The 141,351-nt window shown below is 53.6% G+C and overlaps 1 protein-coding gene across 2 annotated transcripts; it reads left to right on the top strand.

The window, feature by feature from the left end:
- The first annotated feature begins 45,828 nt into the window (after positions 1 to 45,828).
- Positions 45,829 to 120,667, top strand: LOC102099544 (acid-sensing ion channel 2). 2 transcript variants are annotated; one of them, XR_015774665.1, is made up of 11 exons: positions 45,829 to 46,311; positions 81,890 to 82,040; positions 103,884 to 104,011; positions 112,227 to 112,377; positions 113,284 to 113,340; positions 113,916 to 114,069; positions 114,888 to 114,979; positions 116,693 to 116,772; positions 118,726 to 118,794; positions 119,728 to 119,897; positions 120,462 to 120,667. XR_015774665.1 is itself a non-coding variant. In XM_088068082.1 (10 exons), exons 1-10 carry the CDS (start codon positions 45,829 to 45,831, stop codon positions 119,827 to 119,829), a joined length of 1,467 nt encoding a protein of 488 aa, XP_087924208.1. In that variant the 3' UTR covers positions 119,830 to 119,981. The 2 variants fall into 2 exon arrangements, 1 of the variants encoding a protein (XP_087924208.1); XM_088068082.1 differs by lacking the exon at positions 120,462 to 120,667 and having other exon boundaries at positions 119,728 to 119,981.
- The last annotated feature ends 20,684 nt before the right edge of the window (positions 120,668 to 141,351 follow it).

The following is a 141,351-nucleotide window of genomic DNA, read 5'->3' as shown; positions in this document are numbered from 1 at the left end:
TGAAATATGAGGGCCCATTCTGTGCTTGGAGTTACATCCATGAGGAACTCAGCCCCAGTTTTGTTTAGTAAATCATTTGCTGATGGCTTTGGAGAGGATCCATAAATCTTTCCTGAAGTGCTCCTTTCAGATCCTCAGCTTTTTCAGGAATCTTCATCTGCATATTCAGACATTGGTTAGCTCAATAGGGGGAAAAGTTCCAAAAATTCCATTCTTTGGGAAGCTGTTCTGGGGACCCTGGGGTGACTCTGGCTTTTCAATATCCACAGAAGGGCCCCAGCTTTGGGCCTCAGTGGAATATTCAGAAAATATTCCCTAACTTTGAGTTAAACCCAGGGTTTTGAGGGAATTCTCTTCAGTTGCACAGCAGCAATCAAATGGAATAGTGAGAAAAGCTGGAGGTGGAAGATGCAGCAAAGTTTCCTTAAACTGGTTTTGAAGTGGTTTGGAGGGAATTCACAAAGATGTCCTGATCCAGTGGGGTTTGTTTCCCAAAATCCCGCCCTGAGGTGATTCTGGGGAGGGCCAGGCTGGACAGGTCTGGGAGCACCCTGGGACAGTGGAAGGTGGCACTGGATGGGCTTTAAGGTCCCTTCAGCTCAAACCATTCCACAATTCCATATTTTACATTAACTTTTCCCATCAGGGACTGTTTGAGGTTAACCCCAAAGTTGGATTCTCCCATTATTGGAGACATCCGATGGGAGAGGGATCAGGTGGGAACAGGGACATGGGGTTGGTTTAAATCCAGTGACTACTGACACAGCTTTTCCTGGGACTGAGGGGACAAAACATGGGAAACACAAAAACTTCCCCAATTTTAATCCAAATGAGATTGGCCTGGAGGGAATAGTTCATTTCCATAAGCTTTGTAAAACAAAAAAGTTCTGTTTGGAAGCCATGGGCTCCTTGCTTTGATTTCTTCTCAGGGAGAGTGACACCAGTTATCCCAAAGACTGGAAAAATTTTGGCTTTCATCCCAAATCCCGAACAAGAAACCATCTGGTTTTGGAGGATTTAGGATCTGAGTGTTGCTCCCAAGAAGAAGAAAGTCTGGCAAGGAGGGGCAGGTCAGAGGGGAGTGACTCAGAACTGCTGGGAGTTGGATCATGGCAAAAATCCTTGTGGGATTCCCATCATATCTAATCCAGGGGAGAGAGGGGACAGCCCTGATTTCCAGAGCTCTGTCCCATTCGTGATTCCCAGAGCTCTGTCCCATTCCTGATTCTCAGAGCTCTGTCCCATTCGTGATTCCCAGAGCTCTGTCCCATTCGTGATTCCCAGAGCTCTGTCCCATTCCTGATTCCCAGGGCTCTGTCCCATTCCTGATTCCCAGAGCTCTGTCCCATTCATGATTCCCAGGGCTCTGTCCCATTCCTGATTCCCAGGGCTCTGTCCCATTCCTGATTCCCAGGGCTCTGTCCCAGCTCTGATTCCCAGAGCTCTGTCCCATTCCTGATTCCCAGAGCTCTGTCCCATTCCTGATTCCCAGGGCTCTGTCCCAGCTCTGATTCCCAGGGCTCTGTCCCATTCCTGATTCTCAGAGCTCTGTCCCATTTGTGATTCCCAGAGCTCTGTCCCATTCCTGATTCCCAGGGCTCTGTCCCATTCCTGATTCCCAGGACTCTGACCCATTCCTGATTCCCAGGGCTCTGTCCCAGCTCTGATTCCCAGAGCTCTGTCCCATTCCTGATTCCCAGGGCTCTGTCCCATTCCTGATTCCCAGGGCTCTGTCCCATTCCTGATTCCCAGGACTCTGTCCTATTCCCACTTCCAGGCTCTTTCCCAGCCCTCAGCTCATGGAATTTTGCCTTTGCAGAGGGCTCAGCCTCCCACAGTTCCCACGGTGCCACAGGGAAGGAGCATCCCAGGGCAGCTCCCAGAACTCCTGCTGTACCCAAGCACAGGGAAACAGCAGAGGAGTCACTGCAGGGAGGTTGGATCCCACAGCAGGGGTTGATGGAAGTGGCTCACAGGGTGAGGTCAGGGCATGAGGAAAAGCAGGAGAAAGAGCCCCAGGATGTGTTTCCTCAGCTGGAATTACAACAGGATCCTGTGCCTTGGGAGAAGGGGAACAAGGAGAGGGCAGGAAGAACCAATTTTTTGGTTCACTGGCTCTTCTGGATGGGAAAGGAAAAAGCAAAAGTCATTTCAGGCCAAAGGAGGAGCTGCGTTTCCCTGTGTCCTAGTTTAGGGCAAATTAGGGAGGAAAACTCCAAATGGGGATTTCCCCAGGGAAATGCCCCTCCCCACCAACTGGTCTGGGAAAAGAAAAAAATTCCTTGGAGAGAAGTGGAAAAAGCTGTTTATTTAACAGAAATTGAATAATGTTAAATAATAAAACCTCTTGCTGTTCAATGGAATGGCAAGTCTAAGAAGAAAAGTCCTTTTCATGTGGTGTAGCTCGGCTCGCTCAGGTTCTTATCAGTCCCTCTGGCGCTGGAAAGCGCCGAGGCCCAGGCCCCGGTGGGTCACAGGCCTGAGCTCCCGGGGTTTGGCTGGGTGTTCAGTCCAGAGCAGGTTTGAACAGATCCAAGAAAAAAAGGAAAAAACAAAGGTCCAGGGAACTCCTCTGCCTCAGCTAGCTAAAACTAACTAAAAGCCAGAGAGAAGCTCTGTCCCGCTGTCTGTCCGTGCTGCAGACACCACAGTCCAGGAGCGGGATGTGTGGGAGTGATGTTTTTCTTTAACCCAAACTGCAGCTTCTTCTTCCCCCTCTCTTGTTCTCAGAGCCAGTCTTAAAGGTGCAGAACTTAATATATAACATAAACCAGACAATTGGGGATACCAGTATCATAAAGCCACTCTAGGACATTCCACCCCTTATCCCCATATCGTCAACTTATTATCAAAATTAATATATATATTTTTTTACTCTACAGCACATACATTATATGCAGACAAGGACATTCATTCATGATCTTCACTCAACAATCAGATCTCCTTGAGGTACACATTGTGTTGTTCCATCTTTCCAGCCATCCCCACAGAGCATTGGCTACCATCCATGAATCAGTGTAGAGGTAGAGCTTTGGCCACCTCTGTCTTTCAGCAATGTCCAGGGCCAGTTGAACAGCTTTGAGTTCAGCAAGTTGGCTTGATCCACCTTCTCCTTCAGTGGCCTCTGCGACCTGTCGTGTGGGGCTCCATACGGCTGCTTTCCACTTCCGGATCATCCCTACGATGCGACAGGAACCATCAGTGAACAGAGCGTAGCGTGTTTCTTCTGCTGGCAGTTGGTTGTACTGTGGAGCTTCTTCAGCCCGTGTCACTTGTTCCTGCTCCTCTTCATCAGTGAGACCAAAGTTTTCACCTTCTGGCCAGTCTGTAATTATCTCCAAAATCCCAGGGCGATTTCGGTTTCCAATACGCACGTGCTGCATGATGAGTGCGATCCACTTGCTCCATGTGGCATCGGTGGCATGGTGGATAGAGGGAACCTTTGCTTTAAACATCCACTCCAGCACTGGCAGTCGGGATGCCAGGAGGAGTTGTGCTTCTGTGCCAATCACTTCTGAGGCAGCTTGAACTCCTTCATAGGCAGCTAAGATTTCCTTCTCTGTGGGAGTGTAGTTGGCTTCCGACCCTCTGTAGCTTCGGCTCCAGAATCCCAGTGGTCGGCCTCGAGTCTCCCCAGGCACTTTCTGCCAAAGGCTCCAGGACAAGCCATTGTTCCCAACTGCAGAGTAGAGCACGTTCTTCACATCTGGTCCTGTCCTGACTGGGCTAAGGGCTACTGCATGAGCGATCTGCTTGATCTGAGCAAAGGCTTGTTGTTGTTCAGGGCCCCACTGGAAAGTGTTCTTTTTTCGGGTAACCAGGTAGAGAGGGCTCACAATCTGACTGTATTCAGGAGTGTGCATTCTCCAAAACCCTATGGCACCTAGGAAAGCTTGTATTTCCTTCTTGTTGGCTGGTGGGGACATTGCTGTGATCTTGTTGATGACATCAGTAGGAATCTGACGCCGTCTATCTTGCCACTTTACTCCCAGGAACTGAATCTCACGAGCTGGTCTCTTAACTTTGCTCTTCTTGATGGCAAAACCGGCTTTCAGGAGAACCTGGATGATTTTCTCTCCTTTCTCAAAGACCTCTTTAGCCGCCTTTCCCCACACAATGATGTCATCAATGTACTGCAGGTGTTCTGGAGCCTCACCCTTTTCCAGGGCAGCCTGGATCAGTCCATGGCAGATGGTGGGGCTGTGCTTCCACCCCTGGGGCAGTCGGTTCCAGGTGTACTGCACTCCCCTCCACGTGAAGGCAAACTGAGGCCTGCATTCTGCTGCCAGGGGAATGGAGAAAAATGCATTAGCAACGTCAATAGTGGCGTACCACTTCACTGCCTTGGACTCCAGCTCGTACTGGAGCTCCAGCATGTCTGGTACGGCAGCGCTCAGCGGTGGAGTCACTTCATTCAATGCACGATAGTCCACAGTCAGTCTCCATTCTCTGTCAGACTTGTGCACAGGCCAGATGGGGCTGTTGAAGGGTGAGTGGGTTTTGCTGACTACCCCTTGGCTCTCCAGCTCTCTGATCATCTTGTGCATGGGGATCACAGCATCTCGATTTGTCCTATACTGCCAGCGGTGCACTGTTGAGGTGGCAATTGGTCCTTGCTGTTCTTCCACTTCCAGGAGTCCTACTGTAGATGGGTTCTCGAACAGTCCAGGCAAGGTGTTCAATTGCTTGATGCTCTCTGTCTCTACAGCTGCTATCCCAAATGCCCACCTAAGCCCCTTTGGGTCCTTAAAATACCCGCTTTGGAGGTAGTCTATGCTCAAAATGCATGGAGCCTCTGGGCCAGTCACAAGGGGGTGTTTCTTCCACTCATTTCCAGTCAGGCTCACATCAGCTTCCACTAAAGTAAAGTCCTGTGATCCCCCTGTCACACCAGCAATAGAAACAGATTCTGCCCCCACATGTCTTGATGGGATTAGCGTGCACTGCACACCAGTGTCAACCAAGGCCTCATATTTTCATGGTTCTGATGTGCCAGGCCAACAAATCCACACAGTCCAAAAGACACGATTTTCCCTAGCCTCTACCTGGCTAGAGGCAGTGCCCCTCTAAGCCTGGTTATCCTTCTTTCCTTTGGGTATATGTCTTGGAGGTTCTTTCAAGGGAATCAGACATGTCATCATCATCATCATACTTGGCAGTTTGGCTACGGGCAACTGGAGTGGCTTTCTTTTTGGTGGAGTATTCCCCCTGAGTCTTGCTGTCTTTCAGTTCAAGCATCCGTTTTGCCAGAGCAGCAGTAGATTTTCCATCCCATCTTTTCATGTTTTCTCCACAGTCACGTAGGAAAAACCACAGCTCAGCTCGTAGCTTTTTCTCCCTATCGGGAGAATTTCTGCGTTGAGTACCAGGGCTCCTGGTCTGTACTGCTGAGACTGGAAGAAGGTCTTCCCTGAGTTTCTTGAAATTCTCCTCTATTTTGTCTTGGAAGTTTTGCATACATGTTTCCACAGCTGCAATTGTTGCCTGCATGGGGCCATGCACGGTATCTGCATATGCTCAGAGCTTCTTCGCCATATCCAGCACAGTCTCCTCCCGGTCATCCCGCTTCATTGTTGCTAAAGCAGAAGCGTATTCTTGTGACCCAAGTCAAACAAGTTTTCACCACATCACAGATGTGCATGGCACCAAGTCTGGATTTCTATTACCTAAGTCACCCACCAAGACAATCTCTACTATTGCCATTTCTCTCAAGCACTGAATCCCTTGTTCTATGGTTTTCCAACGAGTTTGCTGTATATAGAGATCATCTGCACACAGATATCTTTGTGCCACACTTCTCAGGACCCGTTCCAGAGACTATAAGGGTCAGCCCCCCTCATCATTCCTTGGTCAATAACCGGATCGTGTGACAGGGACCCCAGATGCCTCACTTCAGTGCCATCCAGAACTGTAGCCTCACCTGCAGCATCCCACAGATGGACTAACCAACTAATTATAGACTCATCAGGCCATTGAGTGTAATCCTTTCTCAGGCCACGAAGGTCCTTCAGGGAGAAAGGCTCACCAGTGTCTTCTGATTTTTGATCAGTTGCTGGTCTTGAGGGTCCTTCCCCCACATCACCATTATCATCATCTACTGGCCAATGGGTTTTGGTTTTGAATTTCATGCCTCTCGTGGTAGGAGGCAACAGACATTGGCTTAGGCTCACTGTCTGGTTTGGCTGCTGGCTTGGGCTCACTGTCTGGTTTGGCTGCTGGCTTGGCTGCAGCCTGAGTGACTGGGGTAGCTGCTGATTTATCTGCCTGCCCTACAGTATCTAGCACTGTGCGATAAGCACACTCTAGGGCCCAGCTTATTGCAATGAGATTTTTCTCCTTAGAATCATCATAGCAATTCTCTTCCAGATATTTCCCTACTTCATCTGGGTTCTGAATTTGTTCACGTGAAAATTCCCAGGCTGGGGGATCAGAAAATTCTTTCAGAGTCCGGCCCATTCTCTCCCATTCTCTACACCACTCAGGATTTCCCACACCTGAGTCTACTTCTGGGGCAGGGGTCTCGTTGGCTCCTCTGGATATCTCAGCCCTCACTCCAGAGATGTTGCAGACTATATAGAGGAAGCTTAACAGCTGAACTACCAGGAAAGTGACCAGGAAAGTGGTATCTTTAACACTCAGGGGAAACTGGATATTCTCAAAGAGGGACATAACAGATTCAAAGGAGAAGAAGGAAAGAAAAGGCTGAAAAGCCTCATCCCCTGTTCTTCCTCTAACAAACTGGGTGCAATTACCAATAAACTCCCAAAATGTGCTACTGGGACTGGGAGGCAGGGTCAGGAGAAGAAACCATAAGCCAAACATACCTGACAGAAACTTCAGTAGTTCTATAAACTTCCTATAAATCATTATCACCGAGCCCAGCACAATAACCATTCTAATCCGTGCCCCTATACTGTGAAAGAGGGCAAAGACAGGTATTAAAACCTAAAAAAATTCTAGGGACCAGATCCACATGAAGGCCTCCACCCCGAGAGACATTATGTATCCAAACAACATGGCTACTGACTGCTTTATCCCAATACAGAATAAATACAACCAAAAATACAACCAACAATCAGTACAGGTTTTCCACTTTCTCTTGTCCCTGTTCAGGTGCCAAAAACTGTATTTTGTCCTAGTTTAGGGCAAAATTAGGGAGGAAAACTCCAAATGGGGATTTCCCCAGGGAAATGCCCCCTCTTCACCAACTGGTCCGGGAAAGGAAAAAAAAATTCCTTGGAGAGAAGTGGAAAAAGCTGTTTATTTAACAGAAATTGAATAATATTAAATAATAAAACCTCTTGCTGTTCGATGGGATGGCAAGTCTAAGAAGAAAAGTCCTTTTCATGTGGTGTAGCTCGGCTCGCTCAGGTTCTTATCAGTCCCTCTGGCGCTGGAAAGCGCCGAGGCCCAGGCCCCGGTGGGCCACAGGCCTGAGCTCCCGGGGTTTGGCTGGGTGTTCAGTCCAGAGCAGGTTTGAACAGATCCAAGAAAAAAAGGAAAAAACAAAGGTCCAGGGAACTCCTCTGCCTCAGCTAGCTAAAACTAACTAAAAGCCAGAGAGAAGCTCTGTCCCGCTGTCTGTCCGTGCTGCAGACACCACAGTCCAGGAGCGGGATGTGTGGGAGTGATGTTTTTCTTTAACCCAAACTGCGGCTTCTTCTTCCCCCTCTCTTGTTCTCAGAGCCAGTCTTAAAGGTGCAGAACTTAATATATAACATAAACCAGACAATTGGGGATACCAGTATCATAAAGTCACCCCAGGACACCCTGGAATGAAACAATTCCTGTGAGTGCCCAGGGGGGATTTTGTTTTCCCAAATAAATAAAACAGGAGGAGATAGTGAATTAATTTTTTTCCACATCCTGAAGTTAAAGAGGGATTAGAGGTCAGTGGGAATGACCAGGAGGCTCCTGGGGATGTGGGAATTCCTTCCAGGGGGTTCCTGAGCCCAGATCCCAGCTGCCCAAGCCCATGATGGTGAGGGAGCTGCCCTGGGAGCAGGGAATGATGGACCAAGTCTCCAGATGCTGTAAAAATCGGGATACACACAAATATTTCCCAGCAGGACAAACCAGAGCCTCACACCTGGGACAGGTCACAGACTCAGCACTGAGGCCTCAAAGACACAACCACCACTGGAATTTGTGCACTAAAGCCAGGGGATTCATGGGGATGGGGTGGATTTGGGGAATATCACTGTGCTTTCCAGCTCTTCCCCTGGCTCCTTTTTCTGTTGGTGTTTCACTCAGACCTGAGCTGCTCAGGGATTTGTGAGCATCTCCAGCATTTCTGCCTCACCCTGGGCCCCAGCTCTGGCCTGCACTGGGGAGAGGAAATGATTATTGGAAATGTTTACTGGAAATGGTTATTGGAAATGGTTATTAAAAATGTTTTATTAAAAATGTGCCAAATTTAGGGAGCTTTTAGTGAATCTGTCCCAGTGAAACAGAGCCAGGCCTGGGGAGGGGAACACACATTTTATGGGCATTTAATTCTTGTTTAGGATTTTCAAACAACTTCTGGCAGGCTCAAGGATTGTTGGGATTCAGGGATTCCTGTGCTGAATATGTGGAATAAATTATTTGGCTTAATGAGGGTGGGAGAAAATGGCAGAGTTGGATGTTTCTGTCAGGTTTGGGTTTACCTTAATGGGAATTTTGTACAAATCCACTCAGGGTGGGGCTGGGATGTGCTTGGGCACCCTTTGGGAATGTCAGCACCTGGGATGAGGCTGGGGCTGTTCACCAAGACCAATTCCAGCTTTGTGGGAACACCCTCAGGAAGGACTAAATCCATGGAAAACCAAACATTCACTGGGAAGAATTAATTTCCCATGGATAAATCCCTCCCTTCGTGCCTCTCCTCCTGCCTGCAGCCTCAGATCCCCTTTTTGCCTGGTCCAGGCAGGCCCAGGGGGAGCCAAGCCCAGGGGTTGGAATTCCATTCCAGGGGATGGAATGTCCTCCCCAGGAGCTGCCCTGGCAAAGCTTCAGTCCCAGATCATCCCAGAGACCCCGAGCTCCGTTTGTCAGGGAATTTCTGAGGGCATTGGAGTTCAGAAATGGCAGCGTTCATTGGGATTTCAGCCCCTGTGACACGTGGGGGAAGGTTCTGGATGGCTGAGCATTTCCAGGCTCAACATTTCCACTAGAGGAGGTTTTCCCTGCTCCCAGAAGCCTGGATGGATTGTTTGCCAGAGGGAGGGATTGGTTACCTGCCGACTTGCCCAGAAAGTAGGCCAGGGTTTGTGTTTTCTCTGACTGCTGCAGGTGCAAAGAAAGCAGCCATTGTTTATTTCTGTTCCTGTGACTTCCCTGTGGAGCTTTTCCAGCCTCTTTTCCATGTACAGATGGACCAGGCCTCCAGTTAATCCCTAACTGAGCCATTGACACAAGGAATGAGGCCATTAAATAAGAATTAAGGATGTGCTTCCTACCTTTGGGGGAGTTTGGGATAGATTCCCTCATTTCTAATCTCCTTCCCTGTAATGTTCTCTCCAAAATCCTTCTCCCTGCATCTCAACTGAGCTTTGGATGACTCATAAAATTAATCCTTCCTGAGCAGCAAATCCCTTCCCCTCCAAGCTGGCATGTGAGGAGCTGTTCCTCACATTCCTGCCTCAGTCCCAGGTGTTCCTGGAGCAGGAATCTGTGTCCCAGAGGAGCTTTGGGTACAGATCCCATTCCCTGGGCACCCCAAACTGCCAGGCAGGGCTTTGATTCCTTATTTTAGTTTGTTTTGTTGGGGGAAGAAGTCAGGAATAGGGTCAGTGTCACCAGGACATCGCAGCAAGGTTGAGAGGTGACGTGTCCCATGGTCCAGAAGGACCTGGAGCTGCTGGAGTGACTCCAGAGGAGGCCATGGAGCTGCTCCAGGGCTGGAGCCCCTCTGGAGCCAGGCTGGGAGAGCTGGGAATGTTCACCTGGAGAGGAGAAGCTCCAGGGAGAGCTCAGAGCCCCTTGCAGGGCCTAAAGGGGCTCCAGGAGAGCTGGAGAGGGACTGGGGACAAGGGATGGAGGGCCAGGAGCCAGGGAATGGCTCCCAGTGCCAGAGGGCAGGGCTGGATGGGATATTGGGCAGGAATTGTTCCCTGGCAGGGTGGGCAGGCCCTGGCACAGGGTGCCCAGAGCAGCTGGGGCTGCCCCTGGATCCCTGGCAGTGGCCAAGGCCAGGCTGGACATTGGGGCTGGAGCAGCCTGGGACAGTGGGAGGTGTCCCTGCCATGGCTGGGGTGGCACTGGGTGGGATTTGAGGTCCCTTCCCATCCAGACCATTCCATGACTCCATGATCATTTTTCCAGATAGGTTTAGGACAGACCAGAGGGAAGATGCTCTCTGGCTGTGAATTTCTATTTGTGGTGGGAAAATCAGTCCTAAAAATGAACTGAAATGTAGAAAATTAAGAAAAGCAGAAACCTCTTTATGGACATTTCCCTTTCAAAATAATCATTCACTGGGAAGAAAAAAATTTTTCATCCAAAAAAAAAAGCCTTGAACAGACACTTTAGACCCATCCTCAATGTGAGAGTAAAACATGAAGAAGGGAAAATTCTGCAGCTAAAAATCCCCAGTTTTGGAAGCTGGGAAGCTCCTGGGAAGGGTTTGATCCCTCTCTTGGAGCAGAGGAAAAGAAGGGGGGTGACACTGTGGGATGGGGAATCAGGATTAGTGCCAAATGCAGATTAAGAAAAGTAAAGTTAATTTAATAATTCCGCTCTGTGAACCTCAGTGACAGCTCCATCTGAAACCTTCAGGAATAACTCCTGGAACACTGTTCTAAGCCCCAGGAATCCCTCTGAAGCCTTTTCCAGGGAAGCTGTTCTGACATTTTCCCAGGCAGCCACAGCTTCCCTGGGCTGGAGCAGCCCTGACCTGAAAGTCTCCCCAACCTTGTGCAAAGGGGCAGGAGAGGGAAGAAATGAATCCTCATTAAAAGAAATCTCATTTTTGCAGTGCTAAGAAGGCACATCCATGGAGCATTCCCAGACAAGGCTTTGGGATGGGCTGGGAATGATCCTTGCCCTGTGCTGGGCAGGTTCTGTTTGCTGTCAAACCCCTCCCCACTGCCAAAGGAGCCTTTGCGAGTGCTGTGGGAGAAAAGGCTTTTCCAACATTCCTCATCCCAGGGCATGCTGTGAACAGAGGGAATCTGGGGCTGGACCCAGCCACAGCCACTGATTTCATTAGGATATCATCAGGATTTCTTTGGCAAAATTCTGGAGACAAGGAACATCCTGGGTTTATTTTTACATTTGTTTCCTTCTTTTATTTCGTTTTCTTCAATCCTTCTATAAAACAATTCCTTGATTTTTTGGGAATGTCTGTTCCAAGGAGTCCCTGGGGACAGACCACCTTCATCACTGGTTTGGTACCTGAGTTTGTTTGTTTGTTCCATTTCTTTCCATTAAATTCTCTCTGATGCCAGGCAGGCAGAGCAGGATGAGGCTCCTCCTGCTGTGTGAGAGATTCCCGGGAGTCCCAAATAACGAGGAGAGGAGCAGATGCTTCAGGAGCCAATTACTGCCTGTCCTGAGCCAAGGTCACCAATATCCAAGTCCTTCCCTAACAAACCCAGGTTTTCCAAACCTTCCCATCTTGACCAGCCCCACCACTGCTCCTTCCTGGACCTGATGAGGAGTTTTCCAGGGCTTTCCCAATCCCTGATGGTGTCCCCTGGGGCTCAGGATGGGGGTTCCCCACAGGTTTCTCCAGCCACAGGAACCTTTCCTTGCTGGGATTCTGTGGAACAGAGTCAGCCCCAGGGATAGGAAACATTCCTGAACTGGCTGGGATAAACCTCCTAATTAGCACCTCATTCATTAGTGATTGACTTCCTTCAAATGCAATAGAAGTCAAGGATGGGAGAGCTGGAGGTGTTCAGCGGAAAAGCTCCAGGGAGAGCTCAGAGCCCCTTCCAGAGCCTAAAGGGGCTCCAGGAGAGCTGGAGAGGGACTGGGGACAAGGGATGGAGGGCCAGGAGCCAGGGAATGGCTCCCAGTGCCAGAGGGCAGGGCTGGATGGGATATTGGGCAGGAATTGTTCCCTGGCAGGGTGGGCAGGCCCTGGCACAGGGTGCCCAGAGCAGCTGGGGCTGCCCCTGGATCCCTGGCAGTGCCCAAGGCCAGGCTGGACATTGGGGCTGGAGCAGCCTGGGACAGTGGGAGGTGTCCCTGCCATGGCTGGGGTGGCACTTTAAGGTCTCTTCCCACCCAAACCATTCCAGGATTCTCTGAACTTACCTCTTTTTTCGAGTGGGATTTTATATCTCTGGATTTGGTCTTCCCCCAAAGGTTTTAGGTTAGTTATAAAACATCCAGAGGTGGTTGTGGCTGAGGGACTTCCCAGGATAAATCTCTGCTGTTCCTCTGCTTGAATGAAGAAATCTGAGCTGGGGATGCTGAAGGTCCCTCTCAGCTCGTTGTTCCTCTAAAACTGTGATGCTGTCCCTTCCTCCACAAAATCACATCAACTCCTGTTTCCTGATGCTCCTGGAATGGGCTGGAGCTGAGGGAGCTGGAAAGGGGCTCAGCCTGGAGCAGAGGAGGCTCAGGGGGCCCTTGTGGCTCTGCACAAGTCCCTGGCAGGAGGGGACAGCCGGGGGGGTCGGGCTCTGCTCCCAGGAGCAGGGACAGGAGGAGAGGGAACGGCCTCAGGCTGGGCCAGGGGAGCTCAGGGGGGATATTGGGGAAATCTGTTCATGGAGAGGGTTACCCAGCCCTGGCCCAGCTGCCCAGGGCAGGGCTGGAGTCCCCATCCCTGCAGGGATTTAAAGCCCTGTGGATGTGGCACTTGGGGACAGGGGTCACTGTGGACTCGGCAGTGCTGGGGAATGTTGACTCCGTGATCTTAAAGGTCTTTTCCATCCTGAACAACTCCAAGGCTCTGGAGCTCACACTCAGTTCAGGTAACCAGGATGCAGCAGCCAAAGTCTCAAGGCTGCAATTTCTCCTCAACCCAAAATAGTCAAACATATGCAGGGAGAAAGAGCTCCAAATAAACAAACCCACAATCTGCTCCTACAAAAATATCTTGGAATGTGCACAACAGACTGGGATCCCTCAGGGCCTTCCCAGCACTGCTCAGGGTTCCAGTGGTAACGGCTCTGAGCTGGGACAGATTTGCAGCCCTAAAAAACCTGGAGCTGTAGTAATTACTGACTCTGTGCTTGAAGTGGGAATAGCTTTGCATGGAATTCTATTTTCCATTCTTTCCAAATGACAGCAGACACAGTGACAGTTCCAGCTGTTTATTTTGGGAAGACAGGAGATTTTAAAGGCGGTTGTAGGTGCAGGGATGGGGAAATGTGACCTCACCTTTGTGGAAAACCAAACGAAACCAAACCAAACCAATCCAAACCAAACCAATCCAATCCAAACCAAACCAAACCAATCCAAACCAAACCAATCCAAACCAAACCAATCCAAACCAATCCAAACCAAATCAAACCAATCCAAACCAAACCAATCCAAACCAATCCAATCCAAACCAATCCAATCCAAACCAAACCAATCCAATCCAAACCAATCCAATCCAAACCAATCCAAACCAATCCAATCCAATCCAAACCAATCCAATCCAAACCAATCCAAACCAAACCAATCCGAACCAAACCAATCCGAACCACACCGAACCGAACCGAACCGAACCAAACCAATCCAATCCAAACCAAACCAAACCAAACCAAACCAAAGCACTCCCTGCTCTTTAACTTCCAATGGCATCCAGCTGGGGCAGCAAAATCCTTGGAATTAACCCCCAGGATGGCCCCTGGAAATGCTGTTTGCAGGGTCAGGGAGGCTCCACCTTCCATCTCTGAAAAGCACGGGGAGTGTTTGAGTCACTGAAATAAAGCCAGCAGAGAAACAGAGCCTGGGCCTCCAGGGCCATGGCCAGGGAGGAGCAAATTCCAACACTGATAAATTCCAGGTATCAGTGAGTGTGTGGAGTGTGAAGGGGAGCTCGTCCAGGGATAATGTAATGATCTGTAATAATCTGGGAAAGGAGTGACATCGAGCCCAGGGAGGATTGCTGCCACTGAGCCGTGCTTCCCAAAATTCCTTTTTCCCAGGAAACTGCAGCAACTCCATTGCTTGAGGTGCTGAGGAGCCAATTCCAAGGCCAGGAATGTGGTCCTAGAGATTGCTGCCCTGGACAGGGTGAATTCCGACAATTCCTTCTCCACCAGGAAATGCGGATTTACCAAATGCACAGCTTTGACTTTAAGTTGGGTTTGCTAAATGATGTCCTCAAGTCCTGCACATGGTTTGGGGTTGGAAGTCTCCAAGCAGGAGTGCACTCAGGGGCTGGAAATGCCACGGTTCAACCCCCAGGCACGAATTTAGAGTCCAGCTCCAGATTCCAGGCTTGGTAACAACAGCACCAACCTCCAAATGTTCCTTTTCCACAGTGGCTGCAAGTTCAGGGGGGCTGGAGAAGTGTCTTCATCCTTTTATTTTTGGATGAAGCTCTTTCAGCCCTGGCTATTTAAACCCAGCAGGGACCCTGAGCTCCATCCCCAGATCCTCCCTGCCTCCCTCAGGATTTGATCTCCAGGATTTTAGCAGAAGGGCTACATTCAAATAATGCATTAAAGGTCTTTCCATACCCATCTTTTATTGTGCAAGCTGAAGCTGCTGTCAGGGTAAAGAGTGAGGGAATATGAAGAAATCACTTTTCTCTGGCAGGAATTTGATTCCTTTTCCTCTCCCCTGGCTCCCCAGAGCAGCAGGAAGAGGCTTTGGGAATTACCAGGCTCAGAATACGCCTGGAGCCTCAGGAGGAGCAAGGTCAGGTAGGGAACATCACTAATCCCTGCTGGAAATTACAACCATTTCAGGCTGCCTTCTTTTCCTGGAGATTTTTGCCAGGTGTGAGGAGCTCTGAAAAGGTGGAGGGGAATTCAGGGCTGAGTTTCCAACAGTTTTCCTCAGCCTTTGGGCATCAGAACAGTCCCAGACCCCTCAGGATCCTGCAGAGTCTTTGGATGAGCCTTTTCCAGCCTCCAAAAAGGACATCAGCAGCAACATCAACCATAAAACCAGGGAATCATGGAATGGTCTGGGTTGGAAAAAAATCCATGGCAGGGACACCTCCCACTGTCCCAGGCTGCTCCAGCCCCAGTGTCCAGCCTGGCCTTGGGCACTGCCAGGGATCCAGGGGCAGCCCCAGCTGCTCTGGGAATTCCAGCCATCCTTGAAGACAGGAATTCCTTCCCAGTATCCCATCTAACCCTACTTCCTTTAAATCCTGAACCTTGCAGGGTGCCTGGAACAGTTCCTGTGGCTGGGCATGGACCCCAAATCAACCCTCACATGGAAAAAGAAATAAACAAATCCAGCTCTTCCTGCATCCCAATCCCTTCCTGATGTTTTCCAAAGCAGCAAGGAGGAGATCAGAGGTTCAGGGAAGAGATTCCATCAAGCCCAGTAACAGTGGCACAAATTCCAGCAGAGAAGGAGCCAAAGCCAGGGGAAGGATCATTTGCCAGAGGAACCCTGGTTGGGATGTTGGGAAGTCAGAGCTGGGAAGGAGGACGGAGGGGGTTTGCTGGGAAGGCCCAGGGAGAGATGGAGCCAAGGCAGGAGGATGAGGAAGTGTGGAGGAGGGAAAGCTCCAGCTGGGAGTGGGTGAGCAGGGACAAACAGGGACAAACAGGGACAAACAGGGACAAACAGGGACATTGTTTGCAGGCCTTTTTAGCCAGCCAGGAGCTGTAAAAGCCCTGCTGCAGTCCTCAGGATTTCCCTGTTTCTCGGCTCCGTGGGTTTGCTTCCCATTTCCCGGGATGCAGGGCCATGGCAGCCTGTCCAATGCAGGGAGCTGACAGTGACCCACCCCAGATTTAGCAGATCCTTTACTTACTGCAGTGCTGGGAAAGCCCAGCTCAATGTTTTCTGTCAGGAATTCCTGTTTTGTAGAAACTCTGCTGAGTTTTGGGATGGTTGGCAATTAAGCTTTTTTTTGGGAAGAAGTCTCCAAACTTCCCAAGCTTCCCATTTCCCCCTTCTGGAGGAAAGACTGACTTTGGCAAGGAGCCAATTCTCTTTTAAGAAAGAGTTTTCTGGAAGGGAAATGGGAATGGCAGCATTTCATCCTGACAGAGCCAGGCTTCAGGCTTTAAGTGCCCCCAGAACTGGATTTCAGAACAAATGTGCTCTGGTGATTCAGGCTGCTGCAGGGACAGCTGCACCTGCATCCCAGGCTCCTCCCAGAATCCCAGACCGGTTTGGGTGGAAGGGACCTCCAAGGCCACCCAGTGCCAGCCAGGACACCTCCCACTGTCCCAGGAGCCCCTGCCTGGCCTTTTGTCATTGATCCAGCCAGAGACTCCGGTGCAGCCATGGATTTATCCTGGGATTGTGCAGCCTGGATTGCCAAGCCCCGGGCAGGGCTCCTCCTGCAGGGAGCAGCTCAGGACAGGAGGAGAGGAGAACCCTGGGCTGTTCCTGGGGATGGATCCTGGAGGGTCCCACCTGCCCTGCCCCAGGGCTGGGATCAATCCATGGATTAGAGGGATCACCCCGAGCTGTCACCTCTGATCTGAGCATTCCAGAAATCTAATGGAAAGGAAAGAACCTCAAGCCTCCAGAGCCATCTCAGGCAATGTTTGATCCCTGAGCTCAGAGTCACGGCTTGATTGGAGCAGGGATTAATTACAGGATTTATCTTCCCTGGCTTTCCCTGCACTTCCTCATTAACATTTACAGCGGGATCCTGGTCCAGGACCAGGCTCCAACTGCTGGAAAAATACCTGTGGTTATTAAAACTGAGCCTAATTGTGCTGGAGCCACCCATGTGAGTTCACAGCTGCTGCTGAAGCTGAGAAAGGATTCTCCTCCTGCAGCAGCTTTGCTGGGAGCAGGCACAAAATGGGAATTTTGCTAATTCCAAGCCCACAACTTTTTATGAGATTTCAGCTGTGGTTGCAGCTCTGAGTGACCCCAGGTGCTGACCCCGACCTGTTTTGGAGCCATCAGGCACCTGCAAAGCCAAAACTAAACCAGGTTTAAATCACAGAGCTCCAATTCTCCCCAGATTCAGGGGCACAGAGCACTGGATATGGAAAAACCACTGGATACTGGACTGACAGCTGATTGCAAAATTATCTTACTTGTGATGGTGGTGAGGGTGTTTTCCTCCTTGATGAGGAAAACACACTAAAATTGACACACTAAAAATGTGTCACCACTGTCCACACACAGAGAGATTTTGTCCTTAAATCTTTGTCCTGAATTCCTTGTCCTGGGCTCTGTAAGATCTCATTCCCAGAGGGGCTGTGAGTGCTGGGATTTGCCCTGAGCAGAAAACCCTGGAATCATGGAATGGTTTGGGTTGGATGGGCCTTAAGGCTGAGCCAGTGCCACCCCTGCCATGGACACTTCCCAATCTCCCAGTTTCTCAGGAACCATCCACGGCTCTGATGTAGAAGAGTCTGGATTTTCCCTCAGATTTTGTGCTCATTCCTGGATTCCATTCCCAAGGCTGTTGTGTGTGTGAGGGGCAGCACCTCAGACATTCCCCGTCTTCCCTGCAGAATTCCATCTCTTATTCTCTCACCTGGAGCTGCTTCCCTTCAACTGCAGCAAAGGCTGCTCAGGTTTGTAAGGGAAAACCTGGCAAACCCAGGAAATCCCGGGGCCATCCTGTGAAAACTGCTGTAAAAATGTCATTTCCTGCACTTGGGGCAGATAGCCAAACCTGGAATGCTGCAGATGGGCAGAGTTCTTTCCAAAATGTGTTGAGGTGTGAGCAGTGTCAGATCCCACTGATGACTCCTGATTGCTGCTTTTCCTCTGGAATATCAATCCCTCCCCCCAGGAATCCAGGACTCAGTTTCCCCAGAGTGCTGGGAAAAGCTGGGATCGGGCCAGGCTGTCCCAGGGAGCTGTGAGTGATGGATCTGGGCTTTGAGGGTCTAAATGATCTCTGCAGGATGCATTTGTTGTCCTTTGGAGCTGTAAAGCCCTTCCTGAATGGAGATGGATTTGATCCGGAGAGTTCTTCCCACAAAGCAAACAAAACACAGAATTTCAGCTGAAATTCAAAGGTGTTGGAGTTTTGTCTCAAGCTTTAGAACACAAAAAATGCCTCCCCTGGGATGTCAGTGCCAAGCTCTGTCTGGAAAGGATAAAGGAGAGGTTTGATCCTTTGTAATCCGTGCTTGGGAGGAGGAGGAGGAGGAGGAATCCCCTTTTGGGATAGAGGGAGAGGCAGAAGCCACAAAAGGCCCTTGCAGGGCTGGGTTTGGATCCCTGGTGCCAAAATCCTGGCAAGGGCTGAGCAGATTGACCCCAGCTGCAAAAGAAAACCCCTCCCTTCCAAGCCTGGGGGAAAGAGGCAGGAGCAGTCCCAGCGTCCAAATCCAAAGGGAAACACAACCGCTGAGGGGAAAAAAGGAACTTTTCCCAGTGTTTGGGCAGGAATGAATCCCTGAGGTGTCTGGAGTTCCTGAGCAGCTTTTCCCTTTTCCTTGCCACTGGTTCTGCTCAATCAAGGGGGACTGAACTTCCTTAGGCTGGGGTGGAAAATCTAATTAAGAGTTCTCTGAGCACCTGGAATGGAGATTGTGCATCCAAATGTGTCTGTTAAAAGATCCTGGAATGGTTTGGCTTGGGAGGGACCTCCCAAAGCCCCTTCAGTGCCACCCCTGGGACACCTCCCAGTGCCCCAATGTCCAGCCTGGCCTGGGACACCACCAGGGATCCAGGGGCAGCCACAGCTGCTTTGAGAATTCTATTCCAGCCCTTCCCCACCCTCCCAGGGAAGGATTTTTCCATACAGCCAACCAGAATTTCCCCTCTGGCAGTGGGATCCCATTCTCCTTGCCCTGTCACTCCAGTTCCCAATCCACAGTCCCTCTCCAGCTTTTGGGGCTCAGGGCAGGCCCAGGGCTCTCAGGATCTTGCAGTGCCTTTGGATGGGCTTTTCCAGCCTCCAAAAAGGATTCTGGCAGCAATGTTAACCATCAAATCAGGGAATCCTGGAATGGTTTGGGTGGGAAGGGACCTCAAATCCCACCCATTCCCACCCCAGCCATGGCAGGGACACCTCCCACTGTCCCAGGCTGCTCCAGCCCCAATGTCCAGCCTGGCCTTGGGCACTGCCAGGGATCCAGGGGCAGCCCCAGGGTTGGGGCAGGGTCTCGTCCCCTCCTGGCCGGGAGCGATCCCAGGATTGGAGCCGGGATGCAGCTCCAGGGAGTCCTGAGCAGCTCGGAGCCTTTTCCCCGTCCCAGCTGAGCCGCAGTGGGATGTGCAGGACCGGGAGCCGCTGGAGCAGAACCAAAGGCTCTGCCGGGGAAGTGAAAGAGGCACTCGGGAGTGAAGCAGCGTTAATTACCGCATGCAAATGAGCCCCGCCCGGGCTGCTCAGCGCCCTCCTCATTTGGAAGCAGCTCAGAAGTAAAAATGAACTCTCAGCTTCTCCTCGTGCAATTAGGGCTGTGTGAGAGACTCATTAATCAGCGCAATTAGCGAGGCTGCTGCCGCTCGGGAATCAAAGGGCTCGGGGGGAGCGTTGGATGAGAGATCTCCAAAGCTTTGCGGGGATCTCCCATCCCGGCTCCTCTGGAATGCCCCAGGACGAGGATTTCAGCTCACCTCCCGCTGCTCCCTGCGGGAAGGGTGACAGGGAATGTGGGAATGATGCTGCCAGCAGCAGCCCGGGTCACCTCGGCAGCAGGAATACAGGGAACGAGTGGAAAATCAGCACGAGCTCTACAAAACACACCCCAGAAATGCAGGGAATGGCTGGGAAGATCAGGATGGTGTCTATAAAACCCTTTCTCCCCCAAAACCTGAGCTACAGAGGTTGAGGAGGATCTGGGGATTATCCTCCCTTTTACAGTGCTAGAGGAAATCTCCCGATCCAGCTCCTTCAGGACTCCTCTGGTGACGCTGAAGTGGCACAAAATCTCAGTATTGCTTTCTCAGGCCTTTCCTGCAGCAGGAAGAGCTTTCCCATCACTTTGTCCTGCTTTATCCACCAAGAATTGCTGGCCTGGAGCACTGCCCAGGGCAGGCTCTGCACCATCACTGAGAGGCCAACGGGGTCTGGGAACAGCACAGGAAAGCTCCTTGAAATATTTGACCAAATCTCATTGTCTCAATTCTTTTGAAATTCTCAATTCTCCAAAAAAAAAATAGAGATTTAACAGCAGCAAATTCTCCCTGTGTGAATTCCAGCCTCGCACACACAAGCAAAACATCAGGGGAAAAATGTAACAAATAAATCTCTCTTTGGGTAGAAAACTCCTCAAGCTGTAGTTCAACTGTGATTATAGAAAATACTTGGCATGAAGATGGGATATTTCATATTAGGACAAATGAAATGCTCCCCTTAACTAAAAGTGAGGGGGTTTTGCACTTTATGATTGTGAAAAAAAAAATTTAAAAAAAAAATCAAAAATTTGAAATTCAAGTTGACCTGGAACAATTTCTTGTTTGTTTGCATGTTTGAAATTGTCAGTGAGGCAAAAAAATCAATTATTTCCAGAGTTCTACCTGGGCTGTGCCTGCCCAGAGGATGGGAAGAACAACATGACTGGCTGAACCCTGCCAGGAAATGGGGATGCTGCTCCAGTTGGGAATCCAGGGGGAGTTACAAACTGCAGCTGGAGTTTGTTTCCAGGGTGAGCCTCATCTGGAAGTCACCATCCCCTGGTTCAGGGAATCAGGGAATATCCTGAGCTGGAACAGACTCACAGGGATCTTCCACCTCAATCCCCAGCTCTGCCCAGACCCCCCAACAACCCCACCCTGTTCATCCCTGGAGCGCTGTCTAAGCTCTCCTGGAGCTCTGGCAGCCTCGGGGCCGCGACCATTCCCTGGGGAGCCTGGGCAGTGCCAGCACCTCTGGGGGAAGAGCCTTTCCCATTCCACATCCATCCCGTATCCACCCCACATCCATCCCACATCCACCCCACATCCATCCCACATCCATCCCAAATCCATCCCACATCCCTCCCACATCCCTCCCACATCCCTCCCGGTCCCCACTGGCTGCAGGCTCTGTCCAAGGGCCCAGATCTCAGCCCGGGGCCATCCCTTGGGACAGTTCCTGTCCCACTCTCCCATTCCCCAGCAGGGCCAGCAGGAGCTGATTTCCCTGTCCCGTTATTTCCATGGCCCCTCGGAGCTCCGAGAGGATCGAAATCCTTCTGTTCCCTCCCCAAATGTGACAACCTCGGCTCGCACACGGGGGGCGGCTGTGACCTCCCTGCTCCGGCTCTCCCGGGAGAGCAGGCGGGATGGAAATGTCAGCCCAGGGCAGGAATTGCTGAGCGCAGCCCCCACAGTCAGAGCTGGGGGCGGGGGGAGGCAGAATTCATTCCTGGAATCCTAAAGCTGCCAGAGCAAGAGCGGGGTTTAGGATTTACTCCCTGAATCCCAGAGCAGGAGCAGGGAGTGGGAGAGGATTCCATCGCAAGGAGCTGCGGAGGAGGGGTCAGAGTGGGAAGGGCAGGACCCCTCTCCTCGGGATACCTCCGGGATACCTCTGGATGGCCTTGGGAAACCTCTGGGACACCCCTGGGACCCTTCAGGCTGACGGGGCCACACAGGCAGGGACAGGGCCGGGATTTGAGGCTCGGCCGGAGCTCTCCGCTCCCAGAGCAGCAGGAATTGTGCAGGGAGGGGAGCAGGTCCTGCTGCTGCTGCAGGAATTGCAGGAAAGCTGAGTCAGCTTTGCTCATCTCCAGGACCCAAAGCAGGACCAGCCCCAGGAGCTGCAAGGAGCAGAGGAGCAGCAATGGAGGCATCCCCAAAAACCTCTGTCCTTCCATCTCTGGAATTCTGTCAGCTCCGTCCATCCCTGCCTGCTGGACCTCCTGCTTTTCCCTTTTCTTCTCTCCTGAGCTCCTGACCCTCAGCATTGTGCGGAGGTGACCTCAAACCTCAAGGCTCAGAAATGGAAAGGAAAGGGAGGTTTACTCATATTTATTCCCACCTGAGGGTGATTCTGTAATGTTTGGCCGCTGCCCAGGGCAGAGGGAGCAGATTTCTGCTGTTCTCAGTGGGATAATCCCAGAATCCCGGATGAGGCTGAGCTGGAAGGGCCCCAGAAGGCTCCTGAAGGCCCGTGCTGGGATCTGGTGTTTGGCTCCACCACACCTGGATCATTCACAGATGTTTGGGGGGTGGGGGTTTATCCCTATCTGAGCATTCCTCACCTCCTCATTAAACAATCTTCCCATCCCTGCTCCTGCAGAGCTCCAGCTATGGGTGAGCTCCACTTCTCCCTGGAGATGCTTTGCCCTTTGCACACAGCAGCTTCACTCCAACCTCATTCCTTCAAAACCAGCCTCATTCCCGCTTTCCAAGGACCCTTTTTCCCTCTATTGCCCCCCTCCCTTTCCCTCTCCCTCTGTTCCATGTGGGGGCACTGAACCTGTCCCTGATCCCTGGAAATTCAGAGTCCGGGGGCTCTGTCCTGCCGAGGCCAACCCAGAATTTCCCACAGTCACCCCTTGGCAGGAGTAACCAGCAAGGAATCCTGTCCCTTGGGAGAGAGGAGGTGTGGGATGGAGCCTCTCTGTGAGTCCCTGTTTCCCTCCACAAGGCAGCAGCATTTGGGATGGATTCCCATGGGATCCATGTTTTCCAGGCTTTTCCCTGGCTGTTGTGAGCTCCGTGGTGTCTGAAGGTCTCCATGGGGTGCTCAGAGCCACATGTTGGACTTGAACTTCCAGGTCTTTTCCCACCTAAATGATCCAAATTTTCTGTGTCTCAGGGCAGTGTTTGTGTTCAAATACACCCTGAAAATTCCCATTCCTGCCCCTTTGGAGGCCATTCCACTGTTTCCAGAAGCTCAGCGCTCCCTGAAGGAGCTGCTGCTTCAACTCCTGCCCAATGCTGGGACAAACAACTTCTGCCGTGAGGAACAGCCTCTCCTGATGGGATTCCTCAGCCCCTCCTTCCCAGATGGAATGGGCTCGGGGCCCTGGAGCAGGGCAGGAGTTCAGCTGCCCCCCAGCAGCCACCAGAAATTCCATTTCCTGCCAAGGCCCTGAGCTAAACCCTTCCCGTAAACGCTCGGCATTCATTGATGGATAAATCATGGATTAGGGATGAGGGAGGGGAGGAAGAGGTGGGAATGCATCTGAGGGAATCCCTGGAGAAGGAAACTCCCCCCTGCTGCATCACCTTCACTCCCAGGGCCAAGGGAAGGGAAAAAGGGAGCCCAGGGAAGATTTGGGCTGCAGTGATGAAGTGATGCCTTCTCCTTTCAGCCCTCAGGGACTGCTGAAGGATAATAGACAGAAATTCCCAAGGAAATATTCCTTTTCCCTCTTTTTCTCGTTTTGAGCTTAAAAAGTCTGACTTCAGTCATCAGAGGAGCAGGACAGTGCCAGCAGCTCATCCTGCACTTCCTGCAGGAAACTGAGGCTGGTCCCTTCCCTGCCGGAGTCACAGCTTGCTCCAGCTGCACCCCAATTTCCAGGAGCCAAAACCTCCCTGATTTTTTTCCACCACTGACTTTATTCTCCCCCTTTATTCCAGGGGTGTGTCCAGCTCTTGTCCCTGGAGCTTTGTCTGTCCTGAGTGGGAATTTCTCTGAAGATTCCCACATTTTTGCAGGGCTTTAATATGGAAGAAAAAAATGTGAGGGACAAAGTACACGGGGGAATGGCCTTGAGCTGAAGGAAGGAAGGCTTGGATGGGATATTGGGCAGGAATTGTTCCCTGGCAGGGTGGGCAGGCCCTGGCACAGGGTGCCCAGAGCAGCTGGGGCTGCCCCTGGATCCCTGGCAGTGCCCAAGGCCAGGCTGGACATTGGGGCTGGAGCAGCCTGGGACAGTGGGAGCTGTCCCTGCCATGGCAGAGGTGGCTCTGGGTGGGATTTGAGGTCGCTCCCAACCCACCCAAACCATGCTGGGATTCTGGAGCAATGAAAAATCTCAGGCTCAACAAATTGCCTCCTCCTCTGACCAATTCCACCCCTAATTCCAGGCTGGAAATGCTCCAGGATGATCCATGGAGACCCTGCCTGCTGGGGAAAGGCAGTGGAACAGTTTTGGGGATGTTTAAATTCCTTTGTCAGAAGAGCTGGAGAATGGAATTCCAAAATGGATCCATGTCTAGACAAAGCAAATCCATTTGATGTGAGGAATTGCTTTTTGCAGGAATTTCCATGCCTGCTTCTCCCCATCCTGGTGTGGGAATCGCTCCTGCTCTGCCTCCCAGGACACCCAGAAGCGCTCAGAGCCCTGGGGTTGATTTTTATTGCAGGAGACAATTTCTTTGGGGTTGTGGATGCAGGGGAGCAGCAGCTGCAGCCTCCCATGCTGCTTTTACAGGGAAAAGCCATTTCTGCAGGACTCTGGCCCCGTCTCCTCCTCCCTGTGTCCGTGGCCTATGGATGTGTTCCCTCCACAGCAGAGGCACCTCAGAATCTCCATTTATTATTCATTTGTTTGTGTTTCTGGCTCTGATCTTCAGTGCTGGCAGTAAAGGCCATCCAGAGCAATTCCTTCTCTCCTCCTCATCCTCCTCTCCCTTCCTGGGCTGTGTCACCTGCTCCCTGCAGGCTCTGCTCCCACGGGTGCTTTGGGAATTGCATTTTCCTTATGGATCAGGGAGAGATTGGAGGGAAAGCAGGAATTCTTCCTGAGAGCCTGAGGGAGATTCCCTTCTCCTGGGTCATTCCTGAGAGGTCTTGGTGCTCCTTGGGCAGTCAGGAGCTCTCACTGGAGTGTGGGATCCCATCCCTGGATGTCCAGGGAATATTTCAGACCCAGCCTGGTCCTCAGCCCCTGAAGGTCCTGGGTGTGGCAGGACAGGGATTTTGGACAAAGAACCCCAAACTGCTGGATTTTAGCAGATTGTGCTGCCCCAGGGGAGCTCCCAGGGGAAGCTCAGAGTGCCCAGACTGAGGCAATCCCATGGGATCCCGTGATAAATGGGTCAATCCCGTGGGAGAACCTCCAAATGCTTCCCTTGCTCTTGGAGCCATGGATGAAAGGGCGCTGCCACTGCTGGGACACAGAGAAGCCACCAAACAGAGCCCAGGGGCCTGGCAGGAGCATTGGCTGCCCTGAAGGTCCAGCAGAGCAAACTCCAGGGGACAAAACGGTCCCAGGAGGGCTGGAGGTGGTCCTTGGCACTGTCCAGACCATGCCAGATCTGGCTCCCTGGGGAATTGCCAGCTGCTCACAGGGCACATTTTGGAATGTCTGTGTCCCCAAGCAGCCCTGGCAGGGACCCAGGCAGCTCAGATTCCTCAAAGGCAGGAGGGCAGGAGGAGGAAAAGGTGATTCCTGTGCCCTTTGTGCTGCAGCTGGAATTTCAGCCTTGGGAAAGGTTGGGTGGAAGCGAATCCTTGTTTAACTCAGACCACGCTGAGCTCCTGCACCCAAGAGTTACAAACAGTGACTGCTGTGACCATCCAGGTGTCACCACCCATTTGTGGGGAGTCCTTTGTCCCTCCTCTTGGCCTCAGACCTCATCCCTTCCTCCTGGAGAGCTCCTGCAAGGAATATCCCAGAGACAAACTGGGAATCAAGAGCCCACAAAGGCATTTCCCTGCGTTCTCCTAGCAGAGCCTCCAGTGGTTTCTCCTGCAAACCACTCTGGAATCAAACCCCTGAGAATCCCCTTGAAGGACTTGACAGACACGGAACAAATCAAAGCCATCCTGTTCCTTGCATGACTGAGAGGAGGAACCTTCTCCTAGCTTGTTCCTTCTCGGAGATCTCAATGCACTGAGGGAGTTAAATCTTGAATTTACAAGGAGCCGCATTTGTCTGGGCCACCTCTGCATCCTGAATTTATTTCTGAAGGTTATTTTTAGCCCAGGCTCCCAGCCTGGAAGATTCCCATCACAGGCAGGAGCTGTGGAAGGCCCCATTCCAGGGAATGAGGACAGCCAGGCTCTGTCAGCCCCACTCCCTAATTGGCTCAGTGTGGAGAGGGATTTATTATTTCTGGCTTGGGAATTGTAGCCAGAGCCTCTGCCTGAGTCAAAATCCCCCCACAGCCAGGGGAGTCACCCCCTCACCTCACTGCCCTCCTCTGGACACGCTCCAGCCCCTCCATGTCCTTCCGAAATTGGGGGCCCAGGACCGGACACAGCACTCGAGGTGTGGCCTCAGCAGTGCCAAGCACAGGGGAAGAATCCCTGCCCTGCTCCTGCTGGCCACACCATTCCTGATCCAGGCCAGGGGCCATTGGCCTTCTTGGCCACCTGGGCACACTGCTGCCTCATGTCCAGCCTGCTGTCCATCAGTGCCCCAGCTCCCTTTCTGCCTGGCCGCTGTCCAGCCACTCTGTCCCCAGCCTGGAGCACTGCAGGGGTCACTGGGGCCAAAGTGCAGGAGCCGGCACTTGGTCTTGTTAAACCTCCCCTTGTTGGATCCAGCCCATGAATCCAGCCTGTGGATCCAGCCTGTGGATCCAGCCTGTGGATCCAGCCATGGATCCAGCCCATGAATCCAGCCATGGATCCAGCCATGGATCCAGCCCATGAATCCAGCCCATGAATCCAGCCATGGATCCAGCCCGTGGATCCAGCCCATGGATCCAGCCATGGATCCAGCCTGTGGATCCAGCCTGTGGATCCAGCCATGGATCCAGCCCGTGGATCCAGCCCGTGGATCCAGCCCGTGGATCCAGCCTGTGGATCCAGCCCGTGGATCCAGCCCGTGGATCCAGCCTGTCCAGGTCCCTCCCTCCCTCAGCAGACCCACAGCTCCCAGCTTGGTGTCAGCTGCAGTTTGCTGCCGTGGGCTGGATCCCCTGGGATGGAGCAGGACAGGCCTGCCCGAGCCTGGGCAGCTCCAGGGGTGTAACCAGGGGTGCAGCCCCACACCCTGGGCCCAGCTCCAGCTGCCTTCACCCGGCCCCTCGCTGCTGCTGGGGCTGTTCTCCAGCCTTCCCGATGGATCTGCTGAGGAAAACTGGATATCCCCATTCCTGGAGCATCTCCTGGCACAAGGCCACCCCACAGCAGTGCAGGTGAGGGGTTTAAAGCTCTGTGTCACACTTGCTCACATCCCATGGCAGCTTCCAGGGGGATGCTGAGGAATCCTTGGCACGGCCAAGGATGCTCCGAGGGATGCAGTGAGGATTTCAGGGAAAAGGAGGAAGCTCCTGCAGATGTTCCAGGGGTGTCACTCCCGATGGATTTATAACTCTCAGGAAAACACTGGAGGGAACACAATTCCCTCAGGATTTGTTCCTGAGGCGTCTCCACAATCAAACCTTTCCCTGGAGCAGGATTGAGAGGGAAGAGCTCAGATTCCCAATGTGCTCCCAAGGCTCAGATCCTGCTGCTCCTGTGTCCCCTTCCAAACAAAGGAGTTTCCTTCCAGCAGGCACAGATCTGACTCTCAGATAGGAGGAATTCTCAGGGCATTCCTGATTATGAGTTCACCCTGAGCAAGGGCCATGGGAGAGCAGCAAAAACCCAAAATCAGGGGAAACATCCCAACCAAAATTCAGGATGGCTTTGGAAAAATCTCATTTATCCTTTTGCCAAAGCCTCATCTTTCCCTCAATCTTTTCATGTTCCTGCTTAGTCTATAAATAAATCAATATTATTTAAGCCTTGGGCACTCCATTGTTTTATATTTCATATTTTATATTTTATATTTTATTTTTTAATTTTTTATTTTATATTTATTAGTGCCCAGAGCTGCTTCACTGTTTCTTTGATTACCTGGCTGTGGGAGCTGTTTTATGTCTGTCCCTGCACATCCAGGATTCAGGACTCTCCCATTCCCAGCTTGGAGCCTCCATCCTGTGGGAAATGGGGGAACCCAGCTCCAGCACTGGCTTTTATGGGCATTTGGAAGAAGCCAGGTACAAAAGCCCTGAGAGCAGAGGGCAGAATTTGCACCATTTCTCTGGCACAGACATTCCAAAGGGAGCTGTGGGTTCCCTGGAGCAGAAGTTCTTCAGGATGTGTCAGATTCCAGCAGCATTTTCCGTGAACTCCTCACCACCCTTTGTTCTAAACACACTGAAACACCCAGGGGACCCAAAGCAGGGCTGGAACTCTGGAAAAATCCAATATTCCATCCAATTCACAAACAGCTTTGGAAAATATCGGGTGAAATGATTTCAAAAGGATTTTGTGGTGGCTGTAAGGTCCTGGCTGGACTCAGAGGAACCAGAGCCCCCGAGTTTTTCCCTGACATTTGGAAAAGGCCAAAACTTCCTCAAAAAAGTGTGGCCATTTCCTTTGGAGTGTGGATTTGTGTGTGGGGAGCTCACTGGGATTTCTGAATTCCCTGGGACTTGGCCTCGAGCATGGGGACTCTGGGGCCCAATCCCTGTCCAAAGGCCACCAATCCCTCAGTGCCAGCTGGGGACAGGGGCACGGGCACCCCTCCTCTGGTGACACCTCCAGGAAAACGCCCTGGCTCAGGGAACAGGCTGAGATTTGTATTTTTGGGGAAAAGCCTGGGATTGACACCAGTTTGGTGAAATCCTTTCCTGAGGGAAGGTTCGGCCAAAGGTGGGACACAAAAGGGGCAACAACCTGGCCTGAAACCTTCGGAGCTCTGACAAACAGGGATTCCAGAAATCCCTTATCCAGGAATATTGGCAAGAACAGCCTTCCAGGAATGGAAAAGCTTCTCATGGAGGTCTGGGGAATATTCCCATCCCTGGGCTGCAGATCCATTAAAGGGTGGGATTTCCTCCCCCTGACACCCCAGGGCCAGGTGCTCTTCCAGCATCATCCCAGAGTCATGGAATGGGTCAGCTTGGGAGGATCCTTAAGGATCACCCAGTGCCATCCAGGGCAGGGACACCTCCCACTACCCCAGGCTGCTCCAGCCTGGCCTGGGACACTGCCAGGGATCCAGGGGCAGCCCCAGCTGCTCTGGGAATTCCACCCCAGCTCCTTCCCACCCTCACAGGCAAGGATTCCCTCCCAATACCCCACCCATCCCAGCCCTCTGGCAGTGGGATCCATCCCCTGTCCCTCCAGCCCTTATCAAAAGTGCCTCTCCAGAGACTTTCCATGGCTGTTTCTGGGACAACAGCACCGAGCCACAAAACCTGTGATTAAAAGCAAAACAACCCTGGTGTTAAAGGAGTCTGGACTCCCTGGTAATTAATTTAAGATTAATGGGAACAACCCAGTTAAAATTCGGTGACGATAATTAGCAAGCAAATTACAACAAAGGAGAAGGCAACAACTAAAAGTAATTACAGTGTACAGACATTGAATCCTGCACTGCCTGGAAAATCCCCAGGAAAATCCCCTGTGGGCAGTGGGAGAACAGCACTGCCCCCACAGCCTGGAATGCCTCAGGAATCCTGGAATCTGGAATCCTGCTGGAATCCTGGGAGCTCCTGCTCCTGCTGTTAAACACAAACCTGGGCAGGGCTCCTGTGCAGAGCTAAAGAAAACCAAGAGAATCCCCTGGAAGCTGCCACGTGGATGCTCTGGATACAGGGAATAGAGTTTGGCTTTGGGTCCCCAGCATCCCTCCCCACCTTGCAGGAGTTCTGGTGGAGGCCTTGGGTGTTTGTTAGAGGGAGAAGGCCCAGAGGGTTCTTGTTGAGATCAGGAATTCCTGTTGATGTCCTAAGGAGTTTCTGCTTTCCAATACCGAAAAGTGTGTCAGGGAGTTTCTCTCTGGCTGATTTCAGTATCACTTTTCTCCTGAGTTTTTCCTACAGCTCTCCCAGGGGTTGTGTCCAACAATTCACAGCCATGAGGAAATTCCCCATAATGAGGTGACATCCTTGTCCTTGTGAGCACAGAGAGGACAAGGGAACAGCTGGAGCTGTTCCAGGGGATTTGGTTGGATCTCAGGGAAAGGCTCTTCCCCCAGAGGTGCTGGCACTGCCCAGGCTCCCCAGGGAATGGTCGTGGCCCCGAGGCTGCCAGAGCTCCAGGAGAGCTTGGACAGCGCTCCAGGGATGAACAGGGTGGGGTTGTTGGGGGGTCTGGGCAGGGCAGGAGTGGGACTGGGTGATCCTGGGGGGCCCTCTCAGCTCAGGACATTCCCTGATTCTCTGTAGTGGATGACAGGAGATGAAAATCACAGAAACATGGAATGGTTTGGGTTGGAGGCACATTAAATCCCACCCATTCCCACCCCTGCCATGGCAGGGACACCTCCCACTGTCCCAGGCTGCTCCAGCCCCAATGTCCAGCCTGGCCTTGGGCACAGCCAGGGATCCAGGGGCAGCCCCAGCTGCTCTGGGAAGCTGTTCCAAGGTTGCCAAAAGATGCCCTTGAGCTTGGGAAAAGGATTTGGGACCAATCCCTGTGGGTCAGGATGGTGCTGAGTGCCTGGGAAGGGAGGAACTGCCTGAGAAGTGCCTGACAGGGATGGCTCCATCGGGTCCTGTGGGATCTGAGGTGTCAGGAGCTGATACCTCCTCTCTGGGGGTGATCCCTGAGCTCCATCTGAGGGGTGTCTGTTCCTGCTGTGTCCCCTTGGGATCAGTTCCGAGGGGTGGGACCAGCAGATGGAGAGCTGGGATGAGCCCCCCACACCCAGTGGCTGCCCACTGAGCTGTCCCCCTGAAATGTCACTGTCACTTCCCAAGCCCAACCTGGGGCCGTCAGCAAATCCCAGTCCCCAGCCCTGCACTGCTGGAGCAGGATTTGGGATGGCTCCTTGAACTCCCTGCTGGCTTTTACCCTGGCAGACCCAGCCCAGGGGCTTTGTGTGGCCACATTTACCCAGTAATGTCAGATTTTGGTCAATCCAGACCGAATTAAACTCACCCCACCCCACCCCATCCCTCAGCTCTTCTCCTGGGCCAGGGTGGGATGAGATGCTGGATCCTGGGAAGCCCAGGAGTGTCTGGTCCCACATCCAGGTGTGCCTGCCCTCACCTTCCACTTCTGGTCCTCAGTTCAAATCCTGGCAGAAGGACCCCCCAAACCCCCCCAAGCTCCCCAGGCCCTGCAGGTCTGGCCATTGGAAAAACCCTCCTGGAACACAGAATTTCCACAGTCAAAGTGAGATTTGGCAATGAAATTCCAGCCCCTGCCAACTGAGGATGTTTTGGATTCAGCTTTTCCACTAAAAATGTAATTTATCTGACTGAAGTGGCTTGTAGGGAAGGGCTGGAGCTGACAGCTCCCCCTCCCCAGCAGCTGCTGCAGAGAGAGCAGAGGCAGCTCTGGAGCTCACAGGTGCTTCAGTGCCCCATTCCCCATTTCCAGAGCAGAAAGTTCCATCTGAAGGATGGAATTTTATCAGTTTCATTTCATTTAAATGAACTCAGTGACTGCTCAGGAAGGAAAAAAGGTGACATTTCAAAATGGAAACCAAACACAACAATATTATCAAAATGTGGGGTCAGGGTTGGTGGGAGCTGGGCTCAGCTGCCTCCTGAGCTGGGTTTTGGGCTCAGTTTTATCTAAAATAGCTCAGCTTGGATGAACTTTAGCAAATATCAGTAACCTGGGGGTGGCACAGGTCAAAAATCAGCTGAAAGAATTCCCCCCTGGCCCAGAGCTTCAGCTGTGCCTGAGCTCCCCTGGCCCTCCCTGTCCTGCCAGGGGTGTCCCAGGGTCACCTTCCCCCACCCAGATCTCCAAATCCCTGCTCTGGCACAGGCTCCAGCCCAGGTGATCGGTGTTCATTAATAAAATTGATTTATTCATTATTAGTTGGTCTGTTCCAAGGACTGACCCTCAGGAGTTTGCTGCTCTCAGACCCTCCCAGGTGCCTGTGCTGGATTCCTCCCCTCACTCGTTCAGAGAAAAGCCAGGAGGCAGCTGAAGTTTTAAAGGAGTTGAAGGTTTCAAAGCCAATCCTGAGTTATTGTTACTCTCTCCTCACAGTTTGCATGAATTTCCCAGTAACTCCTCAGGGAAGCCCTGAGCTTGTGGTGGCTGTTCCAGGCAGTTCCTCCCGCTCCCATCCCCATTCCTGCATCCCGAACCCCTGCAGTTATCCCGGTGCCAGGCACCACAGGAGAGCCCGGACTCCTCTGCTCGGCTTTGGGAGCAGTTCCTGCTCTCTGTAAATTCCCTCGGAATTCTGCTGGGCCCGGCTGGGCCTCCTTCTGCAGCCTCAGGGATAAAGAGTGGGGAGTAAATCCTGCTTTTAGTAAGGCCCAAGAATGCTGAATTCAGGCACTGAATCCATGGGGTCCTTGGGCTGGAGCTGCCGTGCTGCAGAGTTTGTGCTGTCACTGCCTTCTCCCAGTGATGTTTCCACTGCCCTGGCCTGGCTGGAGCCTCTCTGCTCTTTGCCCTGAGCCCAGCAGCTCCCCTCAAAGCCCAGCTCATGCTGACAGAAGGTGGGTTTGGAGAAGAGCTCCTCTTTGGGAGCCTCCCTTTGCTCAGTTCGGAGCTCAGCTGGTTTTGGGAGGGCCAGGCCGGCTCTGGGCTCACCAGGGCCGGGCAGCTCCTGGTGTTTATGGCCACGGCTGCTCTTCCTGCCAGACCTTTCCCAGAGCCAAGGAAACTTTATCCCTGCCAGGGACTGCCAAGTGCTAACCCAGGGACAGGGAGCAGCTGGGCTGGGGGAATTTGGGATGGATCTCAGGGAAAGGCTCTTCCCCCAGAGGTGCTGGCACTGCCCAGGCTCCCCAGGGAATGGTCCCGGCCCCGAGGCTGCCAGAGCTCCAGGAGAGCTTGGACAGCGCTCCAGGGATGCACAGGGTGGGATTGTTGGGGGGTCTGGGCAGAGCTGGATGATTCTGTGGGTCTGTTCCAGCTCAGGATATTCCAGGATTCCATAACCCCCAGCTGGACCCCACCTGCTCCATGTGCTGAGGTGCACATGGATGCACAGGGATGCTCTGCCTGCCTCCCCCCTGCTGCTCTCTGCTGGGGCCTGGAGAAGCTGGTCCCAAACAAATCTGGGGACATGGGTGGCAGGGATGGATGGGATATTGGGAAGGAATTCCTCCCTGGGAGGGTGGGGAGGGGCTGGGATGGAATTCCCAGAGCAGCTGTCCCTGGATACTTGGCAGTGTCCCAGGCCGGGTTGGAGGGGGCTTGGAGCCACCTGGGACAGTGAGAGGTGTCCAAGCCATGGCAGGGGTGGGATGGGACAGGTTTTAAACATCCCTCCCAACCCAGACCATCCTGGGATTTGGGGATGAGGAGGAAGGTTAAAAATGCTCATCCCAGGAGCAGGGATTTGCTGACCCAGGCACCCAAACCCTCGGGTGCTCCCGGGCAGTGCCGGGGGCGGCTTAAACCCCACCCAGCTCCCAGGTGAGCTCTTAATTAAATCCTAATTTCATCCATTTCCATGGCTCCCCACGTTCTCCAGGGCTCTCCGTTGGCTCCAGGCAGGGAGGGAATCCCACGGAGCGGTTCCGAGGGGTCCGGTCCTGCAGCCCCTCCCCAGCGGGCCCGGGGCCGGAGCAGCTCCGCTTCTGTGCCAGCCTCGCCCCCCCGGGAGGCGCTTCAGGAGCTCCGTGCACTCCAACATCGCTCTCACATGATGAAACACTCCGGTATTTGACCTCCCCCCTTTATTTCCCCGCCCCAGAGCATCTCCTCTTCCCTCTGTGCTTTGGGAAATACCAATCCAGCCGCTGCTGAGCGAGGATTCCCTGAATGCGAGTGGAGCTGTCAGACAGGAGCTGTGCTTGGGGACACTCGGAGCTGTTTGTTTGAGATGTTTAAAGTGCAGAGTTAATGATGATTTCTGGCCGGGTGTCTCACCTGCCTCGGGTGCTGAGGGGCTCTATCCAAACACGGGCAAACAGCAGCGCCTGGAAGTGAAGGGAATCTGGGATTTTGATCCGTCAAAGCAGCAAAGCTGCTCCTGCAAGCATCCGAGCCGGCTGATCTGTGGTGTGCAGGAATCAGGGAGATTCCTGCTCCCGGGAGCTTCCCAAGGGCTGATCCGAAATTCCAGCCCCTCCTTCCCCAGAGCTGTCGGGTCCCCTCTGTGGAAGGGCTGGAAAAAGGCACAGGATTCCCCCCAGGGCTCCGGATGGGCAAGGCAAGGTGGGATTGGGAGTTCCACTCCTGGGAAATCAAGAAATCGGTGATGGGGAGCCCAGCCCATGCAGGGCCCTCAGCAATCCCTGCAGAGCCAGGGCCAGGCATTCTGAGAGCCAGGGAATCATGGAATGGTTTGGGTGGGAAAGGCCCATAAAGCTCATCCCATTCCACCCCCTGCCATGGCAGGGACACCTTCCACTGTCCCACGGTGCTCCAAACCTGTCCAGCCTGGCCTGGGACATTCCAGGGATCCAGGGGCAGCCACAGCTGCTCTGGGAATTCCATCCCAGCCTCCCCCCAGGGAGGAATTCTGTCCCAGATCCCAACAGTCACAGCCTGTGGCACACAGACACACAGTGGGATCCCCCCAGGTGTCCCCAAAACCCAGAGCAGCACAGGGCTCCTTCCCCAGCTGACACAAACCCATTGCAGGTTCTGAGGCAGGAGCTGCATTCCCAGAGTGGGAAGGGACACCCATCCCACCCTGTGTGCTCTCCTCACCCTTGCTGATCCCAGACCTAGCGGGGAATTCTTCATTTCACAAACCCATTTGGGTTTCCCTACAAGTCCCAGCAAAGCTCCAGCCCTGTGCAGCCAAAATCAGGGATAATGCATCCCCCAGGAGCACCACTTCCACTTCTGGAAACGCAGAGGGAAATGAATCAGAATTCCTGATTATTTGTCCTGTTCAATTTTCCCGGGAACTCCCTGGGGAGTCAGTGCACAATGGGATGTCAAAGAGAAAATTAATTCCATTGTCATGGGAAACACCCCCAGGGAGGAAGGAGGCAATTTTAGTGTCCATGTGGAAATCTCTCATCCCAGTCCCTTCCCAGCCATCCTGGGGCTGTGGCAGACCCACGGTGTCCCCACTTCCAAGGGAAAAATGGGAGGGCAGGAGATGCTGCACGGATATTTGGGGGTAGCCATAGGGAAAAGAATTGGTCCTGCTTTTTGTGGGAGGATGGAGGGAGAGTTCTGGAGGGTGATCCATGGGCTGGCAGATTCCCAGCTCTGATTCCCCTTATCTGGAGCCTCCTGACTCTCATCAGCTCCTGACTGATGGTGGCAAAGGGAAGAAGGAAGATGGGAACGTGTTCATTCCCAGATTTTACAGCTGGTGCAGGAACACAGGAGCAAATCCTCCCTTCGTTCCCAGATTTTACAGCTGGGCATGGGAACAAATCCTTCCTTGGAGCATCTTGTTCCCAAAATTAAGGACTCAAATAAAAGAAAACCATGGAGAAGTTGCTAAAAGCCTCAAATTCCTGCAGGAGGGAACTGCCCAAAAGCAGGGAGCAGGGATCAGAAGGGGTTTAATGGGAGCATTTCCAGTCAAGCTTTCCCAATTCTCCAGGGAGCTTTTACACCTCCAGGGAAATTGTTTTAAAATATCAACTCCAGAGAGGAAATAGCCTTGGGAAGGGAAAAGTCTTGGAGAAAATCATGGAGAATCATCCAGCCCATTACCCACGGCTCAGGGAAGCTCCTTGTGCTCATCCAGCCACATCCAAGGGCTGGAAAAGGTGGAGAGAGGGGGAGAGAGGAATTCTGGACACAAGTGTATCCAATGTTTTGGGGTGAAATACAGAGAGGAAACAAAAAAGACCAGGAAATGTCATCCTTGTGCCTCCTGTACCTGCAGCAAAGCCCTTTTCCTCAGAGGGGGAAGAGAATGGATTCAAACATTCCCAGGAACACTCAGAATATTCCTTCAGGGAACGTGTCCTCAGGAAAACAAATCCTGACAAGATCTTTGTGCCAAGGTGGGGCCAGTCCAAACATCCCTCCTGGAAGGAGGAATCTTTTCCTGCTGCAGTTTCATTCCTCCAGGGCTTTTTCCATCCAAGAGCTCCCTTCCTTTTGCCTTCCCATGGGATTCCATTAAAGAAAAAAGCAGGGATTTTGAATAATAAAAATTCCTTGTCAGCCATCAGAGGAGCCAAAGGCTGGAGAACACAGGGAAGCATTCGAGGAAAGGGTAAAAAGGGCAGGGATAGATGGGATATTGGGAAGGAATTCCTCCCTGGGAGAGTGGGAAGGGTCATTCCATTGATGGCCCTGGATCCCTGGCAGTGCCCAAGGCCAGGCTGGACATTGGGGCTGGAGCAGCCTGGGACAGTGGGAGGTGTCCCTGCCATGGCAGGGGTGGGAATGGGTGGCTTTGAGGTCCCTTCCAACCCAAACCACCCCAGGATTCCATGAAATTGTCCTGAAGGCTGGAATGGGAGAGGGAACAGCTCCCCTGGATCCTGGCAGGAGAGAGGCCAGACCTGAGCCAGGGCCTGGATGTTGTCCCAGCCTGGGCCTGGAATCCTGCTGCTGTATCCAGGGAAACTGAGGCACTCTGAGGGGTCATTTCCCATCTTTGCCCAGTGTCCTTTCCCTGTGTCCCAGAGTCAGATCCAACAGGGATTGAGCAGAGCCCTGTGAGCCCAGAGGGCTTGGGGTGATCCCGAGAGCCCCCCAGGCTGGATGAACTGGGAATGGGAATCTCCTGCTGCTCCTGCAGCTCCATCCCAGGATCACTGAGGCTGGAAAAGGTCACTGAGCCCAACCTTGGACCAAATCCCACCATTCCCACTAAGAGCTCATCCCTGCTTTTAACCATGGCCCCAGGTCTGGATCCATGGGGTGGGAGCCAGGAACCCCCAGAGCTCCTCGGGAGCTGCAGGAGCTCCAGGGACCAGGAGGGGTCACAGCTCCTGGAATCGCAGGCTGGAAAAGCCCACGGAGCCTCAGCAGGTGCAATCCTGATCCGTGCTGAGGCTGATTATCAAGGAACAGCCTGTACAGGGAATTCTGGCCGGACACAAACCCGGACAATTCCCTGGCTGTGCCAGCTCAGCCCCTTCTCTCCTCCCTGCACAGCTCCGGTGGCATTTCAGTGCTATTGAGAGCCAAATCCTGCTTCTCATCCTTGAAAGAACAGCCTGAAACTGCCCTGAAATCCACGAAAACCCCAAATTTCCTCCACTGGAGCAGAATCCAGCCCAAAACATTCCAAGTTTCCTGGTGTTGTTTGTGGGTTTTTATAAAAATCAATGTCATTTACAATTATGTAACTGCGAAAAAGCAGCTGAAAAACTTTGGGATGGAGCTTCTATTTTATCCAACCTTTTCTCCATTAATCTTCCCACACAACTGCTGTCACCATTAGGCTGCCAAAGGAAAATTCTCTGGATCCTTTCAGTTTGGCAGCTCCGCAGGTGGCACTTACCTGCTCCCAGCCTGTCCCGCTGCCCTGGATCCCTATGGATACTCCCCGTGCCCAAGGTGACAGGGATATGGGTGGGGCAGACCTTCAGCACCCACCCTGTGGCCTCCAATCCTGGAAATCCACAGGAAGGAGGTAAAAATTCCCAAATCCTCCCTCAGCAGCGTGTGTGAAGTTTGCAGCCACCTGGGATTTCCACACTGGGAATTGCCTGAATGAGCCCGTGCTGGAATGGCTGGAATGGCTGGCAGCATTCCCACAGAATCTGCAAGGAACTGGAGCAGCTTTGGGGCTGTCAGATCTGATCCTTTGAAGGGATTTTTGACAGGAATTGAAGCTTTTTTTGATGGAGAGGGGGAGGTTTTGCCACGTGCAGAAAGGGGCTGCTTCCCTCGGGAAGGAGCGCTGAATTCTCCCGCTTTTCTGCAAAGTCTGGGAGTCTCCCAAGCATCCACAGGGAGCAGGGTCAGGTCAGAACTGTTTGTACTTCCAGCCCCATCCCTCAGGTGCTCCGGGGATTTTTACAATAATTGATTTTTTACAATAATTGATTTCCTCCAAGGTGACCCCTGCGCTCGGCCGGAGCCTCCGGAGCGGGAGAAGGGATGAGCCGGGATGAGCCGGGATGGGAACGTGACACAGGGACCTTCCCAAACTTTGGGCGCCCCCTCCTGTCCCCAAAGCCCCCAGCTCCGGGTGACCTTCCTGCTGTCACCTCTGGAATCATCTCCATCCCTGGCAGTGTCCTGGCCAGGCTGGGTGGGCTTGGAGCACCCTGGGACAGTGGGAGGTGTCCCTGGACTTGGAACAGGATGGGCTCCCAACCCCAGCCATTCCAGGATTCCACAACTCCCCACAATTCTCCAGCCCATACAAGGGGACTTTTAAAGCAGCAAATTTCCCTGCAATGCCTGTGCCACAAATCCCAGGAACAAGCGGATTTGGGAATGGGGAGGTTCCAGTGGCAGCTCTGGGGGCTCCAGGAGCGCTCCAGGGCTCTTCAATCCCAAAAATTCCAGCCCAAACCCCCAAGGGGAGACTCCAGACTGGCCCAGGAGTTCTATATTTGTTTTCAGGGAATAAAGGAACTTCCAAACATGGTCCTGGTGCTGTGGGATCAGAGGCTGATGTGGAGATGACTCCTCCCTTTTATCCTTCAGGATTTGAAACCTCATTTTCCCACTTCCCTCCTGCTGCCATAAAAACCAGGGATGCGGCAGCCTCTTAGATTTGAAACATCTCCAGGTTTGAGGAGAAAGGACTTTTTCCATTTCTCCCTCCTGGCTGACAAGAGAGCCTTCAAATTCCTTGGAATAAACCTTAACTTAAGGAATTTCTTGGTTTCTTGGTTTGGAAGCCAAACTGCCTGGGAGAGAGAGAATTTTCCATCCTCTCCAGCATCCATCCACGGAGCAGTTTTCCTCTGGATTTGAGGTCCAGTGAATTTAAGGGGAGGGAAAAGGGCTCAGGAAGGGAGGGATTAGCAGGGAATTGTCTCTCCAGGCACAGGGAGGGACATGGAATATTCAGGAGGCTCCTGTGCTGGGCCCTGTCCCCTGGGAAGCTCCAGCCTCCTCTTTTCCAGGTGCTGTTCCCCTCAGGAATGTGAGCTTTGGGGTCAGGGGAGGTGCAGAGGAGCCTCCAGCCCATTCCAGCCTTATTCCCACGGGGTATCCAGAGCCATTCCCCCAAGACAGGGAGGCTGGGAATTCCCTGCCCCATTTCCCACTGTCACATCTCTCTCCCAGATCCAGAGGTGATGCCCAATCTTAAATAAAGTTGTAGGTCCTGCCTAATCCTAAATGAAGGAGCAGGAGCTGCCTAAATCCCAAAGGAAAATGTAGGAGGTGCCCAATCCCAAATGGATCAGCTCCCATCCACATCTCAGGACCAAAGCCCTGGATGAGCCAGGTCTGAACAGCAAAATGAGCTCAGGAAGTTTTTCCTTCCTGAGATTCCTTTTTAATTAAAGCAGAACATCCCCAGTGGTGCCACACATGGAGCAGGGAAAGCCTCGGAGCATCCTGAAGTGCCAAGGGGAGCAGGAGAGCTTTGCCCTTCCCTGCAGCCCCTCAGCCAAACCAGGGGCTGCCCCAGCCTGGAGCTCCCAGCGAATTCCAGCCCTTCAGGAACTGGGGAAAAAGGGAATGGAAGAGAAACAGGAACAGAGAAGCCCCAAGGCTCTGAAGTTCAGAGGTTCAGGGAAAAAATTGGAATAATCTGTGTGCCTGAGAGACATAGATAATATTGAATATTGAATATTGAATATTGAATATTGAATATTCAATATTCAATATTCAATATTCAATATTCAATATTCAAATCTTCTTTGTCCTCCTGAGGATGGATTCATTTCCCAGCCTCTGGATGTGTCCCACGGATCCCCCCCTTCCCTGCACATTCAGGGCTCCTTCTAAAGCCGTTCTTTTCCCTTTTCCTCTCGGGCTCTCTGGATCCAGGATAATTCCAGCAGGGCCAGGGAAGGGGAGAAGTGCCCCAAAAGCTCAGGGATTGGCACCAGGTGCTTCACCTGACCTGTGACAGTCACTGTCACACAGGATGGAGGGCCAGGAGCCAGGGAATGGCTCCCAGTGCCAGAGGGCAGGGCTGGATGGGATATTGGGCAGGAATTGTTCCCTGGCAGGGTGGGCAGGCCCTGGCACAGGGTGCCCAGAGCAGCTGGGGCTGCCCCTGGATCCCTGGCAGTGCCCAAGGCCAGGCTGGACATTGGGGCTGGAGCAGCCTGGGACAGTGGGAGCTGTCCCTGCCATGGCTGGGGTGGGAATGGGTGGCTTTGAGATCCCTCCCAACCCAAACCATTCCATGACATTTTTAACCCCCTGGACAGAGTTTTGGAGCCCCCCAGGGATGGGGGAGGCTCCTGGCCAGCCCTGGGGCCACCAAAATCCACAGAGAGCATTGGAGCAGGAGCTGGCCTGGGCCCTGTCCCAGGGAATTGGCACCTCCAGGATGTGCCCGTCCTGATGGCAGCAAAGGAATTTGATAGGAAGAGGCCACAAGAACTTTGGTGTTTAATTTGCTCCACAGAATTCCTGTTCAAATCCATCTTTCCCAAATCCAGAGGTGTTTTCATTTGTCATTTCTTCCCCTCATTTCTTTGGCAGTGAAATGGAAAACGGGGGAAAAAAGCAGATAATTGGGAGGATGCCAGCTGTGAGTTTAAAATAGATCCAAATCCTTCCTCTTCCCTACCTGCAGAAGGAAAAGAAGGCGATATTTAAATATCTATCTCTATAAACACATTTATTTATGGATTAGCCTTTTATTCCTTTAAGGAAGGCCAGGGATAATGGCTCTGCCAGGAAATGCCAATTAAAGCAGACCGTGCTAATTAAAGGCCATGCCCTGTCGTGTGTGGCACAGAACAAGACCTTAAATCCACAGCTGATCCCAAATTAAGCCCCTGGATCAGCCACGTGTCCCCTCCAAAAACAGGGATGAAGGAGAATGAAATCCCTTAGGATGTGTAGGGATGGGGAACCCCACGGGCAGGGTCTGCAGCTCAGCCCAGCCCTGGCTCTGAAATCTTCCCAATTAATCCTTCTGTGCAACCCTGGGAAATTGCCTTCCCTACCCTGTGATTCCCAGTGGAATTCCCAAAGGAGCAGCAACATCTTGGCTCACGTGGGCATTTGTTTGTTCTCTCAGGTTTTTTCCTATAAACACACACAAGGCCCTGGAAATGAGAGCTCCAAAGTTTCCTTTTTTTGTTTTTCTTCTTTGGAGCAGGGTTGTGAAATCCAAACGTTTTCACTCCTTTGGTGCTGCCAGGGGGAAGCAGCAGATCCAGAAGTCCTGGCATTATTTATGTGCTCCCAATATTTTGGTGTGGATGAAATATTTCACCTCTCTGCATTCAAAACAAACAGCCCCAAACCACTGCAGCCTCCAAAATTCCCTCAGTTCCTTGGGAGAATTTCCCAGCTGGAAGCCCAAGCATTTATTTAACTGATTTGCATGGAAAATAAAACAAACCCAAGGAAAACAAGTACAACCCCCCTTTTGGATGTTTCTGGGGGTTCCCCAAAGCTCTGCTGCCCTGGGGTGGCCCTGGCTGGGGTGGTCACATTCTCTGGCATGGAATTAGGGCCGAGTGGTGGCTTCCATGGAAACCCCAATTTCCAAGTGTTCCGTGGCTGGCTGGTTCCAGCAGGAATTGTTCCTGCAGGGATTGGGCAGAGCAGGGAATTTTCCCAAAGGTTTGGGGGTTGCAGAACACGTTTAAGGCTCATTTTGCCCCAACACCCTGAGCTGTGGGGTCACACCTGTACCCAGGAGCTGTGGGGTCACACCTGTACCCAGGAGCTGTGGGGTCACACCTGTACCCAGGAGCTGTGCGGTCACACCTGTACCCAGGAGCTGTGCGGTCACACCTGTGCCCAGGAGCTGTGGGGTCACACCCATACCCAGGGGCTGTGGGGTCACACCCATACCCAGGGGCTGTGGGGTCACACCCATACCCAGGGGCTGTGGGGTCACACCCATACCCAGGGGCTGTGGGGTCACACCTGTACCCAGGGGCTGTGGGGTCACACCTGTACCCAGGGGCTGTGGGGTCACACCTGTACCCAGGAGCTGTGGGGTCACACCCATACCCAGGGGCTGTGGGGTCACACCTGTACCCAGGGGCTGTGGGGTCACACCCATACCCAGGGGCTGTGGGGTCACACCCATACCCAGGGGCTGTGGGGTCACACCTGTACCCAGGGGCTGTGGGGACACACCTGACCCAGGGGCTGTGGGGTCACACCCATACCCAGGGGCTGTGGGGTCACACCCATACCCAGGGGCTGTGGGGTCACACCTGACCCAGGGGCTGTGGGGTCACACCTGTACCCAGGGGCTGTGGGGTCACACCCATACCCAGGGGCTGTGGGGTCACACCTGTACCCAGGGGCTGTGGGGTCACACCCATACCCAGGGGCTGTGGGGTCACACCTGTACCCAGGGGCTGTGGGGTCACACCCATACCCAGGGGCTGTGGGGTCACACCTGTACCCAGGGGCTGTGGGGTCACACCTGTACCCAGGGGTCCTTGGGTCCCAAAACCCAGCCCAGCCCAGGCAGGGCTCTGCAGGGTGGGCACATCCAGCTGTGCCCAGCTGTGCCCAGTGGTGCCAGGCTCTGCTCCTGCCCCTGGAGATGTTTCTGTGCTGGAAAAGGGATCCCATTCCCAGCCCAAGGGGACCCGAGGGCCCTGCCTGGGGACAAGAGGCCTTTCAGTATCTGCACCTTGTTCTCCTCACCGTGAGCTCCTGAGAGAAAAAATCCACACCTTTGTATTCCAGGGGCTCTGACAGCACAAAATCCAACACAGGAAGGTTAATCAGGGAATCCTGGAATGGTTTAGGTTGGGAGGGACCTTAAAGCACCTCCAGTGTCACCCCCTAGGACATTTCCCACTGTCCCAGGCTGCTCCAGCCCCAATGTCCAGCCTGGCCTTGGGCACTGCCAGGGATCCAGGGGCAGCCCCAGCTGCTCTGGGCACCCTGTGCCAGGGCCTGCCCACCCTGCCAGGGAGGAATTGTTTCCCAAAATCCAAGCCCCATCCTGCCCCATTTGATCCCATCCCTGTAATTTTTCCCCCTGATTTTGGTCCCTAAAAACTTGGCAGAGCAGGCGATGTCCCAGAGCTGCTCCATGTCTGGGGCCAATCCCAGGGGATAAAAACAGGGATAAATCTGCTGCCCACTCAGCCAGCAGGAATCGCTTGGGAGAGCAATGGAATGAATCCCATAAATCCCCTGGGATGCTCCAATAGGGGAGTGTGGCCAGGGAAGGGGGTTCCAGTCACCCCGTGAGGATGGAGAGAGGAGTTTGGAATTGGATCCCCTCTCCTCGTGCTCCCTGCCAGGATAAACACGAACAATATCCAGCAGAACAAAGCTTTGGGATTTCCTTTCCAGGGGGTTTCAAGCTTTTCTTTAATCCTGTTTGTCTTCACCTGAGTCGATGTTTGAGGCAAAAATGAAGTTTCAAAAGAAGCCAAAGTTTTTGGTTGGAACAGTTGTCTTCTTGTCCCCTTTCAGGGGGATGTTTTGGGGAGGGAATGCTGGAATTCCCCCACAAAAATTCACTCAATTGTCAAATATTCCAAACCACAGAACCACAAATCCATTCTTCTTCAGGAGGAGGAAACTCACCCAGCCCAAGGCATAATTTTCAAGTGACTTGTTGGTTAATTAGCAATATTTATTGATTGGCTCTATTATTCCTTATTGGACTTAATTAGGTCCAATCAGCTTTTAAGCCGCTCTGGCTGCCTGAGGAATTACCCAGGGCTCGGATGCAGGGAATGAGCTGCTTTCCCAAATAACTGAAAACATGGAAAGAATTTCCAAAGGCTGCAGAGGTGTCCCACCAGGTGATACCGTGGAATTTCACCATCAGCTTTGGTTTGGCTTTGGAATGTTTTCGTGGGGAGCCCTCTGGATTCCAGCTCCAGTTGGCCTTGGCCATCCCACTGCCCTTTGCCATCAGTTGTTGCCAGCTAATTAGGAAAAGTTACTTCCCTCTAATGAATCAAAGAGATTTGAGTGGATCATTTGGAATGGATTTAAAGAAAAAGCCGTTTCCCATGCAAACCTGCTGTTCCTTCCTTCACAAGCTCCTTTTGCCAGGCTGCCCCTGCCCCAAAACAAAGAGTGAAAAACCTTTTGAGATGGGAAGGAGCTGAGAGCGAGGCCGGGGTGCCCCAGGGCTGGGATGTGCTTGGAGAGGGAGGCAATTCGGGAGGATGTTTATGGTCGGGTACCTTTTATTTCCTTGCGTTTGTGGCAATAAATCATGGTTAAAACAGCTCCAGCCAGCCTGGTGGGGAAGCACTTGGGACGTGGATTATCCTGAGAGGGAGCCAAGGGGAAAAACTCTCGCTGCTTTCAACAGGCGGCAGGGAAAAAGGAGCCGGGATCCGCTGGGAAAACGGCAGGAGAGGCTCCCTGGAATGGATACGGGATCTCCGGCCTCTCCCACACCCGGTTAGGAAAGGTTTCGGCCGGTGCTGGGGGGTTGGGGAGGATTTGCTGCTTACGAGCAGTGATTTAAAAATGGGAAAATTCTCCCGAGCATGGACAGGAGCTTTGGAGAAACCACTCGAGTTATCTGAGGGCACCGAGCTGAGCCCACGCAATGTTTGTGCTGCTGCCACCGCCCCCAGCCCTGCAGGACTCAAGCTCATCCTCTCGGTGCCGTTTCCCCCCGTGTTTCCCGGACAAGGAGTGGGATTTTGGGCCGGTGCCCCCCAAGCCAGGGCTGCTGCACGTTCGCAGCTTTGCCACAGTAAAAAAATGAACTCTCCAGGAGAGGCTGGAGAAAACCAGGCTGTAACGACTCCATCTATTGGGTAAAAATATACGGCTCCAAATGCACAGGGAAAATTAATTCCGAGGGAAAAAAATATATCAGAGGGGATTCGGAGCAGTTACCGGCACTTACAGCTTAATTGGACACAATTAGAGGAATGTTCCTCGGTACTGTTTGAAAGCAAAATGAAGCTAACGACAGCCGCTTCCAGAGATCCGAGCTCAGCAGCCCCGAGGAGCCAATCCCCATCCCGAGTTATTCCCGGCGTTAAGGGAAAGGGGCTCCGGTGCAGGGCAGGAGGAGCCCCTGACCCCAAAGGGCTCCGCAGGCTCGGGGTGAGGGGCGGCGAGGGGCGGGGGCGCCGCTTCCCTGAACGCGTTTCTCCCTTTCCTACTCTTTCCATGGGAGCGGAGGCGCGGGGAGCGGCTTCGGCACGGAGAGCAGAGAGCCCCGAGCCCCTCCAAAGCCATCGCCCCCTCCCCAGAAAGCAGCGGCCGCGTGTAGCCCGCTGCAAGCCTCGCCTGCGCTTCCCCAGGCTTTGCTTGATATTATGTTCTCCCCCGGGGCTGCTGAAAAGCAGAAAAACAAACTCCTGCCGGAGGAGGGAGGAGGCAGCGGGGGGGCCGGGGCCGGCGGCAGCCGGGGGATAACGGGGGGCGGAGGAGGAGGAGGAGGAGAAGGAGGAGGAGGAGCGGGGGCTACTCCGGGGAAACAGCGGCGCGATCGGCGCCGAGCATCCCTCCCTCCGCCTCCCGAGCACCGAGCGGCCGGGACTGGCACCTCGGGAAGCTTCGCCCCGCTCTTCCTCCTCCTCCTCCTCCTCCTCCTCCTGCTGCTGCTGCCGCCGCTCGCTGCCCGCCGCCGGGGCGCGCCCGGCGGGGCGCCCGGCGGGGGCAGCCGGGGCGGGGGCGGCGCGGGGCGGGCGGGCGCGGGCCGGGGGTAGCGCGGGGGCCCCGCAGCGCTCTGCCCGCCGGGGTCCGCGGGCTCGGAGCCCGGGAGGGTCGCGGCGAGGCTCGTCCGGTGTCGGGGCGGGGCGCGGTACCGCGGCATGTGGGCGGCGCGGCCGTGCAGGGACAGGGGCGGGGACAGGGACAGGGGCGTGCGGGGCGGGCGGCGCCGGTGGCCCCGGTGGCCCCGGGCCCGGCATGCCGCGCTGCCGGAACTGCCGCCCGCCGCGCAGCTCGGGGCCGGGGGCCGCCCCCGGGCGCTGCCCCCGCCGCTCGGGGCCGCCGCCGGCGGGGGGCCGGGGGAGGGCGGGGCGCGGCCCGCCCTGACCCCGGCCGGGAGGAGGAGGCGGAGCAGCGGCAGGAGGAGAAGGAGGAGGAGGAGGAGGGGAGCGCCCATGGCGCGGGGGCGCCGGGCGCCGGCGCTGCGCACTCGGCTGCACGGGCTGCGCCTCATGTGCTCGGCGCGGGCGGCGCCGGCGCGCCGGGCGCTCTGGGTGCTCGCCTTCTGCACGGCGCTGGGGCTGCTGCTGGCCTGGTCCTCCGACCGCCTGCTGCACTGGCTCGCCTTCCCCTCGCACACCCGCGTGCGCACCGAGTGGAGCCGCCAGCTGCCCTTCCCCGCCGTCACGCTGTGCAACAATAACCCGCTGCGCTTCCCTCGCCTCTCCAAGGGTGACCTGTACTACGCGGGGCACTGGCTGGGGCTGCTGCTGCCCAACCGCACGGCTCGGCCGCTGCTCACCGAGCTGCTGCGCGCCGACGAGGCGCGGCTGCGCTGGTTCGCCAAACTGGCCGATTTCCGCCTCTTTCTGCCGCCCCGCCACTACGAGGGCATTAGCGCCGACTTCATGGACCGCCTGGGCCACCAGCTGGAGGACATGCTGCTGTCCTGCAAGTACCGCGGCGAGCTCTGCGGCCCGCACAACTTCTCCGCGGTGAGTGCGCACCGGGAGCTCCGGCTGCTCTCGGCTCCCGGCCGGGGTCCCCCGGCTCGGCTCGGCTCGGTTGGGTTCTGCTCCGTGTCCGCGGCTCCTCTGGCTCCGAGGGATCCGCGGCTCGCGGTGCTCTCGGTCCCTGTCCCCCTTTCGTGTCGGTCCAAGGGTACCCCTGGCTGATGTCGGTTTAAGGGATTCCTGGTTCGTGTCGGTCCCGGTCCGTGTCCCCCGCCCCGCTCCGGTCCCGGTCCCGACTCCGCTCGCTGCGCTTTCCCCCACGGTGCTCCGGGGTTCCGGCAGGTCCCGTTGTGTCCGGCAGGTCCTGGAGGGTCCCGGCAGGTCCCGTTGTGTCCGGCAGGTCCTGGAGGGTCCCGGCAGGTCCTGTTGTGTCCAGCAGGTCCTGGAGGGTCCCGGCAGGTCCCTGAGGGTCCCGCATGGCCGGGCAGGGCCGCCTCGGCCCGGGAGCCCCTCGGGAGCTCCCCGCGGGTCGCTGCCCACCGAGCGTTTTCCCTCTCGCTGGTTTCTCCACCGGCCCGAAGTGATGCTCTGTGGTCTAGGGATGACTCTGGCGTGTGAGAGGCTGGCTGCTGCCTTGGGTTTTAATGAGAAATAATTAAATTAACGTTGCACCATCCCCGCCGCTGCCGTCCCACGTTCCGTGTTGCTCCCAGCGTAGTCGCGCCCGGATTTTTGCCGTGTCCGAGCCGAGGTTCCCCAGGTGCTCCGTGGCTGCAGCGCGGCTCCGGCCCAGCCCTGCCCATCCCGCCGGGCTTGGCTGTGTCCGGCACCCCGCGCTCTGCCCGGGCTCCTTCGGCTCCCTGAGCAATCCCCGGAGGCCCTGGAGCTGCTCCCTGGGGCCGTGCGGGTTGTGCACCCTGCGGTGCTTTGGGATGCGGAGCTTTGCTGATCGGAGCTGATCCAAAAGGTGCTTGAGCCCTGATGAACCAGCGGGGTCTGAGATCAACCCCAAAACTCAGGGCAGGGCTTTACAAACCGCTGGGAGTGGGATCCCTGCTCGGGAAAATCCCGGTGGGACTGTTGGGAGCTGTGATGTGTTGAGAGGAGACTGAGTGAGAGCTGGAGCCACGTGAAGGAGCCGGCGGCGCTTCCCTGAGAGCAGCGGGATGTTGATGGTGCTGGAATATTCTGCTCCTCTGATCTCTGCAGACAGCGCGAGGGGTGGCTGTGACTGAGCATCCTGCGAACAGCGGGGCTGGGGTCTGTGGGGACAGATCAAACTCTGTGTGCGAGCTGCGGGAGCTGAATTCCCGGCTCTGCCTGGGATGCAGCCTGGATATCAGACGGAATTGTCCCTTTGGACTTGTCACGGCAGGCGCTAAGCTGAAGGAAGGGGAGGAGGGAGACGCTCCCTGCGGGATGGAGGAGCTGCCCAGGCTGTGCAGGCAGCGGCTGCTGCTGCAAACAGCAGCAGGAGTGACACAGCTGGAGGGAAAATCATAATTAAGGTGGGATATTGAGGCAGACCCTTTCCAGCCGGACAATCTGGTGCCACGGCATGAGGAAATTCGGGAATTGCAGCAGGAGCAGGCAGTGGGTGGTGGGAAAAGCTGCCTCCCCCTCCCAGATGCCGGGGTAGGATCTGATGGAGTTTGGTTGGTGCCAGGAGGGGCTGGCTGCAGCTTTTACCCAATTCCCGCTCCCCCCAAGGTGCGGCAAACCCGGCAGAGGTTCCCGTGTCCCAGCAAAGAGAGATCCTGGAGCGCTGCTGTGGCTGCACGCGGCTCCAGGGGCTCCAGGAGTTACTCCGGAATGGAATTGGACACTCCAGTTCCATTCCAGCTGCTGCTGGAAGCCACCATGGTGGGCTGAGGAGCAGGGTCTCCTCCAGCCATCCTGGAAAGGTCCCAGAAGCTGCTTCCCGAGGCTGGGAGAGAGGGAACTGGGGGCTGTGATCCCTGGGAGCTCACAGCACTGCAGGGATTGCTTAGCTGAGGAAATCGGGAAATATCCTTCCCATCCCAAAGGGGCTGTGGTTCCGGGGTGGAGGGCGAGGGGAATCCCTGGAATCCCAGGCTGGATCTGCTTTCCCTGCCCCGAGCTCTGCCTGTGGCAGGTGAGGGAGGACGGTGCCACCTCCCTGTCCGTCCTCCTGTCTGCCTGAAGGAACAGGGAGTGACCTCTGCGTTGCCCTTGAGGGGAGGCTGAGGAGCTTCTCCACCTGGGAACCCCTGGTGAGGAGAGCTGTTCCCTGGGGAGGTGCTGGGAACGACTTCCCGGGGTCTGCAGTGTCCAGAGAGCTCGGGACAGGGGCCCTGCCGTCCCTGGATGTGTCTTTGGGATGGAGGTGCCACACCTAGGGCTGGGGATTCCTGTGGGGGCTGAGGCTGGGCAGCCCTGGGGTCTGAGGTACTTGGAGCTTCTGCTTCTCCTCCTGAACTGGGAGAACACCAAGGAGAGGCAGGAAAATGGTGTGGTTTGAGCTGGGCACAGATGTGAGGCAGGATAAAGATAAATGCAAATGGAATAAATGGGGGTGTGGAGAGAATTGTTTTAGACCTGCTCGGGTGCTCCAAGAGCAACTTCTGTGCCAAAAGAGCAGGTGGGGGTGAGGCTTTCCCGGGTAAAAGCCCCAAAGCAGAGGTGATTTGGAGCAAGCGAGTCCTGGCTGAGATGTGGAGCAGAGCAAAGGGGCTGGGGGAGGGAGCTGCTCTCCTGGGAGTCCTTCCAGCTCCGTCCTGGAGCTCCTCCAGGAGAATCCTGCTCCTTCCAGTCCCTCCAGACTGTGGGGGCACAGCGGGAGTTGGGTTCTGTGGATGGCATGGAAAAGGAAAAGGAAAAGGAAAAGGAAAAGGAAAAGGAAAAGGAAAAGGAAAAGGAAGGAAAAGGAAAAGGAAGGAAAAGGGCCCTGCAGAACGAGCCCAGCAATCCCAACAGTGTGGGAAGTGTTGCTTTTCCTCCTTAATAAACGGAAATATGGGATTGCACTGATCTGTGGAGCTTGGGCTCCACATTTAGGAGGGCTCAGGTCTGGATTACTTCCTAGCCTGCTCCAGGAGGGGTTTGTTGTCCCTGTTGATGTTTTCCAGAAGGATGAGGATTTGTTAATGGATCAGATGGAGTCTCCTGCCCTCAGCCAATGTGTGGCTTTATTTGTTTTAGGCTGGACTTAAAGCTGGGCTGTTGGGATGGTTATGCAATAATCCTGGAGTGGGTTGGGTTGGGAGGGACTTTAAAGCCCAGTTCCATGGGCAGGGACACTCTCCACTATCCCAGGGTGCTCCAAGCCCCGTCCAGCCTGGCCTGGGACACTTCCAGGGATGGGGTAAAACCATCCATAAGTGCTTGGAGCTGGATAAATCCAACCTTCCCAAAGGCCCAGGTGCTGATTCCAAGGGAGGGAACTGTCCAGCAGCTCCTGCTCCCAGATTCCAAATCCAAATGCCAGGATGGGCAGTTCAGTGAGTAAGGATCTGCTTTCCCTGGAATGGTCCCATCTGGGAGGAACTAAGGCTCAGGATTAAGTGGATGTTGCTCTGCTCTGCGTTCCCTGGATTTCGGGTTGATTTATTCACCTGAGCTCCTTGTCTCTGGAATATTTATCTTGGTTGCCTTGTCCTGTGCTCATTGATTTCTTCCCTTCCTATCATTTTTCATCCTGAGAAATTCATGAGTGGATCCAACATCCTGGGGTCTGTTCCTGGGCTGGGGTTTAGGTTAATGATCCCTCATTTAATAACTCCCCAAATCAAATTGTCACCTGTGGCTCTGCTGAGGAGACACAGGGGTTGTGTTGGGAGGGGTGGCAGGGTTTGGTCCTAGTCCTTCACGAAATCCTTGGATTTCTGGGGTGTTCCAAAGGCTCTGCAGTCAGTACTTGCTCGTGGTTTGATTTGCTCCGTTATTTTTTGTTAAATACATTTTGTTAAACCATTTAATTTCTCCCCAGATCAGGGATTTTCTGGGGTGGCAGCTGCACAGAGACCTCAGTGCTGCTTTTTAAAAATATTCCTGAGTATTTTCCTGAAAATCTGATGAATTTTCCTGAAATATCCCTCAGGTGGGGGCTGTAATTGTGCAGTTTCCTTAGCAGAGAATCCCCTGTGTCCAGGTTGGAGCTCAGCCTTATCCCACAAAAGAGTGGGATATTTCAGCCTTGGGTTTGGTGTGAGGGCAGACAGGAATTCTGTGCCACAAGCTTGGGAAGCCCGAAGCTTGGAACAGCTGTAAGCACCTTAATTACCAGCAGCACAATTAATTGCAGAGGAATTTCAGGATGTGGGGTTGTTTGTTTGGGGATTTTCCTCACTCACCCACAAACTGTTTCACCCAATTCCCTTTTCCACCTTTATTCTCTCATATTTTTATTTTCATTCTTTATTTCTGGCTTCACTTCCACACGAAGCTCAGGCTGGGGGTGCTGCTGCCTTTGGAAGGGGTGTGGGAGGTGTTTGATGGTGCAGATGTGGGGCTGGAGCCCTGAACGTGCTCCTGCCTGGAGCTGCTTGGGTTCAGCCTGGGATCACTGTGGAGCCAAGGCCGTGTTCTCCCTTCCTGAGGGAATCCTGCTGGTTTTGGATTCCTGGTGGCAGAATCCAAGGAGGAATCAGGGCTGGGCTGTGCCAAGGGCTGCCCCAAGCAATGCTCGCTGTGAGGGATGGGCAGAAGGGTTTGGGGTGATTTCTGTGGGTTTGGGGTCAGCTGGGCCCCTGCACTGAGGGTGGAGATTCCTGATCTCCTACAGTGAGATCTACACCTCAGTCGGGTGTTGAGGGGATTTGGACTTCGCTGGAGCTGGGAATGAAAGCAGGGAGGAGTTTGGCACTGAACTGGGGGGTCCTGAGGGGCCAGAAGCTGTGAGAGAAGAATGAAAAAGGCCAGGGATAACAGCTGCCCTTCCCTGCCAGAGCTGCTCGGCTCTGGAGAGACATCCCAAAGGATTCCATGGAGCAAGGAAAGCTGGGCAGAGCAGGGCCTGGGGCTTCTGGGTGCTTCTCTGCACCCAGTGTCACCCCAGCCATGGCAGGGACACCTCCCACTGTCCCAGGCTGCTCCCAGCTCCTTCCAACCCTGAACAATTCCAGGGATCCAGGGGCAGCCCCAGCTGCTCTGGGCACCCTGTGCCAGGGCCTGCCCACCCTGCCAGGGAACAATTCCTGCCCAATATCCCATCCAGCCCTGCCCTCTGGCACTGGGAGCCATTCCCTGGCTCCTGGCCCTCCATCCCTTGTCCCCAGCCCCTCTCCAGCTCTCCTGGAGCCCCTTTAGGCCCTGCAAGGGGCTCTGAGCTCTCCCTGGAGCTTCTCCTCTCCAGGTGAACATTCCCAGCTCTCCCAGCCTGGCTCCAGAGGGGCTCCAGCCATGGAGTGTCTCTGTGGCCTCCTCTGGAAACTGCTCCAGCAGCTGCAGTTCCTTGGAAGTCTGAGTGCCTTCCTGGGAGGCTCTCCCCAGATCTGGCTGGGAATGTCCCGGCAGCAGGAGGAGAGCCTGGCCTTGCTGGCCTGGAGCAGGACAGATGTGCTGGGGATGTGTGGCTGTGCAGGGGGCCAGGATGGCAAATCCCACAGAATTTGGGAAGAACGGGGCTGGGCCGGGCTCCTTTGCATCCCACACTTGTATCCCAGTGCTCTGGATCCAGGTGCAGATCCAGCTGCAGGCAGCTGTTGAATTCTGCACCCCTGGTGGTTTTACCAACATCTGGGCAGGAGTCTGAGGTGAGAACTCTCCTGGAGCCCCAGACTGTCCTGGGTTGGAGGGGATCCACAAGGATTCATGAATCCAACTCCTCACTTCACCTTCAATGTGGGAACTTGGATTTCTATCAGGATGGGATAAAAGTCATCTCCATGGGGAGAGGATTCAGCTGAGTGGCCACTTCCTCCAGGAGCTGCTCCCAGTTTTGGCCTGGGTTGGAACACAGACCAAACCCCATTCCTTGAGCAGGGATTTCTGGGAGAGGAGGGATGGAAGTGTTTGGGGAGAGGAGGGACAGGATTTTTTGGGAGAGGAGCATCGACCTGCAGGAAGAGGAGGGACTTTTAGCAGGACCTTTCCTGTGTTTTTTTCCCTTTTCCATTTATTCTCTCCATCCATCCCTCATCCATCATCCATCATCCATCATCCATCCATCATCCATCCATCATCCATCCATCCCTCATCCATCCATCCATCCATCCATCATCCATCCATCATCCATCCATCCATCCATCCATCATCCATCCATCCATCCATCATCCATCCATCCATCCATCCATCATCCATCCATCCATCCATCATCCATCCATCCATCCCCCATCCATCATCCATCCATCCATCCCTCCATCCATCCCTCCATCATCCATCCATCCCATCCATCCATCCATCCATCCATCCATCCATCCATCCATCCCATCCATCCATCCATCATCCATCCATGCAACATCCATTCATCATCGATCATTCATCCAGCCATCTATCAAGCATCCATCCATCCATCATCCATCCCATCCATCCATCCATCCATCCATCCATCCATCCATTATCCATCCATCCATCCATCCATCCATCCATCCATCATCCATCCATCCATCATCCATCCATCATCCATCCATCCATCATCCATCCATCCATCCATCCATCCATCCATCATCCATCCATCCATCATCCATCCATCCATCCATCATCCATCCATCATCCATCCATCCATGCCTCATCCATCCATTCATGCCCCCTTCCATCCATCATCCATCCATCATCCATCCATCATCCATCCATCCATCCATCCATCCATCCATCATCCATCCATCATCCATCCATCATCCATCATCCATCCATCCATCATCCATCCATCATCCATCCATCCATCCATCATCCATCCATCCATCATCCATCCATCATCCATCCATCATCCATCCATCCATCATCCATCCATCCATCCATCATCCATCCATCATCCATCCATCCATCCATCCATCATCCATCCATCATCCATCCATCATCCATCCATCATCCATCCATCATCCATCCATCATCCATCCATCCATCATCCATCCATCATCCATCCATCATCCATCCATCCATCCATCCATCCATCCATCATCCATCCATCCATCATCCATCCAGAAAGGGGATTCCAGGTCCACCATGGGTTTGTTTGAGTTGTGGAACAGATTCCCATGAGTTCCTGCCCAGCCTGAGCAGAATTAATGTCATTAAAGACACTTCCAGTCCCTGCCCACTCCGGGATGCTGCCAGGGCTTAATTAATGTTTGCTAATTGCTCCAGGATCTGCCTGGGACCACTTCCCAACAGAGCACAAAGAATGGGAATTCCTGGAATGGAGGTGCTGTGGGACACTGGTGTGGGGAGGGGAAGGAAATACAGGGTTGCAGGGTGGGAATCTGGGATTTGGGCTCCCAGTGCCCCTGGGTTTGTTCCCTTGGGAGTTTGAGGCTGCCGGGTTTGCCCTTCCCTCTGCTCCAGTTCAGGGTAATTCCATTTATCCTGAAATCCCTGGAACTTGTTCCCACTGGGAGCACTGATGGTGCCGTAAGCAATCCAGGCTGGCTCCAGAATCAGTCACTTTTCCCACTGGGATGTCTGAAATTGGAGCTGGGATGAGCTTTTTTCCATCTGACCATGTTTCTCCCGTCCTGTCATTTACCCTGAATTCTGTGGGCCATTGGAGGCTGTTCCCACTGGGAGCACTGATGGTGCCAGGAGGACCTTGCAGCATCCCAGGCTGGCTCTGGAATCCATCGCTTTTCCCAGCAGGATGGATAAAATTGGAACTGGGATGAGTTTTTTCTCTTGTGTTTGCTTTTCCCAGCCCAGCTGCAGATTTTCCATGAGCTGGGATGGAGGGAAGCTGCTGGATTATTGTCTGGAGCAGCAGCTCTCCATCCTGGGGGGTGGACAGGAACTCCTCTGGATTATTTATCCCTGGAAAGGGCTCGGCCTGCCTGGGAGCTGCTGCTTGCCCTGGAATTTTGCAGCTGGATGGCATCCAAGGGCTGATTTCCCATTCCTCGTCCATGCAGGAGGCCAGGCTGGAACTGGCCTGGATGCAGGGATGGGAAGATGTCCTTTGGGATGATGGAATGCCCCTTGGAATGTAGGCATGCCTGTGGAATTCAGGGATGTTCTTTGGGATGGAGGATCCCTTCTGTCCCATTGTAGGGATTCCTGGGGGGTCAGGAACTGGCTGGGAAAATCCCACCTAAATCCCAGGCTTTAAAATGAAACCTCAGGTCCCAAGGTGGGAATTGTCCCCCCAAGCCTGCCCAGGTGTGCTCATGGCTTCCAGCAGGGCTGGCTGATGTTGCAATTCCCATTTTTCCTGCATTCCTGCTCCATGTCCTCTTCCTGGCCCTTTCCACCCCTCCCTGATTCCCTTTTCCTAGTCCCTCTCTGGGAAGTCACCCATCCATCCTGATGTGCTTTGGAATGAGCAATTCCCTGCTGAGAGTGGGGAATCCCATTATTCCAAACCCCTGGGATAACACAGCTCATTCACTTCCCTCTCCAGCACTTCTGGGAATTCTCATTCTTTCTTTTTTTTCTTTTTCCCCCCTGTAATTTCAAGCAGTGGGAGCAGGAATTTTTAATTTTTTTCATGGATTGTTCCACTCCTCTCTTTACAATTCTATCATTTCTTCCTGGAATAAAACAAATTCTAGGCAAACTTCCTCCCCAAACCCCTGGAGCTTGAAATTTTTTCAACAATAAAGTTGGAATGTAAATTAGGAATTGGAGCTGTTCCCAATCCAAGGAGCATGCTGCTGCCATCCCAATTTTCCTCTGCTTTATTAAATCAGGAGGAATGGTCCATTATAATCCAATTAACTGTGATTCCCAGGCAGGAATTCCTGGCTCCAGGGTGGGGGAAAAAGTTGGATAAAATGATTGTAAAAGGTTTGGGATTTTTTCCTTTTCCCTTCCTTCAGCAGCTGAAACCAGGGAAAAGCCACGGCAGGGAATTGGGTCCTGGTTTTGTAATAAATTTATTGAATGATCCAGAGTGGCTCCTTGTGGGCATGGAGATCCTGAGGGGCTCCCAGCACATATTCCTGACAGGAATAATCCCATCTTTCTCTTGGAATTCACGGCTCAGTGCTCCCAGCACTGGGGTGGAAGGGAGGGACAGAAGGATCAGCAACTTGTCAATGGAATTCTGTTCCTGCAGCTCCAAACAAACCTGGCACAGCTTGGAGGGATCTGGGGGGTTGCAGGCAGGTGGAGAAATGGGAGCATGGGGTGGTTTGGGTTGGGAAGGACCTTAAAGGAGCCCAGAGGACCCCAAAGCCCACCCAGTGCCACCCCTGCCATGGCAGGGACACCTCCCACTGTCCCAGGCTGCTCCAGCCCCAATGTCCAGCCTGGCCTTGGGCACTGCCAGGGATCCAGGTGCAGCCCCAGCTGCTCTGGGCACCCTGTGCCAGGGCCTGCCCACCCTGCCAGGAACAATTCCCCCTCTCTCAGATCTTCTTGATTTGCTAAATTTTGTAGCAATTCCCAAATGCCGCCAAAGTTGTGGAAAATGGATTGTGCAGCAGGAAAAGCCTGGCAGGTTCCCTGGAATTCACCAACAGAACATTCCCACAGGTGGATATAACTTCATAACAAATATTTTGGAATAGCAATGGATTCTCTGAGCAGGGAAATTATCTTCCCCCTCTGGTTCCTTCCCCCTGTGCCTGGGATAAGGGATGGGAAGATTGGGCCCAGCTCCTGTACTGGAACAGCTGCTCCCAGCATTCCAGTTCAGCTTTCCAGCTCATTCCCTGCTCCATCAGTCTCCTGCTCTCCAAACTCAGCTGAATGCTGGAATTTCTTCCTTCAGGGAGTGTTGGAGCAGAAGGCACCGCCCTGCCCCAGTCGTTCCCTGGGAAACAATCCTGAAAATCCTGACTGAAGGTGGTAGATCCCGGTGCTGTTCCCACAATCCCAACTTCCCACACTATCCCAAGCTCTGGGATAGAAAAGCCATCGGTCCCTGCAGCCAAATCTTTCGCTCTGGAAGCCTCCTCCAGGTCCTGGGTGATTTGTGGCACCCGGGGCTCCAGCTGGATCCTGCTCCTGGCTCTTTATCAACTCTCACCACCACATTCCAGTGAGGATCCAGCCAGGGATCCTCCCAAGCTCCCTGTTTTCCTCTGGAAGCTTCACTTTCCTTTTACCCTCACAAACTTGGTCCCCTTTTCTTTATTCCTGCGTTGAATGAAGCTTTCATTCCACTCAGCCCTTCCCTCCCCTCGTGTTTCTCCCTGAGGTTGGAGCCATCCCTTGTCCCTCCCTGCTCCTCTGCCCTCTCTGCTGGGATTTGGGGACACAGCTGTGCCCGGGGGAGCTGCCTTGGATTTTTCCAAGCACTGAACACTTCCCATCCCTCTCCTGCTCATCCCCATTAACCTGGCTTTGCCTTTTTTGTGCCAAATTCATTGTGTTCAAATAATTCCAGTGGCTCCAAGGCCCTTGGATAGGGGAGCCATTTGGGGCAGGTGGGAATAAAGCTCCTGGCTGGGCAGGGAGATCCCTGAATTCCTCAATGTCCTGTGCCAGCTCCTTGGACAGAATCCATCTCAGCTCCTGGTGTTTCACTGTTTTGGGGGGTTTCTGCCTGTGGGATGAGGTGGGGATTTGGAACTCCTGCGTTTCTGTGCTCACATCAATATTCTTGCTTGTCCAAAGTCTTTTCCCTCGTGGAGTCAGTGTTCAGCTTTCACTTGGCACAGGAGGGAATTTCTGCCCACCAGAATTTGATACCCACAATGAAATCATCATTAGCAGTTAATTGGTGACAGCAGAAAATTCCAGGTCACTTTTCCCTTCCCCATCTGTCCTTCCCAAGGCTGGGGAGGTTTTATTTGGAATGACTCCTGGACTTGGGATCTGCCACATCCTGCAAAGGATAATCCAATGTGGGAAGGAGATGCCTGGACATCAGTGGCTGCTTTTGGGGCTTTCCACAGGCTGGGACTTGGTGTGGGATCAGCTCCCTGTGGAATTCCCTGCAGAATTCCCTGCATGCCTCGGGAGGGGGGATGTGACACCGAGGGGTTCAGCAGCCCCAAGTCATGAGGATTGGCTGAAGTCTGATAAAAAATAGAATTTTAAGATGGTTGATTTTTTTTTACCTGTTTGTGTTTTGCCTCCGGCCTGGGCACTGCTTCAGATGAAATTTCCAAGCTTTCCTTGATGGTTTTAAGGATTAGGGATTTAGATTAAAAGGAGATCAGAGATTTTTACACGTCCTTAGTGCTGGCTTTAAACAACCAGCACTGGGGGATCCCAGAGCCCGGGGGAGGGAATGAAATCCCAGGATAATCTTGTGATGGCCCCGCCTCAAATTCTGGTTCAGTTTGGGATCTTCTAAACAAGAAGGACCTGGAGGGGCTGGAGCGTGTCCAGGGCAGGGAATGGAGCTGGGAAGGGTCTGGAGCCCCAGGAGGGGCTGAGGGAGCTGGAAAGGGGCTCAGCCTGGAGCAGAGGAGGCTCAGGGGGCCCTTGTGGCTCTGCACAAGTCCCTGGCAGGAGGGGACAGCCGGGGGGGTCGGGCTCTGCTCCCAGGAACAGGGACAGGAGGAGAGGGAACGGCCTCAGGCTGGTCCAGGGGAGGCTCAGGGTGGAGGAATTTCCCCATGGAAAGGGAGCTCAGGCCTTGGAACTGCCCAGGGAGCTTTGGAGTGCCGATCCCTGAAGGTGCCCAAGGAACACCTGGAGGTGGCACTCAGGGCTCTGGGCTGGGGACAAGGTGGGGATGGGGCACAGGTTGGGCTCGATGGTCTTGGAGGGCTTTTCCAGCCTCAGAGATCTTGGAATTCTGGGATTCTGTGCTGGGAAATGGAGTTAGTAGGGAAGGGAAGCTGTGTGGGTTTGAAGAGCTTGGATACTTCAGGAGATCCAGGGGCAGCCCCAGCTGCTCTGGGCACCCTGTGCCAGGGCCTGCCCACCCTGCCAGGGAACAATTCCTGCCCAATATCCCATCCAGCCCTGCCCTCTGGCACTGGGAGCCATTCCCTGGCTCCTGGCCCTCCATCCCTTGTCCCCAGTCCCTCTCCAGCTCTCCTGGAGCCCCTTTAGGCCCTGCAAGGGGCTCTGAGCTCTCTCTGGAGCTTCTCCTCTCCAGCTGGACATCCCAGCCTGGCTCCAGCCCCTCTGATCCTTTGTTATCCCAGGCACAGGAGCCACTTCCCATGGAAAATCCCACAGTTTGTTTTGCTTTCTCTCCACTATTTGAAGTGATTTTGCTCCTTTGGCCTCTGTTCCCTTCCTGCCCTGGGAGGGGAGTTCCAGTGGGGATGGAGGGGACACCAACCTGTCAGTGTGACCCTGGGAGCCCTCCCGGTGTCCTGGTGATTGATGGGACTGGGTTTTTTAGGATTTCAAAGCCCGGTGCTGACGGGGGTGGCAGTGCTGTGGTTGGGTCCTCACCTCTCATCTGAAGGATCCGGGTCTGGATCTCACCCCGAGAGCTTTGGCTCACCAGGGAACAAGGGCTGAGCCAGAGGGGCCGAGTGCCTCTGGTTTCCCAGCAACTGAACAGGAGCAGGGAAGATCCAGAGGAGCTCCTGGGTGCTTGGCAGCCTGTGTGGTTCAGGAGTCACTGGGAGCCATCAGCGCTCGGCAGTGATGGGGACACTTGATTTTCATCCTCCTTGCTCCGGGCTGGGAAGGGCAATTCCCTCCTGATGGAGACATCCCAAATGCAGGCTCCTGAATCCCAGTGGGATCCAGCCCTCCTGGGGCAAACAGCTGAGGTTGTACCCAGTGCTCGTGTGCTGATTCCTATTTCCTTCCGTGTTCAATCTAAAAAGCAGCAGAGGAATGAACGATGGGAGGAGCAATCCCTGTTGATGCTCCTCGGTGAGGCTGTGCCGCAGCTTTGGGAGAACCTGGCATGAGCCGTGGGGTGCTTTGTGCTCTGCCTCTGGAGTAAATGGTTTGGAATTTCCTCTGGGTGTCCTCGCTGTAGGAATTGGTGCAGATTTGGTGCTTTCAGGTGGTTTTCTTCAGCGTTGCAGCAGCAGCAGCAGCAGCAGCAGCAGCAGGAGGGAGCACGGTCTGTCCTTGCTCTGCAGGGTTTGGGGTGCTGGAGGCTGGCTCAAAGCAGAGCAAACCCAGCTCAAACCTCACAGGAACAAATCCTGTCAAAGCCAGCCCTGGAGGGAGGCTCCAGGAACTTGGAAAACCAAATTGCTCAGGATGTGATGGAGCAGAAGGGTTTTTGTGAACTTCAGTGCTGGGTCAGCAGAGCTTGGGAGTCTCTTGGGTGGAGCAGGGGAAGGGATCCCACAAAGGCCTCAGCCCTGGCTTGGGGTGACCAGATGGGGATTTGCTGATGGGATTTTTGTTATCACTGCCTGGATTTGCTGTTGGACCTTGGGATGGAGGAACCTGGCCTTGGGCTCCTCCTGTGTGTGAGCCTGGCTCTAAGTCCCACTGCCCAGGGACTGGGTGGCAGCAGGGACAGAGGGGATTGGAAACTGCTCCAAGGGCTTTCCCAAGAGTGGATGGACCAGGCTGGGCTTGGCTGGTGCTTGGGTGGGTTTGGGTGGGGTTTGGGTGAGGTTTAGGTGGGGTTTGGGTGAGGTTTAGGTGGGGTTTGGATGACTTTGGGTGGGGTTTGGATGGGTTCCTTGGATGGTTTCTGTCTCCTGTCCCTCCCTGGCCATGGCAGGGGGACTTCGGGTCAGGCTGGACCCCCCTGCCTGTGACAGGGGAAAACAAAGAGCAGGGAGAGCACAAGAGAATTTGCAAAAAGAAAACCACAGAACCAGAAAGGGTGGAAAAGATTTCCAAGGGGAAGTCCAGCCATCATCCAATTCCCAGATTTCTGGAATGGCTTTGCTGGGATAACAGGGCTCCAAAGCAGCAGCTGGCACCAGTGAATCCCAGTCCCACATCGGGGTGACCTTGCCCACACCCGTTTTTCCTCCTCCTGTTCTTCCTTTTCCCTGCTGGGCTCAGCTCCTGAATCTCCAACTCCCCGTGATCACAACTGGGAAACAGCTGAAAATCCACCAAGTCCTGATGGATTTGGAGGAGGGAATATCCAATCTGTGAGTGAAAAGGGCTTTTTTTTATTGCTGGAGGTATTTTTTGCTCCAGTTTAATGGGATTAGTGCTGGAGGTTTGGGGCCAGCTGTTCCCTCTGCAGACAGGCAGGAAAACATTCCAGCATTCCACTCCTGCTGCTTTCATCTTGTAATGAGCTTGTCAGCAATTAGCAGCTCTTGGAACGGCCATGGAGTGACAACACCAGGAGCTCAGCGCCCAGAACCTGCATTTTTAATGGAATTGGGTGGAAAAAGGGCTGGAACGTGGGTGGATCCAGGAGTGATGGGCAGGAAGCACCAGTGCCCTGCTTGGTGGCATTTCCTTGGTGTTCTGTGGCTGAGTTTGGCTTTGTAATACACCCATATCCTTTTGGGATTAATAGGGACATCATTTGGGGATTTACAGGGACATCATTTGGGGATTTTTAAACATTTTGAACATTTATCTCCTGGAATTTTCCTTTCTCATAGGCAGGAGGGGAGTTCATTGAGGATCTTAGCTCTGTAAAGTCTTTTTCCAACCCACATCTAAGGAAATGTGGATGGCACAGCTGGTCCTGGGAGAATGGGATGTGCAGGAAGAATGGGATGTGCAGGGAATTTCTGCAGGGTTGGCAGAACTGGAGGTGTTTTTTGGGCAGAAAGGAGGGGTTTTGCCTGTCCTGGTTGTTGGTTCAGAGCCCGTGTTTTTCCCAGTTCTATCCAGGTGGAAAGAAATCCAGGATAGGTTTGAAACCCCTGAACACATGTGAGGAAAGGCTGACCTGGAATCTTGGAGTTTGTGCTGATCTTCAACCCTGGAGAAGACTTGCAGTGCATTTTTGTTATTATTTTTGAAAGCATCAGTCAGAGCAGATTCCTGAGCTTTTCCCTGCAGTTTTCCCCAGGAGCCATTCCAGAGCTGTGGCTCTGCCCTGGTTTTTGTAGCTGGATGATTAAAGTTGAGCTGGAGGTCAGGAGTTGGACTGGGAGGAGGCTTGGAGGGATTTGTCTCTCTGAGGTTTGGTTGTGGAAGTGTTCAAGCAGATCTGGGAGCTGCTCATGGTTCTCCCAACCCTTCCCATGGGATTTGCTCTCCTGCCTGAGGCTGGACTGGATTGGAGCAATATTCTGGAATCATGGAATAGTTCAGGTTGGAAAAGCTCTCTGAGCCCATGGAATCCAACCATCCCCAGCACTGCTGAGGCCACCCTGCCCGTGTCCCCAAGTGCCACATCCACATGAATTTTAAATCCCTGCAGAGATGGGGACTCCACCCTTGGACAGCGCTTTAAGGGAAGACATTTTCCCAGATATCCAACCTAAACCCTGGATGTGGCTGTTTGCCCTGGCCCAGCCTGAGGCCGTTCCCTCTCCTCCTGTCCCTGTTCCTGGCAGCAGAGCCCGACCCCCCCAGCTGTCCCCTCCTGCCAGGGACTTGTGCAGAGCCACAAGGGCCCCCTGAGCCTCCTCTGCTCCAGGCTGAGCCCCTTTCCAGCTCCCTCAGCCCCTCCTGGGGCTCCAGACCCTTCCCAGCTCCATTCCCTGCCCTGGAAGGCCCCAGACTGTCCCATACCTGGGGGCACTTCCATCCCATGTGGAGCTGCCCCACGTGTGCCCTGTCAGGGCTTTGGGGTGCTGGGGACAAAGGGGACAGAGGGGACACTGCTGCCCCTGCCTCACACCTGGGTTGGGCTGAGCTCATCCAGCTTTCCCTCACTGCCCTCAGCACCCTGAGCACAAATCCTGCTGCAGATTCCTCAAGGTTTGAACCTCCAGCTCAGCCAGATCCTGAGGAAATTTGGGATGTGGCTCCAGGCTGAGCTGTTCCCCCCTCCAGGAGCCTTTCTAAAAAGAGCCCCTTCCTTAAAAAAACAAAGGAAAACAGAGCTGGAAATGGAATTGTGGCTCTTGCCCAGAGTTTCTGTCGCTCCCTGCTCCTGTTGAGTTTCATCCATCTTCCTGTCCCAAACTCATCCAACTGCGATGCCTGGAACACTCCGAGCCAATTAATCCTTGCGAAGGCAAAAAAAATAAAAATCAGTTGAAAAATTTGTCCTATGGGAGTGTCCTGAGGGAAGAATAAATCCAGGATGAAATGAGGCTGAGTTTTGCCAGCTGCTGGAATTTCTCCTCAATGACCGTGGCCCTTGGATGGAGCCCTGGGGCCACCGAGGCTCTGCAGATTCCACTCTGGGTCCAAGTTCTGTGTCCTTATCCCTGGTTTTGGAAAGGAATTGCTGCTCCTTCCCTGCCTCCCCCGAAGTTAATGAGCATTAAATGAGGCTGGCCTCGTGTTGATAATGAGCTCTGCCTGCAGAGGACTCGCTCCAGTCCCTGGAACCCCCGAGGTTTGCTGCTGTCACATCCCCAAAATCGGGGATTTGGACAGGGAAGTGTTTTCCAAGGGCTCCTCTGGAGCTGCAGGCAGGGTTGGATGAAGGGGAACATTCTCAGTCTGGGTCGTGCTGGATGGAAACTTTGGGATTTTAGTCCAAAATCTGTTTGTCAAGGACAGGCCGAGGCCTGGTGAGTTCATTTCCGGTCCCAGAGGGGGTTTTATTCTGGAATGTTGCAGTGGTTTGGATTTGTTGAGTTTTCCAGTTAATGCACTCAATAATGTGATGGGTTTAAAATCTGGCTAAAATCACCAGGGCACTTACTCATTTCTTGCTGTGAGATATGGATCAGGAGAAGGGCAAAACAGGCTTAAACCTTAAAAGGTATAGAGAAACTTTATTAACAGGACTACAAGAATAAGAAGCATCAGAATAAAACATCCAGAACTCTTTTCCTCCCCCTGCCCAACTTTTTTTTTTTTTTTTAACTGATTACATAGAGACAAAGCTTGGCATGTTAAAGCAGAGCTATCCGATAGTCTTTTATCAGTCTTTGTAGGGAGAGGAATTTTTTCTTGTCATGTTATGGAGACTTTTCCACAAGAAGTGGTTTTTTCATGGCTTTTCATTTCCACAAAAAGCAGCTGCCTGGGAAAAAAGTTTTCCATCGTGGCATTTCCTCCTCCCAGAGGTGTGTCCATGGGCCATGAACTCATGGGGTATTATTTTAAGGATGAGTTCAAAGACAAAGGTTCTCTTTATCTGTTTTCATGATCATCTCTGGGGTTTTCTTCTTCTTTCCCTGGGGGTAAAGTGTTTTCTTTACTCTTTTTTGTTTGTTTGTTTTTTGGGGGTTTTTTTTGTGGTTTTTTTTGTTTTGTTTCATTTTGTTTTTTTGTTTAAGCTTTTTATGGGATCACAGTTACTCCAGCATCTGCCTGCCTTCATCAATGGATGCCTGTGCTCAGATCTGCAGTTTGAATACTTCATTGCCCCATACTCTCATGAATTAAAGGAGATATTTCAGTGTATCGTTGTCTGTCTCTATGGCCCGACCAAAAGAATTTTCAGCCCCATTCAGCATCTCTTCTTCTTTCTATCTGAGGTTGACTCTTGCACTGGGTTTGGTGTTTTCATGTTGTTTTTTTACACGTTGTCACTCCTTTTCTCTCTGGAGAGAGGAGTACGGTCTGCAGGTCTGTGTGGTGAAAGGGTTAAATCTCTCCCAGTGGCCGTGGCAGTCTCGGTGCTGATCTCAGGTTCTGCTGGTGCCTCCCTCAGCCCGTCCTGGCCCAGCCTGGGGCTGTGAGGACCAGGGAGGTTTTTGGTGTCACCGAGTGTCAGCAGCCGTGGCCCAGCCTGGCCCAGGGCCCTGCAGCCTCCATCCCCTACAGCCTCCATCCCCTTCCCTACAGCCTCCATCCCCTACAGCCTCCATCCCCTTCCCTGCAGCCTCCATCCCTGCAGCCTCCATCCCCTACAGCCTCCATCCCCTTCCCTACAGCCTCCATCCCCTACAGCCTCCATCCCCTTCCCTGCAGCCTCCATCCCTGCAGCCTCCATCCCCTACAGCCTCCATCCCCTTCCCTACAGCCTCCATCCCCTACAGCCTCCATCCCCTTCCCTACAGCCTCCATCCCCCGCAGCCTCCATCCCTGCAGCCTCCATCCCCTTCCCTGCAGCCTCCATCCCCTTCCCTGCAGCCTCCATCCCCTGCAGCCTCCATCCCCTGCAGCCTCCATCCCCTGCAGCCTCCATCCCCTTCCCTGCAGCCTCCATCCCCTGCCCATCCCGCTGGGCTCCACCGCAGCCTCCCCCAGGCCGCAGGGGAGCAGGGCCGGCCCCACCAGCGCTCTGCTGCCTTTCGAGGCCAGAAACAGAGAGAGTGCCTGGGCTCGTGGTTTTTAAAATGCAGGAGGCACAGGGAGGATCTGATTTCCAAATGGTGCCAAATGCTGTCAGAACTGGCCAGGCGTTGGCCTGTCTCGGGCACGGAGGAAGCTCCCAGCAGCTTCTCTCAAAGAAACACTTTTGTGGGTTCTTATTTCTTTCCTTAAATGTCAATCAGTGGGAACCACCACAAATGTGTGTCCATACCCCAACCAAGGGAGGGTTTCTCTGGAAGTGAAGCCTCTCAGCAGGAATCCTGTGTCAGCTGCTGCCCCTTTTGTCCCCAGTGATTCCCAGGGACATCCCAGGAAATGCCATCCCTGGGAAGCTCCAGTTTGGGATCGTTATTTGCTTCTTCATCCCCTTCTGCCTTTCTCTTCCTTCAATCCCTGCTGCTCTCACAGAATCCCGGGATGCTGTGGGTTTGGAGGTTGCTCCAAGCCCCACTCAAATCCACTGCTCCCAGTTTGGGGTGTGGTGTGGTCCTGCCTGCTGCTGGGGGATGGATCAGGGAATCGGAAAAGGTTGGAAGGGACCCTAAAGCCCATCTAGACCCTGAGGGTTGGGGTTTGCAGGAGGAATCGCAAACTGTGGGGTCAGCAGGAGAACCTGAGCTGTAGGATTGCAGGAGTTGAGCTGTGGGATTGCAGGAACCCCTGAGCTGTGGGATTGCAGGAACACCTGAGCTGTGGGATTGCAGGAGCACCTGAGCTCTGGGATTGCAGGAACGCCTGAGCTGTGGGATTGCAGGAACCCCTGAGCTGTGGGATTGCAGGAGTTGCCCCCCTTGCCGCTGCCCCCACCCCGCAGTGCTGCACAGTCTGACCAAACCCGACCCTGGCCGTGTTTAATGTGTGACCCCCCCAGTGCCTGGTGAGAGGAGAAGGGAGCCAGGCGATCCCTGGCACTGCTGGTGAATCCCTGTTCATGCTGATCCCAAACAGGGCTGTTATTTCTGCCCCCTGACCTCCTCCAGCCCCAGCTCTGCTGTCCAAGCCCCGTCTGGGCTCTGAGGGTTTGCTCCTGACCTGCTGTTTGGGATGTGTTTGTGCTGAACCCCAGATGTGATGGGATTTCTCTTTCGTGGGTTCCTGGAGTGGTGGATGTGGCTGGGAGGTTTTGGGGGTTGCTGAGGGCTCACCTGGGCAGTTGTTGGTGCCAGGGGGGTTTAGGCTGGGAATCGCTGCTGTTCAGTGTGACAAGAGCCAGGCACTGCCTCAAATCCCTTTCCAGAAGCTTCCCAGAATCTCACAATAAACCAGCTCCCAAAAGCCCTTTGAGACCATGACCTGACACCCCACTGTCCCCAAGTGCCACCTCCAGGCTTGGCTCAACCCCCCAGAGCCGGTGCCTTCCCTGTCCCCGCTGCTGGTGGTGATGCCTTCAGGTTTAGCTTTCATGTTTTCCAGATCCTGCCCTGCATTGGTGCATAACTCTGAACTTCACAGGAAGTGTCAGAAGTTCTCCTCACAGCTCAGGCACACACAGCAATCCTTTCCCAGCCCCAGAACCAAGGGCAGCGCTGCAGCTCCAGGCCCTAAAAGTGCAACCAGCAGGGAATTGAGGAGAGGATCTGGGAGGATAGGACTGCATCACCTGGAGCTGGAATTGCACAATTAACCCCAACATGGAAATGGACCAGAACTGATCCAAGTGTGAAACTCCTCACCCAGGGTCTGTCTTGGGTCCATCCTGGGTGCAGCCAGGCTGGGCTCTTGCACTGCCCCAGGTGCAGCCTCTGGAGGGTTTTTGCTAAATGCCTCTTTATTCCTTGAACTGTGCCCAGCCTGTGCTCCAGGAGCCTCTCCAGGCGTCAGAGGGGCTGCCTGCTCTCCTTGCCCCTGCACTCCTGGCAGCACCAGCTGCTCTCCTGGATTTCCAGGGAGGAAAGAGCCATAGCTCCAGGCTGTGGAAGGGGAAGGGACAAAAAAAGCGTCACCTGTGCTGCCAGAGTCTCATTTCCTGCTGCCAGGTGCTGTCAGAGCTCTCTGCAGTTCATTAAAATCGCCCAGCCAGGGCTCATGTGAGTCACACAATTCCTGCCTGGAGCAGCTGCTCCCTCCCAGCTCTGGTGCCAGCTCTGGCTGAGCCCTGCCTGGCACAGGGAGCATCGGGAGCTGCTGGCCCAGCCTTCCCAACAGGATCACTGGAGCTTTGTTCCCTCCCTGTCAGAGTGGGAACAATCCCCCCCAGGGGTGCCCTGGATCTCCAAACTCCTCCAGGGATGGGGCAGCCGCGGTTTTTCTGGGAAAGCTGTGCCAGCCCCTCCCCACCCTCAGAAATTTTTAATCCGAATTCTTACTGAGTTTCCAAAAAAACCCAACACCCACTCCTTTCTTCTTGGGTCACCATCTCTTGGTGCTTTGTCCAAACCAGAAAAAAAAAAAAGCGTGGAGAAAAATCCTCTTTGGAGGCTTGGATTTCAAATCAGGGATTGCTGGGATGCTCCCCAGGCTGTGGCCTTGGCTGTGGGGCTGGAGATGAGGCTCTGCAGGGAAAGCCCTGGAGTCGGGAGGGGGAGGAATGGCTTTGCCTCAGTTTCCCTCTGTCTCCCCGTTGCTGATGTGCATTTCCAGGCAGGAAGGCTCTGCCAGGGATTGCTCAGAACGGAGATGGATCCTGGATCCAATAAACTCAGCTCCAGGGTGCGAGAGGGAAGAGTTTCCCTTCACTGGGATTTTCCTTCTGGGGAATCAGGGACGTTTTGTGGTGGGAGCAGGGACCACCCTGAAGGTCCCTTCCTGTGCCTCCCCTTGAAGGGAGGAGAAAAGAAATGGAAAATACATTGAAAATCCATGGAAAATCCCTGATTTGTGGTACTCGGCTTCAGTGCTGGGGACAGCTCTGGAATGAGGACCCCGGGGATCTCCCTGTCCTGTAGGATCCAGGGTTTTTGTGGAAAAAGGAGAAAACTACTTGCCTCCAGCCAGAGCTTCTCTGATGTATCCCATGGTTTTCTTTCCAGCTGTCCAGGGCAACAGCAATTCCCAGGGGAAAATTCCCTCACCCCAGGCATTCCCAGCATCTGCTCTCATTCCCTGCTCCAGGAGGAGGCTCTTACTCTCCTGCTGTGTTTTGGTGGAGCTCTGATTGCCCCCTCCCCTCCCAAATCCATTTTTCTTGACTTCCTCATGGAAAAATCCATCACCTTTCTTTCCTCTCCCGCCTGTGTCGGGTGCTTTTCCATCACCTGGAGATCCCTGACTCCAGCACTGGGAATATTCCCACTGCCCAGGCTGATCCTGGGGCTTGATCAGCTCGGGGTGAGCTCCCCCTCCATCCCAAAATCCCATTTGTTCCCCATTTTTGGCTGTGCCCTTTAGGGTGACAGAGAGGGGACTTTGTGGATTCAGTCCCACCTCTGTCCTCCTCGTGGCTCGGGGACAGACTTGGCTGCCACACACCGGGAAGGAGCCGGGAATGCTCCCAGGATCCAGCCCTGTGCCTGGAATGAACTCTTGGAGCTGGGTTTCACTGGGACCAGGTTTGACTGGAATTACCTGTCCTGTGATTCTGCACAGAGCACAATGAAAAATCCATGGAAACTTCACTCTGAAAACTCTGCAGTGCCTGGGCTGGATTAAACATTATTGAACATTATCCCTGGATTTTCAGCCAGCTGCTTTTCCTGCTGGAAAAGCCAATAAAGCATCCAGGAGTGCTTTCCCTGCCCTTCTCCCAGGTAAAGCAGCTCTTGGGGAGCCTGGGAATGATGACATGGAATGTTCTCCTCCTGCCCTCATGGATTCCCAGCTCCTGGCTCAGGAACTGCATTTTCCCATGGTCTCCCTGGTTTTAAACTGGGATTGAACAGAGGGATGGCTCCACACTGACCTGGATAAAGCAGGAGCCCAGGGACACCCTGGAGCAGCAGAATTTTACAGGGCCTGGTGACAACATTATTATTATTATTACTGCTATTACTATTGCTATTACTATTACTATTACTATTGCTATTACTATTGCTATTACTATTGCTATTACTATTACTATTGCTATTACTATTGCTATTACTATTACTATTGCTATTACTATTACTATTACTATTACTATTGCTATTACTATTGCTATTACTATTACTATTACTATTACTATTACTATTACTATTCCGTTTTCACCTCATATTCTCTGCCCATCCACAGCCAAGTCCATGTTTCATTATGATCCCAGTGTTGTAGTTCCTGCTGGGAGTGGGAAATGCTGTGGGACTCACAGGAGCTCCTCAGAGCCCATTAAAGGCTCTCTGGAATCCGAGCTTTATCCCAGCTCTGTGAAAATTCCAAGCTGAGCGTGGCCATGGCAGCCCTGCCAGGAAAGGTTCACTCCAAGGTTAATGCACTTTACCCATCACTTGAAATTCCTGGTGTTTTTTCCAGCTGAGGCACCAAGTTCACCCAGGCAGGAGCTCGGGGGAAAACAAAGGAGCAGCTCCTGAAAGCCCCCCTGGACCAGGGGGGGAATGCACATTTGGGGAGTTTTTTCGGCAAAAAAAATGGGCAGAAAAAGTGGGATTTTTCATGAAAATCCTGGCTGTTCATCCTAGAATGGGATAAAGTTCATTGGGGGAGTTCAGTGCCTGTGCTGAGCCCATCCTGCAGTGTCCTTAACTCCCCCATTCCAGGGAATGCCATTCTCATTTTCCTGTTATTCCCAGCTCAGTTTTGGCTTTTGGGATGCTGGAGCTTTTCCTTGTTGTTCCTTTGGCATCATCCAGCGCTGTCCTGAGCCTTGATCCCGTTCCCTTTCCCACCCTGCAGCAGGACCTCAGAGCAGCCAGAGTCCTGAGTCCTTTTCCTTCAGGGAGGGCAGGGATGGATTTATTCCCTACAAACCTTCCCTGGGTGTGGGGGGTGGTCACTGCCTGGGTTCCAGTCCAGGGTGGGATACAGGGAATGTTCAGGGAATGTTCAGGGAATCCCAAAGACCCCTGGTGTGTGGGAACAGCTCTGGGCAGTGCTGAGGGCTGGGCTATTTTTGGCATCCATTGAGAAGGGATTTGGGATTAGAGCTTTTGTCCTCTGGCAGATGGGAATGGATCCCAGGATTGCTGCTCTGGTGGGGACAAAGGGACATCCCCAAGGTTCTGCAGGAGTCTGGGGCAGAGGATGGAGATGAGTGGGAATTCTGGGGCTTTCAGGCTCCCGTTGGATATTTCAGGGGGCAAAGAGGGGTTTTTGTCAGTGGGATCCAATTCCTCAGGCGAGATATAGGGAGACTCATCCAGCTCCAATCTCTGCTCCCTGGGAGCAGGGTCAGTGAATTGGAGCTGTGCCAGGGGGATTTGGGGTGGAGATCAGGGAAAGGTTCTTCCCCCAGAGGATGGAATAAGCACTGGAACAACTTCTCAGGGAATGGTCCCGGCCCCGAGGCTGCCAGAGCTCCAGGAGAGCTTGGACAGCGCTCCAGGGATGCCCAGGCTGGGATTGTTGGGTGTCTGTGCAGGGCCAGGGGTGGCACTGGATGATCCCTGTGGGTCCTTCCCAGCTCAGGATATTCCAGGATTCTGTTCTTCCCAGGGACTGAAATTCTCCCTTTGGCTGCTGCCCCTGCCGGGAGCTGCCCACAGAGATAAAGAAAAACTGGGGGGGATTTTTTGCCAGGCAGGAAAGACAGGATTGGGGTCTGGCTGTGAAGTACTGGAATGAGTGCCTGGAATTTGGCCAGGGAAACATCCCTGCTGTGAGGGGCTGGGCTGGAAATCCCTGGAGAAGCCCCTGTGTGTGTGGGGACAGTGAGGACAGAGGAGGCTGCTCTGTCCCCGGGCTCAGGACTAATTTGGAGGTGTTTTATGGAAGCAGAAGGGAAAACAGGGAAAACTGCTCATCCCAGGCATGGATCCCAACAGCACCAAAAGGATCCATTTATCCCTTAGCTGAGCAGGGTGAGAGATTTGTGTCCTCAGCACTGGGACAGCAGCTTGGAGTGGGAATTTGGGAGTTTGAACTTGGAGTTACTCCCAAGGCCTGCAAGGAAATCAGCTCCAGAGCCCTCTGGGAATCAGAACTGTGGAATTATTTGGGTGGAAGGGACCTTAAACCCACCCATTCCCACCCCAGCCGTGGCAGGGACACCTCTCACTGTCCCAGGCTGCTCCAGCCCCAATGTCCAGCCTGGCCTTGGGCACTGCCAGGGATCCAGGGGCAGCCCCAGCTGCTCTGGGCAGCTCATTCCAGCCCCTCCCCAGCAGCACAGGGAAGGATTTTCTCCTGATTCCCAGGATTTGTGGTGATGTGGGACAGGCCATGGAGCAGCTGCAGGGGACAGAGCTGGTTCAGATCTTGCCTCAGTTCTCTGTCCTGGGTTCCAAGAGCGTTTGATGTTTAACAGAGCTCTGAGCTGGGCTTTGCAGGCTCCAGGCAGGATTCTCCTGCCTCCCAGGCCACCTCTGCATCCCAGAAGTGGCAATTCCCTGGACAGAATTCCCTGGACTCTGAAGCCAAAAGAAGCTGGGCAGCTTTTCCATGCTCAGCGTTGCTGCTGAGGTGATTCCATGGCCGGGAGTTGCAGAAATCCCTTCAAGAGGAAATAGCCAGGGATGCCCCAGGGATCAGGGATGGTGTTGGGAGTTCACTGGGCTGTTCTCAGGCCCTGGGCAGGGTGTGCAGGAACTCATTCCCAGGGCTCCCCAAAAACGAGACAGCAGGAAAAGCTGAGGGAGCTGTGGCTCCATCATTCCCACAGCCCTGGGAAGGGATTCATCCTGGGTACCAAAGCAAGCCCCAAATTCCAGCTGCTTCCTCAGGGAAGAGCTGGATATCCCCCAGGGAATTCTGTGGGGTTTTCTTGTATTTTAAAAATAAAATTTGCAAAATCTGCTCAAGTTCAAGCCCTGCTCCTGAGGCATTCCAGGGTGGAATCTCAGAGCCACAGGTTTTCCATGGAATTAGGGAAGAGCCTTGGACCCCTGGAGTTAATTTGGGAGTTTTAACTTGTGTTTAACAAGTGCAGCTCTTGAGCTGAGGTTAATCCAGTTTATCCCGAGGTGCAGGACCAAGGGAATTTTGTGTCCTTGCAGGATCTGTTGGACTTGGCAGCATTAACTGGGATTAATTGTTCAGGCTCATTAACCCCCATCTCTCCAGGAGATTTATAAAACACCTGGAAACCTCCTCCAGGGGGATTTTCCATGTTTGCCTTCCTTCTAATCCTTGTTTTGGATAAAAAAGTTGGTTTTTATGGCCACCAAACCCAGGAAGAGCCACAGAGAACTCCCAGGCCAGGAGGGAAGGGGAGGGAACAGAGCTGCTTCTTGACCATAAGAAAATAAACTTTTTGATCCCATGGGTGCAGATTCCCTGGATTTATCTGAGGATTAGGAGGAGACTTCTTAAACCTGCAGGCCCTCAACCCCAAATCAGCTTTCCCTGGTATGAGCAGGATCAGGGAGCTGCTCAATGCCCGGGAGCACCTGGGACCTCCAGGGTCTGGAAATGTTCTGGAATGACGGGAACGTGAAAGGGAGGAGCAGAGGGAAGGGGTGGTGACGGGGAGGTGACAGGGAGGTGACAGGGAGGTGACAGGGAGGTGACACAGGCACTGCCTGGCCCTGAGAACTCCAGCAATTAAACTGGAACATGAAATAAAACCTGGGAGAGAAGGGCTTCAAAGGAAGGAGCTTTCCTTAAATCTCCAAGGCTGGAGATTCCCAGCCAGGAATTCCTGCCCAATATCCCATCCAGCCCTGCCCTCTGGCACTGGGAGCCATTCCCTGGCTCCTGGCCCTCCATCCCTTGTCCCCAGTCCCTCTCCAGCTCTCCTGGAGCTTCTCCTCTCCAGGTGAACATTCCCAGCTCTCCCAGACCCCACTGGTTCTCCCGGTGAACATCACCTGGCTCCAGAGGGACTCCAGCCCTTGCATCAGCTCCCTGTGGACTCTCTCCACCCCCTTGGTTTTCAGGGGTGTCAGGATAACCATCCCAAAGTTCCACATGTTTGGATCTCTTGGGAAGGTTTTGGCTTGGATAAAGAGTCCAGGGATTAAAAAATCCTCCCTTTGGACTTCCCTGGCTGCCTCCCCACCCTCCCAGCCAGGAATTCCTTCCCAATATCCCACCTATCCCTGCCCTCTTGCAGTGGGAAGCCATTCCCTGTGTCCTGGCCCTGCATCCCTCATCCCAAGGCAGACATCCACAGTGTCCAGTGCAGGGAATTCCAGCAGCCAGAGCTGTTCCCATAGAATTCCCAGCACTCCACCCTGGCCCATTCCCAGGCTGGAGTGTCCCCTCCCCAGGCTCCCTGTGGGTGTGTGTGGAGCACAGGACAGGAGCTGGGAGAGGTGCCCTGGATCCCAGCGGGATCCACTCCCTGCAGTCCTGGGAGTGCCTGGAAGTTCTGGAATGCTGAGGAGAGGAGCAGGGACATCCCTGCTGTGTTCACACCTCCCACACAGTGGGAGTTCCTCACGGATGGGAGGGAGCTGAATCCTGCTGGGAATGAGGTGAAGGAATTCCAGAATTCCAGCTGTGCCACCAGGCCTCCAGGGATTCTGCTGGCTGGGAATGGCCAGGCTGGACACTGGGGCTGGAGCAGCCTGGGATAGTGGGAGGTGACCCTGCCATGGCTGGGGTGGAATGGGATGGGGTTTAAGGTCCCTCTAACCCAAACCTTTCCATGATTCCCTCGTTCTTTGCAGCCTCTCCAGAGTTCCCTCTCCCAAACGCTGGAGTTGTCACAGGAAAATCAAAAATAATTCCCTGTGCTTGAGCATCTCCCACTAAAGTGTCTGGAAGTGTCATCACTTCTATGATGGGAATATCTTGTAGATGACGGAAATACCTTTTTCAATGGACTGCAGAGGGAATTGAAGTTCCTGGAAGGTAGATCCCAGAGTTCTGGCTATCCCAACAAATCCCTTGGAAAGGGCACAGAGCCATCACTGGCCATGTGGCTGTGGTCACTCTGGGTGACCCTGGTGGCCAGGATGGCCCTGGGCTGGCTGGGGACAGCCTGAGCTTTCCCTCATTCCCAAATATTTCCCTCCAGGCAGGAGCTGTGGCACTCAGGGATGTGAGCAGGGAAAGCTTCCCGGGCTTTGGGCTGCAGGGAAGGGCTGTTTGTTTCCAGGGGATGATTTCCATGGATGTGGCTGGCTTAATCCATGTTTCCAGTGCCTCTTTCCAGTGGATTTTTTGTGCTTCTCTCCCTGCCTGACGACATGGGAGCTACTTTTCCTCCATGGAAGGCAGCAGCTGGAGTTGTCCCACGAGGAATATTTGGAACTGTTTGTCCTTCCCACGGGGCTGACATAGTGGAAGGGCTGGGAATTCCAGGGAATGGCCTCAAAACTCCAGCCATGGAAGTGATTTTATAGCAGGGAGCAAAGTGCTGGAGCCTCCCACAGGATCCCAGAGTCCAGAGGCTGTGGAGGGGCTGCAGTCTGTGCCTGAGGAGCCTGGGTGGCCAGGACAGCCCAGCTCCAGAGCGTTTCCCAATCCCTTTGGATTTGGGATGCTGCTGGATGGGTTTAAGACACATGGGAGATGCTCAATCCCTATTTTCTGGAGAATTCCCGGGGTGCAGGATATCCCTGTACAGCTGAAGGATTTGGGATTGACAGGGACATTCCAGCTCCAGGTGTTTTATCCCTGCTTTTTCTTGGGTTCCGTGGCACTGCAGGAGTCTCCACAGGGATGGGCACTGAGGGGATCCGGGGGCTGCTCTGGGACACTCGGGAGGAGTTTGGGGGCATTGGAATGTTGGAATGTCATCATTCCCAGAGCTGGACACGGAGTTCAGCCGAGGGAATGGACAGGAGTTAATTAAGGGAAGCAGTGGGGATGGGTCGGGAGCACAGATTGTAATTAGGATCCAAATGAATCCCGGCCCCGGAGCTGTGCCTGGCGCCTGGCCCAAGGCTCCAGGGCTGGGATGAGCCTCGGTGGCCTCGGAGCAGGGCTGGAACCCCCCTCACCCTCCCTGGCTCTTCGTCCCTCTCCATCTGCTGCTCCCCGAGGGCTTTTCCCAGGTGCTGGTGGCCTCCCATGACCCCGGGCAGCCCCATCTGGGGCCACCAGCCTGAGGTGTCCCAGGCCTGTCACCTCCGGTCACCTCTGCACCTTCCAGGTGCCCTCAGCTTTGTGCTGGGGCCTTCTTGTGCATTTTTTAATTGATTTGAACGGATTTTTATGGATATTTAATTGATTTTAAATTTATTTTAAATTGATTGTTATAGATTTTTATAAGATGAGAAACTTTTTGTTAAAATGACCCCACTCTCCCCATAAAATCTTCCCAAATCCTGGAAAACCAGAGGACGTGTCCTCTGCAGTGGTCCCTGATGGTTTCACCTGCTCACAGGTTGGACTTGATGACCTTGGAGGGCTTTGCCAACCTCCATAATTCCATATTCCACCAAAAATAGCCTTGGGAATTGGGATTCCTGGGTTCATTTGTGGTTCCATGGGAGACAGGAATATCCAGGTGTTGTTCCCAACAACCCATAAATTCCAGTGAGCCCCAGCTCCTGTCCTGCTCCCTTTGTTTGTGTGGAGGGAACCAGGGATCGATGGAATCCAGGAGAGGGAAGCACTTCCCTTGGTTTATGGACCAACATAATTCCCAGATATTTGGAGCTTCTCCATTGGAGTTGATCCATTTGGTGCTGGAATTTTGGGGCTGTATTTCCTGTTAAACACCCACTCAGAGGAGATGAATCCTCCTGGAGGAGGGATGAGCTGGAGGGGGATTTATGGCAGCTCCGAGGAGTCCTCCCCATTCCCACAAATCCCAGCAGCAATGGGCCATTCCAGGGAGGGGCTGGTGGCACAAATCAGAAGGGAATGGGAATATCCCTTAGGGAATTAAACACGGAGCCGAGCACTCCTCTGCCAGCGTTTGGCTGGAGCTGAGGGCTGGGAATTGTGAGCCAATGGGAATGTTTGATGCCATCCCATAAAACAAACAGATCCGAGAGCTGGCCGTGTCCAGTGGCGAAAGCTGGATTGGAAGGAGGGATGGATGTGTTGGAGGCTTTGGATGTGTTGGGAATGTTCAGAATGTTCTGTGTGTTCAGAGCAGCTGTGGCAGTGCCAGATTATCGGATTTGGGCTCCCCGTTTGGGAAGAACCTTCCCATTAATGCCAGGAATGGGATTGATCTGCCTTCAGGGGCCGGGATCAGTGAGGGCTGGGAGGCAGCAGCCTGGCAGGGAAGAGGGAAGGCTCAGGCAGACCCGGAGCTGCTGCAGGGAAACCTCTGCTGCCTTCCCTGGCAGCACTGCCTGACAAATCCCAGCGGGAATTCAGCCTTGGAAAACCCTCTCCTTGTAAACACAGCCCCAACAACTTCCCGCAGCTCCGTCCCCAGCCCTGTGCTCCGCGGGGATGTCAGAGCCGCCGGCACGGAGGGATGAGGTTTTCCATGTCTGACATCGGCTCCGCCACGTTCCTGACAGCACAAACAAACAGGGATTGAACCGGGATCCAGGGCTGTCCTTGGACAGGGAGCAGATGCCGAAGCTCCTCCTCTCCAGGAGTTTTTCCTCCTGGATTTTATTAATTTTTTGGAAGAGCTTTTCCTCATGGTCAGGTGAGGGTGACCCAAATCCCCTTTGGGATTTTTGCATTCTCCCAGTGTTTTTTTAGGATTGGGATGTGGATAATGCATGAGGAGGATGCCCTAAAGGCTGGGCTTGCATCCCCCTCTGCTGGGATTGGCATTGGATTCCTTCCCTCTTGCCCTTTGTTGGGAAAGGACATTGAATCCTTTCTGCCCACTGTAGGAGTTCTCTCCTTTCCAAGGGTGATTCCACATGGAAGGGGATTCTTTTGGGGATCCCTCAGCCCCCTGTGGGCAGCCATTGGGATTTGCTTCCCGTCATTCCATTTTAAAAGATGTCCCACTGCCTCCTGCCTGGGAGGACAAAGGGACCATTGGGATGCCCTGGGATGCCCTGGGATGGAGCAGGGATGGAGATTGGGATGGAGATTGGGATGGAGCAGGGATGGAGCTGGGATGGAGATTGGGATGGAGATTGGGATGGAGCTGGAATGGAGCTGGGATAGGGCAGGGATGGAGCTGGAATGGAGCTGGGATAGGGCAGGGATGGAGCAGGGATGGAGCAGGGATGGAGCTGGAATGGAGCTGGGATAGGGCAGGGATGGAGCAGGGATGGAGCAGGGATGGAGCAGGGATGGAGCTGGAATGGAGCTGGGATGGAGCTGGGATGGAGCTGGAATGGAGCTGGGATGGAGCTGGAATGGAGCTGGGATAGAGCTGGGATGGAGCTGGGATGGAGCTGGAATGGAGCTGGGATAGAGCTGGGATGGAGCTGGGATGGAGCAGGGATGGAGCAGGAATGGAGCTGGGATGGAGCTGGAATGGAGCAGGGATGGAGCTGGGATGGAGCTGGGATGGAGTCATTCCTCTATCCAAGTGCCATCAGGACAGGGCTCGGTGCCACCCTTAGCTCTGTGGGAGAGCTGGGAGGTCTGGCAATGGATCTCTGGCAAAACCCTGGGAATAAAGTCTTTTCTCCTCCTAAACAGGATCTTTTCCCCATTCTCTCATGAATGTTCTTGCCCAAACCCATCCCAGCTTTTCAGCTCCACGTTCCCGTTCTCCTGGACCCATCCAGAAAATCACTTTGTTTTCCTTTTCCCACTCTTCATGAATCCCTTGGATGTGGCTTGCTGGGAAATGTCTCTCTGAGCCTTTGTGTCCCACAGTTGTGGAGAAACAACTGCACTTTATTCCAATTCTTCTTTTTTCCATGGTTTTACCTCCATCTGACACCTTCTTGCCTCACCAGGGTTCCCTCGCCTGCATCTCCATCTGCAATTGGAAAAGTCATTCCCAGGCTTCAATGAGTTCCTTTTCCCATCATTTTTCTCTGGACTGAAGGGATGATTTCTCAGCAGGAAGGTTTCTTCTGTGCATCCTGGTAGAAACTGGGATGCCTCATTTTCCACGACTCCAGGCAGGCCTCTGGAATATCAGGCCAGGCCTGTTGGATTCACAGGCAGCGGGATTTGTTTATCCAGAGGTTTCCTGGAGCTTTTGGTGGTGCTGTTGTCTGGTTTGTGCCTGGAATCTGTTTGGGAAACCTCTGGTCTGAGTTTTAACTTCACAAAATAAACGTCTTCCTTGGGCTTCCCTTGGCTAAGGAAGAGCTCAGGAAGTCACTCCAGGGCAGTTCATGGATTGGACTCCATCATCTTAAAGGCTTTCCCAACCTAAATGATTCCACCAAGTCCCATTCCACAGATTTAGAATTATTTCCCTTTATGCCCAAGCAGGGATTTTCCAAGGAGCTGTCAGAGGCCCCGTGCTCCTTCAAAGGGAACAAATTGGAATTTTTATGGACTATTCTCGGGGAACGTGTCTGGAGTTTTGTTTCTGGCCCTTTTTATTGGAAGTTAAAGCATTTCCAAGAGCCAGGAGGGTTTTGTTTCCCCCTCAGCCACACAAACTGAGTTTAAATCATCCTGCTCTGCTCGTGTTCACTGCATCCCGTAAATCCCAGCCCTTCCCAACAGCTCCAGGTTTTATCCTGATGATCTGATAATGTCCTGTTGTCAGGGAGCCTGAAAACAAGTGGAGACTCTGGAAAAACAAAGTTGTATTTTCCCAAATAATCGCTCCCAGCAAAGGGGAGAGAGGGAGGAACATCCTCAGGAGGGGCTGAGGGAACAGGACAGGGGCAGGACTCAGGGAATGGCTTCCAGAGGGCAGGGATAAACGGGATACTGGGGAGGAATTCCTCCCTGGGAGGGTGGGGAGGGGCTGGAATGGAATTCCCACAGAGGCTGTGGCTGCCCCTGGATCCCTGGAAGTGCCCAAGGGCAGGTTGGAGCACCTTGGGATAGTGGAAGGTGTCCCTGCCCATGGCACTGGATGGTCCTTAAGGTCCAAATCCAAACCATTCCATGACTCCATTGATCCTGCAAGAGCAGAATCCCGTTTAATGACAGTTGGAGTGAATGCACACGGGTTTTTGAACTTGGAAATATCTTTAAATGCTGTTAGGAATAATTTTTTGTGGAACAAGGGGCTGAAAGGTCCCATGGTTGTACTTTCCTGGACCCCATGAGGTCTCTTTCCCTGGGATTGTGGTTCCAGCCCTGCTGCTCCTGTTCCATCTTTTCCTTGGATAAACACATCCTAACGGGAGCTTTTACAGGGAATTTTTACAGCCATATAAAACCCCATCAAATTGCCTGGATTTATTTGCCTGCAGACTGTGCCGAGCACGGCAGCTCCAAAATCTTCAGTCCCTGGGCTGTTGTTCCCATTCCAGCCTTGTTGTTTCCCACTGATTTTCTCCAGTGCAGCTTTTTGTCCTTGCTGTTTTTTAAACTCCCCTCATTAGGAATTTTTGACTTCTGCCTTCAGAGCCACTCTGGGAAAACCCATCCATGGGGCTGCTTCCAGAGGCTCAGCTTCTCTTTCCAGCCTGAGCTGTTTAATTGGTCAGGCAAGTATTGAAATGGGATTTTTTATTTGGATATCAAATCCTTTTTAAAGGATGTATTGTTTTTCCCCTCACAAATGCTTCCTATTTGAATTCAAATATTATTTCCTTTTGTTCCCATCCCACCTGCTTCCCTGGCACTGGGATTAGTCAGGATATGTCAATATTTGAGGGAATAAATCACTGCTGGCTCCAGCCTGTGTTTGGGTTTCTGACTCATCTTGGGGTCAAATGAGCTCAGCAAATGTGGGAGAGATTCCAGAGGGGCTGGAGCTGCTCCAAGTGCTCATTGCTGGGGTTTACTGGTTGTTACTGGTTTCCAGACTGGGCTTTCTGGAGTCTTTATCCCAGGAAGTAGCTCTGGGTGTCCCGGGGCTGTCAGTGCAGGGATTGGTTGGGGTTAAATCTGGGATTTCAGGGAGTTTTCCCATTTGAGGGGGAAGGCTGAGCCTGAGCTGAGCCCGAGCCCTGAGTGCCACCAGCAGCAAAGATGTGACATCTCTGCTGCCCTCCAGGAGCATTGGGTTCCCATCGGGAAATCTCTGTTATCCCATCAGGAAATCTCTGTTATCCCACTGGAAAATCTCTGTTATCCCACCGGGAAATCTCTGTTATCCCACTGGGAAATCTCTGTTATCCCATTGGGAAATCTCTGTTATCCCATCAGGAAATCTCTGTTATCCCATTGGGAAATCTCTGTTATCCCACTGGGAAATCTCTGTTATCCCACTGGGAAATCTCTGTTATCCCACTGGGAAATCTCTGTTATCCCATTGGGAAATCTCTGTTATCCCACCGGGAAATCTCTGTTATCCCATTGGGAAATCTCTGTTATCCCACTGGGAAATCTCTGTTATCCCACTGGGAAATCTCTGTTATCCCATCAGGAAATCTCTGTTATGCCACTGGGAAATCTCTGTTATCCCATTGGGAAATCTCTGTTATCCCACTGGGAAATCTCTGTTATCCCACTGGGAAATCTCTGTTATCCCATTGGGAAATCTCTGTTATCCCATCAGGAAATCTCTGTTATCCCATTGGGAAATCTCTGTTATCCCACCGGGAAATCTCTGTTATCCCACCAGGAAATCTCTGTTATCCCACCAGGAAATCTCCGTTATCCCATTGGGAAATCTCTGTTATCCCACTGGGAAATCTCTGTTATCCCACCAGGAAATCTCCGTTATCCCATTGGGAAATCTCTGTTATCCCACCGGGAAATCTCTGTTATCCCATTGGGAAATCTCTGTTATCCCATTGGGAAATCTCTGTTATCCCACCGGGAAATCTCTGTTATCCCATTGGGAAATCTCTGTTATCCCATTGGGAAATCTCTGTTATCCCATTGGGAAATCTCTGTTATCCCATCAGGAAATCTCTGTTATCCCACTGGGAAATCTCTGTTATCCCATCAGGAAATCTCTGTTATCCCACTGGGAAATCTCTGTTATCCCATCAGGAAATCTCTGTTATCCCATTGGGAAATCTCTGTTATCCCACCAGGAAATCTCTGTTATCCCACTGGGAAATCTCTGTTATCCCATCAGGAAATCTCTGTTATCCCACCAGGAAATCTCCGTTATCCCATTGGGAAATCTCTGTTATCCCACTGGGAAATCTCTGTTATCCCATCAGGAAATCTCTGTTATCCCACTGGGAAATCTCTGTTATCCCATCAGGAAATCTCTGTTATCCCATTGGGAAATCTCTGTTATCCCATTGGGAAATCTCTGTTATCCCACCAGGAAATCTCTGTTATCCCATTGGGAAATCTCTGTTATCCCACCAGGAAATCTCTGTTATCCCACTGGGAAATCTCTGTTATCCCACCAGGAAATCTCTGTTATCCCACTGTGTTTATTCTACTTGGAAACATGTCCATCCCACTTGGAAACCAATGTCCCTCTCTTGGAAATCCAAGTCCACTCCACTTGGAAATGTGTCCATCCCACCTGGAGTCCTGTGTCCTTCCTGGAGCCCTGTGTCCATCCCACTGGGAAACCAACCCATCCACTGGGAAACCAAACCCATCCACTGGGAAACCAAACCCATCCCACTGGGAAACCAAACCCATCCACTGGGAAACCAACCCATCCACTGGGAAACCAAACCCATCCACTGGGAAACCAACCCATCCACTGGGAAACCAAACCCATCCACTGGGAAACCAAACCCATCCACTGGGAAACCCCTGTTCCGAACTCCCCTCCCTCTTGGAGCCCCATGTCCCACCCCCCATCACTGATGTCCCCCCAGTTTTGCAGTGCTGGTGGCGCCTGGAAGTTCCACCTGGGTTTTGCCAGGAATTTCTCTCAAGAATCCTCCCAAAATAAACTGAAGAGGAACAAAATTATGGAGGAAATCTTTCCTCATTTCCCTGTTTGTTTTTAATTCTTCCTATTTTCCAAGCAGTGGCAGAGAGAGGAATTAAGGGGATATTGGATTTGTAATGCCAGGAGAGCATTCCCATGGCATGGATGGGCTGAGACTCCACCCAAAACCAGGGAATTGTGTGAAGTTTTAGTAGGAGCTTAAGGCCAATGTGTGTCTGTCAGAGCTTGGACTGTCTGGAATGACTCCAGGAGCTTTTGAGCTTCCCCTCCAAACAGCTTTTCCTTCCTCTCTTCCCTCTTTTATCCCTCTTCCCCTTATTTTCCGTAAGGAGAGCACAATGATTAAACAAATTGTTAAACCTGGATGGATTTCTGTGGGTATTTCTCTGGATATTTATTTGGATATTTATTTGGAAATTTATTTGGATATTAATGTGGGTATTTCTGTGGGTATTTCTGTGGGTATTTATTTGGATATTTATGTGGATATTTCTGTGGATATTTATTTGGATATTTATGTGGATATTTCCCCCTGACCTGCAGCTTGTGGCTGTTTCCCCTCCCTCTGCCAGTAGAGAATGGGTGTTGAATCTGTGGGAAATATTCCCTAATTCCTCTCTTTTTTCCCCACAGGTGTTTACAAAATATGGGAAATGCTACATGTTTAACTCAGGAGAGGAGGGGCGGCCTCTCCTCACCACAGTGAAGGGGGGAACAGGGAATGGCCTGGAAATCATGCTGGACATCCAGCAGGATGAGTATCTGCCCATTTGGGGAGAAACAGGTAGGAGCTTCCTCTTCCTCGGTTTTTCCTTGGAAAAAGCATCCCATCCCATGGATCCCATCCCATCCTATCCCATCGCACTGATCCCATCCCATCCCATCCCATCCCATCCCACCCCACCCCACCCCACCCCACCCCACCCCACCCCACCCCACCCCATCCCACCCCACCCCACCCCACCCCACCCCACCCCACCCCACCCCAACCCATCCCCTTCCACCCCAACCCACCCCACCCCATCCCACCCCACCCCACCCCACCCCATCCCATCCCACCTCACCCCATCCCATCCCACCTCACCCCATCCCATCCCATCCCATCCCATCCCATCCCATCCCATCCCATCCCATCCCGTGTCTAAACCAGCTCTGGCAGCAGGAGCCTGCTCAGTCCAGGTTATGTCACTTTTCTTCCCGGGGTTTCTGGTGGCCCTTGGGATGAGCATTTTGGGGAGTGCTGGGCTTGGGTGTCCCAGCCCCAAAGTTTGGGATGCCAGGCAGGAATGGCACTGCCTGTCCTGGGATAGGGTGGAATTTGTGGGTGACAGGAGCGTGGGGACGCCTTCAGAGGCTCCAGCCCACCCCTCTCCCCTGGAAAGGCATTTCTGGGAGGCTGTGCTGGGCTCCAGCTGTTCTCTGGGTTTTCCTTCTCCTGCAATTTGTGAATATTTGCTGCCTGAAGAGTTGTGTTTGTTGGGCTGGTGCTGTCTGGGAGGACCAAGGACTGGGTCCCTCGGCTTTGGAGCATTTGGGACGGATGGAATCTGTCTAGGAATGAGCCCAGCCGGGCTGAGCATCTCCAGAGGGGCTAGAGCCCTTTGGTCTGGAGCAGGAGGTGCTGAGCAGGAGAGCTGGGCTGTGGGATGTCCCCCAGGTGCCATGGATTGGGATGCAGCTCCTGGAGTGGGTGTGGAGTTGCTGGGAGCACTGGTGCCAGATCCTTTCATGAACCTGCTGCACAAACAGTGGGCAGGAGGGTGGGGGACAGGATGGGGACAGGGCCACCAGGACCACCTGCTCACAGCTGCCCTTAGCAGTGCCCAGCAGTGGTGGCTGCAGCTTTCCTGAACCCTGAAGCGCCTCAGGAAATTTGAAACAAAGCATCCAAAAAAAAAATGCTGGAAAACTTTGCCAGGAGCTGTGTTTGTGTAGCAGAGCCCTGCAGGGAGACTCACCAGGATGAGCTGTGGTTATTTTGGGGATCAGGGAAGGGAGAGGAGGAAATCTCACTGCAGGTCAGTGTCACTGTGGCTCTGTCATCCCCTGCAGCACCTCTCAAACTCTGCTCGGAGCAGAGAGGGGATTTGGCTCCTTTTGTTCCCAATTCCCTTTTCTTTGAGTGGTGTTTGACTCTTCCAAACATATCCCTGGGGGCCCATCAGTCACTCCAAGCTGCACAGGCTTTTAGAGAAGCTTTGCTCCCAGATTTCAGATCCTGCTCCAAATCAGCCTGGTCTGGCCCAGGTGAGGGGGAGGATGCAGAGATTTGGGATCATTCCTCATGAAGGGAATTGGTTCCAGGTCTGTTTTCCTTTTCAAAGTACTCAGGCTCACAATAGGGGTGGGAACATGAGGAGCAACCTCCACTTCAGAGCTTCATCTCCCACAGGGAGACAGAGATGCCCTGGGGGACCTGTGGAGACAGAAAACCCCCCAGGGATGGCTTGGGGACATCCCAGAGCTGGTGAACACCTGGAGCTTTGTGCTCAGCCCCATTGGAGTCTCAGGTTGTGGAATCCCAGGGTGCTTTGGGCTGGAAGAGACGTTAAAAATTATCCATTCCACCCCTGCCATGGCAGGGACACCTCCCACTGTCCCAGGCTGCTCCAGCCCCAATGTCCAGCCTGGCCTTGGGCACTGCCAGGGATCCAGGGGCAGCCCCAGCTGCTCTGGGCACCCTGTGCCAGGGCCTGCCCACCCTGCCAGGGAACAATTCCTGCCCAATATCCCATCCAGCCCTGCCCTCTGGCACTGGGAGCCATTCCCTGGCTCCTGGCCCTCCATCCCTTGTCCCCAGTCCCTCTCCAGCTCTCCTGGAGCCCCTTTAGGCTCTGGAAGGGGCTCTGAGCTCTCCCTGGAGCTTCTCCTCTCCAGGTGAACATTCCCAGCTTTCCCAGCCTTTCCTCACAGGACAGGACCCCTGTGAGTTTTTCCAAGAACACCCAGCCCTGGTGTCCCACCATTCCCACTTTGCTGCTTTTTTGGTGCTGCCCTTTGGAGAACCTGTAGGAGGAACCGTCTGGGAATGTGCTGGGAATGTGCTGGGAATGTGCTGGGAATGTGCTGGGAATGTGCTGGGAATGTGTTGGGAATGGGCTGGGAATGTGTTGGGAATGTGTTGGGAATGTGCTGGGAATGTGTTGGGAATGGGCTGGGCTTTTCCTTGCCTGTGATCCTGGGAAAGGTAGATCAGTCTCAGCAGGGTGGATCAGCCTTGCATTGCAAACGAAAAAAGAAAGGTATAATAAATAAGTGAGGATAAAAATTGGGAGGGAAAAAGCTGAGGGAGGAGTTTCCAGTCTGGTCCCTCCACATCCTCTGGAATCAGCTCCAGCTGGAGGGGAGGGGGGATGGCAGCTGCTGCTCTGCTCCCTCCTTCCAACAGCTCCCGAGCCCTGAGAGTGCCAAAGGCACTGGAAACTTGTCCTGGCTGTGGGCCTTGAACCTGAGGGGGAAAAAACAACCCCAGGTGTTCATTTTTGTCAGAAATCCCGGGACCTGGGGTGTCTTTGGAGTTCAGACCTGACTTTGTGGGAGGATCCTGTGAAGTCCAGCAAGGCCTGGTGCCATCCTGCCCCCCACGACCCCATCACTGCTCATCCCACCCAGACTGAGCTGAAACTTGGACTCAGCTCAAGTTCAGAGGCTCGAGGAAGAAGGCTCAAGTCCCTGGACCTGGCTGAGAGTTGGAATCTCATGTCCCAGGATCTGAGTTGATGTTGGATTCTCCTGTTCCTGGGCTGATTTTGGATTCTCCTGTCTCTGGACCTGAGCTGGCATTCTGGGCTTGGATTGCACTGGGAGTTATTGAGGTCTCTTTAAACCTGGAATCTTACAGGATTCAAGGAAAAACTCCATAAAAAGAGCTTTGATTTAGTGAAGTGACAGAGAAGCTCCTGGGCTCATTCCAAGGAGCCTTGGCCATGTGGACCTGCTTGCCCTCAGAGCTGGTAGAACATCGACCTTGGCCTTCCAACAAGAGCCTCCTCTCCTCTCCTCTCCTCTCCTCTCCTCTCCTCTCCTCTCCTCTCCTCTCCTCTCCTCTCCTCTCCTCCCTCCTCTCCTCCTCCTCTCCTCTCCTCTCCTCTCCTCTCCTCTCCTCTCCTCTCCTCTCCTCTCCTCTCCTCTCCTCTCCTCTCCTCTCCTCTCCTCTCCTCTCCTCCTCTCCTCTCCTCTCCTCTCCTCTCCTCTCCTCTCCTCTCCTCTCCTCTCCTCTCCTCTCCTCTCCCTCTCCTCTCCCTCTCCTCTCCTCTCCTCTCCTCTCCTCTCCTCTCCTCTCCTCTCCTCTCCTCTCCTCCTCTCCTCTCCTCTCCTCTCCTCTCCTCTCCTCTCCTCTCCTCTCCTCTCCTCTCCTCTCTCTCCTCTCCTCTCCTCTCCTCTCCTCTCCTCTCCTCTCCTCTCCTCTCCTCTCCTCTCCTCTCCTCTCCTCTCCTCTCCTCTCCTCTCCTCTCCTCTCCTCTCCTCTCCTCTCCTCTCCTCTCCTCTCCTCTCCTCTCCTCTCCTCTCCTCTCCTCTCCTCTCCTCTCCTCTCCTCTCCTCTCCTCTCCTCTCCTCTCCTCTCCTCTCCCTCTCCTCTCCTCTCCTCTCCTCTCCTCTCCTCTCCTCTCCTCTCCTCTCCTCTCCTCTCCTCTCCTCTCCTCTCCTCTCCTCTCCTCTCCTCTCCTCTCCTCTCCTCTCCTCTCCTCTCCTCTCCTCTCCTCTCCTCTCCTCTCCTCTCCTCTCCTCTCCTCTCCTCTCCTCTCCTCTCCTCTCCTCTCCTCTCCTCTCCTCTCCTCTCCTCTCCTCTCCTCTCCTCTCCTCTCCTCTCCTCTCCTCTCCTCTCCTCTCCTCTCCTCTCCTCTCCTCTCCTCTCCTCTCCTCTCCTCTCCTCTCCTCTCCTCTCCTCTCCTCTCCCACAATCCCAAATGGAATCTCTGCTGGTTGAGTTGATGTTGTCATGGCAACGCCTCAGCTCTGCCGAGGGGAGGGAGTTGATTATTTCCAAATATTTGCATGATAATTTCCGTGTGTTTGGATCTGGGCTCAGGCTGGGCTCTCCAGGGGGAAGCTTTGCCAAGGCCAAGGGGCTGGAAGGGAATTCCAGCCCTGGAGGTGGACAGGGGATGGGATTGTGGTGTTCCAGGAATGTGGGCAGAGGGAGATCCGTGGGATGGAAGGAGTTGGGTTTTTCCTTCCCACTGAGTTCCTGTCTCCATCGTCACTGGGAGGGTGGCACAGGTTTCCAGGAACGAGTGGATCCCCTGGATCCCTGGCAGTGCCCAAGGCCAGGCTGGACATTGGGAGCACCTGGGACAGCGGGAGGTGTCCCTGCCATGGCTGGGACAATCCTCAAGGTCCCTTCCAATCCCTAAACCCCTGGGATTCTCCAGCAGGAGGCAGGAATAGAAGAGATTTCCCAGCCATGTTGAGGGGCCTGGCTGCTGGGAAAGCAGGAGATGAAATTCCTGCAGCAAACAACCCTCAGGATTCCCATTTTCTTTATTATTATTTTAAAATTCTGGCTGTTCAAGTGCCCAGACTGAACCCAGAGGATTCTCCAAGATGTGCTGAGTGCACCAGGATGGGCTGAAGATTCCTTAGAGCAGCTCTGGGCCAGACCTCAGCTTCCAGCTCATCCCAGAGACCAGAGGGACTGACGGACAAAACATGGGAATGTTTTCCCATGACCTCCCTCACTGCCTGCTCTGGACACCCCCTGTAGGAAATTCCAGGCTCCTGCCCCCTCCCAGCTGCCAAACCTGGCTAAAAAATCCCCTCCTTGGCTCAGAAATCCAAAAGCGGCCGTAAATTAGCATTCCCCTGTTTATTAAATCCAAACAATATTTGGATTTTAAGGAAAATATCCCTCCCAGCAATTCCACTCATCTCACACCACCAATCCCAGAGGCAATCCAAACCTGGAGCAGCTCCTATAAATCCCTGGGCACATGGCACATCCTGCTCCATCACAACAGAGCCAAAGTTGCTTTTCAAGCCCTACCTTGTCTCTCCCCAGCTCCAGGAGAATTCCAGAGGCCCTGGAGAGCAATTCCCAAAACCTGGAGTTCGTGGGGTTTGTGACAACCTCGAAGACCCAAACCCTGAGTAACCTTTGAGCTGCTGCTCCTCCCTGGGGTTTGGGGCTGCTCAATCAAACATTAATTAATTTGTTATGGCAAAACAATTTGGGGGCTGCTCTGGACACCAGGGGCTGCTGGCAGGTGGTAAATGTGGACCTGTTCTCCCTGGGAATGCTGATTCCGAGAATTCTGGCTGACCCAGGGAATTCTGGCTGACCCAGGGAATTCTGGCTAATTCAGGGAATGCTGGCTAATTCAGGGAATGCTGGCTAATTCAGGGAATGCTGGCTATTCTGGGGAATTCTGGCTGTTCTGGGGAATTCTGGCTCTCCCCAGGAAGAGGACCAGGACACAGAACATTTTAGGTGACACCAAGCACCCCCTAAAGGTCCCCCTGCCTTGGGTGAGCTGATCCAAGGGCAGATTTTCCTATTCCATAAAAACCAATGACTTCTCCTGGCCTGAGCCCCTCTGGGTTATTCCTGCCCCAGGCCCCTTTGCCTTTCTGGGCCCCATTTATTCCCATTTTCAGAGGGATGAACAGCCCTGAGCCCCTGGGTTTGGGGGGATTTTCCCAGTTATTGCTGCCTGGGAATGCCCAGCCCCTCCAGGATGCAGGAATTTCCCTGTGCAGCCGTGGCTTTTCCCAGCTGGTTTTTAACCAAAACGACTTCTCTGGGAATTCCATCCCAGCCCCTCCCCTCCCTTCCAACCAGGAATTCCTTTCCAATATCCCATCCATCCCTGGATGGCACTGGAAGCCATTCTCTGTGTCCTGGCCCTCCATCCCTTGTCCCCAGTCCCTCTCCAGCTCTCCTGGAGTCCCTTTAGGCCCTGGAAGTTTCCCTGGAATTTCTCCTCTCTGGAATTGTCCAAATTTTGTTCAACCAAAGGCTGTGAGCACAAATCAAGCACAGGAAAATCCTTCCAGGGCTGTGGATGCTTCAAAAGCCTCCTTTAAAAAAAAAAAAACAAACATAAAAAAAGGCCCCAAATTCAAGGAAATGTTTACTGAAGGCAAACCCGAAGGAATCCAAACCCTCAGGCTTTGGGAATCTGGGAGAGCTGAGATAAGGCCCTAAAAACCAATGGATGAGGCGTTAAAATGAAATCTGCATTTCCAGCTTTCCTTGGAGCTTTGTTCCTGTCAAATGCCCAGAGCTGAAATAGGAGCCCTCCAAATAGCACCAACACTTGGGAAAATGTGGGAAAAACCTTGGAATTCGGGGTGGTGCCACCAAGGTGACAAAGTTTGGGGCTGTTCCCTGTCCCAGGAGCTCTAAAGGTGTTTGCAAACATTGGATTTTTATTCCTGCTTTTTCCAAGCACTGGGAGCGAGGTCTCAGAGCCCCAGGTGAGGTTTGGGGATGCTCTGAGAATCATCCAGGTCATTCCCTGATCCCAGCCCTTCTCTGGGTGGCTCCGTTCCCTTCCTGGAGGAGCTCAGAGCATTTTAATCAGTCCCAGGGAGACTCCAGGAGATTTCAGGGCTGGAAAAAGCTTTGGAGATAAAAGTCTCTTCCAAAGGTTAATTAAATTTAATTGGATTAATCCCTTTGGCCCAGGGATCATCTTTTGCTCCCATTTTCTCCAGTTGGTGATCGAGACCTCCCAGGTGCTTCCCAAGGGCAATTCCTGAATTCCTGGTGCTGAGGAGGTTGTGGGAAGGGTTTTCCATCCCTGGGAAAGGTTTTCCACCCCAAGGAAGGGTTTTCCATCCCTGGGAAGGGTTTTCCACCCTAAGGAAAGGTTTTCCACCCCAGGGAAGGGTTTTCTACCCCAGGGAAGAGTTTTCCACCCCAGGGAAGGGTTTTCTACCCCAGGGAAGAGTTTTCCACCCCAGGGAAGGGTTTTCCCTGCTGGAGAGGCTCTGGAAAGGTTTAAATTGTGCTGAGCAACAGCAGGACCTGGCAGCGTTCTCTTAAACCAGCATTGCTTGGGGCAGCTCTGGGGGGACAAAAGAATCTGATCTGGAATATGAAATAATCTGTTCTGGAGGAATAAATAATCTGTTCTGGAATATTAAACAATCTGCTCTGGAGGAATAAATAAACAACTCGGAAAGAGCAAAGAATCTGCTCTGAAGAACAAACAAGCTGCTCTAGAGGAATAAAGAATCTGCTCTGAAGGAGTAAATTATTTTCTCTGATGCAATATCTGATCTGCTCTAGAATATTAAATAGTCTACACTGGGGGAGCAAAGAATTTGCTCTGGAGGGACAAAAAATCTGATTTGGATGAAAAAAAAACCTGGTGTGGAATATAAAATAATCTGATCAGAAGGAGTAAATAATTTGCTTTGAAGGAACAAAAAATCAGCTTTGGAGGAGCAAATAAACAGCTCTGAGGAATAAATAATCTGCTGTGGAAGGACAAACGGCCAGCTCTGGGATAGGAAACAATCTGCTCCTGGGGAACGGCTGAGCTGCTGCCAGGGCTCTGCTGGGCTCCCCGGGAGAGGCAGAACTGGGAAGGACTCGATGGGCACAGAGGGGACAAAATGAATCTCTGGGTGTGGGGGGACCCAGCTGGGGACAAAGAGGGACAAGGCGAGGGGGAGGAGGATGGATCTGGGTGTGGGAAAGGCACCCAAATCCTTGGATTCAGCCTTTTGCTCCCGTTGTCCCATCATGGAGTGAGGGAAGCTCATCCTCCTGTGCTTTAGGGACAGCTGGGGACAGTCCCCCAGAGGGGCTGGGGGTGCCTCAGTGACCTCCCCAGTGCTGGGGCAGCTGTGCTGGCTCTGTGGGGACAGTGACAGTGACAGTGACACAGTGACAGTGACACAGTGACAGTGACAGTGACACAGTGACAGTGACACAGTGACAGTGACACAGTGACACAGTGACAGTCACAGTGACACAGTGGCAGTGACACGGTGACAGTGACACAGTGACAGTGACAGTGACACAGTGACAGTGACAGTGACACAGTGACAGTGACACAGTGACAGTGACAGTGACACAGTGACAGTGACACAGTGACACAGTGACAGTGACAGTGACACAGTGACACAGTGACAGTGACAGTGACAGTGAGTGACACAGTGACACAGTGACAGTGACACAGTGACACAGTGACAGTGACACAGTGACAGTGACACAGTGACAGTGACACAGTGACACAGTGACAGTGACACAGTGACAGTGACAGTGGCAGTGACACAGTGACAGTGACACAGTGACAGTGACACAGTGACAGTGACAGTGACACAGTGACACAGTGACAGTGACACAGTGACAGTGACACAGTGACACAGTGACAATGACACAGTGACAGTGACAGTCACAGTGACACAGTGACACAGTGACAGTGACAGTGACAGTGACAGTGAGTGACACAGTGACACAGTGACAGTGACACAGTGACACAGTGACAGTGACACAGTGACAGTGACACAGTGACAGTGACACAGTGACAGTGACACAGTGACACAGTGACAGTGACACAGTGACAGTGACAGTGGCAGTGACACAGTGACAGTGACACAGTGACAGTGACACAGTGACACAGTGACAGTGACACAGTGACAGTGACACAGTGACAGTGACACAGTGACACAGTGACAGTGACACAGTGACAGTGACACAGTGACACAGTGACAATGACACAGTGACAGTGACAGTGACAGTGACACAGTGACAGTGACAGTGACACAGTGACAGTGACACAGTGACAGTGACACAGTGACACAGTGACAGTGACAGTGACAGTGAGTGACACAGTGACACAGTGACAGTGACACAGTGACAGTGACACAGTGACACAGTGACAGTGACAGTGACACAGTGACAGTGACACAGTGACAGTGACAGTGACAGTGACACAGTGACAGTGGCAGTGACACAGTGACAGTGACACAGTGACAGTGACACAGTGACAGTGAGTGACACAGTGACACAGTGACAGTGACACAGTGACAGTGACACAGTGACACAGTGGCAGTGACACAGTGACAGTGACACAGTGACACAGTGACAGTGACACAGTGACAGTGACACAGTGACAGTGACACAGTGACACAGTGACAGTGACAGTGACACAGTGACACAGTGACAGTGACACAGTGACACAGTGACAATGACACAGTGACAGTGACAGTGACAGTGACACAGTGACACAGTGACACAGTGACACAGTGACAGTGACAGTGACACAGTGACACAGTGACACAGTGACAGTGACACAGTGACAGTGACACAGTGACACAGTGACAGTGACAGTGACACTGTGACAGTGACAGTGACACAGTGACAGTGACACAGTGACACAGTGACAGTGACACAGTGACACAGTGACAGTGACAGTGACAGTGAGTGACACAGTGACACAGTGACAGTGACACAGTGACACAGTGACAGTGACACAGTGACAGTGACACAGTGACAGTGACACAGTGACACAGTGACAGTGACACAGTGACAGTGACAGTGGCAGTGACACAGTGACAGTGACACAGTGACAGTGACACAGTGACAGTGACAGTGACACAGTGACACAGTGACAGTGACACAGTGACAGTGACACAGTGACACAGTGACAATGACACAGTGACAGTGACAGTCACAGTGACACAGTGACACAGTGACAGTGACAGTGACAGTGACAGTGAGTGACACAGTGACACAGTGACAGTGACACAGTGACACAGTGACAGTGACACAGTGACAGTGACACAGTGACAGTGACACAGTGACACAGTGACAGTGACACAGTGACAGTGACAGTGGCAGTGACACAGTGACAGTGACACAGTGACAGTGACACAGTGACACAGTGACAGTGACACAGTGACAGTGACACAGTGACAGTGACACAGTGACACAGTGACAGTGACACAGTGACAGTGACACAGTGACACAGTGACAATGACACAGTGACAGTGACAGTGACAGTGACACAGTGACAGTGACAGTGACACAGTGACAGTGACACAGTGACAGTGACACAGTGACACAGTGACAGTGACAGTGACAGTGAGTGACACAGTGACACAGTGACAGTGACACAGTGACAGTGACACAGTGACACAGTGACAGTGACAGTGACACAGTGACAGTGACACAGTGACAGTGACAGTGGCAGTGACACAGTGACAGTGACACAGTGACAGTGACACAGTGACAGTGAGTGACACAGTGACACAGTGACAGTGACACAGTGACAGTGACAAAGTGACAGTGACACAGTGACACAGTGGCAGTGACACAGTGACAGTGACACAGTGACACAGTGACAGTGACACAGTGACAGTGACACAGTGACAGTGACACAGTGACACAGTGACAGTGACAGTGACACAGTGACACAGTGACAGTGACACAGTGACACAGTGACAATGACACAGTGACAGTGACAGTGACAGTGACACAGTGACACAGTGACACAGTGACACAGTGACAGTGACAGTGACACAGTGACACAGTGACACAGTGACAGTGACACAGTGACAGTGACACAGTGACACAGTGACAGTGACAGTGACACTGTGACAGTGACAGTGACACAGTGACAGTGACACAGTGACACAGTGACGGTGACACAGTGACACAGTGACAGTGACAGTGACACAGTGACAGTGACACAGTGACAGTGACACAGTGACAGTGACAGTGACACAGTGACAGTGACACAGTGACACAGTGACGGTGACACAGTGACACAGTGACAGTGGCACAGTGACAGTGACACAGTGACAGTGACACAGTGACACAGTGACAGTGACACAGTGACAGTGACACAGTGACACAGTGACAGTGACACAGTGAAGGTGACATAGTGAAGGTGACAGTGACAGTGACACAGTGAAGGTGACAGAGTGATGGTGACACAGTGACAGTGACACAGTGACAGTGACACAGTGACACAGTGACAGGAGCCATGGGTGACTTTGCTGCACCTGGTCACAATCCCAGCCCTTCCTCCTGCTCTGGGCCAGCAGCTGTGCCACGGCCTGGCTGGGACAGGTTGGGGACAGTCCTGAGCCAGGCCTGGGGACAGTCCTGAGCTGGGACAGGTTGGGGACAGTCCTGAGCCAGGCCTGGGGACAGTCCTGAGCTGGGACAGTTCTGAGCTGGGACAGGTTGGGGATGGTCCTGAGCTGGGACAGTTCTGAGCTGGGACAGGTTGGGGACAGTCCTGAGCTGGGGACAGTTCTGAGCTGGGACAGGCTGGGGACAGTCCTGAGCTGGGACAGGTTGGGGACAGTCCTGAGCTGAGACAGTTCTGAGCTGGGACAGGTTGGGGACAGTCCTGAGCTGGGACAGGTTGGGGACAGTCCTGAGCCAGGCCTGGGGACAGTTCTGAGCTGGGACAGTCCTGAGCTGGGGACAGTTCTGAGCTGGGGACAGTTCTGAGCTGGGGACAGTCCTGAGCTGGGACAGGCTGGGGACAGTCCTGAGCCGGGTGCAGCAGTGCCCTGGGCACAGACGGGGCTGGCTGGGATGGGTTTGGGGTTGTGCCAGGGAAACCCTTGGGAAAAGGGCCGTGCCTGTGTGCAGTGCAGCCCTGCAATGTTTGTGTTGTGGTTTCGCTCTTCCACAGCTGCTGTTCCAGGAAAAGAGGGAAGAGCCGTCTGCGGGGTTTGGCCGAGTGACAGGGGATCCCACACGAGGAGCTGCTCAGATATTTTGGAGTGGGAGCAGTGGGAAGGGAAGGGGTTTGTGGATGGAAAAGTCTCTTTTGTGTTTGTGGAAGCTCAGGGTGAAGGAAGGAAAATGGGGGTGTCCAGAGGGACAGAGGGATTTGATGTTAACCATCCCAAAATGTGCCAGGCACGGGAGGCAGAATTCCTGGTCTTCGTGAGGAAAGATGGCTTGGAATCCAGGGTTATGGAATTGTTCAGGTTGGAAAAGCCCTCTGAGATGAGTCCAACATCCCCCAGCACTGCCAAGGCCACCACTGGCTCCTGTCCCCAAATGCCACATCCCCATGGATTTAAATCCCTGCACTGGACAAGCATTCCCGTGAAGAAATGTTCCCAGTATCCAACCCAAGCCTCTCCTGGCACAGCTGGGGGAGTTTCCTCTTGCATGGAATTCATGCCTGGAGAAAAAGGGCTCTGAGCTAGCTCTGCTCTTCCTTGGGATCTGCTCACCTTGGATCCACCCAGGGGACCTTCAGCTCTCTTGGAATTGTCACTTCCAGGGAAGGATCCTATTTTCCCCTCGTTCTGCCCATATCCAACATCCCCCCAAAGCCAAAGTCTTGACCCAGTCCCAGTGGGGAGCAGAGGATCCCCCAGTTTGCTCCTACAGCCCCTGGAGTGTTCCCCTGAGGGCTTCTCTCCAGCATTTTTCCAACCTTTTCCTCCAAGTCCTGCAGGTCATGGACACTCCCTGTAATTCCAGGCTGGAGCAGCTCACAGCTCACATCCCAGGGGACACCAGAGCTGATTCTGAGGGAAGAATGTCAAAGGCTCCGTTTATTTGTGTGCTGTCCCCTCAGCTGGGGTTGGGAGCAGGCTGGAGTGTCCCCAGATGAAGGAGTTCGGGTTGGTATCCCGGGATAACCTGTTCCAGTCTGGATCCTTTGTTTTCCCCACTGTTTTTCCTGCCAGTGGAAATGTTCTGCTCCCGTCTGGTGTTTGCCTGGGAATATTTATAGAGAGGATCCGGAGCTTTCCCCTCGCCAGACACAACCCAAGCTGTGCTGGACTCCTCCCAAATCCTGCCTTTCCTGCTCCTCTTCCCATCCCAGCCACTCCTGGGGTGCTCCTTTCCCTGTCCCATCCATCCCCGTGTCCCCCCCCATGGGCTGTTGGCACCTGGGGAGGTGTTGGGATAAAAGTGGGAATAAATCCAGACTGGAGCCACCCCAGCCTCCATAACTCCTTAAAAAGGGATTTTCCATCTGGATAAATCCAGGGATGGGGTGGATGGATGGTCACCATGGTGACCGCTGGGATTGGTGGTCAGCTCTGAGGTGGAGATGAGGAATTCCCTTGTTTGTCTCTCTTGGAGAATCCACCGGGATTCAGCTCTGCCTCGTTCTTATCCAGTCACTGGATTTCGCCTCCTGCTGTTCTCTCCCCTTTCCTTAAAAACTTTCCAGTGCCAGCCCCAACATTCCCAAATTCCCATCAGGTAGGCACTGATGGATATTTTGGTCCATTTTCCCTCTCTCCAGGCCAGTCCCAGCAGCCTGAGCTGCCTGGAGTTTTCCCAGGTTGGTTGGGAAATCCTTCCCCTCGGAGCTGGGAGTGCCCTGTGGGTGGCAGGAAACTCACTGCAAATGTTTTTATAATTCCATTTATTTATCCATAAAATCCCCCATGGGGGAGGGGGGGACACCTGGGGACACTGGGGGACAAAGGGAGAGAGGTGCTGCAATGCTTTGGGGTACAGAGAGAGAAAATCCTTTCCTGGAGAGGAGAAGCTCCAGGGAGAGCTCAGAGCCCCTTCCAGAGCCTAAAGGGGCTCCAGGAGAGCTGGAGAGGGACTGGGGACAAGGGATGGAGGGCCAGGAGCCAGGGAATGGCTCCCAGTGCCAGAGGGCAGGGCTGGATGGGATATTGGGCAGGAATTGTTCCCTGGCAGGGTGGGCAGGCCCTGGCACAGGGTGCCCAGAGCAGCTGGGGCTGCCCCTGGATCCCTGGCAGTGCCCAAGGCCAGGCTGGACATTGGGGCTGGAGCAGCCTGGGACAGTGGGAGGTGTCCCTGCCATGGCAGGGGTGGGAATGGGTGGGATTTGAGGTCTCTTCCAGCCCAAACCACTCCAGGATTTTGTTATCACCCTTTCATCCGTACCAAAAAGTGGCTGGACATTCCTTCCATCCATCCATCCATCCATCCTTCCATCCATCCATCCCTCCATCCATCATCCATCCATCCATCCCTCCATCCCTCCATCCATCATCCATCCATCCATCCATCCATCCATCATCCATCCATCCATCCATCCATCCATCCATCCATCCATCCCTCCATCCATCATCCATCCATCCATCATCCATCCATCATCCATCCATCATCCATCCATCATCCATCCATCCATCATCCATCCATCCATCCATCCATCATCCATCCATCATCCATCCATCCATCCATCCATCCATCCATCCATCCATCCATCCATCCATCCATCATCCATCCATCATCCATCCATCATCCATCCATCCATCCATCCATCCATCCATCCATCCATCCATCCATCCATCCATCCATCCATCCATCCATCCATCCATCCATCCATCCATCCATCCATCCATCCATCCATCCATCATCCATCCCAAAGGGGCAGTAGCACTGCCAGGACCCCTCCTCATCCCTGGCAATTCTGCTTATCTCTGGCTCCTCCACCAGCCAGAATCGGCAGCAGCTTTTCCCTATTTAATTTTTCAGGATGTTCCAGGGGAAGCAGCAGAGCTCCTGGAGTGGGAGGGATGAGCAGGATCTGGTTCTGTGCCTTTCAGAGCTGTTTTCTTTTATTTTGTTTTATTTGGGATCATCCCAGTCCCTGGGGGCAGCAGCTGAACGAGGCTGACAGACGAGTGACACCTCCGGCTCCGGATGGAACATCCCTCCCTCCCGGGAATCTCTGCTCCTTCCCCACTCCCCGTTCCTGCCTGCAGCTCCCAGGGATGCCCGGGGTGTGATTCCCAAGGGATACTGAGGTGGGAAGGGCGTTTGGATTCCTTCCCCAGCATGGAGAAATGACGGAAGCAGCATCCCAGGATCATTCCTGCCTGTCCTGGGATGATCCCTGCAGGAGTGCAGGTTATGGGACACTTGTTCCCTCATTTAAATTATTAGAAGTGTAGTTTAATAGGACAAGAGCAAGGAGCTGGAATATTGAATTCCTGGCTCCTGCTCATCCAACAAAACCTTTCCCAGCCCTGGGCTGGAATCCTGGTGCTTCCTCCTGCTCCTGGATTATGTAAGGAGCTTTTCAATAATATCCATGGAGCTCAGGATCTTCTGGCTCTCATCCCTCCTGTGGTCACCCTTCACTGCCACATGTGATTCCCAAGGGATGCTGAGGTGGGAAGGGGATTTTTATTCCTTCCCCAGCACAGAGAAATTGTGGAAGCAGCATCCCAGGATCATTCCTGCCTGCCCTGGGATGACCCCCAGGAGAGCAGCTTCCCAGATATTTGTTCCCTCTTTTTAATGATTAAAAATTAAGCAAAACAGGACACGAGCAAGGAGCTGGAATATTGAATTCCTGGCTCCTGCTCATCCAACAAAACCTTTCCCAGCCCTGGGCTGGAATCTTGGTGCTTTCTCCTGCTCCTGGATTATGTAAGGAGCTTTTCAATAATATCCATGGAGCCATCTGGCCCCAGATTTGGGATGCAAATGCAATATGTTCCCTAAAAATAGCACAGCGGCTCCGTGGGGTTGTACAACACCTCCTGCTCCTCGGGAAGGGAGGGAATTGGGAAAGGAGGGAGCGGGGAAAAACCTCCTCTCCCGGCTGGGGAAGGGCTGGAGGAGCTCTGGAGTCCCAGCTCCTGCCCCTTCCCTCTCCGGGACCCAGGGATGGGGTGGAAGGCACCAAATAAACGAAAATTGGGAGATAAACCGGGAATTTCTGTAGGGAAGCTTTGGGTCCCATCCCAGGGTAGGTGGGAGCTCGGGTTTGTCCTGGATATGTATCCCAGTTGATGTTGAAGGAATTCCAGAACCATGGAATGCTTTGAGTTGGGTTCTCCAAGCCCCATCCAGCCTGGCCTGGGACACTTCCAGGCTGGAATTCCAGAGGTGCCAGAGGGAAGCATTGGCTCCATGTGCTCATCCCTTGGGATCAGAGACACTTTTGCTTCTTTCCCAGCCTTTGCTCCATCCCGAATTCCCTCGGGATGACAAATTCCCTCTTTTCCCGACAAAGCCGCTTTTCCCTCTCTCTCCCGTTCCTGCCATTCCCTCTCCCTGCAGCAAACCGAGATGGTGTCATGCTGTGCTGACACCTGGGACGGCTCCAAACCTCCCCGGGCAGCCCCTTCCAGGGCCTGACCACCCTTTCCATGAGAGAATTTTCCCGAAATCCAACCTGAGCCTCCCCTGACACGCCTGAGGCCATTTCCTCTCATCCTGTCCCTTTTTCCCAGGAGAAATCCCGGTGCCCTGGGCTGCCTCATCCTGTCCCGGAGTTGTGGAGTCAGAAGGTCCCCCCTGAGCCTCCTTTTCTCCAGGATAAATTTATTTCCTTGAATCCAGGGGGGCCGGGTGCCCCCGGACCCCGCACAGCCCCAGGACATCGGTGCTGCTGTATCCCGGTGGGAACAGCCCCTTTTCCCAGCTGGATGTGGCAGACATCTCCCTTTTATCCAGGGGGAAATTCCTTGTCCCTGATTGCTCCCGGAGCTCAGCCCACAGCAGAAACACCCTCGGGAAAAATCTGGAGCGAGTGGTTTTCCCTGGAAAAGCTGCGTGGCCTCGGCTGGGATGAACCCTCGGATTCACCTCCCCATTCCCAGGCAGCTTGCAGGGAACTAAAACCCCAAATCCCTGGAAACCAGAGCATGCTCGGGCCAGCCAAACGGGTAAAACTTCCCAACTCCACGTTTTCCCAGGGTGGGATTGCAGCTCCCACTTCCTTGAAGCCACGTTTCCATGGCAATTGGATGTTTTGTTTTAATCTAGAAATCTTTGTCTGGGAAAAATGGGAGCGTTGGGAGTTCGGTCAAGATTCCTGCCTGGATATGGAGGGGTTGGAGGGGCAGGGACTCCCTGGGAGCACAGACAACATCCAGGGATCCCCTGCTCAGCAGGGGCTGGGGGCACCTGGGGACACAAACCCGAGTCTCGGAATCATGAGGAATGTGGGAGGATTTGGGGAATCTCAGGGTTGGTGGGAACAGGGAGCACACCCAGAGCAGCTCGAGCTGCTCCATCCCATGCTGGGAATTCCTGCCCTTCCCAGGGGTCACACAGGAGGTGGGTGGTTCCTGGGAAGCGGGGGAGCCCTGGAAGATGGGGGAGCCCTGGGAAGAGCAAATCCTTGGAAATTTGGGGAGCCCCAGGAAGTTTGGGGAGCCCTGGGAAGAGCAAATCCCTGGAAGGTTGGGGATCCCTGGGAAGTTTTGGGAGCCCTGGGAAGTTTGGGGAGCCCTGGGAAGTTTGGGGATCCCTGGGAAGTTTGGGGAGCCCTGGGAAGTTTGGGGAGCCCTGGGAAGTTTGGGGATCCCTGGCTCACCGTTTCCATGGTGATACCAAGCAAAGGATGCTGGAAAACCTCGGGATGAACTCAGCATCCCACAGCATTCCCAGGCCATGTCTGGCTCCAGCTCCAGGTCCTTCCTTCTCGAGGAGCACTGGGAGCCCCAGGCCCGAGTGCCCTCCCGGGATGCACATCTGGGCTCCCTGCCAGATGTGGCTCCTGTGGCTGCCCTGGCCCCGCTGCCCCCCCCGGCCCCTCCTGGGGGTGGGAAGAGCCCTTGGAGACACTTCCAGCCCAAGGAATTCCTTGGGATGTCGCTCCCATTATACAGAAGGGAGACTGAGGCCAAGGACAGTGAAAATCCAGGAGAATCCAAACCTTTCCCAGCTCTTTTCCCTGTGGTGCAGAAGATTTATGGGAATTTACTGAGGAATTCCCAGATGGAGCCGTGTGGGACCTGCTTTGGCTTTCTCCAAGCAGGAATATCCCCCTGGAGCTGCTGGCTGCGGCTGACAATTCCAGAGGATGACAATTCCAGAGGATAACAATTGCAGAGCTGGGAATAACCATTCCAGAAGTGAGGAATCACATTTCAGAACTGGGGATAACAATTCCACCAGAAACACCTCCCAGCTCTGGCTGTATCCTCATTTCCCAATAAATCAGAGCCAGGATCAGCTCCAGCTGTTCATTCCCAGGTGGAATTGGATGTGTTTGGACAGGACCAGGCAGGGTGAAAAGGAAGCTCCCGCTTTTGGCAGCACTTGGAATTTTAATTCCTGAATTTTCGTCCCAGCCAAGCTCTACCGGAGCTCCCTGCAGAGTTTTCCAGGGATGCTCTTCCCAAAAACGCCCTGGAAAGGCAACAGCAGGAGTAGGAAGCTGAGCTTCCCCCTGCAGCCAGCGGGGAGCAGGTGCTGAATTAATCCCAGATTTAATTCAAGCTCCTTTAATCCTGCAGGGAAAAGAACAGCTCAGGATTTGTTGGGAGACACCGCCCTGGGAGCAGGAATGGATTTCATGTGTGGGAAAATGCAGTTCTCAAGGAATCCTGGGTTATTCCCAACCTGGAATGCACTAAAAGCAGAATTTCCAGGCCCTGAGAGCGGGGCTGGAGATGAAGGAATTGGTTGGGGTTCCTCACATCCCAAAATAAGGTTTAAAACTGAGGTGTGCCAAATCCCAAGGGACTGGGATTGATTTTGAATCCGAAGATTTCAGGGTTATTTTTCCCCACATTGATGGGTGATTCCAAAAACTGGGCTCAGGATTCATTGGGAGACTCTGCTGGGTACAGGAATGGATTTACTTTATGGAAAAATGCAATTTCCAAGGAATTTTTTATTATTCCCAACCTGGAATGGGCTATAAACTGAATTCCCAAGCCCTGAGAGTAGGGCTGGGGATAAATGAAGTGTTCCAAAAATCCCAAACGAGGTTAAAAATTGGGAAGTGCAACCCAAGTCCCAAGGGATTGGGACTGATTTTAGTTTCTCTGAGCAAATCCAAGGATTCCAGGATTATTTTTCCCCATGTGATGGGTGTTTGTAAAAACTGGGATGGGAAGATCAGTGGCTCAGTCCCAGAACTCCCAGAAAAAGCCATTCCAAATGATGCTAAAATTAGAAAAAACTGGGAAAAAAAAGTCGAATTGGAAAAAGAAGTTGTAAAATGGTCAAAAATTCCTAAAATTGGAAATATGAATAAAATCATGGCTGGGATTTCCCCCTGGGACACTCAGAGCCCTCTCCAGTGCCACGGAGCCCTTTGGGATTTGCTGTGTCCAGGGAAAATTCCTTCTGAAATGAATGAACCTAAACCCAGATTTTTGGTGCTGCTGGGCCCTCCCTTTTCTCACAATTCCAGGAAATATTTAATCCTCACTAAAGCTCCTGAATCCCAGCATGGGTGTGGAATATTTAGGATGCAGTTAATGAGCTCTGATCCAGGCACTTCATCCAAGCTGGGCTTTTAACTCCCCTCTCCTACAGCAAACAGGGATTTTGGAAGGAATAGATCTTTTAGGAGAAGGGACAATTTTTCCAAGCCAATTCCATGTTTTTGGTTTCATCCCTGTGCAGGAAAAACAAGGAAAGCTGCCTGGGGTTGGCAGCTCCTCATAAAAAATCCTGTTTATTTTGTTTTCTGGGTTATCATCACTGATGGAATTCCTCAAATGTGGGGTTTAATCCCAAAGTCTTTTCCATGGTGTTTCCTTTCCCTCCCTTTCCATGGGCACCGCTGGCTTCATTCCAGGATTTCCCATTTAAAATTCCAAATCCTGCTGTTTTTAAGATTAATTTGGATACCTGCAGGTTAGATCTTGGTATGGATGGACAGGGATTTACCCGTGGATAGACCTGGAGACGGGAAATCCATGGAATTAGAGCTGGGGCAGGTGCAGAAATGGGCAGAGGAGTTTTGGATGGAAAATATTTTGGGAAAATTCCTGTTGCCCAACAAATTCAACTAAATAGTATTTTCATCTGAGGTGTCAGGGAATTACTGAGGGAAGCAGATGGAATCTCCTCTGGAGTGCTGGAAGGGGATCAACACCCGGCAGAGCCGTGGGGGTGGGTGGGATCGGCAGGAGTGGGAGTAATGGGATGGGAATTGGAGCTGGAGGGGTTGGGGGAATCTTGGGAAGCGTTCGAGCCTGGTCTGGGATCTGGGCAGCTGGGGCAGATCCTGGGATGCTGTGGGGCTGTGGAGATGGGATGGGATTGGGATGGGATTGGGATGGGATTGGGATGGGATTGGGATGTTCTCCATCACCAAAGGCATTTGGGAAGAGCTGGCAGGGGTTTGTTCCCAAAACTGTGGGAATGTGTGCTTTGGGGCTGGGCTTTTCCCAGGAGGTGACAGCAGTGTCTGGCCCAGGGGATCCAGAATTCCAAATTCCTGGATCAGTTTGGATCTTGCTGAGCTGGGAGGTGACGCCTTGGAGGGGCTGGAAGGGAGGGGATCCAAGCACTGGGATGCTCCCATTTATCCTGGCAAATTCCAACCTGAACCCATCCCCACCGCTGTGGTCTCGTTTTCTTTTGCCTTGGCAGCTTCTGGGTGAGCAGGATCTGTTTAGGTGGGATTTTGGGAAGGAATTCCTGGCAGTGGGACCCTGGCACAGCTGGGGCTGCCCCTGGATCCCTGGCAGTGCCCAAGGCCAGGCTGGACATCGGGGCTGGAGCAGCCTGGGACAGTGGGAGGTGTCCCTGCCATGGCTGGGGTGGGAATGGGTGGGATCTGGGGTCTCTTCCAACCCAAACCATTCCAGGGTTCCATGATCCTGTGAGGAAAATTCTCTTGGGAGAAGGTGGCAGAGCCCTTTGCCAGCAGATCTAAATCCTGAATTCCTGAGATCCACAAAACCTCATCCAGTGTCCCCTCACTGTCCCCTTGTCCCCTGCCTGTGTCCTCCCAACCTTTTTCGTGCAGACCCTGGAGAAGCAGCTCCAGAGCTGGGAATGGTTGGGATTCCCCTGAAATTCTCCCAGAGCTGTTAGAAACTGAAATGCACAATGAAATAGTAGGAAAACCCTACAGAATAGTGGGAAGCTGAGGAATGATTCATCCTCCAACAGAAACTCCTCAGATGTGGAGGTGGCACTGCTGGTCACCAGCGTGGATCCAGATCCAGGAATATTCCAGGTTTAGGACAAATTTGGCTTTGTTACCAACTTCCTCTGTCATTCCTTAGCCCCAGGTGGAATCTCGGGTTTGTTGGGATGTGGGAGCAGCAGGAATCCCGAGGAGAGGAGGCGCCAGCCCTGGGTGTGTGGGGCCAGGAGCCCACGGGGCCCATCTGATCTCCGCAGTTCTGCTTCCAAAGCCACTTCATGACTTCGTCCACTCATTTTAGTGGAAAAGAGGGACTGACCTCAAGTTACTCCAGGTGGATTTGGGATGTGGAAACCTCCCATCACCCTGAGCTCTGATGTGTCCAAGCCCAAAAGGCTTTTCCAGCTTGGAGCAGCTGCCAATCCCAAAATTCCTTGACATTTAGGACATTTTTTATGTCATTTCATGACCAACATTCCCAAGTGGCCTCAAGCTATGTCAGGGATGGGACAGCAGAGGGGAATCCATGAATCCATGAATCCTCAGCACTGGAGCCCTCCTGGAGAGTGGGAACAGATCGTGCTGGGGAAGGAGGAGTTGGTTTGGTTTGGTGATGTGGGGATGTCACCAAAGTGTCCTCCAACCAAATTCCAGCTGGAAATGGGAGGTCCCCCCTTTCTCTTCCTTGGAAGTTCAGAGCAGGCTGGAGCCACTGTTCCAGGGAGGATCAGGAGCCAGGGATGCTCCTGGTGCCAGTGGGAGCTGATTTGGGATGAGGTGCAGGAGTTTCTGCTCCCAGCAGATCCGATTGCTGGATTTCCTCCCTCACTTGCCAGGGATCTGATCATCCAGGTGGGAACATTCCAGCTGTTCTCGAGCTCCCTAACCTCCCTCTTCTCTTCCAGAGGAGACGACATTTGAGGCCGGAGTCAAGGTGCAGATCCACAGCCAGTCTGAGCCTCCCTTCGTCCAGGAACTGGGATTTGGGGTGGCCCCCGGATTCCAGACCTTTGTGGCCACCCAGGAGCAAAGAGTAAGTCCCAAATTCCTGTTCCATCCCAGGATCCCTCGGGGGCTTCCTGGGAGAGGTTCCTTCTCCGTACCTGATGCCCCTTGAGATGCAGCTCCAACAGGTTTTTTGATGCCTTGCTTCACATTTCTTGGGATGAGGGCAGCTTTCCCAGGTTATCTCCCATGCATTCCCACAGCTCCTTAAAGTCCCACAGCAATTCCATCTCCAGGTGGGATTTCATCCCTGGTGACTTCCCTGCTTTGCTCTTCCACGGTTGGAGTTGAGCAGTAGCAGCTCCAAGTGTTGGGTCCTGTCCAACCCACCAGAGTTTTCCCAGGAAAAAACACACTCCAAGGATATTAAAAGAGGCAGGAGGACAATTTCCTGATGGAGAACAATGGGAATCTTTCAGGTGACACCAAAACATTCCCATGATTTATGACAAACTCTGCTGGGATACCCTGGAATCGTCTTCTGTGAATCCCAGCAGTGACACATCCACATGATGGATGGATGGATGGATGGATGATGGATGGATGGATGGATGGATGATGGATGGATGGATGGATGGATGGATGGATGATGGATGGATGGATGGATGGATGGATGGATGATGGATGGACGGATGATGGATGGATGTATGGATGATGGATGGATGATGGATGGATGGATGGATGGATGATGGATGGATGGATGGATGGATGATGGATGGATGGATGGATGGATGGATGGATGATGGATGATGGATGGATGGATGATGGATGGATGGATGATGGATGGATGATGGATGGATGATGGATGGATGGATGGATGGATGATGGATGGATGGATGGATGGATGGATGGATGATGGATGGATGGATGGATGGATGGATGGATGGATGGATGGATGATGGATGATGGATGGATGGATGGATGGATGGATGGATGGATGATGGATGGATGGATGGATGATGGATGGATGGATGGATGGATGGATGGATGGATGATGGATGGATGATGGATGATGGATGGATGATGGATGGATGGATGGATGGATGGATGGATGGATGGATGATGGATGGATGATGGATGATGGATGGATGATGGATGGATGATGGATGGATGGATGATGGATGGATGGATGATGGATGATGGATGGATGGATGGATGGATGGATGGATGATGGATGGATGGATGATGGATGGATGATGGATGGATGGATGATGGATGGATGGATGGATGGATGATGGATGGATGGATGGATGATGGATGGATGGATGATGGATGGATGATGGATGGATGGATGATGGATGGATGGATGGATGATGGATGGATGGATGGATGATGGATGATGGATGGATGGATGGATGATGGATGGATGGATGGATGGATGGATGGATGGATGGATGATGGATGGATGGATGGATGGATGGATGATGGATGGATGGATGGATGGATGGATGGATGGATGGATGATGGATGATGGATGGATGGATGGATGGATGGATGGATGGATGGATGGATGGATGGATGATGGATGATGGATGGATGGATGGATGATGGATGATGGATGGATGGATGATGGATGGATGGATGATGGATGGATGGATGGATGATGGATGATGGATGGATGGATGGATGATGGATGGATGGATGATGGATGGATGGATGGATGATGGATGATGGATGGATGATGGATGGATGGATGATGGATGGATGGATGGATGGATGGATGATGGATGGATGGATGGATGGATGATGGATGGATGGATCATGGATGGATCATGGATAGATGGATGGATGGATGGATGATGGATGGACAAGGATGGACAGGGATGGGAATGGCTGGACAGGGCATCGTGTGGTGCCTGATGCTCAAAGATTTTGGGAACAGCTCCTTGAGTCAGACCCACCTGGCAGCTCCAGCAGTGATTGAAAAGATTTGTCTTCCTTAAAAATCCCATCCTGGATAAGATTTGGGATTAGGGCTGGGAGCTGGAGCCTCAGAGAGGATCTCAAGGACTTTGGGTTAAATTGGTGCAAATTCCAGGGCTTTGCTGCAGCTGCTGGAATCCTTCCCCACCCCATTGCCAGCACTGCCTATTTCAATATTTCCATTAAAAATGAGAATTCCAACCAGGAGAACATCATCCAGATGAGAGGGGAAAACATCCCTCCCCAAAGGTCCCCTTCACGTGGGAAATGAAGAGGACAGAAGAACAGATTTAGGGACTCTCAGCTCCAGGTTGTCCCTTTTTCCAGGGGTTTTGCCAGAGTTTTGCTGCTGGGAAAGGGAAGGGCTCATTCCTGGCGTTTTCTGTCTGGTTTAGAACCATCTGAGGCCTCCAAAACTTTTCCCAGGAGAGCTGGAGGGATCTCCTGCATTCAGCTCCCACCCCAATCCCTCTTCCCAGAAAGTCATTTTTAACCTAATTACAGCCATTAATAACTTCCTCTAATTAATTATCCCTTGGGGACCTTCTGGGCTTGCCCCACCTTCCCAATGTGCAGCTTTTATCCCAATCCCTCATTTAGTCTGGGTTTTTCCAACTAAATCTCTGTCTGTGCTGCTCCTTTAATAAAGCAGAGCCAAAGGTGGAACAGCTCCAGGAAAATCCCCCAGGGACTGAGCCCAGGAAGTTATTGGGGTCCTGAACCTGGAGTTTTACACCCTGGGCCATAAAAGAAATGATCCTGCAGCCAAAAAAAAACAGGAATAAAGTGGAGATGGTTTCCCATCTCCCTGCTCAGAGCAGCCTCAGGCTCTGAGCTCTTTATTCAGGGATAAAAAGTGTGGAGTGGGGAGGATTTGGGGTGTTGGGAGCTGTGGATCCTCTGTGGGACAGAATTTGGGGGGTGGGGGGTTCATTCCTGGCTCTGGAATCGTTTCCTGTGGCCCTGCTCAAATTCCTCCCTTCTTTCTTCATCCCACTCTGGAAATCAGAGCATTCCCTGGGCTTTGCTCCCTGATTTTCTGACTTCCCAGGGCTGCAGCTGCCAGCACCAGTGAGGATTCACATCTTGGGACCAGGGGATAAATCCTGGCTTTCCACCCAGAGCTTCCCAAAATCCCCTGTCCAGAGCCAGCTCTGGCTCCATGGTTGGGATCTCATTAAATCTCCTTCACAATGAGCTCCCAGGCTGGAAAAATGGGAATTAAATCAGCTTTGCTCCTCCTCCAGTGGCTGCACCCTGTGGTTCCTGCAAGGAGAAACTTTTGGGATGCATTTCCCACTTTGGGAGTTGATGCAGGAGTGACCTCTGGAGCGTCCCAGGAGGGATCTGGCAGTGTCAGGGTTGGGAATGCTGAGTCAGCAACAAAAACTGCTGAGAAAGCAATTCCAGGAGGAGGTTTGTCCTTAAAATGTGGTGGATGAGTTAAAGAGGCCAAGCTGCTTATGGATGTGTGGCCAAGGGAGACGTTTCCTGGTTGAAAAAAAGTGGGATTGTTCATCCTGGAGGAGACACCAGGAGACACCAAACTGTGACCTTCCAGGACCTGAAGGGGCCACAGGAAAAATAGGGAATATTTCCAAGGGATGGAGGGCCAGGAGCCAGGGAATGGCTCCCAGTGCCAGAGGGCAGGGCTGGATGGGATATTGGGCAGGAATTGTTCCCTGGCAGGGTGGGCAGGCCCTGGCACAGGGTGCCCAGAGCAGCTGGGGCTGCCCCTGGATCCCTGGCAGTGCCCAAGGTCAGGCTGGACACTGGGGCTGGAGCAGCCTGGGACAGTGGGAGGTGTCCCTGCCATGGCTGGGGTGGGAATGGGTGGGATTTGAGGTCCCTCCCAACCCAAACCATTCCAGGTTTCCATGAAACCTCAGACTGGAACAATCGCTGAAGTTGAGGGGAGCCGAGGCTGAGCTCCCTGAGGGAAGCACACGATGGATGATTGGAATGACAACAGGAGGGTCTGGATGGGAAATCCTCCCTGGATCCCCCTCCACGCCCGAGAGCCGAGGGAAAGGAGCTGGAGCCCTTCCCATGGATCCGGGAGCACGGAGCTGCTGCCTTTCCCGTGGGATGAACCCCCCGGCCCCGGCCCAGCCACGGTGCCGTGTGCCTCCCTCAGGGATGCTCTGGGATCTCCAGGAGTGTTTCCATGGCAATTCCTGAGAGGATGAGTGAGGTTTGTGCGCTCATGAATGGGAGCTGGGAAGGATCCATCACCTCCAGAGGGATCCCAAGGGAGGCCAGGACCCCCTGGAATTGGGAATTGCCCTTCAGCTCCCACCACTCCCAGCTTTGGATGGATCCCCTTCCATTTTCACCTTTCCTGGCACTTTTGGGTGAGTCTGGTGTTGGAATCTCCCCCTCCAGGCCTTGGGAAGCTGCACTATGCCTGCACTATCCCTGCAATATTCCCCTTTTCCCTGACCAAGGCTTGGATGGACACACTAAAATCCGTATTTTTAAGAGCTGATCCCATGAAGAAAGAGAAATTCCTCCTTCCTTCCCTTTTTCCAGGCTTTTTCCAAACCTCCTCTGTCAGGAATGGGATCAGACTTCCCAACAGAGCTGCACAGGACATTCAGGGAAGATGGGAAGCACCTGGAAAAGGGCAATTCCTGCCAAGTCGGCCATAAAAATTTCAGAGGCTTCAGTGAAGCCCCAGGTTCCGAACGCTGTTTGATGGGGCTCTGGAGCCTCATCCCTTCCAAAGGTTTTGTGGGATAGAGAGCAGAACTACAGAACTGCAGCTCCAGAGTGGGATTAGAGAGGCAGGAAAATGGGATTCAGGGATGGCTTGGAAAGGCTGATCTGCAGTCAGGGTGGAAGCACTGGGATTTGGGAATTAGGAGGAATTAAAGAACATTTCCCATGTTTGAGGTGTCATTTTACAAGGGATGGGTGCCAGGACAGAGGGAATGTGTGTCCAGGGAATGTCTGTTCCTTCCCAATATCCCACCTACCCCTGCCCTGTCCCTCCCACTGCCAGAGGGTGGGGACAGATGGGACATTGGGAAGGAATTCCTGGCTGGGAGGGTGGGCAGGCCCTGGAATGGATTTCTCAGAGCAGCTGGGGCTGCCCCTGGATCCCAGAAATCTCCCAGGCCAGGCTGGATGGGGCTTGGAGCAGCCTGGGACAGTGGGAGGTGTTCCTGGGGTTGGAACTGGATGAGTTTTAATGTCCCTCCCAAACCATTCCATAATTCCATGGATTTTTTACAGTTTCCTAACACTTGCTCCAAGCATTTTCTCCCACCCATGGTCTGACCCCTCCTGGAAAAAGCTTCACCCCCTGATTTCTTTGTTCCCCTCAATCCCACAAACTCTCCCAGTGGATTCCCTTCAATTTATCCTTCAATTCTGAATTAATCTAACAAGGATTAATAAAGGATTAATAAAACCAATCCCACAGAACCTTCATGGCACAGGAGCAGTTGGAAGCAGGAGATGGAGAAAACTGAATTTGTGGGGCAGGAGAGGGGATTTGGTTGGAAAACAGGGTTGGGAGGGAAGGGAGGGAGATGAGGCAGAGCCTGGAAGAGGCACAGATTGGGAAGGGAGGTCGGGAAGAACCATCGGATCCAAGGATGAGGGAATGGTTTGGGTTTCCTGCTGCCCCTGTGTCCTGTGGAAAAGAGGATTTTATAAAAAGGTGTAAAAGTGAGGACAGGAAAACTTCAGAGCCCAATTCCGCCCATCCCCCAAACTGGGCACCTCTGCCAGAGCTTGGGAATTGAGTCCAACCAATCCAGCCAGAATTTTCTGGGAGAATGAGGGGGAATGGTCTGGCTCCCTCTGGATGTGGCAGGGAATGAGCAGGAGGAGAGGCAGAGTTTCTTGGAGCAGTGGGGAATTCCCATCCCAGAGGGATTTCATCCATGGGGATGTGACATCTGGGGACAGGGGGCAGTGGTGGCCTTGAGGGAACAGCTCGACTCGATCTCAGAGGGCTTTTCCAACCTTTATAATTCCATAATTTCCCATTATTGGGAATTTAAGGCTGATTTTGCACCTGAGCCACAGGCCCAGCTCAACCAGGGGGAGCAGGAGTGGGAGCAAATCTGGGATGAGGCTCTGGAGGGGCTTCCCTGGACTTTTTATGGATCTTCAGGAGGTTTCAGTGCTGCTGTTCGTGTTGGATTTGCAAAGGAGGATCCTGGAGCTCCAGAATTCCATTTTTCCCTGGGCACTCATGGGCTCCGTAACGCCCCGAGCTCTGCCCCAGGGGAGCTCCCAGGGTCAAATTCATCCCTTCAAACCAAATCCTCAGGAAGGGAGCAAATGGGAAGGAACAGCCAGGATGGGAAAGGAGCTGGAGATGCAAATGGACAATTCCAGCACCATTAACTGGGAGCTGGGATCAGCCAGCCATGGCTGCTCTGGGTTTTGCAGCATTTCACAAGGGCTGGAGCTGCCTGGGATGGAAATTCCATGAAGCTGCTGCTGTTGAAGGTCTTATTAAGGACCAGAGGTTCCGATTCTGCTTTCCTTGGGAAGCCAGCCCGGGTGGGGATGTTCAGGGTTGGATCCTTCCTCGGGATCGATGGAGGTTGGTGCCATCAGCCACGTGAGAGGGTCTGGGCAGGAATCGGTGCTGGATCCATCCCAGAGCCAGAGGAAAATGGGGAAGGGAAAGGTTCTTCCCCCAGAGGTGCTGGCACTGCCCAGGCTCCCCAGGGAATGGTCCTGGCCCCGAGGCTGCCAGAGCTCCAGGAGCCTTTGGACACCAATCCCAGGGATTGTTGGGATCCTGGGCAGGGCCAGGGTTGGACTCAGTCCTTGTGGGATCCTTCCCAACTCAGGATATTCCAGGATTTTATGAAGCTGCCCTGACCTCTGCTGGGATTTCCCTGTTTGAGAAAATGAAACAGGCAGGAAAAACAAGGATAGCACTTCCAATTAATTGAAGGAATGACCTCTGTGGCTGCAGGCAGATGCTGGCAGCTCCTGGGGGGCTCCGTGCCAGGAGCAGTGTGGAAAGGCAGGAATGTGGCCAGGGAAAGGCTGTGGCAGGAGCTGATCCTCCCCCACCCCTGGGATCCCTTCCCTGTGGGTTTTCCAAGCTCATCCCCCCTTTTCCTGGCATTTGGGACAAGCAGGATCCATCCAGCTTCCAAGGAGTCAAATCAATTTTTTCCTTCCCCTTTTAGCTCCTGCCAGCTGGGAACTGATCCCAGTAATCCTGGAGAAAGCCGGGATCAGGAGGGTTGGAAAAGCATTTAAATCATTAATTAATTATTAATGACAGCAAAAGGGCCAGGCTGGGAGTTTGTCACCCCCAATTAGAGGCTGGAGCTGGATTTCCCTACACAGGAGCAGGGGAGGAGCCCTTGGGAAGCTGCCAGGGAGCATAATTCCTGCAGGATCCCAGGACAGGGATGTTCCTGCTGCCTTTTCCCTGCTTTTCCTGCTGCTTTGATGTGGTTTGTTCCCACTTTGGAGGCAGCAGGGAACAGTGGAGGGGGCAGCTCCACATCCCGGGGCTGATCCAGCCCCAGATCCCTCCCACCGACCCAAATTGGGATAATCTGGAAGAAAGGAAAGGGATTCCCTCAGGAATCCCTCAGGAGGAGGAGGATCTGGAGGGGCTGCAGGGAGAGGGATCGAACCCAATTAAGTCTCTCCCGTTAATTCTTTCCATGGCCAAGGGCTGGGATTGCTCCATCCATCCTGCTCCTGGCTCCTTGGGTTGCCTTTCCCAGCATTCCAGCAGCTCCAGAGGCACGGAGAGCAGGAATCCAGGTCTGAAATGAGTTCAGCAGTTCCATGGGATCAAGGCTGTGGATGGAAAGGCTTTTCCTGAGGTTTCGGCCCTGATTTGGCCAGGAAGGGATTCATGGATTCCTTAGGGATGGATTCCCCCTGGATTTAACCCCAGGGATTCCTGTGCCAGGCTGGGAGCAGCAGCTGGGAGAAAACTCCACACATTTCCAGGGAATGTGCAGATTTTCCTGCTTGGGGAAACTTTGGTGGAGCTTTTCCAGTTTGTAAAGTGGAGTCTGCCAGGCAGAAATTCCAGCTGATCCTTCCACAGCTGCTCCCACTCCTGAGACGTCACCTGGGACTGGGAGAGCTCCTTAGGGACAGCTTGTCCCGAGTGAGTTATCCCAGGAATCAGGGAGCTCCAGAGAGGGGGGGCACCCTGAGGGGCTGCAGGGGCCACCCCAAAACAGAGGAGCTCCTGTGACAGGGAAGATGTCCTGTCCCTGTCCCTGTCCCCATCCTGTCCCTGTCCCTGTCCCCAGCTGATGTCCTGTCCCTGTCCCTGTCCCCAGCTGATGTCCTGTCCCTGTCCCTGTCCCCAGCTGACGTACCTGCCCCCGCCGTGGGGCGAGTGTCGCTCCCCGGAGCTGGGGCTGGCGTTTTTCCCGGTGTACAGCGTCACGGCCTGCAGGATCGACTGCGAGACTCGGTACATCGTGGAGAACTGCAACTGCAGGATGGTGCACATGCCAGGTCAGGGCTGGGGACAGCGGGGCCGGGCTGGAGGGGCTGGGGACACCTGGGGGAAGGAGGTGCCCGTGGCCTTTGGGAAAGGCTGGGTCTGGAGCCAGCAGGACCATCCCTGTCCTGGGGAATCAGGGACAGCAGAGGGGGAGGGAGGGCTTGTCCAGCCCTGCTCTGGGCTGGGGCAGCCTCACCTTCAGCTCTGGGGCACTTTTGGGCACCACAAAATAAAAAAGATATCAAAGAACTCAAGAGGGTCCAAAGGAGGGACACGAGGATGGGGAAGGGTCTGGAGGGGCCACACGAGGAGCAGCTGAGGGCACTTGGTCTGTTCATCTGGAGCAGGGGAGGCTGAGGGCAGAGCTCACTGGGGCTGCAGCTCCTCCCCAGGGGCAGCTCCGATCTCTGGGACAGGGACAGGACCCAGGGAATGGCTGGAGCTGTTCCAGGGGATTTGGGATGGATCTCAGGGCAAGGTTCTTCCCCCAGAGGTGCTGGCACTGCCCAGGCTCCCCAGGGAATGATCCCGGCCCCGAGGCTGCCAGAGCTCCAGGAGAACTTGGACAGCGCTCCAGGGATGAACAGGGTGGGATTGTTGGGGGGTCTGGGCAGGGCAGGAGTGGGACTGGGTGATCCTGGGGGGCCCTTCCAGCTCAGGATGTTCCCTGATTCCCTGTGAAATAGGAGCAAGCCACAGAGGAGAGACACAGGTCTGATTAAGGTTGGAAAAGACCTCTGGGATCATCAAATCCCACCTTTTTTAGCTCCAGAGCCACCCTGGGTGCTGTTCCCAGCAGCTCCTGCTGGGAAAGGCCCCTGTGGCAGGCAGAGGTGGGGACAGCCGTGGGGGGAGGTCCCTGGGTCCCCATGGAGAGCTCGGTGTCCCCCTGTGATGGATTTGTCCTGTCCCTGCAGGGGACGCTCCCTTCTGCACCCCGGAGCAGTACAAGGAATGCGCAGAGCCCGCACTCAGTGAGTACCGGGGCAATCCCTGAATCCAGGGGGATTTCAGCGGCCTGGATCTTCCTGGCTGCCAGGAACGGGGGGATCTGCAGCCTGGAGAGGGATTGGGTGGCTGGGGAGTGCTGGATGCACCCTGGGATGAAGTTTCTCCTGGTTCTCTGTGGGGCAAAGGGCTCCATGAGCACAGAAACCCTTGGGATCAGGGGAGCCCCAGGAGCCCCTCTGGGGCTGGGGTTGGGATGGAGGGACCCATTCCAAGTCTGGATTTAGGAGACTCAGCCATGAGTTCTCCGAGCTGCTGTTGACGACAGTGTGGCCTCCAGCAAGAGCCCTGTCCGAGGTGCTGAGAACTGGGATGAACCGGGACAGAGATGGCCAGGAGTGACCCCTTGGCCCCTTTCTGGGAGGGATAATGTCTGCTCCCACCCTGCTCCCTGGGATCCCACCCTGCTCCCTGGGATCCCACCCTGCTCCCTGGGATCCCATCCTGCTCCCTGGGATCCCACCCTGCTCCATGTCCCCGTTCTATGGGATCCCACCCATTCCGTGTCCCTGCTCCATGAGCTCCGTGCCTGCCCCCGCAGGTCTCCTGGCGGAGAAGGACAGCAATTACTGCATCTGCAGGACCCCCTGTAACCTCACCAGGTACAACAAGGAGCTCTCCATGGTCAAGATCCCCAGCAAGACCTCAGCCAAGTACCTGGAGAAGAAGTTCAACAAGTCGGAAAAATACATCTCGTGAGTGGGGGAGGACCTGGATTCCTTTGGGTTTTGGGAGGGAAATGTCTGGAAAGTGCCCAGTCCTGGCCAATCCATCCCCAGCACAGGGATGTCCTCCAGGGAAGAGCAGAGTGAAAACCTGGAAGAGATGAGGTTGATTTCTTCTCAGCAGAACAACCTGAGTTCCTTCCCAAGGATTGTCCTCATGGGAATCCTCCAGTCCCAGCAAAAAAAAAGCACAGAATTTCCCAGTTTTGCTGCTCCTGTTGGAGGTTTGTATCTCCAGGCTGAGGTCCTCAGACTGTGGAGCTCTCCCAGCCCTGGGCCTGTGATTGCTGTGTGTGGGAAGTGAGAGTTGTTCCAGATCCTTTGGATTCTACTTCACAGAACTCATGGAATCCTGGAGTGGTTTGGGTTGGAAGGGACCCCAAAGCCCACCCAGTCCCACCCCAGGACACCTCCCACTGTCCCAGGCTGCTCCAGCCTGGCCTTGGGCACTGCCAGGGATCCAGGGGCAGCCACAGCTGCTCTGGGCACCTGTGCCAGGGCCCCACTGCCCTCACAATCAGGAATTACCATCCAAGAAAAGAGTTCCCATCGAAGTGAGATCCAAAATCCTGAGGAATTCTGTGGAAACCTTTCCCAGCTGCTCCAAAGGCTCCCAGAGCCCTGAGCTCCTGCTCTGCACCAGCTCCAAGTTCTGGGGGTTCTGAGGACCCCAGAGAGAGGAACAATCCAGAAAAAGGGGAATAAAAACCCAAAATCCCATTTTTCCCTAATCCCAAAGGACTGAGCCACCAGTGGCTCCTGGGCTGATGTTTTTCCCGTTTCCACAGAGAGAATATTCTCGTGCTGGACATTTTTTTTGAAGCACTCAACTATGAGACCATTGAGCAGAAGAAAGCCTATGAAGTGGCAGCCTTACTTGGTAAGGGGGGACTGGGACCAGTTTGGGGTCTCTACTGGTGTGGGAGGGGCAGAGGGAGGCTAGGAGGGGTCCTCAGCCTTGAAACCGCCAGCAAGGCCCCATCTCTGCTTTCCTCACCCCACGGCATCCCAGGAATGTCCCCATGGATACTCCGTGTGTTCATGGAAGGTTCTGGAGCTGCTCCATCCATGCCTGATCCCTTTTTTAGGAGATTTTGGGGCTGGGCGGGCGCTGGGTGCCCTCTGTGGTGCAGGGTGTGGAGGGCATCCCAAAACCATCTCACATCACCTCTTCCCTGCTCCAAATCCATCCTTTCCAATTGGGCCTGAGCTCTTGGCCTTTGGATGCCTCATGAAGGAGCTGGAGGAGACCCATAGAAAGTTCTGCTCCATCCCTGCCTGCTCCCATTTTTGGAGATTTGGGGTTGGGAGGCGCTGGATGCTCTCTGTGGTGCCTCCTGGGCAGGGTGTGGAGGACATCCCAAAAACACATCTCCATCACCTCTTCCCTGCTCCAAACCCATCCTTTCCAGCAGGAGCTGGAGGAGACCCATGGAAGGTTCTGGAGCTGCTCCATCCCTGCCTGCTCCCATTTTTGGAGATTTGGGGTTGGGTGGGTGCTGGATGCTCTCCGTGGTGCAGGGTGTCAGGAACACCCCAAAACCAGCTCCCATCACCTCTTCCCTGCTTCAAATCCACCTTTTCCAGCCAGGCCTGGGCCCTTGGCCTTTGGCTGCTTCATGGAAGAGCTGCAGGAGACCCTGAGCTGCTCAGCCCCAAATCGGCTCCAGCTTTGGGGTCCCAGCTGCAGATTTGGGGTTGGTCCCATTGGGTTTGGGGTCCCTGAGCCCTGCAGCGTCCCCGAGGCACCCCAAATCCCTCTGGAATGCTGGCAGTGCTCACAGCACCTTGGGAAGGTGGAGCTGGGTCACCCCTGGGGCACAGAGGTGTCCCCATGTCAGCCCTTCTGCACCTCCTGGGGCTTTTCCAGGAATTCCAGGGAGGAAGAGGAGGCTGCTGGGGCCTCTCTGACCCAAACCCCATTTGCACCTCATAAGACCCTCATTCCCAAGGCTCTGGAGCTTCAGGAAGAGTCTCATCCCAAAACCTTTTTCCCAGGCTCAAAGCCTCCAGGGGATTCCCAGTGGTGTAAATCCAGAACATCCCTTGGGATCCTTCTGGGTGTTCACTTTGCTCCCAAACTCTTTTCCTCTTTCCTCTCTCTGTGTCTCATGGACACCCCTGGGAAGGGCCCCTCTGCTCCTCACCCATGGGTGCCTTTGCTCTGGGGGTCAGTCCAGGGCTGTTCTCTAGCAAACTCCATGGGATTTGCCTTCCCAGAGCACCACATCCCAGGTACCTTCCCAGCAGATTCCTGGGAATCTCCTCAGGTTCCTCCTCCTCCCTGGGACACTCCAGCAGAAGCCAGGAGTTGCTTCCCAAAAAGCCCAGGGCACCTCCTTTCCCACTTTTTGCCAGGCTGGAGTTTTCCCTGGGCTCCAGGGACATTCATTCTTCCCAGCACCTTCTCCAGACTGGGAACTGGGATTCCTGGGACGCGGCCTGGAGCGCTCCAGGCTCCATCAGCAGGAGAACCACTGCAGGGGCCAGGCCCAGTGCTGGGATGGGGACACTTTTCCAGGTTTTTGAGGATGGCAGCTCCCAGGGCTGGGCCCAGCGGTGCCCGGGAGCTCTGACGGTGCCGTCCCCACAGGTGACATTGGTGGCCAGATGGGGCTGTTCATCGGGGCCAGCATCCTCACCATCCTTGAGCTCTTCGACTACCTGTATGAGGTAAGGCCTTCCCATCCTGGAGCCCTCATCCCAGGATTTCCCATCCTGGAGCCCTCATCCCAAGATTCCCCATCCTGGAGCTCTCATCCCAAGATTTCCCATCCTGGAGCTCTCAGCCCAGGATTTCCCATCCTGGAGTCCTCATCCCAGAATTTCCCACTCTTGGATCCCCTCATCCCTGAATTTTCTGTTCCCTGGGGATCCCAGAGCCCCCCAAAATTCTGTATTTCCCACCTGCCTCATCCAGCTCTCCCACAGCCCCATCTCAGGGTGGGAACAGGGAATTTTATTCCCGGGGGATGTGAGAGTTGGCCATGGCTGTTGGTTTAATGTGTCCCAACCCAGGCTGTGGACATGTCCCATTCCAGGGAAGGGAATCCCACAGTCCCAGCTCTGAACTCACTTCAAATCCTCTCATTTTCTTTTTTTTTTTTTGGGATGCTGACTTTATATTTTTATATTTTCAGACAATTCCCCCCATCCCAATCCCTCCTGGGCAGCTCCAGCATTGGTGCCATTAACCAGGAATAAAAAATATGGAAAAATTCCAGACCTAAAGCTCAGAGAGCAAAAGCAGCTGAATTTAGAGCTCAGCCTGGATACCCAAATACTTCATCAAATTTGCCTTTTCCTGGATTTCTTGGGGATTTTCCCTAAGTAGGCCATAAGAAACCCCAGAAATTTGGGATTTTCCTCTCTGTTTTCGTCCTTTATTTGACATCTGCAGATAACATGTGTCGAATGTGGAGGATTTTGTTGCTCTTTTTATTTTTTTCTTCTTATTTAATAATAAAAAAAAATTCATTTTGTCCCCTCAGAGAAGCTCCCTGAGGATGCCCCAGCAGGGAAATCTTCACATTCCCTAATATTCAACCCCCACCAGCCAGGAAAAAAGGAATAAAATACCTTAAAATTTCAAAAAAATATCAATAGTTTTCCCCCTCTGCTCGGAGTTTCACAAAGAGGGGGTCAGCACCTCAAAAATTTCAGTTTTCAGACAAAATATTTAGAGACTGTGGGAACAACAGCAAGCAGAAACTTTTCTTTTTTTTTTCATGGATAGGCAAATTTTGGGAAAATATTGACCATAAAGAGGTTTTTTTGTGATCTTCTGCTGAGCTCTGTCCTCATGGTCCCAAATTCCCACCCAACTTCCCTGCACCAGCCAGGATCCACATTCCTTAGGAGCTGACCCGATTTTCTGGGATTTCAGGATTTCAGCTTCTTCTGGTTTTATTTCTCTTTTCTCCCAGTGGAAATTTTCCAGTAACACTTCCCAAGTTTTATGGGATTTCCCCAGAAGACAAATCCTGCAGCAACAGGAAAATGAGGGGGCTGGGAAGGGAAATGGAGCTCACAGAGCTGAGAGCTTTCCCTGAAGCCCAAAAGTGTCCCAAAAATGGAATTGTTGTGGGGTTTATTCCTCATAAGAAAATCCTGGAATGGTTTGGATGGAGGGGACCTCAAATCCCACCCATTCCCACCCCAGCCATGGCAGGGACACCTCCCACTGTCCCAGGCTGCTCCAGCCCCAATGTCCAGCCTGGCCTTGGGCACTGCCAGGGATCCAGGGGCAGCCCCAGCTGCTCTGGGCACCCTGTGCCAGGGCCTGCCCACCCTGCCAGGGAACAATTCCTGCCCAATATCCCATCCAGCCCTGCCCTCTGGCACTGGGAGCCATTCCCTGGCTCCTGGCCCTCCATCCCTTGTCCCCAGTCCCTCTCCAGCTCTCCTGGAGCCCCTTTAGGCCCTGCAAGGGGCTCTGAGCTCTCCCTGGAGCTTCTCCTCTCCAGGTGAACATTCCCAGCTCTCCCAGCCTTTCCATGGCACAGCCCTTGGAGCATCCTCCTTCTCCCAACCCTTTGGAATGCACCCCCAAACCCAGCACATCCCAGTGCTCCCAATCCCCCTGCAGCCTCTTCCCACCTTAACCCCGGCTCCCTCTTCTTGCAGCTGATCAAGGAAAAATTATTGGACCTTCTTGGAAAAGAGGAAGAGGACGGGAGCCATGACGAGAATGTGGTAAGGGGAGAAGGGAAAACTCCCTGGGGACGCTGGAGCTCTTCCCACATGTGTCAGGATCTGGTTCCTAGAATTATAATCAGAGATGCCTCTGCCCCAGTTAAGGTGCAGACAGGGCCAGGCCCCAGTGCCAATAGTCTGGGGTTTGTTGGACAGTAAATATGAGAGAGAAAAGAGAGTAAAAGCAAGGGAAAGAAATGAAAAACAGGTGAAGAGAGCAGAGAGTGAGTGACAGAACAAGGCAAATATCACCATCCATGGATCCCAACAATGCTCCACTGATCCTCTCCAGCTGCCCTTGGTGCTGCAGGTTCCCCCAGGAGCAGAATCCCATGGGTTATTCCAGCTGGGGCTGGGTGGGAAGCCAGGCCCATCCTGGGGGATGCGGTTTCTCTTGGAGCAGCGCCGGCTTTGGTGCGTCCAGGGGCTCAGCAGTGAGGCTGGGAGCGCTTTGGGGAGCTTTGATGGATCTTTGATGGATCTTTGATGGATCATGACACCCCTCAGCTGCTTCTGACGGGAATGTCCCGTGGATTTGGCCTTCCCAGGGCTGGGGCTCCACAGCTGAGTTGGTGTAAGGATGGGTTCTCACTGCCTCTGACCGAGGTTACCCCAAAGCCCCTCCCCGCCTCCTTTCCGGGCTCCTGTGGGGTCTGGCCTCCCCCACCCCAAACCCAGCCAGGGAAGAGTCTGTGCTGTGTTTGGCTTTCCTGTGGATGCATTCCTGTCCCTCAGCATCACCTGGAGGCGGTTGAAGGATGGGATTTATCCAATCCAGTTTGGTTTCCAGCCCAGAGCTCTCCGAGGAGCCTCCTGGGGTCGTGGCTCCTTTACCCAGCAAACCTTCCCCAGTGTGTGAGGCACGAAGGATTTGGGTCCCTGGCAGCCGGGGAGAGCCCTGGGATAACGCATTCCCTGCTTTTCCATCGGCAGAGCACCTGTGATCCAGTGCCAAACCACTCGGAGAGCCTGAGCCACACTGTGACCGTGCCCCTGCAGGCCCCGCTGGGGACGCTGGAGGAAATCGCCTGCTGACCCCTCCCCACCACAGTGCCCATCCCGAGGAAGGAAAACTGCACAGGGAAAACAGGGACCCAGCTCAGGTTTGCACCGGGGGGAAAAACAAAAGATGGAAAAAAAAAAATACTGGGAAAAAATACTGGGGGGAAAAAAAAAAAATACAGGAAAAAAAGATGGGAAAAAATTATTAAAAAAATCGATTAAAAATAAATAAAAAAAAAAAAGAAGAAAAACTCGCTATGCATTAAAAGAATATAAAGATAATATAAAAATATAAATTCTAAATATACTCTGCCCAAAGTGAGAGGCGCCTTGGACCTGACTCCTGTTGTCCTTTCCTCCTGGGGGGGTTTGGGGCAGCAGCTCCCAGGCTGGGAGAGCTGGGAACGTTCACCTGGAAAAGGGAAGCTCAGAGAAGAGAAACCTCAGAGCCCCTTCCAATGCCTAAAGGGGCTCCAGGAGAGCTGGAGAGGGCCTTGGCACACGGGATGGAGGGACAGGACACTTCTTGGCATTGGCCAAGCCTGAGAAGCAGCAGCAGCAGATCCCAAAGGAAGCATCCCAAATATCCCGAGCGTTGCACGCCAGGGCTTATCCTGGCCACGGGATCCCTCAGCTGCCTCTCTCAGCTCTGTTCCTCTTTGCAGTCCCTGGGTTTCAGTGCCAGAAGGAGCATCCCAGAATTCTCCATTCCCACCGCCGTAGGCTGAGAGTTTTAGAATAAAAGAGATCCAAAAACCGCCGCTCTCGGATTCTTCTCCCGGCCGCGTCCTCCGGGTGAGGCTGGGCAGAATCCCGAGCTCAGCCCAAGGTGAGCATCCCAGGAGAGGAGGCACAGGGGCTCCCTATGGATCATCCCAGTCCTGCTCCTCCGCCTGCAGTGCCTGGAGAGTCCGGGAGCGGCAGGTGGGGTCGGGTTCATTCATTTCTTTCTTAATTTTTGGGGGGAATTTTTGGAATTTCCTTCTCCCATCCGTGGATTCTGTGCTTTCTCCTCGTTCTCCTGACTGATATTAAAGCTGGTCTTGTGGAAATGGCCAGGCTGTGTCATTCCTGCCTTGCCCACATCCCCAGTGGGAAGGAAGATCCCAGGAAAAGCCTTCCTGGGGCTCTTCCTCATCCCTTATCCCTCCCTTTCCTCTCCCACCACGTCCTCACACAGCTCCGGATGGGGTGGGAGTGGTGCCATGGCCACACTCAGCTGCATCCCTGTCTTCTCTGGGATGGGGATCTCCAGGATGTGCTGGGATCTCTGGAATCTCTTTGCTGACAGAGGTGCTGGAAACCTCCCTGCGAGGTTTGGGAATTGTTCAGCCTGGAGAGGAGCAGCTTTGGGGTAACCCCACTGAGGCCTTCCTGTGCCTGAAGGGAGCCTGGAAAAAACATGGAGAGGGACTGGGGACAAGGGATGGAGGGCCAGGAGCCAGGGAATGGCTCCCAGTGCCAGAGGGCAGGGCTGGATGGGATATTGGGCAGGAATTGTTCCCTGGCAGGGTGGGCAGGCCCTGGCACAGGGTGCCCAGAGCAGCTGGGGCTGCCCCTGGATCCCTGGCAGGGGTGGGAATTCTTTAGGCTGCTTCCAACCCAAACCAGTCCGGGATTCTGGGAACTTTTACTTTACTGATCTGCTTTAACTGGATCCGAAGCACAACAAGAGAATTGTTCCATCCATGTGCATCCCTAATGTGTCTGCAGTGGCTTCATCCTTGGATCCAGGCACTAAGGGGCTGCTCTGCTGCTTCTCCTGCACTGGGAGAGACCTGGGAATTTTAAGAAACACCCTCAGGGAGAGATGAGGGTTTGAGGGGCCTGGAAAAGGGCCCTGATGGGGAGGGATGGGAGGAGAGCTCATTTCCAATTCCAAACCTCATCAGGATTAAGGGTTCCTTCTCCAGAAAAAAAAGAGATGATAAAGATCAGGAAAAGTTGTGAGGGTTATTTGGGGATTCAGGAGGAAAAAACAAAGTTCAAACACCCAGCACTCCCCCAGCTCTGCTGAGTGCCCCAGGATTTTCCAGGGAAAAGGGAAGCTCCATTATTTGCAGTAATTAACCCCACACTGTTTTGGAGCACATTCCAAGGAAAAGAGAAGGGAGTGGAAAAGGTACTGGCAAGTCCATCCCACCCCTTTGGTGTTGCCATGGAGCAGGGATGGGGCAGGGATGGAGCAGGGATGGGGCAGGGATGGAGCAGGGATGGAGCAGGGACCAGGAATGAAGCAGGGATGGAGCAGGGATGGAGCTGGGATGGAGCAGGGATGGAGCAGGGATGGAGCTGGGATGGAGCTGGAATGGAGCTGGAATGGAGCTGGAATGGAGCTGGGATGGAGCTGGGATGGAGCTGGAATGGAGCTGGGATGGAGCTGGGATGGAGCTGGGATGGAGCAGGGATGGAGCAGGGATGGAGCAGGGATGGAGCTGGGATGGAGCTGGGATGGAGCAGGGATGGAGCTGGGATGGAGCTGGGATGGAGCAGGGATGGAGCTGGGATGGAGCTGGGATGGAGCTGGAATGGAGCAGGAATGGAGCTGGGATGGAGCTGGAATGGAGCTGGGATGGAGCAGGGATGGAGCTGGGATGGAGCAGGGATGGAGCAGGGATGGGAGAAGGGATAGGGCAGGGATGGGGCAGGGATGGAGCAGGGATGGGAGAAGGGATAGGGCAGGGATGGGGCAGGGATGGAGCAGGGATGGAGCTGGGATGGGAGCAGGGATGGAGCAGGGACCAGGAATGAAGCAGTGATGGAGCAGAGATGGAGCAGGGACGGAGCAGGGATGGGGCAGGGATGGGAGCAGGGAGCAGGGTTGGGAGCCAACCATCAGCTTCCAAAAAACCCAAAATCCTGATGGAAAAAATGGAACAATCCCCATGGGAAATGAAAATCCCATGGACAAGGTGGGAAAATCCAGAGTGGGATTGAGCAGGGGATTTGGCTGAGCTGGAGCTCAGGAAATTCAACCTCAACCACAATTCCATCAAACAAAGCTGGAATTGCCATCCCAAGGGATAATCCCCCTTGGAGCACCACAGGGCCTGGAGCACTGGATCATCCCTGCTGGGCAGCAGGGCCCCAGGGCTGGGACAATGAGGAGAATCCCACGGGAATGCTTCAGGAGGAAAAGCAGGAGCAGAACCAGCTCTGAGAAGGAAGTTCTGAAGAGCAGCTGCGTTTTTGGGGAATGGGAGAACACAGCTTGGCATGGACAGGGCTGGAGCCCAGGCCAGGGCACATTCCCAGGATATATGGCCCAGCCACCACATCCCTGGGCAGCTCCCACAGCTGCATTCCCACCAGGACCAGGAAAACACCCAGGAAATGCTCTTGGAGTCGCCTCCACTTGCTCAAGGTTACCCAAGCACCTGCTCCTTCATTCCCAGCATTCAGGAGGCTCCTCCATGCCATGGGATGCTCCAGGAACCAGCACTTCATCATTCCTGGGAATCACCAGCTGTGAAGGACATTCCATGGTCCATTCTCCCTGCTCCTCCCCCCGAGCCTGCGGCAAGGACAGCAATTAGAGGCAATTAATGGGAATTTTTAGCAGGAAAATTGTCCTTGTTTTGTGTTAGTTTGGGTGGGACGAGCCCAACCCCAACCCCAATCCCACTGGGATGGGAATTCTTGTGGTGGTTCCTCTCCCACTCCTTGGAGGTTTCTGAAGGTTTCGTTGCCTTCTCCACTCCAAGAGCTCGGTGATGATCCATTAGCTCACGGAATTTCTGGGAGCTGCAGTCGCTGTTTCCTTGCCTGTCTGAACACATCCATATTAATGTGCTCCATGCCCAACTCCAGTTCTAAACTCTCAGAAGCTCTTCCCTCCCCTCCTCCCTGTGTATCCCAGAGCCTCCATTGTTATTCCAGGCAGGAATATTCTCCAGCCTCCTTAAAGGAATCATCTTCACACTCTGCAGGGTTCCTGATCTTCCCGAGCTCGAGAGGAGCCCCGCAGCACACCCAGAGCCACGGATCAGGATAATCCAGGATTTCATCCAGGAAAACTCTAGAGCAGAGCTGGAATAGGGAGATCAGGCTGATCCCAGCTGCATTCCTGGAAGGATCGGAGTGTTGGAATCCGCAGTGATATCCCTGGGATTTCCTTGGAGCTCTGGGGTGAAGATGGGGTGGGACCACTCCTAGGCCACCAATTTGGAGAATTTCTGCTCCCAAGTTCACATTTTTCCCTCCCTCAGCCTCTCCACCCCCTTCAGGAATTGCTTCTCCCTTAAATTTTTGTCCCTCCTGCACCTGGCCCAGATTTGGGGCTCCCCAGGCTCCCTCTGTGCCTGCAACAACACCGTGCTGCTGTTCCTGTCTCTTGAAATAATTCCTTCATTTCTCCCTCCGGGATTCTCGAGGCTCCAGCAGCTGCTCCTGACACGGCTGTGCCTGACCAGCTGCAGCCGCTGGAATCCGGGAGCGCTCCAAGGCAGCTCCAGGGCTTGCTGCAGGCTCTGAGGGTGGGTCCTGCTCCGCACCCCCAGAACAGGTCGCACATTCCTGAGCCATCCAGGCTGTTCCTGTCCCATTCCTGTCCCATCCCAGCTGCTCCCCCATGTCCCCACCCCAGACTCCCCCAGGACTGTTCCATGGATTGTGGAGCTGTTCCCAAGGGAGGGCAGGGCTGGATCCCTGCAGGGATGAGCTGTTGGCTCCACTGCTGGGATGGAAGTGCAGCAGCTCCCGGCTTTTCCTCCGTGTGCTTCATCCCACTTTTCCTCAGCCTGGTTGAAATTCCCACTGAGTCCCCTCCAGGATCTGTGTCCTTCCTTGGAGACTCCCGGTGCTGCTGGGAGGGACTTGGCAAAGCAGGAAAACCTCGGGCAAAGCGGGGAAGTTTGCAGAGCACAAATCCCTCTTTTCCACCAATCTCCTGCAGGAAAACGTGGCAGGAGAGGAGCAAAGTGGAGCAGGACCAGGTGGGGAGATCCCACCTTTGGCTCTTCCTGGAAATATCCCAATGATTTTTCCCAAGTCCAGGGCTGGGACTGCTCAGGTGCAGGTTTGTCCTGGTTCCCCACATTCCATAGAGGGCACTGGTCATCCAGAGGCTCCCTGAGGGGATTTTGCTCCTTAGGGTAATTAATGGCTGTAATTCCTGAATTCCCAGCTGGGAATTTCACCATCCAACCACAAATCATTGCTCCGGGAGCAGGAGCACCGTGGGCTGTTTCCTTGAGCAGGATCTGCAGGAATAACCCTGGCAGGGTTTGGGGCTGGCACAGGAATGTCCAGAAGAAGGGAAGCAGCAGCTGGGAAAATCCCAGCAACCTGATCCAAAATAAATGTGGGATGAAGAACTCTGGAGAGGAGCCCTCCAGGGAACACCTCATGGCATTGCTCTGCTCTTAACTCCCCTCTGGACTGACCCTGACTGGATCCACCTCTCCCAAATCCCTGAATCCCCAGGAACAGCACCAAGCCCCTCCAGGGCAGTGGGATTTCAGGCACAGTTGGATTTTCCCAGTTAAACCCGTGGCCGAGATTCTGGGAAGCTGCTTTAATTTGGATAACCCAGCAGTGTCATTCCAACAGAAATTTTCATGGACCCAGCCTGAATTCCATTTTCCATCCCCCTCCTTGGCAATGGGCTTCCCAAGCCCCCCAGAGCCTTTTTTTCTATCAGGATTCTCTAAATAAGGAATGGGAGCACTGGAATTTGTCACTTTCCAGCTCGTTCCTGAATTCCCACCCAAACCCCGACCTCGGGGACACGAGGAGAGCACAATTCCCATTCCCATGGGCCAGCAGGGACAGGAATGTGGCAGCACCCTGGGGTGCCTTGGCTGGACAGGGCTGAGCCAGGGCTGCTCTTGGAGCAGGAAAAATCCACAACAACCAAAGTCTGAGAGCAGCCCCAGGCCAGGGTTGGAGGCAGAAACAGGAACGGTGGGAACAGGATTTGGGAGGGCAGAGCCTTGGGAACACCTTCAGCCACCTCCAACAGGGATTTCTCCAGCTCCACCCATGGAAAACCATCCCCAAAGGGGCCCTGTCACACCCAGCCTGAGGAGGAAGGAGCTGCTCAGGCTGGGAGGATCCAGGAGGAAGCATCCCTGTAAATTCCATTTGTTGGCTGAGAACAGGATTCAGCTTTTTAATTATGGATGAGAAAATAAGGGATAATGGATGGATTTACAAGCAGCACTTTGTCATATGGGACACCCATGAAAAATTCAGGAGCTCAGGAAGTGCCTTTTTCCCTGCACAGAATTCCCAGCCCTCCCATTACAGCCAGGCTGGAAAATGCTCTGCCAGGACCTGGAAAAAACATTCCAAAGACGTTCCCAGTTTGTAGCTAAACTGTACATTAAATATTCCGAATTTGTGCCTGGTTTCTTGTGGGAGAGAATTCCCACGTGGGGATGGGAATGGGGCCTGGGAGGAGGGAATTGTGTTCAGGGATCCAGAGGGGAAGGGGACAGGGATGAAACACCAGGAAAGGGAACAAGGATCAGACACTGGGAAAAGGACAGGGATTAGATTCCAGGAAGGGGATAAGGATCAGACAGATCCCAAAGGCTGGAGAGGCAGAGAGACACAAAAGCAGGGACTGGGAAGAGGACAGGGATCCTTTCCCAGTGTTCCAGCCCCGCCCAGTGCCTGACACTCCAAACACGGAGTGGGGCTGTGGGAAGAGCATCCCAGGCTCCTCATCCCTCCCAGCTGGAAGGAGTTGTAAAATCCCTAAACAGGGACCAGCAGTGCTTTGGAGCAGAGGAATCTGGCCTGGATACCCAAAACGTGAGGTCAGACCTATGAAAGGAGGGAATCAACCCCAAGGGAAGAGCCTGGACCCCCAGAACATGGGGAGCTCAGCCCCTCTACAGCCAGGACAAGGATGGGTCCAAACCCCCCTGGCTGACAGTGACAGCCCCAAATCCCAAGCCACCCCCTGATCCCGCACATCCAGGCTGGAACAGCCACGTTGGAGCAGCAAGGCCGGGATTCAGGGACACAAGTCCAGGGAAAAGCCCCAAAGGCAGCAGGAGCAGCCGCTGGACACCACCTGGATGTGCCACCCACAGCCCTGTCCCCCTCCTGCCGTGGCAGGCACGGAGCAGAGCGCGGGAATTTTCCGGATCCATGGACAACGAGGCTCCTGATTTGTTTTTAATGGCATTGTTTACTGGCAGGGAAATCTCCCAGAGCCAGAACTTGTCTCTCCTAATAAAAAACAGGGAAATAACAACAGGAGCGAGGAGCGAGAACATTTGGAAGCCATCAGGGTTTGATTTGATTGATCCTGGTAATAAACCAGGAATTGCTAGGCTGGAACAAAGGTTGTAGATCCCCATCCATAATTTCAGAGGGAATGAGAGCTGTGAATGTGCAAAATCCCCCCAAACCCCAGGATGAAAAATTCAGGAAGGGTTGTGGAAAAAAACTGGGAAGAGACTGGGGGTCCCAGTGCTGAATGCTGCAGAATCCCAGTCCAAGTCCCAGTCCCAGTTCCAGTCCCAATCCCAATCCCAATCCCAGTTCCAGTCCCAATCCCAATCCCAATCCCAGTTCCAGTCCCAATCCCAATCCCAGTTCCAGTTCCCAGTTCCAGTCCCAATCCCAATCCCAGTCCCAGTTCCAGTCCCAATTCCAGTTCCAGTCCCAATCCCAATCCCAGTCCCAGTCCCAGTCCCAGTCCCAGTCCCAGTCCCAGTCTCAGTAAGGAGCTTGAGGAAACGGGACATGGGAAGAAGAAGGAGAGAGGGACAAGGGGAGGGGGAAGAGTGATGTGGGGAAGGGGAAGGGGCACAGGGTGGGGGAAAGAGGGAGCCGGGCAGGGAGGAAAGGGCTCAAGCACTGTCCCTGAGCAGGAGCAGTGCGGGATGAGCTGGCCCTGAGCCCCATTCCCATCTCCCTGCGCTGCCAGAGGGATGAGGGAGAGCCCAGCAAGGAGGGCTGTGGGGAGGGGGTGTTGAGATTCATCCTGCTTCTCTTTCTCCTGCTCCAATTTTCTTGGGAATAAATTCAAATAACATCCCCAAGTTCAATCTGGCGTGTCCATGATGGTATCGGGGAGGGATCTCTCTCTCTCTTCCTCTCAGCTCCTGAATCCTTCTTTTTATTTCCTCTCCCTGTCCCGCAGAGGCTTTTGTGGCACCCAGCCAAGGTCACCCCCACATGTGCAGGAGCCCCCGTGCCCCCAGCCCAGCCTGCTCACAGCCCCACCCCTGGGATGGGATTCCCAAGGGTGCTCAGGGCAGGACGGGGAGGTCAGAACACGGAGAAGCCCAACCCCAAAGATCCCAGAATCCAAGAACCACGGGATCCCAGGGTGGTTTGGGTGGGAGGGGACATTTAAAGGGCACCTGGTCCAGCCCCACCTCAATGAGCAACAGCACAAACGAGGGGCAGCACAAAGAGATCCTTCAAAAGCCGTTTGTGGTGTCCCACGTTGGTTCCCACATCCCGGGGACGCATCCCAAGAACACTCCCCGAGGACTCATTCCTGAACTTTGCTGGGCTAGTGTGGCCTGGCAGAGCCACCAAAGTCTTGAGGGACCACAACCACCCAGGTGCTCCGAGGAGGGAACATTCCCAGCGTGTCAGCTCCCCCAAAACCTTGGGAAATCCAGGCCCCCGAGCAGGCTGAGGTGGGGAGGCATTTCCAGGGCTCTCCCACACTTCCTTTTATTCCCCTTCCCTCTGTTTTCCTCTTGGATCCCAAGGGTTTGGCTGTAATTGTGCCCCTGCCAATTGTTCCTGTCACAAACCTGAGAGTTTGATTACATCAAATGTGTCCCCAAACAGCTGCTTCTGCCTGGATCACCCACTCCGAGCAAAACATCCCCATTTCTCTGTGCTGCAGCTTGGAAATGTTCTTCCCTTCCATTTTGCCAAAGGATTTGTTCTAAAGTGGGAGCTTTGTCTTCATCTCTGTCCCTTTCAGGCCCAGTTTAGAACCAGCTCCTTTTCCAGGCCCAGTTTCGCACCAATTCCCTTTCCAGGCCCAGTTTAGCACCAATTCCCTGTTCCCTCCTGATGGAGGATGAAGGATTTTTCTGACAAACCTCACGTCTCTCTGGACACATAAAATGTTTTCCCTTCATTCAGGACCAAAGGATGGGTTTGGGATGGAATAAAGAAGCTGTTTCTTCACCCCTTCCTTGTCTTTCCAAAGCCATTCCTCAGGGAGCGGCGTCAGGGCCGATTTGGAGACGTTTGGTGACAGCTCCCATCTCCCTCTCCAGCCCGTCCCCATCCCAGGTTTTGAACTGCTTCCCTTTGTTTTCCTTGCATCCAACTTTTTTTGAGGAATCAAAGGATCCTCCCTGCCTTCAAACTCTGGGGTTGTGCCTTTGTGCACAAAGTTGATTTCTCCAAAGTAATAAGAGCGTTTTTTCACACATAACCTCCAGTTTTCCAAGTTTTCCACCTAAAAACCCCATTCCAGGGGGATAGAAGCCAGTGGGAATTTGCTTCCAGCCCCACAGCTCTTGTGGCCTCCAAAGCCAGCATTATTTAAGTAAAATATTAAATTTAATCATATTTCTGAATGCAAGTAAGAGCAGGAAGCTGCCATTTCTCCCTCAGGTTGGGATAGCCCTGGAGAGGCTGATCTGGGGACACCTGGAATTGTCCCTTGTGCCCTCCCAGGTCCATGGGAAAAGCCCCACACACCACTGAGGGTCATGAACAGGATTGGCCCTCCCAGGCTTGATGGGGTTTCAATTAAAGGCTTTGAAAGGTTTATTGGAGCCTTGGAGGATCCACCTTCATCCCAGGAAGGATCTGCTGGAGTGGAAAATCCAGGGTGGTTTTGGTTTGTGTGCTCTGGCTCAGAGTTTGGGAATGTGGGAGCTGCTCCCCCATCCTCGCCTGGAGGCCAAAATGTTCCTTCACCACAAATTCCCCCTTTATCCATACAATAAAGACATCCAGGACATGGAATTACAGCTCCTGGTGCTCCTCTCCCACTTTTCCATGACCTCCAGGAGCCCAAGCAAAGCTGGAGATCCAGTGGAAAATGAATTCCAGCCTGGCAGAGTTCCCGGCTGTTTGTTTTATTGGGAATTTAACAAATAAATAACAAAAAACCTCATTAAAGAAAAATCAATTTTTCCCATTACTGCTCACTGAGCAAACCAAAATCAGGAGTGAAATTGGCAGCTCCCAAGGAATCCATGTGGAAATAGGGATGGAAACAGGGAATATTCCTGTGCTGCCTCCACCTGGAATGACCAAGCAGCAGCTGGAACTCACCTGGAGCTGCAGGAGCTGGGGGGACACTGGGCACCCCTCACTCCTGTGGCTGCTCCAGGGGGGAAAATCCTGGAGATTTCCTGGGATGCTGTCCTGCTTTAGGGCAAATTTGGGAGAGAACCTCCGAATGGGGATCCCCCACAGAAAAGCAAATCCAAGCAGCTCTTCCCCCAACTGGTTCAGGAAAATATTTCCTTGGAGAAAAGTGGAAAAAGCTGTTTATTTAACAGAAATTGAATGATATTAAGCAATAAAACCTCTGGCTGTTTGATGAGATGGCAAATCCAGACCAAGTCCTTTCCATGTGGTGTAGCTCAGCTCTCTCAGTCCCTTATCAGTCCCTCCAGTGCTGGGAAGTGCCGAGGCCCAGGCCCCAGTGGGCCACAGGCCTGAGCTCCCGGGGTTTGGCTGGGTTTTCAGGCCAGAGCAGGTTTGAACAGATCCAAGGGAAAAGGGAAACAGTCTGGGCAACTTCCCTGCCTCAGCTAGCTAAAAACTACCTAAGAGCCAGGGAGAGCTGTGTCCCGCTGTCTGTCTGTGCTGCAGACAGCACTGTCCCAGAGCAGGATGTGGGGGACTGAGGGCCCTTTCTCAACACAAACTGCGGCTCCTTCTTCCCCCCCTTCACTCTCTGAGCCAGTCTGAAAGTGCAGAACTTAATATGTGACATAAACCAGGTGATTGGGGGTACAAGCATCACAAAGTCACCCCGGGACAGATGCTGCAGCTGCAGGACTGAGCTGCAGGAATTCCTGCAGAGCCGCCTGTGGATGCTCCCAAGGGGAATCACCAGGACAGGGAGAGCCAAGGACCAGCAGGGGGTTTTTGTTTTGGTATTGCAGAGGTTAAAATCCTGCAATGGTTTGGGTTAAAATCCTGCAATGGTTTGGGTTAAAATCCTGCAATGGTTTGGGTGGGAAGGACATTAAAGTGCCACCCCTGCCTTGGGAACACCTCCCACTGTCCCAGGCTGCTCCAAGCCCCTCCAGCCTGGCCTTGGGCACTGCCAAGGATCCAGGGACAGCCCCAGCTGCTCTGGGAATCCCATCCCAGCCCCTCCCCACCCCCACAGGGAACAATTCCTTCCCAAAATCCCACCTAAATCCATCCAGCTGTTTCTCAAAGGGATGAATCCCAACTTTATCTGCCATATTTTCCATGAGCAAAACCATCCCAGAGCTCCCCACTATGGAATGGGAATTATTGAAGCCTCTAAAGAGACAAGAAATTTCCAAACTGGGGCAAACCCAACTGAAGCACAAAGGAGAAAATTCCAGAGAGCTCAAGCACCTGAGCAAGGGCTGCCTTGTTCATCCCTGGCTCCCAAAAATCTTCCATGTGGAAAACCCAAGGAAAGTCTCACCAGGGAATCCAAACCCTAATCCAGACCTTAGGGATCATCATCCCCAGGGAATGGTCACAGCCCCAAGGCTTGGCTGACCCTCCCAGGCCAGGGTGGGATTGTTGGGCTGTCTGGGCAGGGCCAGAATTGGGAATGGTTGATCCCTGTGGATCCCTCCCAGCTCAGGATATTCCCTGATCCTGTTCTCAGCCCCACCCAGAGGAGCTCACCTGAGCTTTTGTGGAAAGCAGATCCATGTCTGTGTTTTCCACGGTCAGTTTGGCACAAGCCAGACATCCTGAGGACACCACAAAGATTCCCACATGTTTTGGGAAGGATTTGCCCTTGGAGAAGAGTTGTCAATGGATCATCAGGGCAGAGGAGGAGGGAAAGGATTTTATCTGCTATCCATGAGGGCAGGAAAGGGCTGTGAAGGCAAATGAAGGCTGAGAGCTTTGGGAAGGAGACAGAGGCTCCCCACGGACAGACAGATTCCATCCCTTGGTGGAGGTCACTTCTGGAACCATCTGGGAACAAGAAGCCCCCGGTGCTTTCCCAGGATTCCCAGAGCAGAGGCACCCTTGGGGCACAGGGTGAAATCCTGGGCCAGGGTTGGGATCCCAGCCCTGCTCCCACGGCCAGGGAGGCTCCAAACATCCCAAACACAGCCAAGGCCACCTCAGGCCAGCTGATCCAGGTGTCACAAGTGTCACCAGAGCCACTGCAGCTCTGCTGAGCACCAGCAGCCTGAGCTCCTCCTCCTCTCCCTCATCCCAGAGCAGCTCCTTGGCTTGGGAAGAGCCCACAAAACCCAGCAGGGAATAAATCCACCCCTCCCCCTCCCAGGGCATCCCAAATCCCCTCTGCCACCTGGAACTGGTGGTGCCACCCCAGCCCCAGTGGGAGCCTCTTCCAGGTCAGAAACCCCTCCAGATGAGGCCTAAAGAATTCCTGTTGGGACACCACGGAGGGAGCTCTGGTGGGCTGGGAAGTTTAAATGTGGGGCAGTTGTTATCCAGGGCTATCCAGGAATTCCTTGGGAAGCACCAGCAGGGTTTGTCCCCTCACAGCAGCTTGGGACCTGCAAGGCTGTGGCTCAGGGGCTCTTGTTAATGAGTATAATTAGCTCAGGATGTTAATGAGGCTCTGATGGGGGAGTCTTTGCTGGGGACTCTCTTCCAAGAGCTGATGGGAATCAGGAGAGTCCCCAAAGAAAGGAGGGGATGCCCTTCCCAAAGTTAAAACCCACTCAAAACCTTCTGGAAACACAAACCCCTGCAATTCCCATTTCTTCCCAACCCCCAGCACAATTTCCAGGGAAGCAGTAACTGGAATAAGGTGATCCACGGTTTATCCTCTGCTGCTTTTCCCATAAAATGCAGCTTAAATTCCATTTCTCCAGTGCTCCTGCTGAAATGAGGCCTCATCCTCAGCTCAGAGCTCCCTAAAAACCCTTTCCCACTTATTTTTTACTGCCTTAAACATTTCCCTTGCTTTCCCTTACACGATGCCACAAAAAATGCTGGAGAAGCACCCTCAGGGACAATTTGCTCTGCTGAAAAAGGGTGGAATGGATCCAGCAGGAGCCACAGGAGCTGCCCTGCCCCTCAGCCCTACTTAAATCCCACCAGGGAAGGAATTAATCCCAAATTCCCCCCCAAATTTAATGGATGAAGTCTCAGCCCTGTGGCCATGGGTGGGAAGCAAGCAGAGGGTGGGAGACAAACTGTCCCAGGAGCCACAATTCCAGCTTTTCCTGCACGGAACCTTCCAGACTAGAAGGGTTGTCATAGGCTTGGGTTGGAAGGGCCTTAAGGATCATCCCAAATTTGGGCCAATTCCCTCGAGGTTCTTCCAGTTCTCAGGAAACCCTGATGGATGCACTAAAGGAACATTTTCCTTCTGGGGCTGTCTAAAAAGTCTGGGAGAGGCCCAGCAGAGATCCTGGGATCCACAGGAATGGATGGTCCTGGGCTGTGTCCAGTCATTCCTTGGACACTTCCAGCTGCTCTGGGATGTGTCCCCCGGGCTGGGATGGGAGGGAAATGATCCCACAGGAGGATGGGACAGCCTGGAGTGCTGGGGGTGGCTCTAAAAGAGAAGTGGGAGAGTCCAAAGGAAGGGCTTTGGGTTAGGTGGGATATTGGAAAGGAATTCCTGGCTGGGGGGTGGGGATGGAATTCCCAGAGCAGCTGGGGCTGCCCCTGGATCCTGGCAGTGCCCAAGGAGGGGCTGGGAGCAGCCTGGGACAGTGGGAGGTGTCCCTCCCATGGATGGCTTTAAGGCCCCTCCCAACCCAAATAATTCTGGAATTCTCTGAATCCTCATTTTCAGGCAAATTCTGCTTTTTGAGAACATTCCCTCTGTGTTCCAAACCTGCAATCCCACAACCACCCCCTTTAACTCCCCACGGGAGGTTGTTCCAACCATCCCTGCAAACACCTTATAATAAAATAAAAACACAAAACATTTCTATTTCCCTCTAAGAACTCCGAGAAAGCTCCTTCCACAACATTCCACCCCTTCCTTCTCCTTCTTTTCATTGACGTGGCAGGAATAAAATCCCCATTGAGTTGTTTAATTTGTTTATTTTCAACCCAAACCCAGAGTTTTTGCTCTTGGATCACTTTTTCCTTCAGGCAGGTTCACCCCAAGAGGCAAAATCCTGCCAGCAGCTGCCTGGGATGCATTTTTCCAAGACCAAAGGAATATTAAGATGACAGAAGGAGGGATTTCCTTCGAATCAGAGTTGGAGCAGGAAGAGCAGGACCTGGGGTGATGCTCAGAGGCCCCAAACAGAGGAGTTCAAACAGAACTGGGCTGATTTTAAAGAGCTGCTTCATTTTCTCTTTTACTTTATAAAAGTAAAAGTTTTACTTTACCTTTCAAAGGTGCTGCAGAACAGGAAGAGCCACATTCCCACTTTAATTCCATGAAACCCATATCCAGACTGCCCCAAGACCCAAAGTTCTGCCTCCAGAACCTGCTACAAAGCAACTTATTCCAGGGAATTCCACTGCTCCCTATTTCCTGGAATTGTTTTGGCTGGAAAACTCCTTTCAAGCTGAGTCCAGCCACCCCCAGGGGACTACAGCCCTGCCTTGGGCAACCTTTCCCCATTCCTGAGAAACTCTCCCTGGAATCCACCCTAAACCTGCCCTGGGGTGGTTTCCTCTTGTCCTGTCACTTGTTCTGGGGAGAAAGAGCCTGATCCCCCCTGGATCCACCTCCCAAAGTTTTATGGATTTGCTCCCCAGTGGATGCTCAGCACAAACCCCGAGTGGGTCTCGGGCAGAGGAATAACAGAAGGAGCAGAGGGATAAAAGGCAGGAAAAGGGGAGTAAAAAGCAGGAACAGAGGACAATCTGCCTTCCCAGGATGCAGCTGAACCCTTGGGAATGTTTTTCCTTATCCACCAGTTCAGGCTTCCCTCACATCCTCTATCCAGAGCTGCTGAAATTCCAGGCCCAGAGCTTGGGGGAATTTATCCAACATTGAATACTGATGGGAAAAAAGGCTCCTCCCAACCTGGAGAAAGGATTTTCTTGGCAGTGGGTGATGGATGAATCCCAGGAACAGGACAGGTGCCAGCAAAATTCTGGGCATTGGCACAGAAAGGTCTGAAGAAACAATAAAATTTTCAATTTTCTGAGCCTGATTTCAGTTGTTTACTTGGGATGGAGGAGAACAGAAGGGAGGAAGAGGAGCCTGTAAAAGATTTAAAAGCCAGCCAGGAGTAGCAATCCAGATTTTCCAGGACTCTTTGATAAAGAGCAGAAAGCCTGGAAAAAACTTCACAGAACCTTCCAGGAGTTTCTGGGGGAGATGATTGTGGTTCCAGGGAAAGTGAGTGCCAAGGGCTGAAAATCAGGGAATGACAAAGGAGAGCTGAGGAGCTGACAAGAGGCAGAGCTGGGGTTCAGAGGTTAATTTAGCACTGGGAACATGGACAGGAAACCCAGGGCAGAGTTTGGGGTATCCCTGAATACCCCAAACCACAGCTCAGCATCCTGGGATTCTCCAGCACTGGGATGGGACTCAGTGTCCCCCAGCAGGGTGTTCTCCTCTGGAGAGGTGACAAGAGATCTTCCTTCTGCTGCTGCTCTACTTGGCATAAAGCACCTGAACATCCCTGGATCCGAGAGGAATCCTGCCCTAGGAGCTTCCTCACCATGGAGAAAGAATCCCAGACTGGTTTGGGACGGAGGGGACCTCAAATCCCACCCATTCCCACCCCTGCCATGGCAGGGACACCTCCCACTGTCCCAGGCTGCTCCAGCCCCAATGTCCAGCCTGGCCTTGGGCACTGCCAGGGATCCAGGGGCAGCCCCAGCTGCTCTGGGCACCCTGTGCCAGGGCCTGCCCACCCTGCCAGGGAACAATTCCTGCCCAATATCCCATCCAGCCCTGCCCTCTGGCACTGGGAGCCATTCCCTGGCTCCTGGCCCTCCATCCCTTGTCCCCAGCCCCTCTCCAGCTCTCCTGGAGCCCCTTTAGGCCCTGCAAGGGGCTCTGAGCTCTCCCTGGAGCTTCTCCTCTCCAGGTGAACATTCCCAGCTCTCCCACCTGTAAATCAGCACCGTTGGGAGCAAAAGGAGCTCGGATGAGCTCAGAGTGGGCTGGGATGGCCGAGGTAGGGAAAGGAAGAGGGATGGTGTCCACAAGGGCTGAGGCAGGAATGTCCCTCGGGATCAGAGCACCCCGTGCAAATCCTGCTAAATCGCAGCCTCTCAGCAGCACCATCGGAGCCTCCTTCCCTCCCCCTCTGAGGGACACTCCTGGGAATTCCCTCTGGGGATGTTCCCGGAATTCCCTCTGGGGATGTTCCCGGAATTCCCTTTGGGGATGTTCCCGGAATTCCCTTTGGGGATGTTCCCGGAATTCCCTTTGGGGATGTTCCCGGAATTCCCTTTGGGATGCTCCCGGCCATTCCCGCTGGTTCTTTCTCCCCAGGGCCAGGCGAGGCGGAGATCCCGGCCCGTTCCCAGCGGGCTGGCACTGGGATCTGGCTGTCCTTTCCCGCAGGGAGCTGATCCCGGCCGGAGCAGCAGGAGCGGAGCAGCCCCGGGATGAGCTGTGATCCCTTCTCCCGCTGCCTTCACCTGGATACCGCGGGAAGGAGCTTGTCCCAGTTAAAGGATTTTGGCTGAGGAAGCGCAAAGGATTGAAGAGATCCTGGGAAAGGTCTTCCCAGCGGATGGAAATAAATGTAGGGAAATAAAACCTCAAACGTGCCCACCCCTGCAGTGTGCAGCTTTCACACTGGATCCATTTTGGATGTTTCCTGTTGTTTTCCAAAAAAATTGTCCCTTTGGGGACAACTGTGTCCCATTGTCCCCCTTTGGGTGTTTATGCCCCACCAGCCCCTTGTGCTGAACATGTTCATTTCCTGATTGTTCCCTCATCCCAGGGTTTATCTTCACACCCTCATGTGGGGCACAATTCCCAGAATCCCAGAATCCCAGAATGCCAGAATCCCAGAATCCCAGAATGGGGTGGAAGCCACCTTCAAACCCACCCAGTGCCACCGGCAGGGGCACCTTCCCTGTCCCCGGTGCTCCAGCCTGGCCTTGGGACACCCCAGCACCAGCAGCAGGAACGTTCCCTCCCCTTTCATCCATGATCCCGCTCTTCCCATGGCCATCCCTGAATCCCTGCAGTGACATTTCCCAGGGATTTGCACTCAGCCCAGATGAGCACTTGACTAAAATCAGGATCTATGAACATCTCCAGCCCCTAATTTAGCAATTCCATCAAAAATGTAATTAAGTTTGTCCAGCCTGATTTATTCCTAATAAACCCGAGCTCTGTTCTGCTCCTGGTGCTCAGAGCCATCAATATTTGCCCAGCAAATTTGCTGGGATTTGAACAAAGATTCCCAGGAAGTCTTATCCGTTATCTAATTAATAAACAATGCTAATCCAGGAGAGGAGTCAGTGAGCAGTGCCTGGTGCTTGCAGGGAATTAATTCTGCCTCCAATCCCTGCCCTCTCTCCAGTTCCATGGGAATGCTGGCAGGGAGGTTCTGCCTTGGTCCCTGAGCCAAGAAGGGATGGAAAACCATGGAAAAATGGGATATCCTGAGGTGGAAGTGACCCACAAGGATCATCCAGTGCCACTCCTGGCCCTGCACAGACACCCCAACAATCCCAGCAGGAGCGTTGTCCAAGTCCTTCTCGGGTTGGGTTGTGACCATTCCCTGGGATCCTCATGCCAGAGGCACCTCAGACCAATGTCCCCATGTCCTCATGTCCCCATGTCCCCGTGTCACCATGTCCCCATGTCCCTGTGTCCCTGTGTCCCCATGTCCCCATGTCCCCGTGTCCCCATGTCCCCGTGTCCCCGTGTCCCCATGTCCTCATGTCCCCATGTCCCCGTGTCACCATGTCCCCGTGTCCCCACGTCCCCATGTCCCCACATCCCCATGTCCCCATGTCCCCATGTCCCCACATCCCCATGTCCCCATGTCCCCGTGTCCCCATGTCCCCATGTCCCCACATCCCCATGTCCCCATGTCCCCACATCCCCATGTCCCCATGTCCCCACATCCCCATGTCTCCATGTCCCCATGTCCCCGTGTCACCATGTCCCCATGTCCCTGTGTCCCTGTGTCCCCATGTCCCCGTGTCCCCATGTCCCCGTGTCCCCGTGTCCCCATGTCCTCATGTCCCTGTGTCCCTGTGTCCCCATGTCCCCGTGTCCCCATGTCCCCGTGTCCCCGTGTCCCCGTGTCCTCATGTCCCCATGTCCCCGTGTCCCCACGTCCCCATGTCCCCACATCCCCATGTCCCCATGTCCCCATGTCCCCACATCCCCATGTCCCCGTGTCCCCATGTCCCCATGTCCCCACATCCCCATGTCCCCATGTCCCCACATCCCCATGTCCCCATGTCCCCACATCCCCATGTCTCCATGTCCCCATGTCCCCGTGTCACCATGTCCCCATGTCCCCACATCCCCATGTCTCCATGTCCCCATGTCCCCGTGTCACCATGTCTCCATGTCCCCATGTCCCCACATCCCCGTGTCCCCATGTCCCCACATCCCCATGTCCCCATGTCCCCATGTCCCCACATCCCCATGTCCCCGTGTCCCCATGTCCCCACATCCCCATGTCCCCACATCCCCGTGTCCCCGCGTCCCCATGTCCCCGTGTCCCCGTGTCCCCACATCCCCATGTCCCCGTGTCCCCATGTCCCCACATCCCCATGTCCCCACATCCCCGTGTCCCCATGTCCCCATGTCCCCGTGTCCCCATGTCCCCACATCCCCATGCCCCCACATCCCCGTGTCCCCGTGTCCCCATGTCCCTGTGTCCCCGTGTCCCCACATCCCCATGTCCCCGTGTCCCCATGTCCCCACATCCCCATGTCCCCACATCCCCGTGTCCCCACATCCCCATGTCCCCGTGTCCCCGTGTCCCCATGTCCCCACATCCCCATGTCCCCACATCCCCCTGTCCCCATGTCCCCGTGTCCCCGTGTCCCCATGTCCCCGTGTCCCCGTGTCCCCACATCCCCGTGTCCCCGTGTCCCCATGTCCGCGTGTCCCCATGGTCCATGGCTGCCTGGGGAAGAGGAGCAGAGGGAGAATGTCCCCAGCTGCCCCCACAGCTCCTGCTGTCCCCTGGGGCTGTTGGTGCTTTGAGGACACCCTGAGCCACCCTCACACCTTGGTGTGATTAATTAAGGTAATTAACACCTCCATGGAATTATTCAAGATTTGGGGACACCAAACAGCCCCGAACACTTTTTGGAAGAGCACCAGGATCCCCGATTTCCTGTGGATCGGTGTCTGTTTTCTATCCCATATCCCACACTGGACCTTGATCCCACATCCTGCATTTCCAGGTTTTCTCCTGCACATCCAGAACCTTCAGGTCCCACCCAGAACATCCCGGTCCTTCCACCTCCTCCCCCACATTCTCCTTGGGCCCCCCTGCGGCAGCTGAAGGTTCCCAGCTCCTTTGGAGAATGATTTCCCAGGAATTCAGCTCCATGGATGGCTCAAAGGCTTTTGTCCACGCAAACCATGACTTAATAATAGATTAAATAAATGTCACCCAGGTCAGCACGTGCTGGGAGAGGAGGTGACACGAGCCAGCTGCCCCCGTCACCTCTGCACAGCTCTGATCACACCTTGGAATATCTCCAGGGAAACACAGGCAGCCATGGCTGGAAATAGAAATCAAGGCAAGGGAGGGCGAAAAATTAAGTTTTTGATGGGAATTTCACATTTCAGCAGAAGGAAAACATGCAGAGAAACAGCCAAGGATAAGGATAAGGATAAGGATAAGGATAAGGATAAGGATAAGGATAAGGATAAGGATAAGGATAAGGATAAGGATAAGATTCCAATAACAAGGCCAGGAGAAGGCTGTGGGGTTTTCTCCAGCCCACACTTCCAGGAGAAACCCTCCAGCTCCAGCCTGGTGCTGGCCAGAGGCTCCAGACATTCCAGCCCGGGATGGGAAGGAGATGCTGAGCCCAGCCTGGGGTCAGGGGTGGCTGGAACAAGGGACAGTCCCAGAGCCAGCCTGGAGGAGCAGCTCCAGCAGTGGGATTATCCCACTGAGGGACCAGGAGGATCCATCCTGGACACTGAGGGGCTGGAGCGTGTCCAGGGCAGGGAATGGAGCTGGGAAGGGTCTGGAGCCCCAGGAGGGGCTGAGGGAGCTGGAAAGGGGCTCAGCCTGGAGCAAAGGAGGCTCAGGGGGCCCTTGTGGCTCTGCACAAGTCCCTGGCAGGAGGGGACAGCTGGGGGGGTCGGGCTCTGCTCCCAGGAACAGGGACAGGAGGAGAGGGAACGGCCTCAGGCTGGGCCAGGGGAGGCTCAGGGTGGAGGAATTTCCCCATGGGAAGGGAGCTCAGGCTTGTCAGGGGCTGCCCAGGGAGGTTTGGAGTGCCCATCCCTGAAGGTGCCCAAGGAACACCTGGAGGTGGCACTCAGGGCTCTGGGCTGGGGACGAGGTGGGGATGGGGCACAGGGTGGACTTGGTGACCTTGGAGGGATTTTCCAGCCTCAGAGATCCTGGGGTTCTATGAGCTACTCCATAAATGGAGCAAAAGTCACATATTTTGAGGATCTGCCCCACAACTGATCCACAGCCCCTTCCTCATCCCCTGGAGCTGGTGCTGTAGGATCTGATCCCTGTTCCCTGTTCCCTTCTCCCTGTTCGCTATTCCCTGTCCCTGTTCCCTGCCCATTTTCCCTGCTCTCCCCCTCCCATCCCTCCCCACTCCAATGAATTTAAAGGAGCATTTATATCCCAATGTCCATGTTTACAATTTCTAATGGAGTTCCAATTATGGGCTGGGAAAGCAGCTGGAATTGAGCCTGTCTCCATAATTTATGGGCAGTGCAATCCCAACCCAACGAATCCCTCTCAGGAAGAACAGGAACATTTGTCTCCCGAGCTCCAGCAGCAATTCCTCATGCTAATAGAGTCTGTGATCCAAGGAAAATAATCCTGCTCAGGGACAGCAGCATCCCAAGGGATCCAGAGGGCTGAACAGGTTACAAAATCTTCTGGGATACACCAGGATTGGAGTGGGAGGACAAGCAGGAGAATGGGAAAATCCCTGTCCTTCCCGTGGTGTCAGATCTCTTCCTGTGTGTCCATGGAGTATCTGAACTGAGGGGTTGGTTCCTGCCCCTGTGACATCCCAGTTTTCTTCAGGCTGTTTTTCCAAGAGGAACCAGCCCAGCAGGGGCTCGGACATGGGGTCTGGTGGCTTTTCAGACACCCAAAATTCAGATCTCCCCTGGCTGCTTTTTCCAGGCTGGATGAGCCCAGCTCTCCCAGCTCTTCCAGCAGAGTCCCAGGAGAGGAATTCCAAAGGCAGCAGATCTCAGGAACATTTTGGGAGTAGAAACCTTGTCCTGATATGTCCCTGCACAAACCAATCCATGGCAATTCCTCTGAGCATTCCCAGGCCGGAGGGGCAGTGAATTATCCCAGAATTCCATAATGGTTTGGAAGGGACCTTGAAGCC

Source organism: Pseudopodoces humilis, chromosome 29, assembly GCF_049639895.1.
Source record: "Pseudopodoces humilis isolate 2021_Gansu_Grassland_sample_001 chromosome 29, ASM4963989v1, whole genome shotgun sequence".
NCBI lineage: Eukaryota > Metazoa > Chordata > Aves > Passeriformes > Paridae > Pseudopodoces > Pseudopodoces humilis.
This window is presented reverse-complemented; position numbering and strand designations above follow the sequence as displayed.

Excerpts from the sequence above, each read along its gene's own strand:
- LOC102099544 (XM_088068082.1), top strand. The coding sequence starts at position 45,829 with ATGTGCTCGGCGCGGGCGGCGCCGGCGCGCCGGGCGCTCTGGGTGCTC. Across the intron at positions 113,341-113,915 it reads ATGCGCAGAGCCCGCACTCA|GTCTCCTGGCGGAGAAGGAC; the intron begins GTGAGTACCGGG and ends CTGCCCCCGCAG. Across the intron at positions 114,980-116,692 it reads TGAAGTGGCAGCCTTACTTG|GTGACATTGGTGGCCAGATG; the intron begins GTAAGGGGGGAC and ends CCGTCCCCACAG.